Source organism: Camellia sinensis, chromosome 7 (assembly GCF_055761805.1).
Source record: "Camellia sinensis isolate YWXY chromosome 7, ASM5576180v1, whole genome shotgun sequence".
NCBI classification, from domain to species: domain Eukaryota; kingdom Viridiplantae; phylum Streptophyta; class Magnoliopsida; order Ericales; family Theaceae; genus Camellia; species Camellia sinensis.
In genome coordinates, this window is record NC_138967.1 from 78,474,955 (window position 1) to 78,619,133 (window position 144,179).

General features: G+C 38.7%; 1 protein-coding gene across 1 annotated transcript; it reads left to right on the top strand.

Annotated features, from left to right (window-relative positions):
* The first annotated feature begins 36,361 nt into the window (after positions 1-36,361).
* On the top strand, positions 36,362-97,553 carry LOC114272681 (acetolactate synthase small subunit 1, chloroplastic-like). The gene is made up of 12 exons (XM_028214398.2): positions 36,362-36,805; positions 45,916-46,129; positions 53,198-53,281; positions 58,802-58,870; positions 62,724-62,807; positions 62,925-63,077; positions 71,622-71,708; positions 91,233-91,337; positions 91,469-91,591; positions 92,827-92,979; positions 96,814-96,879; positions 97,215-97,553. Exons 1-12 carry the CDS (start codon positions 36,558-36,560, stop codon positions 97,296-97,298), a joined length of 1,470 nt encoding a protein of 489 aa, XP_028070199.2. The 5' UTR covers positions 36,362-36,557; the 3' UTR covers positions 97,299-97,553.
* The last annotated feature ends 46,626 nt before the right edge of the window (positions 97,554-144,179 follow it).

Genomic DNA, 144,179 nt, shown 5'->3' on the forward strand with positions numbered 1-144,179 from the left:
TTGTAATTAATTAATTTATTATTGTTGTTATAATTAGTCTTGTTAATTATTAGTGTTATAATTATTGCTATTGTTTATTTGCAATTGTTATAGCTAGTTAGCTTAAATAGTTAGTTTACTTATCATGGGTATCCTTGTTGTAATGGAATAGTTAGCTAGTTAATTCTTTGTTTATTTATTCATTTGGTTTTGAAATAATTAGTTAATTTGGACTTTCGGACTTTGATTCGTACCTTCTTCCACGAGGGCAATCATGTAATAAGTTGTATGTCTTCCAACCCCCACGTCTTTCTTCCTTATACTTACTTGCTTGTGATGGCTAGTATAGGACATCATTTTTCAAATTAGCATTCTTATACTTTGCATCTATTGTCTTGTATGCATCCAAGGTTCGGCTCATCATACTAACCCAATATCAATGTTCAAATTCATTACTTGAATATGTGCTTTATCGTATGTCTTGAATGAAATCATATGCCATGCTCATAGCCGAGCCTATAAAATTACATAATGCGTGCGTTGCATCAATCATATTGCATTAATTAGGAACATGCATATTTTTCAATTATTTTTCTTTGTTTTGGCTCAGAGTACTAGGTGAGTAATTTTATGTTTTAACATTTTGCATCGAATGTTTGTGTTACCATGTCAAAGCATACTTCCATGAGGCTAATTGCTTAAATGATATAATTGTTTGAATGCCCGTGGATGAAGGCTAGTTGCTTGAATTGAAATAGTTTGATTAAACGCCCATTTTAAGCCCACTTTTTCAAGTGGGAAATTCATAAAACAATTTCAAATAAAACACGAAATCAAATGTTCCAATTCTTGTAAATTAGTCTATATCTTGTGTGCGTCACATAGTAAGTTAGCCTAATAAATCGGAACAAGAGCATATAATGTAAATAAAAATTACATCATTATTATTAGAGGGTGATCTTTGATTGGGCGAGTGGGGTGCTCAATTTATAACCTTCCCATCTCGTACCTAAGTTCCTGAGCCGAGACACTTTGGTGATGATGGATTAATGGCCTTTGGAATATTTAGGTGGCGACTCTAAAATCTAGCAAAGCATCCATTTTTGGCATTTGATTCAAACATCGATTTTCCAAAAGAATTGTCGGATTTGGACTCTTTTTGTGTTTTCATTGTTTCACGTTGCACTTGTGAATTCAAAAATTAGATTCAGAACCACAAGAGTCCGAACTGTGGGACTATTCGTCTTCCAAAAGGAGCACGAAAAGCTGAGCCATAGTTTCTGGCGACTCTGCTGGGGACTTAGAAAACTTGACTTGAAACTCATGATGCGAAATTTTATCTACACTTATATATTTTTTGCATTGCATTTGCATGGTTACTTTAAGTCACTGTGTTTTCCATTTGCTATTCCTAGACGGTTTGAAGAGAGGCTTGTCCAAAAGGCTTGCCAAAAGGCGCACCGATCATGGGCTCTGCTATGTTGGAAACACAACCCTTGGATCTGGATTACTGCTGTTCCGCTTGATCCACCTTTAACTTCTTGGTATTAGGTGTGAGATATATTAGGTAATCTTGTTTAGGTACCCTTTCAACCATTTGACCTAGTTGCATATAGTGAAGCTATAGTGACTATTCCAACTTAGGACAGGATGCCACCCATTTGCAGGATGTCATGAAACTCGTTATTTGAAATAGTGCAGCCTAGATCATGCCAAAAATCTAGGACAGGGTAACCTTACCCCCTCATAGGGGTGTTTTAGTTCTTTTAGTTAGTATGTGCTTTTACAGTGAGACTGTACAGGATGGTTCATATCAGTATGAGTTTGAGAACAGAGTTCTGTGGGGATTGCAGTTCAACTATGTGTTATGACTGTTGTGAATCGAGGCCCAAGTGCTGTCCAATTTTGATTGTGTTTTTCTTTCTTTTTGCTAGGTAGTTTACCATCATAGCTTTAGAAAGACCCCGATATTCCCCAAGTTGTGTGGACTCGTTTTGGTGGGCTTTGTAAAGCTCAAGACCTTGTTGGTGGTCAGCCCATGTTAGTTTCGCTTCCGCCAGTTACCCGACAAAGAAAGAATAGACAGTCAATAGCATCAGTACAAAGCAATCTACAAACACCTATCCGCTCTCACTCAATTAGTTCACCTAGACCAACAATGGCATAGAATATAACATAGAACATAGAGGAATTTGCTGCCATGATGGCGGCTTTCCAAAAAACCATGAACACTGTAAACCAGAGGATGGCTGCACATGATGAAATTATTGCCGTTCTATGACGTACATCTGGGACATTTGCATCAACCGTGTATTTGATCTCGGCTGCTAAGCCAAACTCGGATCTACCCCCACCGGTTGAAAATCTGCCAGTCTTAGATCCTCAAAACATGTTTTCCCCAGCTCCAGCTTATCGGCCTTCGGTTCAACCCCCTGCAGGAATCTTTCCTTTTGATATCAATGAAATTGATCTAGCCTTGGTCAAGATTGCTAGATTGGAGAAAGCATTGAAGAAATCCCAGGGCTTCAATTCCATTCCAGATATCGAAGACGGGTACACTGAGGCTTCGGTCAAATTACCAGAGAAATTTAAGATATCCCACATTGATAGATTTGATGGGGGTGGGGATCCGATTGTGCATGTCCAATTGTTTTCAGATGTATTGAGGCCCATGGGTTTGTCTTGGGAGTAGAAGCTCTCGTTGTTTGGGAGAACCCTGTTTGATATGGCGACCATTTGGTACGCTAAATTAGAGGACTCAACAAAGCGGAATTGGGAGGAGCTATCTGAGGCATTTGTCAATCAGTACTCATATAACACCCAGATAGAAGTAACCATTAGTGAGCTGGAGGCTACTACCAAGAACCCCTAAAGAATCATTCATTCATTTTGTCGTCCGGTGGAGAGCCAAGGCAGCCCAAATGACAAATAGGCTTGCCAAAAGAGAACAACTACGACTAGTGGTCCAGAACCTTCAGCCAGACATGTTGTAGAGAATAATAGTGGCACTATTGTCCACATTTGCTTCCTTACATGAGCTGGGGGTCTAAATTGAGAGTGCATTCAAAATGGGGTATCATCCACAGAACAAGTGAACCTGCAAGAAGGCCATTCTCTCGGAACACCAATAGTAGTACTATTCCACAGCTTGCGAATGTCAGTACTGTTGTTTCAACAGCTGTAGACACCTCATTTTTTACTACCTTTAAGACTTGGACATGACTGATGGTTTACTTGGTGGAGAAAGGTGTGCAGGGGAAAGGTGCAATTTCTTCGGCAAAGAGAGAGTCAAATCTCAACTTCATACCCCTGTTCTGGACCAAAACAATCTTGATCAAAAGATTTTGGTCTTAAAACCCTCTCTCTCAAAAACGTTTTTGAAATAAAGTTCCTACGATGTTCTGACGCTCGCATTCTGTTAAAAGTTGCGCTTTTCGGTAAACCGAGCAAGGACAAAGTGGAAATGAATGAAGGAGAGATGAAATATTTGAAAAATCTTTCAAAATACCTTACTTAGGGGTTTGAAGTTGAAGAAAAGAGGAGAAGAGGGAAGAAGTCCAGTTGGGGAAGAAAATGGGCACGACTCGTTAAGAGAGAATTGAACAGCCCTCGCCGAATCAGGCCTATTCATTCACATACTTGGAATCAAGCTATGAGGCCACTACCGTTGGAAAGCTTACTCCTGGGGCCTCATTTTTCACTCAAGAATCTCCTAAATCAAATTCCGGATAGGGGAGATATGGTTGATTGAAGTAGGGCATCATTCCGGCTGGGACCGAATCTGTGCGGCTTCACGGAAATGGGCATAACTTTTTTCACAGGAGGCATTTTAATGCAAGGTTTGCGCCATTGGAAAGCTAACTTCCGGGGCTTCAATTTGGATACTTGAATGGCCACCATTGGACTTCCCAATCACCCACCGGCCACATTTCTTCCCGGCAGCCCATTTTTTTTCCCTAAAAAGTAGCAGGCCGGCCAGAAATTCCAGAAAATGTAGCAGGCCGGCCAGAAAAGTTAGAAAAAGTAGCCGGCCGGCCACATTTTTCTAGTGGATGATTTTTTTTGCCCATTTAAACTAGCCGGCCATGATCCTTGTCCCAAGTACATTCTAGCCATGTATTTTGTTTTACACTTCACCCATGTCCGAGGGTTTGGCCCTTTTGGGGGAAAACTTGATTCATTTCCCTCCATTTTCCCCCCCCTTTTTTTTCCTTCTTTTGTCTATATAACAGCAGCTCCAGCTGCTAGTTTGAGGGTTACAAAATTTCCCCCAAGCCTCTTGCTTTGTATCTCTCATTCTCTATATTTCCAAGCTCCTAACTCTTAAGTCCTACACCCATTTCTTCACCAACCCATAGCCCCACCCTTCCATCCTCTATTCCAGCAGCTGGAGGTTGTTCTTCAGAGCCTAGGAGTGCTGCATCTCAAGCCAAGAGGCTGCCAAAGACTAGTCTTCAAGGGTGAGTCCCTATTTTCCCTTTTTGTGCTTTATTTTGTTCAATACATTAGCCATACTTGCTTGCTGTTTTGGGCTCCAAACCTAACTGGAACTAGGATTATTTTGAGCTATTTTTCATGTTTTTTTAAGGGTCTCTCACTGTTTGAGTCCTCCTTGTTGCACTTGCTTCATTACCCCTCTTGTATGCCATTTTCTAGTGTAGTATTTTTGGCCTATGTGTAAATTGTTTTGAGGCATGTCATAAACTGCAATGTGGCTTATTTTGAGCCTTTCTTCAATGTTGTTGAAGGACTCATCACTGTTTGAGGCTTCTATCATCCACTTGCCTTTATATCCCTTTTTTTGGCTCCATTTTTGCATGATTTATTAGCCTCTTGTGCTTCTGTTTTTAGGCTCTGGTCCGAACTTAAAACAGCCTTATTTTGACCCCCTCTTCATGTTTTATTTAGGGTCTTTCACTATTTGAGGCATCCGTTTTGTACTTTGTGTTATATCTCTCTTTTTAGCCTTGTTTTGCATGGTATTTTGAGCATGCTTGTGTACTGTTTTTGGCTCGGTCATAAGCTGTAAAAGGTCATATTTTGGGCCCCTCTTCAACATTGTTGAAGGGCCCTCATCTGTTTGGGGCCAGCAGCTGTGACTTGCTTCTTTATCTCACATTTAGGGCCATTTTTGCGCATCGGTTTAGCCCTATTTGTGTTTGCTGTTTGGCCTTGCTTAAAACTGTAAAAATGTTTTTTTTGGGGCTTCCTTGAATCTGTCTTCATACTTCATGAACAAATAATGCATGCTTGATGTAGCTACAAGTCATTTCATGTGCTTAATCTTGCATTTCAGGACCATTTCATGCATCGGGTGCTATATTGTCACGATTCGGGGCTGTTTCGAGTCATATTTTAGCGCTGAAATTTGCATGCTAGCATATCATATTTCATGCCTTGCCATGTCTTGTTAGAGTGGCATTTTGTGCCTTAGGGTCGGTCCTCGGTTTGCGTGCACGCGTGCGCGCATCTCGAGTTGTCTCATTTTCATCTTATGGCCTCTTATGTGAGTGTGGCTGAGGTCCACTCATGTTGGTGTAAGTCCATTATGCATTGAGTATGCCATTTCATTTCATAGGATTGCGTATGCTAGGTTGTATGTTAGCGCATTGTGTATGCCATGTTACCTCGTGCATCGTGTATGCCATCTCATAGCATTGCGTATGCTAGGTTGTATCTTAGTTGCATTTCATACATATCATGCATATTGCATTGTGCTTAGGATGGGAATTAGCCCAGGCACGGGAAACGAGGTACGTTTCATACTCCGAGTGACGGAACGTGTCTCAATTCCCAGTCGCCGACACTCCGGATTATCCATGATGGAGTCTAGGTTTTGCTTTGTTTTCATGTGCATTCATTCTATATTGAGTTGCACAATTCGACTCCTCGGCCATCATGCATCGAGATGCGTGATTGGTGGCACGAGGATCGAGGCATGCATACATTTGTGAAAATACATTGCTATGCCCCTTTTCTGCTCTCTGTTGCAGCAAATCAAGAATTAGCAACCTTTCGGAGCTTGGCGCGCTTTCCAAGAATAATTGTAAAACAGAGGTTAATTGGGGCATTCCAGTGGATTTTCGCACAAGGCAGCCCAGACATGCATCATCTATCATCTGAAGAAGAGTCAAGGCAGTCCTTGGCTTGCATGCCAATTTATTATTTTTCTTAGTTAATTTGTAAATTAATTAGGGATCTGTATCATTTGGATTGTATTATTTGGACTGTACTATTCATTCGGACCCTCTGCGCGAGGGCAATGTTGTAATAAGTGTGCGTGTGTGTGATGTATGTCTTCCAACCCCACATCTTTCTCCCTTTTATTTACCCGCTTATGATAGTTAGATTAGGGCATGTTTCAATTAGCATACAATATGACAACATGTTTGCATCATTCATCTGTTTTGCATGCACTGGGCTCGGCGCATCATACTAACTGCATTTGTATTTCAATTTCAAAGTTGAATACTTGTTAGCTGTTGCATCCCATATGCCATGTTTAGAATAGTCGAGCCTGCTATAGTTGCATTTTGTATGTGTTGCATTAGGCATTTCTGTATAATTAGGATCATGCATGGATTTCTAATTAGCTTTTGTTTTGGCTTGGAGTACTCGGTGAGTTTTATGCTTTAGCATCCTTGCATGCATGTGAGTGCTGCCATGAATAGCATGCTTACCATGAGGCTATTTGCTTATGTGATATAACTGCCTGAATGCCTATGGGTAAAGGTTGGGTTATTTGGATTGGAACAAATCATCAACTATGAGTTTTAAGCCCACTAGATAGTGGCAAAACCATCTTTTCTTAAGCCCACCTGAGGGTGGCAAAATCTGCATCTTTAAGCCTACTTGCGAGTAGCAAACCATCTTTCAAAAACAAACATGAAATGTTTTGTTCCAATTCAGGCGATCCAGTCTATACTTGTATGCTGTGCGCATCACATAGTAAATCTAGGCTAATAACCGGAATAAGAACACATAATGTTTTCAAAAATAGATATCATGGTTAGTAGAGGCCGATCTTTGATAGGGCGAGCGGGGGTGCTCACGAAGTGACCTTCCCCAATCGTACCCAAGTTCCCAAGCCGAAGCAACTTTGGTGATGACGGACACGTGGCCTTAGGCAAACGAGTTAGGGTTTCCTAAATTTCCCCAAAATAAAATATTTAGGTGGCGACTCTGTATCTGGCAAAGCAGTCCATGTTTGGCACTTCTTTCAAAAAATTCGTTTTCTCAAAGCGATTTGCCGAATTTGGACTCTTTGGTTCAAACTTAGAACCGTGACAATTTGAGAGTCCTGAGCTGTAATGACCCCAAAAGAACAGAACGGGACTAACCCTCCCGGAGCGTTCGGGGACGTCTACAGTTTCTGGCGACTCTGCTGGGGATTTAGAGAACTTGACTCGAACTCATGATATCTTGTTTTGACTACACTTATGTGTCTCTTTGCATTGCATTTGCATTGGTGCGCCTAGGACACCGTGTTTGCCATCTGCTATTCCTGAACGGTTTGCCGGAGGCTTGTCTTGTCAAGGCATGACCATAAGGCTGATCGGTTGTGGGCTCTGCCAGTATGGGAACACAAACCCCGGTTTTACCGGGGCACCCTTTTGACCATTCGACCTAGTACATATTCGGAATCCATAGTGACCATTCCAAACTAGGACAGGTTGCTTACCCGATAGGTTGTTTGAAACCGTTGTGTGTGTAGTGAAACCCTAGCTCCTGACAAAATAGGACAGGGAAACCCTACCTCAACATAGGCTTGTTTTGGCTCTCACTTGCTTGTTATGTGCTTTTAGAGTGCGTCTCTACTGGAATGCATGTATCAGTCTACAAGTTTGGGCATCAGGCCTGCGGGCATCAGGCCTGCGGGCATCAGTATTTGGAAGAATCAGTTTTACTTGAGGGTATCAATTTTCCGGCAGAATTTTGGGCAGAATTCAATAGAGAGCACACTCGTTCAACTATGCTCATATCTGTTCAGGTGAAATCAGGCTGAGATGCTGTCTGTTTTCTCTTTTGCTAGGCAGTCTTGGAACCATAGCTTCAAAAGGCCCCAATATTCCCCGGGTACACCGAACTTGTGTTGATAGACTTTTTTGGGTCAGAGATTCAATTCAAGGGCAATCAGTGTTCCTTTACCAGAGGTAGGGTGAAAAGGTCGGTCAGGCACAGACCACCAGTACAGCAGCTACCAGCTCAGTGGTCTTTGAACAGCCAGGTTGAGATTTCTAAGCCTACTGCAGACACAGGTATACCAGTTGCTCAGTTAGATCAGGGCAATATGTCGGGTCTGGAAGAGATGGTGCGCTAACTCCAGGATAGTATGAAAGCCATGCAGCAAGATGTTGTCCGTCAAGTGGAATTCACCAAGCAACAGGCTGTGGTCATAGCCCAACAGGCAGAGACAATTGCCAGGTTAGAGCAGCAAACTGGAGTATCTAGTTCACACCAGGCTCCTCCCCCACCAAGAGTTCCCATACTCAGGGAGGCAACCCACGTCCAGGATGATACGGACATTCCAGGCGGGCCAGCTCCGCCCCCGGTGCTACCCCAGCTGTCTAAAACACCCACCAACCTGCCAGACTCCCCCTTTGAGTTCAAGACGGACCCCACAGCATAGAAAGTGAGCAGGCTTGAGAAATTGTTCAAAAAGTCTCTGGGGGCCCACTCTATTCCTAATATAGAGGATGGTTATACCGACTCAGTGGTGACATTACCGGATCGGTTCAAGATGCCACATATCGATCGATTCGATGGCTCTGAAGACCCAATGGTGCACCTCCAACTGTTTTCTGATATTTTGAGGCCAATGGGTTTGACCACAGCCCAGAAATTGTCACTATTCGGCCGAACCCTGTCTGGGATAGCCGCAATCTGGTATGCAAAATTGGAGAACTCTGTGAAACAGAACTGGGAAGGGCTGGATGAGGCCTTTATTGCTCAATACTCCTACAACACACAGATCGAGGTCACGACTCGTGATCTCGAAGTCACCCGCCAAGAGCCAAATGAGGGTTTCTCAGAGTTCGTGACAAGATGGAGAGCAAAGGCCTCAATGATGACTACAAGGCCTTTCGACAAAGATCAGATCAGGATGATTATTCGGAATCTGCATGGCAAGTTGCTGCAAAAGATGGTCGTCCTACCTCTGTTTACCTTTCCAGCCCTTCATGAAATGGGGGTTCAAATCGAGGATGCCATCAGACAAGGGAACTTTGCAGAAGATAATGAGCCTTCAAAGAGAAATGTTGCTCGCAGTTCCAATGCTACTACTGATGGTAGCACAGCTGCGAAATGCTCAGAAGTAGAACCTATCATCACTTCCCTCAATGACCAAGAACCAACCACTTCAACTCGGCCCCAAGCCCGAAAATTCCATCCTCTTTACATGAGTCTCTCCCAAGCTTTGAAAAAGCTGCAAGAAGAAGGGCACCTAGAACTCCTAGAACCCCAACCCCTTCCAAATCCTCTTCCACCAAGATTTGACCCAGCTAAATACTATGCCTATCATCAACAACACGGTCATGATACGAACCATTGCATCCGCCTCCGTCATAAGATTCAGGATCTTATTGACGAAGAGACCCTAGCTCCACCAAAAGGACCTCAGGTTAGTACTGATTCATCACCTCCCCATCTCAACCTCATCCATACACTACCATCCACCTTCGACCCCAGCATATACATCACCCCAGCCCATCTACCCAAGCCTGAGGTGTTCATTCTAGAAAGCATGGACTTATGCATGATGGATGCACTTGGACCCCAATCATCTCAAACCCGTGAGCCCACTACTTCTGAGCTGAAGAGGATGATCGAAGATCTTCAAAGAACTGTGACAGATTTGGCCTCCAGGACATCGGCTCTGTCATCAACCACATCACATACCAGGGAGTTCATGTCAAAAGGCTCCCCAGTCTTGGAACGGGCTGTATTTGAGGAATGCCAATCCCTTGGCAAAGTGGAGGCAGACGGTAAGAACAAGGTAGGGGCAGGCATTGGTCCCCATGAACATCTTCTGTTGGTTGTTGAGGCTTTGAAGGCCGAAGGACTAAACAAACAGCAAGTGCTTACAGTGGTTGCAAAAACTGTGGATGATATTTTTGCCACTCAAGTTGGGGGCAGTTTGAATCAAGGGGCAAGCCGGGAGAAGGGTCGTTATATCAGAAACGTTCCTTTCAGCTATAATCCTGCACTCAGAAGAGATCAACAAACCAGGCCAGCACCTGCCAAGCCCTTTGCTGGTACGTCCAGCAAAAATCCTCAAACTTTGAAGTACCAACCCCGAGGTCAAAGGGTCTTCCATGCCCTCCACATGCTTTTGTCCAAAGCTTTCCAAATCCTTATAAGACAAGGCCATCTCAAACCCCTTGAGTCTCGGCCTCTCCCGAATCCTCTTCCGGCTACGCATGATGCTGCCCAATACTGTGCCTTCCATCAACAAACCGGTCATGGTACTGACAATTGCTCTCGTCTTCACCACGAAGTGCAAGATCTGATTGACAACGGGGTCATCCTCCCACCAGCTCAACAAAGTCTATCGCCACTAGATCAGTGAACTTGGGGGATAGTGCAAATATGTGATTAGGGGATGAACCACCTATGGGCGGCACTCAGTTTACTCCAGATGTGGCGTGGGGCACGCACTGTTTTGAGCATTTGCGAATGATGGTTTTTGTAGCTTCTGACTTGGGTGTCGAGTCAGTTCTGTGGTTTTGTTTTGAGTCTGTCTCTTTGTTTTGAGTCAGTCTTTTTTGATTAAGGGTTTGTCTTGTTGTATCGAGTCAGTCCTGTTGTAATAGAAGTCGGGTGATTCCGGGGGGTGTTACCTTGGGCGTCACCGTTTTGTTTTGCGTTTGTCTTTTTGTTTTGTTTTGAGTCTGTTTCTACCAGGGAGCCAGTTGTGCCAACAGATTTTTTTGAATAAAACAGCAGTGATCCTCATGCTCTCGCATTTGCTTCTGCCTTGTGCCAGTTATGCCGGAAGTTCTGAATGAGATGGCAGTATTTGACTAAAGAACTCTGTCTTTTCTGTGCCTTGAAATCATTGTATCGACCTAAGTTTTTCAAAACTTTTTTTAAACACTGCGGTGAAAACGAAGAGGAAGGAATTCCTCGGGATTTGCAAAACTTTGATCATTTGAGAAAAAGAGAGGCGTGCCAAGCCCTTAATGAATGAAATCATGCTTGTTAGCGTGAGTACTGAGAAGGACCCTGGCTTGATCCAGACTGGTTTCACACTATCTTCAGCGCGAGCGATTTGTCGCTTTCTTAAAAACTTTCAAAAACAAAATGTTTTGCGCGGTCCTGCGAAGACCTGTGTGGAATCGCTCCTGAGATTGTGCAGCCTAGGATCGCTCTCAGCCTCGAGACTCAACCTCTTCGCTTCCAAACCTTGGACTTGAATTCAGAAGGTTCAACGGTCAACTACGATGTGAGGCTTGTGTGGCCAGATTTGAAGCAGCCCTCGAACAAGAGGCCAGGAAAGTCAGATCAAAAGATCAGAAGATCAGAAGAAGCTTGCAAAGCTAGAACAGAAGTACCCCTCTAACTAGGGGCAAAGATATCAGACATGCTCGAAGAGCTGAAGATGAGTCCTCTTGCAAAACAGCAGCCATTCTCCTAGATTCAGATGACTTCAGGATCTCAAAACCATTTGACATGGACAAAGCTACACTTTTACCCTTGAGAGACTCGCTGGGTCGAAAACCCGGAAGGGCGACCCAGGCAAAAGTTAGAGCAAGAAAAAGAACAATAAAGAACAAAAAAAGAAAAATGCAAAGAATGAAAAAAAAAATTTGAAGAAAAATGCAAAGAAAAGAACAAAAAAAAAAGAAGAAAATCAAAAAAGAAAAGAAAAACAAAGCTCGCAAGGTCGAAAACCCGCAACAGGCGCCTTGGCAAAAGTTAGAGCATAAAAAGGAGAGGTTAAATACCCAAGTGTACCTTAACCCCGAACTACGTGAGGCTTGATTCCCATCTTTGGGATACGTAGGCAACTTCATTCTGAAGTCTAGCCATAAACACTTCCAATTCGATTGTGTCCATCCAATGGTTCTGGTCATCTTTGTCTTCTCTGTATCTGAGGATTTGGTTGTGTTCGTCACTCTGAGGACTGCCTACAATGCGCTGCGGTGCCATCCAAACAAGGGGCAACTTTCCGTTGCCATTCAATGCGCCGCGGTGCTGTTCAAACAAGGGGCAACTTTCCGTTGCCATTCAATGCGCCGTGGTGCCGTTCAAACAAGGGACAACTTTCCGTTGCCATGCAGTGTCCTTCAGGAAAGGGGCAATTTTCCTTCGGATCTGAGGTTGTGCATCTCAAGGGTAGGTTCCGTGCTCGTTCAGCAGTGGCCGTTTGCGAAATAGTTTTTGAGAATTTTTACTGAGGTTGACTAATCTCCTCGGAAAGTATTCCATTTTCAAAACTGGACCATTTCTTGGACCCAAAAGAGGAAAATTTTCAGTGCTCATGGCCTGACTTGCATGATTTTAAATCAGAAAATTGAACAAGCATGTTAATCTAACTCTCATTTTGGTCAAAATTTTTTAGGAGAAAACTAAAACAAAAAATGGTCAAAATGATGAACTAGGGGCACAGTTGAGTCAGGTGTTCTGTCTTTTCCCCTTTGTCAAAATACTTGCCGGAAAGGGCACTCTACTTGTCGGAAAGGGCACCGTATTCGCTAGAAAAGGGCACAACAAAGGGCAGAAAGCTCTCACATCCTCCAACCAACGAGGTATCAAGCCAAGTGCGAAGCACGAACTAGAATGGGGCAAGATATTCCACTCCATCATCTGGACAGATCTTATCACGTCCAAACTCCCCAGCAAAGCATCATCAACTGATGTTAGCTGCAGATTTGCTACACACCCAGTTGTAGCGCAACCCTTCCGGGGGAGGAATTCACTAGCTGTGAGCGGAAGAAAGAGAATCTAGCAGAATGCTAGGGGTACGAGCCCACAATTTGCTGTTTATCCATCAACCACCCAGGGGAGGGATGAAAAATGAGAGATCGAAGAATAGAGAGATGTGCGATGAGAGAAAAAGTGAGAAAAGGGCTTTTTCAGAAAAAATAGAGTTTGAGGGCCGAGTGATGTGAGAACCACAAATGAGAAAGGGTGGGAAACACTACCCTGTGAAACAGGCTCCCTGTGCACGTCTGAGTGTCGTGTCTTTTTGTTTTATCTCGATTCTTGTTTTGAGTTGTTTCGAGTGTTACTCGACGTGTCTAGGTTGTGTGTTTTTTATTTCCTTGTTGAGTCGTTTTGCTGTGTTCAGGCGTAGGCTCAATACCTGGTCGAAAACTTATCTCTCAATTTCAAAAATAAAATCGTTTTGTGCTCCGAGTGCCGTACCGTTCTCCACATTTGTGCAAAACAGAATTGGTTCTTTCATAAAGTCGCGGGGTTCAACCTAGGTCACGTGAGAACAGTAAAACCAGGACCTATCTGAAGCTACATGGGTTCCGGACTGTAAAGCAAAAGAAAAGAGGGAAAATGGAAGCATCTGAGTGTGTTTCACCTTCAGCAAATATCGTGATTGTATTTCGGATGTACCTTTTCAAAGCCTTGTCAATGCTCCGAAGTATGAGTGTGCCTCTACCTCAAGCGCAAGATCAAGCCTGCTTCAAATTTATGCACCCTTCCACCTGCATTGTTATGCACTTTTCCACTTGTATTGTCATACACACCATACTTCCATTTATTTGCATCTTATGTTATCTTCTACCTTTTATCCTGAGCAGCGTTTGGGATCGTTGTCCTCCGGGACTTTCTCAGGTTGCGCTGTGCGCGCACTTGAGCGGTTGTTTTTGGGCCTCCTCTCACGATTTCAGCGTGGTTTGAGTGTCCCATTCCTTATGCAATTTCAGCGTGTTTGGAATTTATCTCAGGTTGCGTTGTGTACGCACCTGGGCGGTTGTTGTTTGGAACTCCTCTCACGATTTCAGCGTGGTTTGAGTGTCCCGTTCCTTACGCGATTTCAACGTGTTTGGAATTTATCTCAAGTTGCGTTGTGTACGCACCTGGGCGGTTGTTTTTGGGCCTCCTCTCACGATTTCAGCGTGGTTTGAGTGTCCCGTTCCTTACGCGATTTCAGCATGTTTGGAATTTATCTCAGGTTGCGTTGTGTACGTACCTGGGCGGTTGTTTTTGGGCCTCCTCTCACGATTTCAGCGTGGTTTGAGTGTCCCGTTCCTTACGCGATTTCAGCGTGTTTGGAATTTATCTCAGGTTGCGTTGTGTACACACCTGGGTGGTTATTTTTGGGCCTCCTCTCACGATTTCAGCGTGGTTTGAGTGTCCCGTTCCTTACGCGATTTCAGCGTGTTTGGAATTTATCTCAGGTTGCGTTGTGTACGCACCTGGGCGGTTGTTTTTGGGCCTCCTCTCACGATTTCAGCGTGGTTTGAGTGTCCCATTCCTTACGCGATTTTAGCGTTTTTGGAATTTATCTCAGGTTGCGTTGTGTACGCACCTGGGCGTGTTTGGAATTTATCTCAGGTTGCGTTGTGTACGCACCTGGGCGGTTGTTGTTTGGACCTCCTCTCACGATTTCAGCGTTGTTTGAGTGTCCCGTTCCTTACACGATTTCAGCGTGCTTGGAATTTATCTTAGGTTGCGTTGTGTACGCACCTGGGCGGTTGTTTTTGGGCCTCCTCTCACGATTTCAGCGTGGTTTGAGTGTCCCATTCCTTACGCGATTTCAGCGTGTTTAGAATTTATCTCAGGTTGCGTTGTGTACGCACCTGGGCAGTTGTTTTTGGGCCTCCTCTCACGATTTCAGCGTGGTTTGAGTGTCCCATTCCTTACGCGATTTCAGCGTGTTTGGAACTTATCTTAGGTTGCGTAGAACGCGCTCCTGATTGATTTTCTTTGTTCTGTCTCCACTCACGAGTCCAGCGTGGTTGGAATATGTCGCCCTTTGCATCTGTTGTACTCTCTGTTGCATCGCATCTATTATCTATTGCATCACATCTGTTACATCCATTGCATCATATCTGTTTTATCGTCCGGTCTAAGGAGACCTTAAATCCTGCATCATCATTCGCGCCATTCTGCGCATCGCACTTGCATTTCTTCACACTGTCTTGTGCACTCCCCGGTCTAGGAGACCTTAAATCCTCTAAAGGTGCAATTCCTTTGGTGTTTGTCGTGTCCGAACGACTTCTGGTGGTCTGGTATAGCTACCTACCTGTGTTTGTGGTGAGTTCCTAGGAGACCAACTGAGACGGTGGAAACTAGAGTTCGAATGGCTTATGCCTAGAACACAAAGGTTCGGGATTTCCGAGACTAAAGTCTGGTTTAAATACCCAGGGGTATATCCTCGGCTTGAAATCTGTATGGCAGCCCCATAGATTGAGATAGCATCTGTATGCGCCTCAATTCTGGATACCGAATCAACCTAGTCTGTCACCCTGTTGGAGAATAGGGAAAACTGCGACCATAGTCAGGGAGAAAAGTAGTAGCTGCAGTTCAACCAAGGAGAAACGAAAGATCCCCAGCAGCATGAGATAAGTCATTGCCAATTGCCCCTGTAAGGTACCTTTACCTCTTAGCTATTACATTGCATTTTAGCCACTACATTATAGTGCATTGCATGAATCCTCAATTTTTAATCCGGCTTCGCGTAGCGTATAAGTCCAATTATCAAACCGGCTTCGCGTAGTGTATAAGTCCAATTATCAAAATATTTTTGCATATCATTTTGCATCCTGCCCCTGAACTACGCTGGTTTGATTCCTTGCAAAGGGATACGTAGGCAGCCTGCGGGCGCAACCATTTATTTATCTGTATTTTGTTTGTTTGTCCAAGTCTTCGGCCTTGTCAAAAATGGGTCGTCTCTAGGCTTTGACATTCACTCCCGTCACTTCTTGACTTCCAAGTTCTGTCAAAGAGGGGCAACTGTAGACACCTCATTTTTGACTACCTTTAAAACTTGGACATGACTGATGGTTTACTTGGTGGAGAAAGGTGTGCAGGGGAAAGGTGCAATTTCTTCGGTAAAGAGAGAGTCAAATCTCAACTTCATACCCCTGTTCTGGACCAAAACAATCTTGATCAAAAGATTTTAGTCTTAAAACCCTCTCTCTCAAAAACGTTTTTGAAATAAAGTTCCTACGATGTTCTGACGCTCGCATTCTGTTAAAAGTTGCGCTTTTTGGTAAACCGAGCAAGGACAAAGTGGAAATGAATGAAGGAAAGATGAAATCTTTGAAAAATCTTTCAAAATACCTTACTTAGGGGTTTGAAGTTGAAGAAAAGAGGAGAAGAGGGAAGAAGTCCAGTTGGGGAAGAAAATGGGCATGAATCGTTAAGAGAGAATTGAACAACCCTCGTCGAATCGGGCCTATTCATTCACATACTTGGAATCAAGCTATGAGGCCACCACCGTTGGAAAGCTTACTCCCGGGGCCTCATTTTTCACTCAAGAATCTCCTAAATCCAATTCCGGATAGGGGAGGTATGGTTGATTGAAGTAGGGCATCATTCCGGCTGGGACCGAATCTGCGCGGCTTCATGGAAACAGGCATAACTTTTTCCACAGGAAGAATTTTAATGCAAGGTTTGTGCCATTAGAAATATAACTTCCGGGGCTTCAATTTGGATGCTTTAATGGCCACCATTGGACTTCCCAATCACCCACCGGCCACATTTCTTCCCGGCAGCCCATTTTTTTTCCCTAAAAAGTAGCAGGCCGGCCAGAAATTCCAGAAAATGTAGCAAGCCAGCCAGAAAAGTCAGAAAAAGTAGCCGGCCGGCCACATTTTTCTGGTGGATGATTTTTTTTTCCCATTTAAACTAGCTGGCCATGATCCTTGTCCCAAGTACATTCTAGCCATGTATTTTGTTTTACACTTCACCCATGTCCGAGGGTTTGGCCCTTTTGGGGGGAAACTTGATTTATTTCCCTCCATTTTTTCTCCCCTTTTTTTTCCTTCTTTTGTCTATATAACAGCAGCTCCAGCTGCTGGTTTGAGGGTTACAAAATTTCCCCCAAGCCTCTTGCCTTGTATCTCTCATTCTCTATATTTCCAAGCTCCTAACTCTTAAGTCCTACACCCATTTCTTCACCAACCCATAGCCCCACCCTTCCATCCTCTATTCCAGCAACTGGAGGTTGTTCTTCAGAGCCTAGGAGTGCTGCATCTCAAGCCAAGAGGCTGCCAAAGACTAGTCTTCAAGGGTGAGTCCCTATTTTCCCTTTTTGTGCTTTATTTTGTTCAATACATTAGTCATACTTGCTTGCTGTTTTGGACTCCGACCCTAACTGGAACCAGGCTTATTTTGAGCTATTTTTCATGTTTGTTTAAGGGCCTCTCACTGTTTGAGGCCTCCTTGTTGCACTTGCTTCATTACCCCTCTTGTATGCCATTTTCTTGTGTAGTATTTTTGGCCCATGTTTAAATTGTTTTGAGGCATGTCATAAACTGTAATGTGGCTTATTTTGAGCCCTTCTTAAATGTTGTTGAAGGGCTAATCACTGTTTGAGGCTTCTATCATCCACTTGCCTTTATATCCCTTTTTTGGCTCCATTTTTGCATGATTTATTAGCCTCTTGTGCTTTTGTTTTTAGGCTCTGGTCCGAACTTAAAACAGACATATTTTGACCCCTTCTTCATGTTTCATTAAGGGTCTTTCACTGTTTGAGGCATCCTTTTTGTACTTTGTGTTATATCTCTCTTTTTGGCCTTGTTTTGCATGGTATTTTGAGCATGCTTGTGTAGTGTTTTTGGCTTGGTTATAAGCTGTAAAAGGTCATATTTTGGGCCCCTCTTCAACATTATTGAAGGGCCCTCATCTGTTTGGGGCCAGCAGCTGTGACTTGCTTCTTTATCTCACATTTAGGGCCATTTTTGCGCATCGGTTTAGCCCTATTTGTGTTTGCTGGTTGGCCTTGCTTTAAACTGTAAAAATGTTTGTTTTGGGGCTTCCTTGAATCTTTATTCATACTTCATGACCAAATAATGCATGCTTGATGTAGCTACAAGTCATTGCATGTGCTTCATCTTGCATTTCGGGACCATTTCATGCATCGGGTGCTATATTGTCACAATTCGGGGCTGTTTCGAGTCATATTTTAGCGCTGAAATTTGCATTCTAGCATATCATATTTCATGCCTTGCCATGTCTTGTTAGAGTGACATTTTGTGCCTTAGGATCGGTCCTCGGTTTGCGTGCACACGTGCGCGCATCTCGAGTTGTCTCATTTTCATCTTATGGCCTCTTATGTGAGTGTGGCTGAGGTCCACTCATGTTGGTGTAAGTCCATTATGTATTGAGTATACCATTTCATTTCATAGCATTGCGTATGCTAGGTTGTATGTTAGCGCATTGTGTATGCCATGTTACCTCGTGCATCGTGTATGCCATCTCATAGCATTGTGTATGCTAGGTTGTATTTTAGTTTCATTTCATGCATATCATGCATATTACATTGTGCTTGGGATAGGAATTAGCCCAGGCACGGGAAACGAGGTACGTTTCGTACTCCGAGTGACGGAACGTGTCTCAATTCCCAGTCGCCGACACTCCGGATTATCCATGATGGAGTCTAGGTTTTGCTTTTTTTTCATGTGCATTCATTCTATATTGAGTTGCACAATTCGACTCCTCGGCCATCATGCATCTAGATGCGTGATTGGTGGCACGAGGATCGAGGCATGCATACATTTGTGAAAATACATTGCTATGCCCCTTTTCTGCTCTCTGTTGCAGCAAATCAAGAATTAGCAACCTTCCGGAGCTTGGCGCGCTTTCCAAGATTAATTGTAAAACAGAGGCTAATTGGGGCATCCCAGTGGATTTCCGCGCAAGGCAGCCCAGACATGCATCATCCATCATCTGAAGAAGAGTCAAGGCAGTCCCTGGCTTGCATGCTAGTTTATTATTTTTCTTAGTTAATTTGTAAATTAATTAGGGATCTGTATTATTTAGACTGTATTATTTGGGCTGTACTATTCATTCGGACCCTCTGCGCGAGGGTAATGTTGTAATAAGTGTGCGTGTGTGTGATGTATGTCTTCCAACCCCACGTCTTTCTCCCTTTTATTTACCCGCTTATGATGGTTAGATTAGGGCATGTTTCAATTAGCATACAATATGACAGCATGTTTGCATCATTCATCTGTTTTACATGCACCGGGCTCGGCGCATCATACTAACTGCATTTGTATTTCAATTTCAAAGTTGAATACTTGTTAGCTGTTGCATCCCATATGCCATGTTTAGAATAGCCGAGCCTGCTATAGTTTCATTTTGTATGTGTTGCATTAGGCATTTCTGTATAATTAGGATCATGTATGGATTTCTGATTAGCTTCTGTTTTGGCGTGGAGTACTTGGTGAGTTTTATGCTTTAGCATCCTTGCATGCGTGTGAGTGCTGCCATGAATAGCATGCTTACCATGAGGCTATTTGCTTATGTGATATAACTGCCTGAATGCCTGTGGGTAAAGGTTGGGTTATTTGGATTGGAACAAATCATCAACTGTGAGTTTTAAGCCCACTAGATAGTGGCAAAACCATCTTTTCTTAAGCCCACCTGAGGGTGGCAAAATCTGCATCTTTAAGCCTACTTGCGAGTAGCAAACCATCTTTCAAAAACAAACATGAAATGTTTTGTTCCAATTCAGGCGATCCAGTCTATACTTGTATGTTGTGCGCATCACATAGTAAATCTAGGCTAATAACCGGAATAAGAACACATAATGTTTTCAAAAATAGATATCATGGTTAGTAGAGGCCGATCTTTGATCGGGCGAGCGGGGGTGCTCACGAAGTGACCTTCCCCAATCGTACCCAAGTTCCCAAGTCGAGGCAACTTTGGTGATGACGGACACGTGGCCTTAGGCAAACGAGTCAGGGTTTCCTAAATTTCCCCAAAATAAAATATTTAGGTGGCGACTCTGTATCTGGCAAAGCAGTCCATGTTTGGCACTTCTTTCAAAAAATCTGTTTTCTCAAAATGATTTGTCGGATTTGGACTCTTTGGTTCAGACTTAGAACCGTGACAATTTGAGAGTCCTGAGCTGTAGTGACCCCAAAAGAACAGAACGGGACTAACCCTCCCGGGGCGTTCGGGGACGTCTACAACAGCCAAGATGGCTGATCTTTTTGCTACTGCCACAACCTCACAACCTTCACAAAGTGTTGGTCCACCGCGGAATCGAAGTGTTTTTACTCCCCTCCATATGAGCCTAACCCACCCCCTCAAGCTATTAATGCAAAAGGGGCATCTCAAGCCTCTTAATCCTTGTCCACTTCTAGACCCATTACCACCCAAACATGACCCTACCCAATATTGTATCTTCCACCAACAACATGGCCATCCCACGGACATGTGCTACCATTTACGTCATGAGATTCAGGATCTCATTGACAACAAAGTCATCGCCCTACCCACTAAACCAAACTTAACAACCAACCCACTTCCTATACACAACCAAGTCCCCCTGCCCAAAAACATTAACCATATCCATACACTATCGCCCACCTTCAACCCTAGCACATACATTACCTCATCTCATTTACTAAAACTGGAGGTGGTTATTCCAGAAGGCACAGACATGTGCATGATGGATCTAACACCTCAAACCCAATCTAGGCCTATGGTAATAGAAGCAGAGAAAGAGAAGAATGCACTGAAGACAAGGTCGTCTGATACCCGTGTCATAGAAAAGGGCATCTTGCTCGCAGTGGAGTACAATTTCAGTTTATACATTGTGGCCATCGATCAGTTGAAGCCAGTAGTCATACTGTCGGACTTTCTCAGCATCAATGCTATCGGGGAAGGCCAATTAGGGCAACATTAGAATGATCGGCCCGAACAAGGCCTAAATGACTTGGCTAACTTAGAAGAGGATTTGGCTGATCTGGAAAAGGATTTGGAGGATTTGTAAATCTTCAAAGATGAGGATACAAGTAGTGTTCAGGTGGGATGGTGGGACCCGAGCCAGCCAAAACAAGCAATGGATGATTGAGTGAGGAAAAGTTAGATGTGGAGGAACAGATAGGAGACATTGGGACAGAAGAGGAAATCGGTGCTAGTGGCAAGGCTGAGACTGCATCTCCAACTAAGAAAGAACAGGCACTGGAACAATTTCAAAGGGAAAGGATAGAAGAGATCCAGGTAAAGATAGCTCTGGAATAGGGCAAATGAAAAAGGAAAGAAGAACTCGAGACAATGGAGGGTGATGCCCAAACTACTAAAAAGGTCGAATGAGAGCCCAACAACTAGAAAATGATGTTGAGGAAACTTATGAAATATCGGGATTCAGAAACCAAGACTGTGGGGGAGGAGGAATGGTTTGATGTTGGGGCGCATGATGTTAACATGCTCCAGATAGAATCTGATGCCACCCCGGCCATGACTGCGAGAGAGTGGTGGGAAGACAGCGACCTAAGTCATGTATACACTGATGAAGGTTGGAAAGATGATATCCCAGATAACACTTGGTATACTGACGAGATCAATCATATGACTCGGAGTGGTCGATACTTCAAACCCGCAGCATTAGACCAGCCAGAGACCTCTAGAAAGGAGGCTGAGAGATCAAAAGAGAAGGATGTTGAAGAAAACCTAATCTTGAAATACCTCAAGAAGATTCAAGCTGACATATCAATCTGGGAGCTGATAATGGCATCTCAGGATCATAGGCAGGCACTGTCAGAGGCAATGAACCAGACTAAACTGCCTATTGATACCACTGCTGACCAATTGGTATCATTGGTAACGTCTGGGGACGTTACGTCGGTGATATCTTTTACAGATAAGGAGTTACCGCCTAAGGGTGCCAACCGCAACCATCTCTTATATGTAACCTTGGAAAGTCGAAAAAAATAGATTCTGGTGGTGTTAGTGGATACCGGATCGACGATCAATGTATATCCAGTGAGAACTGTCTATGCCATCAGTTTGAGGCCGATTGACTTTACACCCACGACCCAAGCCATCCGGGCTTATGACAATACAAGTCGGGATGTCATGGGAACGTTTAAGAGCCATATCCTAATCAGCCCGTCCAAACATAAGGTGGAATTTCATGTCATGGACGTTCCGGCCACTTTTAATCTACTGCTGGGAAGGCCCTGGCTACATCAGATGAGGGCTGTGTCATCAACAGTCCATCAGTTAGTAAAGTACTCTTTCAAAGGCAGGATTGCCACTGTGTATGGTAATTTTGCTATCCATCCTCCCCAGGGAACCACTGCACCATTATTGGAAATCATACATAGGGAGGAGGACGTGTTCCTTTCCGAGTTCTCTCTAGCGGAAGCCCGATTAGTCTAAACCATCATGGCAGAGGGCGATGGGGACTACATGAGTGCGCAATCCATTTACATGATGAACAAACAGGGGCATATGCCCGGATCGGGACTAGGCCGAAATGGAAGACAATGAGGTACTGTTGCTAAGGAGATCAGTCACAACCCTCATGCCTTCGGGCTGGGATACAAACCTACCGATGCAGATTAGCAAAGGAAATAGCAGAAGCTGAGAGAAAGGTTGAAAACAAAGAGGACTAGGAAGCTGTAATGACCCCAAAATCTGTATTAGAGATTACCTTTATGGCCTTATGGGTTAATGCATTTTAATTTAATGATATCTGTTCAAATTGAGGAATTATCTGTTGAGCCACGGCTTTAAAATTGAAATTACCGACCTTTATGGGTTCAGAAATCACAACTGATTACTTGGGTGAGTTAATGAAAATTTTTAGAATTATTTGGAAAAATTAATTGGAAATCTAATTTGTCTGACTCGTTAATGCACGTTTGGGTGGTTAACTTGGTATTGCAAATTGAAGACCTTAGAGGCTTCAGAAACCAGAACAGGGGACATATTTATGATCAGCACAATTTTTAGAGTCATCTAGGAAGTTTAATTGGAATTTGATTTCGTGCGATTCGTAAGGCCGCGTTTGGCTCTCCCTATTGTGTTAAACTTATATGTGTGTATATTTAATGTATATATGTATATGAGAGACATGAGTTGAACTCATCTCTTGGAACCTAAAAATATCTAAAGGAGAGTGAGGGGAAAACCGTGAAAAGGAGAGAGAGAGAAGTGAGACAAGCTACTCAATATCTATGGTGGTTTTGAAGATGCTTGAAAGGAATTGAAGAAAGAAAAAGAATAAGAAGATCACCCATGGGAAACTTGGGGGAAATTGAAGAAAGTTAAGAGAAAGACAAAGATTGAACTAATGTATGACCATCTATCTTGAATCCTTATGTTTAAAGAATCAATTACATGAAATCAAGGATTGATATGGAAGATGTGAACTTTGAACTCCAACTATGGCTATTTTATGCCCTTGTGTTCTTGTGCTTGGGAATTGAGTAGTATTTTGAGGTTATGATGTTTGATAAAGATTAATAATGTGAAATTTATCATGTATTTAAGGGTTTTGGGCTTTGATTTACATGAAATTGAGGTTTGATTTTGAAAATGAGAGGTTCCAAATTATACAGCCATTTTTGGACTGCAAACTGCCCTGAGCCGCACATGCGGCTCTGTTTCCCGCACGTGCGGGAGACAGCTTTGTTCGGCCAACTTTGAATAAGCATATCTTTTGCCTCCGAACTCCGTTTTGAGTGATTCTTGAGCCTAAAATCAAGCCCCGGAAGTCTAGTTTCCAATGGTGATGGTCTCACTCCCAAATTCTAAATACAGAAATAGTTATGCCCAAATTAGTGATGACTATTCACTTTTTGTCCATCAGTTTTGTACCATTTCTTCACCTACACCATTTTCCATTGATTTCTCTTGTTTTCTGAGACATGGATTATAACTTATTAAGGAATAATGAGCTTGGTACCACCATGGCTAATTGATTGTATGGTCAAAGAGAATAAGTAAAGGATCGATTATAATCTCATACTATGTGTTGTGCATTGTGCTTGTAGGTCGAAACGAGAACATCGTCCCGTGACTACCGAGAGCCGATCACTTTGAGTAATAGTAGTGTAACGATATGTTTCACATACTTCCTGTGATTATGATTTACGTATTGTTATTTGGGAATGGTCTATTCCATTGATATTGTGCTTTGATTCAATTAATGGATATGCTTGAATAATGGCATTAATATGGACCTAAGGTCGTTCTGTCTCTAGTAATAGACGTGGGCCCGAGGCTATTATGATGTGAATTGTTCTGTCCCTATTAATCGTACTGTAGTGATACATGTGCCTTCTATTAATGGTTATTACTAATGTTCTGTTATACGCAAGATAACTATATTGACCTGTAATAAACCATGGCGAAATGTACGTGCACTGTTGTATAATGGTATTCTTATGATTCTGAGAATTATTCTGTTTTGCTAGTACTGGACCAGAGGCCGTTCTGTTGATATCTGGGCCAGGGGCCAATCTGTTGACATCTGTGGGCCAGAAGCCAATCTGTTGATATCTGTGGGCCAGAGGCCAATCTGTTAATATCTGTGGGCCAGAGGCCAATCTGTTGATATCCGGGCCAGAGGCCAATCTATTGATATCCGGGCCAGAGGCCAATCTGTTGATATATGGGCCCGAGGCCAATCTATTTATATCTAGCTCACAGCATATCTGTATTATATCTGGGCTTACAATCGTTCTGTCTTATATTTGGGCTTACAGCCACTCTGTATTGTATATGGGCCTGAGGCTGTTCTGTGTTATATGTGGATCTGAGGCTGTTTTGAAATATGATTATGAATAAGATCTGTGTATGTTTGATATGCATGTTTACATTCTTTAAGCCTATACCTGCTTAACTCACCTCCTTACATTGCTATTATTCACTGAGCCTTGCTCACTTCGTTTTTATGTATATTTATGTAGGTGAGCCATCGAAGATTAACACTAGAATGGTATTGAGGTCTACCTGTCTGCCAAGCCGCCTGGGGTACGCCTCTGTGTTGAGGCCTTAATTTGTGTTGGGAGTCATATAAATTATTAAGTCTTATGTAAGTGTGTATGAGATCTATATAAATTCTGTGATTGTATGTGTAACTCTGGGAATGTATTTAAATGCTTGAATCTAATTAAACCATCATGTATGCACAAGCTCAATGCATGTTGTCTTTTATTGTTATTGCTTCCGCTTAAGGCCCCGTATGTGTTTAAATATTATTCTAAATTCTGTTTGAGGCCTATGTACGGGCCGATCATGAACCAAACTTTTAGGGGCGGGTTTGGGTCGTGACAGGTGGTATCAGAGCACGAGTTAAGATCTCACACACGTGTCCATTGAGCATTAGGGTGTCTAGAATGCATTTAAGTTGCATGTATCTAGTAACGAAAGGATATGATGTGTATTTTAAAAGATGAATGTGAGCTTGTACAATACGTTAAGTATTGAGATTAAGAATGAGAATTCTCATGGACTTGTGGGTAATAAAAGAAGATTCATATGTTTTGTTTCATAGACTGAGTTTTGTGACTAAGGAGAATTGGATAATTGTTATGAAATGAGAATGGGTTACATAAGGCTAAAGTTTTGAAAGATGTGGAATATCGGTGTTCTTCAGCTATTCAAATTGATAAGTATAAGCATGTTTGTGGAAACGTAATGTGAAAAGAGATTAAACTTAGCTTCTATCTGTGTTATATGTGAAATTAGACCATGAAGAATTTTGGGGAAACTGAGGTTGTTGTGAATCAATGAAGTGTATGGAAATTGAGAAATACAATGATTAATAACGAGTATGGGACTTGAGAATGGTTTGATATAAGAAGTAGAGATAAAGGACTTGCCCTACTCATATCCTTGTATGCTTGTGTGCGTTATGACTAAGTATACGAAACTATGTGTTTTGGAGTAATTAATGAATGATATGCGATGTGTTAACAATCTGCATCTTATGACTCTCGGAGTAGGGATGAAATGGAATATTAAGAAATACAAGTATCATGATCTGTGATCGCATAGTATTCGGTGGAATTTTATGGAAGTTTAGTGATACAGGGAAATTGAAATTTTGACTAGAATGTTGGTGGTGTTGAGTATGTTAATTTGTAGAGATAGAGTGTATGTTGAGGAAATTGAGATATGTATGCTGGCGAAGGAAAATATTATCTGAAATCTTGAACCATGGAGTTAAATGACTTGGTATGATCTTATGTATTAAGCTAATTTGTATTTAGTGGCTTGAGGGAAAGGTAGTAAGAATGAGGTGATGCTTATGTTGTCCTACCACGTGTAAGAATACGAATAGGCATTGTTAGCGTAGTGAGATGATATGTTTGTTAATCAAATTACTTGGGTTATTGAAGTGGATCATTGGTGAAAAGAAGGTCATGTTGTGAATCTTTCTATGAGATGATAAGTGAAGTTTTGTTCCTCCTTTTAGTACGAACATATATCCTTGTGAATGAATGTGAATAAAAGGAAAATTGTGTTTCTTTTGTGGACTGCCATTTGTCTGAAAGACATAATGTTGTTTTGATATGTTTTGTTCCGAACCTAACATATTGCTATCATAAACTTACCGTTACTAATGAAGGATGAAATATTTGTATGAGAATCAATTTAAGGCTTGTTCCTTTATTGTGATCTGTAAATGAGTGCTCATTGGAAAAAAAATTATGTGATCCGTGTTATTTAGAGACGTCATGCCATCAATTACATTCGGTACTTCCGACATAGATGAATAATGTGTAATCTTGCGTGAGTTGACTATAGACCTAAGTGAGTAATGTCCTTGTAAAGATACTTTCGTAGAAATGATTTTGAAAATGGCTATGCCATATGATGTTTAATGAAATCTATATTTTGGTTACGAAATGTTCCATATGATAAGTATTTTCTGAAATGATAAAATATGCTATGAACTTCCGACATGTTTATGATATGATGAGTTTTCCGAATAATTTCCCCAAAATGACTAGATATGCTACAAAACTCCGACTGTTCAGGATATGACAAGTTTTCTGAAAAAGATATTTTGCTATGCATGAAAGAGTTTCCCATTTGATAATTTATTGTGGCATGCTTAATGAATGCTCTATGTTGAACTTGAAGTCATTCTGTCTTATCTGTTATAAGTTGGACCAGAGATTGTTCTGTCAAAGTTTAAATATGTTTAATGCTATTGGGAATTATCCCATTATCTGATAATCTTTGAAAGGTCTGATAAGTTTCTGAATAATGTCTCTGAACAACGTATTGTGTGTAATTATGAAAGGTTGATGAATTTTATGTATTACATATTTTTGGAAAATGTTTTTGTCCATGATAAGAATGTTTTACTAAATATGGAACCAAAAAAAAAAGGATTGGATTAGGCACGATGCTCAGCCTATTTTGAAGTTACTGGAACAAGTTTAAATGATTATTACCTTACCGTAATTTGGGAATTGTGACCATTAAGGTTTGATTCGTATTTGATTATACTACTAACTTACTCTGAACATGTAATTCCGTGATATGGGTTTTGGGTTACCATTTGAAGTCTGTTAGGAATTTGATTTGAAGTGATAAGTTTAATTCTGATTATTTGAGCCTGAATTTGAATATTCAAAATTTAGACCTCACTTATCCTATCTGTTATGGAAGTAAAGCGCTTGAGGATACTTCAAAGTACTGAAACCATTGTTCTGAATATTTAATTTATCAGTGAGCAAGGGTTATAAAGTCGTTAATGTAGAACTCATTTGTTTATCCTGGGCCTAATTGTTGTGGTATGTTTGTGCCGTTGGGAACCCGATTGAGTAGTGAATGCTTCCTTAACCTTTGAGGAATTATGATAATGGGGGTTGTTTATGACCCTAAAGAGTTTGAATTATGTTTGATATCTTATAAGTCGCATGCAATCGAATACTCGAAATGAATTCATTTCTGAATACCCTTAAGTTGTTATATTATTTGGAAGATATGACTTGTGGATCAATAAATTGAAATGTACGAGGGTTGTGAATAGTGAGATGATGATTTGATGTTATTGAGTATTATTATCAATTGAGTTACCAATTAGCCAGTAAAGATGAATTATTTGTGATTCTTGGAGCGAACTCCATTGAAATTGACTATATAGGATTGTGAATTGTTAAATAATTGAGAAGTGTTGTATACCCAAGACGAAACTGGACTTGTGGCAGGGTGAATTAAGTTTGGAGGACCAAACTTTTTAAGGTGGGGAGGATGTAACGACCCCAAAATCCGTATTAGAGATTACCTTTATAGCCTTATGGGTTAATGCATTTTGATTTAATGATATCTGTTCAAGTTGAGGAATTATATGTTGAGCCACGACTTCAAAATTGAAATTACCGACCTTTACGGGTTCAGAAATCACAATTGAGTACTTGAGTGTGTTAATGGAAATTTTTAGAACTATTTGGGAAAATTAATTGGAAATCTAATTTGTCTGACTCGTTAATGCACGTTTGGGTGGTTAACTTGGTACTGCAAATTAAAAGCCTTAGAGGCTTCAGAAACCAGAACAGGGGACATATTTATGATCAGCACAATTTTAAGAGTCATCTAGGAAGTTTAATTGGAATTTGATTTCGTGCGATTCGTAAGGCCGCGTTTGGCTCTCCCTATTGTGTTAAACATATATGTGTGTATATTTAATGTACACATGTATATGAGAGGCATGAGTTGAACTTATCTCTTGGAACCTAAAAATATCTAAAGGAGAGTGAGGGGAAAACCGTGAAAAGGAGAGAGAGAAAAGAGAGACAAGCTCCTCAATATCTATGGTGGTTTTGAAGATGCTTGAAGGGAATTGAAGAAAGAAAAAGAAGAAGAAGATCACCCATGGGAAACTTGGGGGAAATTGAAGAAAGCTAAGAGAAAGACAAAGATTGAACTAAGGTATGACCATCTATCTTGAATCCTTATATTTAAAGAATCAATTACATGAAATCAAGGATTGATATGGAAGATGTGAACTTTGAACCCCAACTATGGCTATTTTATGCCCTTGTGTTCTTGTGCTTGGGAATTGAGTAGTATTTTGAGGTTATGATGTTTGATAAAGATTAATAATGTGAAATTTATCATGTATTAAAGGGTTTTGGGCTTTGATTTACATGAAATTGAGGTTTGATTTTGAAAATGAGAGGTTCCAAATTATACAGCCATTTTTGGACTGCAAACTGCCTAGAGCCGCATGTGCGGCTCTGTTTCCCGCACGTGCGGGAGACAGCTTTGTTCGGCCAACTTTGAATAAGCATATCTTTTGCCTCTGAACTTTGTTTTGAGTGATTCTTGAGCCTAAAATCAAGCCCTGGAAGTCTAGTTTCCAATGGTGATGGTCTCACTCCCAAATTCTAAATACAGAAATAGTATGCCCAAATTAGTGATGACTGTTCACTTTCTGTCCACCAGTTTTGTACCATTTCTTCACCTACACCATTTCCCATTGATTTCTCTTGTTTTCTGAGACATGGATTATAACTTATTAAGGAATAATGAGCTTGGTACCACCATGGCTAATTGATTGAATGGTCAAAGAGAATAAGTAAAGGATCGATTATAATCTCATACTATGTGTTGTGCATTGTGCTTGTAGGTCGAAACGAGGACATTGTCCCGTGACTACCAGGAGCCGATCACTTTGAGTAATAGTAGTGTAACGATATGTTTCACATACTTCCTGTGATTATGATTTACGTATTGTTATTTGGGAATGGTCTATTCCATTGATATTGTGCTTTGATTCAATTAATGGATATGCTTGAATAATGGCATTAATATGGACCTAAGGTCGTTCTGTCCCTAGTAATAGACGTGGGCCCGAGGCTGTTATGATGTGAATTGTTCTGTCCCTATTAATCGTACTGTAGTGATACATGTGCCTTCTATTAATGGTTATTACTAATGTTCTGTTATACGCAAGATAACTATGTCGACTTGTAATAAACCATGGGGAAATGTACGTGCACTATTGTATAATGGTATTCTTATGATTCTGAGGATTATTTTGTTTTGCTAGTACTGGGCCAGAGGCCGTTCTGTTGATATCTGGGCCAAAGGCCTTCTTTTCTAGGTGTAAAATTTGCATAATTAGTTGTTCCCCTAGAATATAATCCTCTATTTAGATAATTATAGTGTTCGATTCTTCTCCTATAAGCATAATTTCTAGTATCTTCTTCTAGTTGTTGTCTGGTAAAGTTTTTAAAATCTAAATAATTTGGATTAGTTGGCGTGGATGAACTACTTCCTTCTTGTTTTATCACTGTCATTTCAGTATCATTAACATTATTAGTTTTTTTGAAATCTTCTACGATGTTATTTTCTTTTTCGTTTTTTGGTTCACTACTTCAAATTATTTGTTTTAAGTCTTCAAAAAGAATGTGTTTCATTTCTCCTAGACTGATTAATTCTAATTGTGTGTATATATTTATATATATATATATATATATATCTTCTTCTAGTTCTATTCTATTATGTCTTTATCTATTTTGTCTAATTGTTCAGCTATTATTAATATTATTTTGTATTTTATTTCATTATTATTTTCCTTTTCAGCCATTTCTTCTAACTGTTCTAGATTATATTTACTTAACTCCATTATTTTTTTGATTTCCAGGTGAAACTAATTCAAACAGTTCTGTTATATATATATATATATATATATATATTATATGAGTAAGGATAAACATATTATATTTATATATGTTTTTCTTCTAAAATAGCTTCTTACTTTTCTGTGTTTTGTATTAATCTAGCTTCATTTATTGTTTTTAATTGATTATTTCTAAGATTTTCGTTGATTTCTTTTAATAGCCTAATTAACGTATTGTTTTGTTTTATTATTATTTATAAAGAAATACTATTATTTAAATTATCATATTTTACTTCTTCACTATATCTAATATTCATGCAATTTTGATTGGCAAGACCGAGAAACTAAGTTCTGATACCAATTTCAAATGCCAATTTAAACTAGTCACAAATAATTATTTATTATAAAAATTATATATGCATTTGTTCCAACAAAAATATCAGTTGTAAGTACTTAACAAATTAATTTAAACACGTAATAAAAATATCAACCTGTATTTTCATAGCGGTAAAAAAAATTTCCCTGCAACAATTTATCCATACATTGCAACTAAAACAAATCTGGAAAAAAAAAATAGAAAAATCAGATATCAAAAGTTTAGAGACCTGACAACCTCTTATCAACACACAATGTTCATATTGTCCTACAACTTTAGGATTGTCGGTTCCAAATTCAATTGCTGATTTTGGATTATTAGGTATCCAAAACGTGAGAATTGAGGATGCAGCAACAAACATGGCCATTGCTGATTTTGGATTATTAGGTATCCAAAACGTGAGAATTGAGGATGCAGCAACAAACATGGCCAGATGAGGTGCCCACTTCAAGCAAGAAGCAATGCCGATGTGGCTGTCCCAGCTTGCCGCCTACGCATTGACATTGACGATAGAGTTTGAACAGGCACCTATGGGCATTGCATTTGATTGCCTCCTGCGGAGTTTCACAATAAAAAGTATAATTAAGTCCCAATTTTATTTCAATATCCATAATTTACATGTCCTTCGGCAAGTTACCCCCAAAAATCAGTCTACAAGATCACAATAAGCAGGTATTACCAGCCACACCATCTGTGCATGAAAAATGATATAGAGAGAAAGAGAGAAACTATGCCACTCATTCTTTTTTTATTCATATATGCATATATATTTTAATCATGGATCCTTCTGAATATTGACTAGATATTGTGTGAGAACATCATAGCCTACTCACGTTAAAATCACAATCCAATTTCATCGAAAGCGAGTTCTAATTAATCAAATCACATAAATCTCACAACCCATAACGAAATTACAAACAACAATTTCATAAGAAACAGAAGTTCTAATAGAAGAAATATAGGCTTTGTCATCCTCCTCTCCCATAGGTTTTGCAACACCAATACAAAACTAAATATTGAGAAATTTTTCAAATTTTGAAATATTAATAATAGTTGTAACCAATTCAAACTAATGTCACCCTTACAAACAAATATTGACGAAAATAAAAATTGATGAGGAAAAGTCATTGGATCCATACCAGATGATGGTGCAATAATTAGTCTCATCACTCGTAGAAAGAAGGATTGAAAGCTTTTTCATGTCCTTGTCAACACCCTAAAGCGAACTCACCTCTTTTTGGATCAAGAGAGTCCTCAAATATAAAAATAAGAACTAAGATAACAAGAAATCTATTGTATGAACATTGAACAGGCCACAACAATTATGTAAAATAAGAAAAAATTACTCACAACGCATGAGAGTGTTTGGTTAGGAGGTTGCCACATAGACTTATTTATTTTGTTGATAGGTGGTTACCTGTCCTGCTTCAAAACCCAAAAGCATAAGCATAACAATTTTAAATTTCTCAAAGTCAAAACCCAAAAGCATAAGCATAGCAAACTATTCAATCATATATTAGAAATGCTACATTAACTTGCTAAGTAACTTACCTTGCTAATAAAAGTGAAGGTATTAACTATTCAAGCCTATTTGGTTGCTTTTTGACTGATAACGCCCCAGGAGTTGATTAAAAGACAGTGGAAGGAACCAAAATAGCCTTAGAAATGCCTTCAATATCATCATCATTACAAGATAAATAATAATAAAAAATCCCCATGTGGTAGCAGTGAATGTATGAAGCTAAAGACATAAAAATATAGAAAGGCACAATGAATTTATCTTAATGTTTGTTCTTCATTACACAATTCATGGTTCTCAAACAAACTAAAATGAGGAGATAACATATAATGCTATAATGCTCTGACCAATTGTTCTCATTCCACTCAAAATTACTCCTTCAATTGTGTTTAATTTCATACAAAAACAAGGGCCAAACATTTTTGTTCTTACAGAATTGGAAAGATGCTTTAAAATTAGTTTAGGCTTAATAGAATTCTAAAAATTCGTCATTTGTATGTAACTGCAACAGAGCACGAGTAGCACCCTGAGCAACACTCAAAGTAAAAATAGACTTCAAGCAAGAAAACTAATCCTGATTAATACTGCTATAATTGGGCACTTGAGATTCCATCATGCAATCTATGAAATCGTTATCAAAAATTTAACCATTCTTCAAAGAAAGAACCTTTCCACAATTTTATATTGACATTAACACTCACAATATAAAAAGTTACTAGTCAGTAAAGTTTACTGTTATAAAAATTGCCTAATAGACTGAACATAGATTTTCTAATCAAAACTCAAAAGCTCTCTCTTTAAATCCATGTATTGTCCAGCACTGTGCTTGGCCTTTGTGTGAGATTTCGAAGCATTTTCCAAGTTAAATGACCGGCAAAAAAATTTGGGGGAGGGAAAATTGAGATACTATAGTAGTATTAGTTGTTGCTTTTTCTTTCTATTACTTCAATGCATAAGAGATAACCCTCTAGGATTAAACACAAAAGATAAAGTATAACAAACATGTAGCCCACAAAAACTGAAATAGTCCCAAAACCTCAACTAAAAAGTAAACATATAGGTGACACAAAATCAAAAACTATTGCAAACAAAAAATATAAGACAATTTTATTATTAAAATTAAATTTAAAAAAAAATATTAAAATAAAAGTCCTGCCAATTAAGAATTTAAAACTACCATCACAAAGGAAAAACAACAAAATTAAAAACCAAGACAATTAGGGCAAAATCAAATTGAAAACCCAACTTTTTGATTTCATTGTGTCAATTAACCACCTTTCCAACTTTTTGATTTTAACCCCAGGGTACATTAGTGAGTTACGATTTGAGGAAGTGAGTTGAAAAGATCTTGAGAGAGACCGAGAGACATAGAGAACGAGATTGAGAGGTCAAGAGAGTTCACACTGATTGGATTTCTGTGAGGCCAAGATAGCTTGCGAGTGAGAGAGAGAGAGAGAGAGAGAGAGAGAGAGAGAGAGAGAGAGACCCCGCGAAATATAACGAAAGAGAAAATAAATAAAGGGAAAATATTTTGGCTCTGCATTTTTTTTTCCCGTTGCAGAACGCCACAGCTTTTTTTCTTTTTTTTTTTTTGTCTATTGGGTTAAAAATTAATTTTTTTTATGTGTAAAATATATGAGAGGTAATGTGATTAAAAAGATTAAAAATGAGTTAAAAGTTACAAGTTAACTTTTAGCTAGCTTCTTGTAGTGGCAATAATTTTTTTTTGGCCACAGCAGTCACAAATATATGGTAGCAAAAAGACATTTTTGTAGTAATGGTATAAACATATTTATTTTAATCAACATAAATATTTTGAACATGTTTAAATTTTTTTTTTTTTTTTGTACAATATTATATTTAGACAATCAGAGTTGAGCCAAATTCGAAATAGAAATTGTCATGAAAGATGAATCAGTAATCAAATCAAAAGAAAATAGGAAAAACATATCAAGATGAGAATCAAATGTGTGAATCAAGAGTGAGAATGACAAACTTTCAACATTGACAATGTATCAGCGAGACGAAGGCGAAGATGGAGATCTAAAATGATGACAATGATAGAGATCTAAAACAACAATAATGCACTGCTCGAATGAAACCCTCTACTAACGATGGAGATCTTCAACGCCAATGATGGAGATCTATGGTGTTATGAATATGAAGTTATTTAGATGTGAGTTGTGATGTGTATTCAAATAGACAAGTGATGTGTTATCTTAGGACAAGTAATGAAAAGTTAAGGTGTAAACTAAGATAGTTTCAAATTTTAAAATTTAGTAACGTTTACGTTTTCAGTTTATATTTACAAAAATTTTATAAACTGGTTTTTGTTTATTTTTAAAAAAACATAAACTACAAACGCGTTTGGTAATTGACAAAATATTTAAAATTTTTTAAAAATATAAAAAATAAAGAGAAATGGCAAGTGGTGGTAGAAGACAGTGGTGGAAAGTGATGATGGTGGGTGGTGGGTAGCTGGTGGCGGGTGGGTGACTGTGGCAGGTGGTGGGTGACTGTGGCAGGTGGTGGGTGGTAGCGAGTGGGTGGTGGTAGTGGTGGTGGCGGGTGGTGGTGGCAGATGGGTGGCGGATGGCGGGTGGGGGTGGGTGATTGCGGGTGGGTGGTGATGGTGGGTGGGTGGTTGCGGGTGGGTGACGGTGGCGGGTGGTGGGTGGTAGTGAGTGGGTGGTGGTGGTGGGTGGTGATGGCAGATGGGTGGCAGATGGCGGGTGGTGGTGGGTGGTGGCAGGTAGGTGGCGGGTGGTAGTGGTGGTGGGTGGATGGGTGGGTGACGGTGGTGGGTGGTAAGTGGTAGCAAGTGAGTGGTAGTGGGTGGCGAGTGATGGTGGTGGTGGCGGTAGGTGGTGGTGGCAGGTGGTGGGTGGTGGTGGCCGGTGGGTGGTGAATGGGTGGTGGGTGGTGGTGGCTGGTGGATGGTGGTGGCTGGTGGGTGGTGAGTGGCGGTGGCAGGTGGTGGTGAGGGGTGGGTGGTGGTGGTGGAAGACGGTGGTGGAAAATGGTGGCGGGAGGTGGCTAGTGTTGGGTGGTAAAAAAAAAAAAAAAAAAAAAAAAAAAAACTAAAAACTCAACTCAAAACGGAAACACATTTTTTGTGTTTTCATTTTTTGGCCAAATTTATAAACTGAGACCACTAATTTATAAATCAAAAATTTTACCAAACAAGTTTTTATTTGAGTTTTTAAAATTTTTGTAAATATAAACAGAAAACTGAAAACGGAAATATTACCAAACGACACTTAAGTAATAGTGTGTATTGGTGGTATATAAATAGAAGCATAAATTACACTGACACCCCCTGAGATTTGGTCTAATTACATCCCATCCCCTGACGTCCTGAAAAATATATTCTCACCTCTGTGGTTAATAGTCACATTTTACAGACCTTTTTACTTATATAAAATGTAACAACTCATAATAAAAAAATAGATGAGCTTACATTGAAAAAAAAGTACAGTAAAGGAAAGGAAAGGAAAAAAAACAAAACAAAGGAAGCAAAATAAAGCAAGAGAAAAAAGAATGTATAAGTTCAATATCTCAATTTCGTCTAAATAATTATAGTGACAAAAAGTTTGTGTAATTTTTTAAATATCAGAGAGTGATATGTATTAAATCTTAAATTTTAGGAGGTATAAGTGTAATTTACCCTAAAATTACCTTTTTTTAAAAGACTCGTGATATACTTAACTAAGTTCAATTATGATCCTTGGATTGACTTAGACTATATTTGGCATAAAATTTTTTGGACTAAAATAATTTTAAAAAGATAAAATAAATTAAAAAATCATATTTAAATTATTACCATTTTATTTTTTATCATAAAAATTTAAAAAAATTAAAAAATTCATTCCAAATGTAGTAAAAAAACAAAAAAAAAAACAAATAATTAAAAAGTCAAAAAATACCCACGTGCCAAAAGAAGGCTTAGGTGGAAGTGTGTGATGAATAGGGCATGAAGACGGAAGTACGGAAGGTCTGTTCGTAATTGATTAAGATGATGCGAAGAAGAACAGTCAACCGTCAAATAGACGACATATTCCATATTTTGTGGGAATCTATATATAACGTTGAACAAAATGGAATACTAGATTGGATCATATTTGTGGGAAATTGTACAAACCCTCAACCAAGTCTTGCAATTCTTCCTAATGGCGGCCGTGTCAGCACACTCTACATCAATTCAGCGTCTGAAACCATCTCTAGTTTCGACTACTCCGAAACTAGGGTTTTCGAAAACCCTAGGGTTGGGGTTTTCAACCACAATTCAAGGCCTAATTTCGAAACCCAACTTTTCCGAGCTCAAGAGACTGGTGGTCTCTGCAACCAGTGCCGATAAGCAGCTCGATGGCAACACATCTTCTCTCACCGATTCAACTACGCCAACGACCAGACCAAAGTACTTTTACTTACTCATACTCCAATGATGTCACTAGTCATGTATTTTTATTTATTTATTTTTTGTTTTTAGTTTTTTTCAACTGGGATGTGCTAATACTTACTGGGTTTTTTATTTTATTTTTTTGGTTAACAGTATTTGTAGTTCATTAGTTTAGGGTTATCATGTGTTAACATGTTAAGCAGCTTGTTTCGAAATGAAAGCTCATTTGGGTTTTCGAATGTATAATTAATTACATTGCTCATATTTAACTTGTCAATTGATGTGTTTGATTTGTTTGGATTTGTAAATGTTTGCTCTCTACGCTGTTAATTGAGTGCATTAATTCCTTCTATTCGGAAGCTTGACATTTTTTGTTAGATTTATAATAATAGATTAATGGTTGGTGTGAATGTCAACTGTTTTCTAGTCATCAATTGTAATTTACATTGTTTGACTTAAGTTTTTTAGCTGAAAGATTGGAGTTAATTAATGGTTGGTCTGAATTTCAGCTGTTGTTCTCGTCATTGATTGTAACATTTACTTTGGTTGACTTAAGTTATATAGCTGAAAGATTGGCATTATTGTTTTTTTATGGTGCTGATACTGGTGGTACTGATTAGGTGATTCTTTGTGTTACAAGTATTTTCCTCTCGTTTTTACTGATGCACTGATGGTGAACATAAGTTATTCTTTGTTTTAGGCTTTGTTGATTAATTATGTTTATTGAACTCGCGTTGATCTTAGACCCAAAAAAAAGCAAAAAAACAAAACAGACTGATCAATTTTATATTCTTTCTATGAACATGTACATTGAATTTATCTTAATTGATGAATTATTAGTGATTAGATGTTTGTGTAATAGAATATAGCATAGTTTGGCTAGTTATGTATGACGAATCATGTAATAGTGGAGTGTTGTATATTCTCTGTGTCTGGTTAGTTGGTTAGGGTGTTACACTTTTTTTTTTTTGGTTGAAAAGAAACGACGATACCAAAGGGAGGACACGATGTCCTCGTACAATGAGTGAGGGATACAAAAACTAACTGAAAGATCAAATAAGTAAACATCCCTAAGACTAGGATTGACACACGTTACCCGTCTATGGAAACTTTAAAAAGGGGGATCCCGGGGGAGACACATAAGCCCAAAATGAGGCTAAGTGACACGCCTTCTCCCACAGTGAATCCTCATCCGACCCCTTATCATAAAAAATATGAGCATTCCTCTCCAACCAAATGGTCCAGAAAATGGCAAAAATGCTGCAGGACCATAGTGACTTGGCTCTCTTATTTCCTCCAAAGTCTCTAAAATTAATTAAAAGCATATGTATGCAGTCCCTCGGGGCTGCCCACTATAAATCACAAAGCCCAAAAAGACGATGCCATTAGGAGAGAGGGCAATGATGAAATAAGTGATTTGCTGATTATGCATTTCTCCTACACATTATGCACCATTGTGGACAAAGATAGTGATTAGGTCTTCAGCTTCCTTTGGAAGAGATCATTGGTCATAATGCTTCCCTTAGCCAAGGGCCAGTCAGCTTCCTTAGGGTTTAGGGTTAGGGTGTTTGTAGTGTCTCGGGTCTTAAATCTGACTTGTTTACGTTAAGTGGTAACCGTGACTTTATATATATATATATATATATTTTTTTTGGATTTTTGAAAAGTTATGGGTTGCATTTGACCTTTTAGTTATTATAATTGGGACCTTCTCCTCATTGTTTGGAGCCTTGATTGATGAGTTAACATATTGGTTGGGTAAGATTAGAGCAAGAATGCCAAATTCGAATATCTGTTTTTAGTAGTGTTCACTCTTTTGCCTTTTTCTTTCTCCACATTTTGAATCTTGATGTGAGGCTAGAACCATCAGAAAGCTTATTTTCGGGGCTTCAATTTAGATACAAAATTGACCATATTTTGTTTCGGGACAAGGGAGATATGCTTGGTTGAATTCACTCAGCAAAAGCTGTCTAGGTCAAATCCGCACAAGCGGAATCTGAATTCTGCATGAGCGGATTTTGTGAGAAGGCCATTTTTCATTGAGTTGATCCAGTGTTGTGAAAGGCGCACCTAGGTGCAAGGCGCAGAGACTGTGATTGAAGGGACCCAAGGTGAGGCGATGTGGATGAGTCGCTCCTTGGCCGAGCCTTGGGTCAGGTGCAAAAAGGCTTAAGGCAATGTTTAAGTAAGTCTTTTTTTTTCCCCCCTCCCCTGATGCTTATCTAATGGCTTTGATATGAGTTTGAAAGGGTCCAGCCACATAAGATTATAACTCATACAACTCAATACCCAAATCAATCGACGACTCAAAGCCCTAAAATCGATCGAAGAAAGCTTGAGGTGTCATCTCTTCTCTTCCTCTAGGCTCGTCGCGACTTCGTCTTTGATTAAGGACTGCAACTTCGTCTTTAGGTTCATCTTCTTCTTCTTCGCTGTGCTGCTTCGATTCATTTTTTTGTTTTTGTTTTTGTTTTTGTTGTTGTTGTTGCTTATTTGCTATGTTGTTGGGTTTTTTTTTTCTTCCCTTTCTTCTCCTTCTCCTCTTCTTCTTTGATGGGTGCTGTTGTCTCTATTTTTTTTATATTTTTTTTTACTTTTTTTGTTGTTGCTATTGGTTCCCCCCCTCCCCCCCTCGGTTATGCTCCTTCTCCTCTTCTACTTTGCTGGGTGCTGTTGTCTCTCTGTTGTTTCCCCCCCTACTTCTCCTTCTCCTTCTCTTCTTCTTTGCTGGGTGCTGTCGCATCTCTGTTTCTTTTTTTTTTTTTTTCCTTTTCTTTTTGCTGCTTCTTCATTGCTGTTGTTGCTAGGGACTTTTTTTTGTTTGTTTGTTTTGTTTTGTTTTTTTCCCTCATCTCTCTTCTCCTCCTCCTCCTCCTCCTCCTCCTCCTCCTCCTTCCTTTTCTTCTTCTTCTTCATTGCTCTCTATTTTATTTTTTATTTTATTTTATTTTCTATTGCCGTTGGTCTCTGTTTTGAGTCTGTCTCTGTTAGGGGAAAAAAATTACAAATAATTAATTAATCACACATTACATTACACAGAAATTATTTTCCATTTATTAAATTTGTTGTGTAGAAAATTATAACTGAAAGTAATAGAAAAGATCTAGTGTGGAAACATGTCCATTTGGTAGAGCCCAATAGCTTAAAGAAGTTTGAATGTAATTTTTGTGGTAAAGTATCAAATGAAGGTGTTTATTGTGTAAAGCAACATCTCGCGGGAGGTTATAGGAATGCCACCGCTTGCATGAAGTGTCTAGCTCACGTAAAAGGAGATTAGAGAGTTCATGCCAAAAAAGACGCAGAAAGAAGAAATGAACATGTTGCTTGATTTTGATGACATGGACATGGAAGAGGAAGAGGAAGAGGTAGATGAAGATGATGTTGTGATCAATGTCAATCAACGCCGTAAGTTGACAAGTAGCAGCCATGTTTCATCCAAATTCAAATAAAAAATGGCAAAGAGAAAAGGGCCTATGGATGTTTACCTCACACCCAATCTTGAATCAATGGTGAAAAATTGAAGAGACCAAGCAAAAGGGAAGCAAACACAAATTGATGAGAATGACCTTTACAAAAAAGAAATGAGAGCTCGGGAAATGTAAAGATTTGCGAGGTGGATGTATGAAGCTGGTATCCCTTTTTGCGCTGTAAATTATGAGAGTTTTGAACCAATGATTGAAGCCATTGGGTCCTGGTATGAACCACCAACTTATCATGAAGTGCGGGTTATCCAACTCAAAAAAGAGGTGAAACATACTGAAGACTTGATGAAGAATCATAAAGAGGATTGTGCAAAATACGGGTGTTCCGTAATGGCTGATGGCTAGACTAATAAGAGAGGGAGGACATTGATTAATATTTTAGTGAATTGTCCAAGAGGTACCATGTTTATTGAGTCCGTTGATGCTTCTAGCTATTCAAAGGATGGATAGAAGCTATTTGAATTACTAGATAAGTTTGTGGAGACAGTTGGACAAGAGAATGTGGTGCAAGTATCACTGATAGTGCTGCAGCTAATGTGTTAGCGGGTAAGAATCTTTCCTCCTTCCTTACTTTAAAATTGTTTACTCATAGTTTGTTTTGTAGTTAAAATTTTAGAACTTGAAAATAATAATTCTTTGTTACATAGGGAGGTTTTTGGAAGCCAAGTATGAACACTTGTATTGGACCCAGATTGAAAAAGACACTTGAAAGGGGTATTGCAGTACATGGTTACATTTACAACCGCCCTACTTTGCTAAACATGATGAGGTGCTATACAAATCTCAAGATTTTGATCAGGCCTGCAAAAACTAGATTTACAATTGCCTTTTTGACTTTGTCTAGGATGCATCAACAAAAAAATAATTTGAGAAAGATGGTCACCTCCGAAGACTGGATCTCAAGTAAATGGGCAAAGGAGCCACATGGTAAAAAAATGGCGTAAACTTTGTTGATACCTTCATTTTGGAATAATGTTGTGTTTGCCCTTAAGGTCTCGGGTCCTCTTGTCGAAGTGCTTAGATTGGTTGATACTGAGAAGAAACCTCCCATGGTATACATTTATGAGGCAATGGATAGGGCAAAAGAATGCATTGCAAGTTCGTTTGATCATAAAGAAGACAAATATAATGAAATTTTCGAAATCATCGACAAAAGGTGGGATGTCCATTTGCATCGGCCTTTACATGCAGCTGCGCACTTTCGTAACTCATAATTCTTTTATCCAAAAGCGTTAGAGGTGCAAAAAGATCATGAAGTGATGAATTGGTTTTATGAATGTATGCAAAGGTTGGTCCTAGATGTCGTCGTTAAAAATTTGATCACTAATGAGATGAGTATTTATACGAAGGCTGAGAGCCTTTTTAGCAAGCCCATTGCGATTAGGTAAAGAAATATAAGGGCACCAGGTAATATATTATAGACGCATAGAGTTTATTTTTAGTTGTACTTTAAGTTTTAGTCAAACTCAATACTTGGTAACAATTATTTCTAACTAGTGATTATTGCAGCTGATTGATGGGCATCATATGGTTCTAAAACCCCAAACTTGCAAACTTTTGCCATAAAAGCCCTTAGCCTAACATGTAGTTCATCGGGTTGTGAACAAAATTGGAGTGTATTTGAACATGTAAGTATTTAACATTCTAACCAATTTTTGGTGAATTCAAGATCCTATTGATGGGTTAGAACGGGTTGGTTTCTTGGTGTTGATACTTTTATTTGGGTTAGCAAGTCTTGTCTTGTGGACCTTGTCAACAACCCAAAGAAAAATTTGGACTACAGCGGGGCTTAAATTGTAGAACAGGTTCGTAGAAGATGGAGATGAAGCGAGTGATCACCCATGAGGCAATGAAATTGAGCCAACATATTCAAAGTTAGTGTGGATTGGTTCAATATTTAGAAGCGAACTTGACGTTGAGTTTTTTTTTCTTAGTCGAGTATAATGATGCAAAATGTAGAGTCAAATATCTAAGCACGTGTGCGAGACTTCATTTATAATTAGGGAAATTGCAAATAAGTGGGACAGTCTTAAACTACTAGTGATATCCTTTTTGGTACAAGTTTGACAAAAAAAAGACTTGCATCATACACACTAGAGACTTGCACTGCCATGAAAATGTGATTATTTTTTCATTGTCCAACTAAAATACAATTTTCCCTTTATAATTTGAGGATTTTTGTATTTAATATTTCAGCGCTGCTTCAGACCCCCAGTGACGTGGTGCGCTGCCATTCGCTGGAAAAAAAAAAAAAACAGTTTTTTTTTTTTGGCCAATCACGGGTCTACACGCACAACCCCCAGTGACCCCCAATGGGGGTCTTAGGCATTTTTCTTAATATTTATTGCATTTTTAATTATAGGTTAATGAAGAGTCTTTTGATTTGTTTCTTTTTCTTAGGTATAAGATTTAAGGTCTTGGGTTCCAGTCACTCCAAGGGGCCATAAGAGGTTTGCCTGGTTGTTAACTTCAGGGTCTCGGGATTAGTTAAGGTGCGCAAACTAGCCTGACCCGATTATTAAAAAAAAGTTTTCTATTAGATTAGGATTTTTTAGCCTGTAAATAAGAGCCTCTTTTAATGTATTATGTGATTTTGAATTAATATTATTGAGATTAAGGCTGTGGCTGTGTTGTATTAGGGCTGTGGCTGTGTTGTATTAGGGCTGTGGCCGTTGTTATTGTTCTCTTTCTGCTTCTTTTTCTTTACCACATGGTTCTACATTAGACCCCTTGTGTGATTGATCCAGAAACAAAGGAGGACAAGGTGAAGTCCCATAATGGGATAAAATTAATATTAACATGGCGTATGATTCTAAGGCTTTGTAGCCATAACCCACAAGTATGTTGGGTAGTTCAATAAAGTTGTTTTATCCCACGATCTGTCCCCTAGGCTATAAAGTCAATTCTCAGTAGCATTCATGGATATGTGGATCTTATTTTTGGAAAAGCATTGCATATCAAAGTTCATGTTTGGAGCTGTCTTGGATTCAAGTGTCTCTGTTTGCAAAATTTTCAGTTGGCATTTTGTCTATCTACATGTTGGGTTTTTTACATCTCCATGTGCAAGATGAGGTTGCATGTGAGAGAGGGTGTTGTAGAGTTTGATGGACTGTTTGGTGCAGCTTATATGAGCTGATTATATCTTTTTATTTATTTATGCTGAGAGTCTGTGCCAAACTACTTGTTTGTTACAGCTTTTGCTTACCTTATTAGGCAAAAATAGCATAAATAAGCTAAAAAAACTGATCATATAGAAGTTGGGGGAGAGGGCTTTTGGCTTCTATTTTCTGATATGCTTTTAGCTTACAGTAAGCTAGACACCAAACAGGCCCGATATAAATCGTTACGTCCCTTTCCTAGCTTGAGCTTAAGTTGACTTTCGTCAATTCTCACCTATGGTGGTTTCTGAAGGCAATTGTGAATTTCTCTGGTAGATTTTGAGGGCTGCTCTGTTGGGTGTGGATTCACCGGTGATTGTAAGACTCTTGTAATTGCTCATTTGGTCCAACGGAATTGGCCTCCTGTTTTTTTTTTTTTTTTTTTTTTTTTTTTTTTTTCTGTTGTTTTTGTTGTTGTTGTTGTTGTTGTTGCGGTTTTTTGTTGCTTTTTCCTTTCCAATTGAGGTTTTTCCACTTTAAAAATCTCGCCCCTTTATTGTGTTAGCTAGATCTTACATGGATTCTTTTAGTAGTTACATAGATCTATACAATTGTGTTGGGATCAGATTGACTTTCAAGTGCTTGGGAGATTGTCTAATCAATCGATATTTGCTATTTGCTAATCAATCACTTTAAGGAAATTTCAATTTTTAATTCAAGAGCTTTGGTTTGTAGCTAAATAGAGTTTGCAACCCTTTTGTCTTGCAGCAGCATTGGAATCCTTGGTTGCAATATTTTTGGGCCTTTTTAACATTCAACCTAGGAACAAATTTTTAAGGTTTTTAAGTTTTCATTTGACCTAACTGTTCGTTTTCAGTCCTCCCAGAAAGTGCTGGTAAATATACCCAATTTGATAAGTAATAATATGAATGTAAGAGTGAAAAAGTATATTAGAGCAAAGTGAGCATGATGTATTCAAATATTTCTAGCAAGATAACAAGAGAGAGAAGATATATCAAAAAAAAAAAAAAAAAAAAAGAAGATAACAAAAGAGAGAAGGGACTGAGAGCAAACACAATGACTTATAGTGGTTCGGCTCCCAAGGCTCCTGCTTGAGTTTTTTTCCCACTGTTATCCAATTGCTTTACAACCAGCTTGCTTGCCCGGGTGCTAGCCAAAATAAACAGGGAGTGTTTTGTCCCCAAAACACTCGAAAATGATGCTCTGTTTTCTGCTGACAGCATAGCACACACCTAGCAGCTTTCATGTAGTGATTCTTGCCAATCACTCAAAAATAAATAATAAGGGTTCAACAACCCTTATAAAAATGATTTGGAGTAAGTGCTAAACAATAATTACAGCAATGAGTGATTAAAACAATGAAGGTCATAGACAAGAAGAATGTTAGAAAGTTAGGGAACAGTAAACTTGAATGTTCCTAATGGGTTTGACTATTAATGCTTAATCTTTTGAAATAAAATTGAGGGAAAATCTTGTCTTTGTAGCTTGAGATCATCTTCCCATTGGATGCTGTTGGGGTGCATTAAATGCACTTTTGGCCATTGAAATGCCGTTGGCGGTTTTAGTTTTTTTGCGGAATGGAGTTGACTCTTCCACATTCTGGGCACCTGATCTGGACAAGTCTGTCACTTGTAGTTGACCTTGTCCTGGACCAGAATCATCTCCTCGCTGTGGCGCAATCTCTGCCTTCTTTGCATTTCTTGGTCAACTCTTTTGAAGCAGGGAGTTGGCTCTTTCCTGCCGAGTTCAATATCAGTCAGCCACAGGAGTTTTGGGTCGACTGAGTCTGAAGTAGGTGCTAATTAAAAATCTAACATTTTGAGATTTCAACCTGTTATGCACTCCAAGCTCATCCAAAACCAGCGGTATCTCAACAATAAGCTGGAACATTGGAAAGCTCTGAAAATGTAAACCTTCTAAAAATCTAGGCTCTTCCTTTTCTTACAAAAACATGAAATACATGTGAACCCACTTCATCAAATCCTTCGTCTATGTATTGTTATCTCCAAAATCAAACCATGAAACCTTGGGGCTTACAAATCTCATATTATTTGAATTTTTTTGAACTTAATGCAATATCCTAAACAATCACTGTTTTTCCTTCTTTTCCTTTTCCTCTGTGTTAGAGATGTTGATGTTGAGTTATTATTCATAATGATTATCTACCAAACTTTGTCATGATTTTGGGTACAGAATTACTTTTGGAGGGATTGTCTGGCGGATAGCCGATTTTTTAAAATATATAAATGAATTTGACATTTCTTGAGTTGGATGTTAATCTTAATATCTTTATAATACATATTATAATCATGTGAGGTTGCTTGTCATGATATTTATTATATATGTTTTTCTATTAGATATTCATAAACATTGTTTGTGAAGTTGTCTTTATCATGGAAGGTATTTATGTAGATGTTAATTATCTCTTGAATGTTTTTCTTGATATTACTTTCGTTCCCTTCTTTTGGTGGATGCTTATTTTGATATGCTTATCTTGGTTAATGGATGTCTCATGTTAAATATGCAGGGTGAGACGCCACACTGTTTCAGTATTTGTTGGTGATGAAAGCGGAATGATAAATCGGATTGCTGGAGTCTTTGCAAGGAGGGGATACAACATTGAGTCCCTTGCTGTTGGTTTGAACAAGGACAAGGCTCTCTTTACTATAGTTGTATCTGGAACTGAAAGAGTGTTACAGCAAGTTATGGAACAACTTCAAAAGCTTGTGAATGTTTTGAAGGTTTGATCTTATGTTTGGTCTTCCATTTGAAAATTCATAAATAAATCAATTGTTTGGTTTGTATTTTTTTTCTCTTCAAATTTTTGAGACATTTAGTTTGTTATTTTGGAAATCTTTGATTCCTTCCCCACATTTTTTGACCTTTGATCTAATAGCACATTTGGTACGATGAAATGGGCTGGAATGGAATGCCCATTCTAGCTTTGCGTTTCCTTTCCTTTATTTGGTATGCCTTGTCTAAGTGTATTCCAACAAAATGTGGGAATGCCTATTACTTCCTCCAACCTAAGGAATGTTCATTCCATTTCATCATGGAATTACCATAAAATAATTTCATTATTTTTTTTTGTTGGCAGTTAAAAAAATATATTATTATTTACCACGCATTCCACCACCCTACCGCCACCACCACCTTATTGCCATCACAACCACCACTACCACCACCACGATCGCCACCATAACCACCACATCACCATACTAAGTAGCACTAGAATTTAATGTATTGTTTAGCTTGCCTCTTTTCGCATTTGTTATCGTTTCTCTAGAGCTCATTATGTTCTGATTGCTTCAATGGTCTCTTCTAACTCTAATATGTCTTTAGTTCTATAGAAATCTAAATGTTCGTGAAGCCATTGAATTTGCTTTCTAGTCGTCGATTCTTGTAAATGTTTCTTTGCCTAGTAACTCTTTTAATAGAGGAATTTGGTCTGCTCATTCATCTGAGATGTTTTCTTGTAAATCCTTCGTTAAATTGATTAATGATCCAAAAGTGCTAGTCTTTGCTTCTTATATGTTGATTTGGATTGTTTGTATACCCATTTCTTTAGGGTGGGTTTGGGCTTGATTTTTAATGGTTTTTTTGCCTTTTTGACTATTTTAGAAAAAAACTAATGTGTTTGGGAAGTTGCCAAAAAAGTTACTTTTTTGTGAGTGAAAAAAGTTGATGTGTGTTAGATTTAGATATGAAGAAGAAGAATAACAACGAGAGCAAGAGAGACATAGAGAAACGATTGATATTCTATTGCTGAATTATAAACTTAGGGTTCTCCCTTCACGCACAACTATTTATAATAATAGATAGACACAAATTACATAACTACCCTTAGACTCAAATATAACACTCCTCTTTAAGTTGGTGCAAAAATATCTCTCATGTCCAACTTGCAATAAGTAGGATGAAAGATCTTATTGCTAAAACCTTTAGTAAATACATTAGCCAATTGATCTTCAGGCTTCACGAAAGACATACACATCAAACTCTTATTCAATTTCTCCTTAGTAAAATATTCGTCTATCTCAATATGCTTGGTGTTGGTCCTATCATGCTGAATAGGATTATGAGCAATACTGATGGCAACTTTATTGTCACAGTATAGAGTCATTGGCTCATGGAAAACGATTCCTATATCATCCAACAAAGAATGAAGCCACATAAGCTCACAAGTTCCATGCACTATAGCTCGGTATTCTGCTTATGCACTAGACTTGGATACCACTTCTTGCTTTTTACTAAGCTAGGTAACTGAATTTCCTCCACAAACATGCAGTAACTAGATGTAGACTGTCTGTAATATACAGAACTTGCCCAATCTGCATCTGTAAATGCCTCCAACCTCAAGTGGCCATGATTAGAAAACAAAATCTCGTTGCCTAGGGTTGATTTAAGGTACTTCAAAATGCAATACACAACATCCAAATGTGTTGAGGATCATGCATAAATTGACTTATTATCCCAATTGCACAGGCAATATTTGGCCGAGTGGGATAGATAGATAAGCCTTCCCACAAGCCTCTGGTACCTTTTCTTCTCCACAAGATTACCAACACCACTGCAAAGATCATGATTAGCTTTAATAGGCGAATCAGCAGGTCTGTAGCCTAATATGCTAGTTTCCTCAAGAAGATCAAGATTGTACTTTCTTTGAAAAATAAAGATGTCTTTGTCAGATTTGGCAATTTCAATCCCAAGAAAGTACCTCAATGGGCCAAGGTCTTTGATCTCAAATTCCTCGGCCAACCGCATCTGAAGATGTGTCACTTCCTCCTCATCATTGCCTGCCGTAACTATGTCATCCACATATACAATAAGTATAGTTACCTTATTTGCATTGCGTCTAACAAACATGGTGTGATCTGCATTTCTTTGCTTATATTCAAATCTCAACATAGCTTTCAAAAATTTGCCAAACCAAGCTCGAGGTGACTGTTTCAAGCCATAAAGAGCTTTCTTCAACCTGCAAACTTTTCCAACTGTAGACTCCGATGATAATCCTGGTGACACATCCCTGTATACTTCCTCGCCATGGAGAAATGCATTCTTCATATCTAGTTGTTGCAAAGACCATCCCAAGTTAGAAGCACATGAATGAAGGACTCAAACGGAATTCATCTTCACTACAGGAGCAAATGTTTCTTGATAATCAATTCCACATGTGTGAGTAAATCCCTTGGCCACTAGTCTTGCTTTGTACCATTCAGTTGTTCCATCTGCTTTCCCTTAATGGTGAACACCCGTTTACACCCACTGGTTTTTTCCCAATAGGCAGAGGAACTAACTCCCAAGTATTATTCTTGCTCAAGGCCTGTATCTCTTCTACCATATCCACTTTCCAACTTTTTTTTTTTTTGTTGATAAGTTATATCCAGTTACCACTTAGGATCTTGAATAGCTTACTTTCCAACCTTGGTGATACACACAGAAGACAAAGACGAAAAAAGCATGATATACAGGAGACAATGAATTATATGACACAAATTTAGAAATGTGGTGTTTGAGTACACTCCCTCACCCCGTTTCTAAGAGTAATAGAAAGACTCAAATCATCAACAATTGGACTATCATCTACTGGAGGAAAATCAACTGAAGAAATAATAGATTGAGGTGCATTACCTATAGAATCAGTCGGAAATGGATTTGGAACCGGCACGAGCGATGATGATTGACCTGGTGACACAAGTGGAGTCTTTCTGACGTTGTGAATAAGACTTAAGATTAACCCTATCCAAATGGCCACCTATGCTAGGCTCTCCATCAATAGACCTCTTAGGCTCCCCCTTACCACAAATAATAGCCTGCTGACTAGGAAGGAAAAAGGATAGCTCATGCTAATATGACATCATCTCATCCGCAATCTTGTTCGTAATACTCTCCCCCTAAGGAGATGGCGGAGGAGAAATAAAAAAAGACTCAGATTCACGAAATGTGACATCTATACTAACATACACTTTGCGAGTGTGAGGATCATAGAATTTGTAACCTTTTTTAGTAGCAGAAGATCCAATAAAACACAACAAACAACGTTAGGATCAAGGTTCCCACAACTACGAGGGTGAAGATGAACAAAACTGACACCAAAAAACCCAAGGAGGAAGAGAAGAAGTGGGATAAGTCACATGAAGAAGTACAACAAGAATTTGGAATTAGATGACGCTAGACGGCATACAGTTAATAAGATAAGCAACAGTAAGAACGGCATCCCTTCAAAAAGACTTAGGAACATTCATAGTAAACAAGAGGGAGGGAGCGAGCAACTTCAAGGCGATGACCATTCTTGCATTCAACAACTCCATTATGCCGAGTGCCTACAAAACTAGTCTGATAAAGAATGCCATGCTCTTAAAGTTGTGCTCGAAAACCGCCATCAACATACTCATTTCCATTGTCATTCCGAAGAATTTTGATGTTAACATTAAAGAGATTAGTCATCATTTTATGGAAAAGTCAAAAGTAAGAAAAACCTTACTTTTAGTCCGAAGTAGGTAAATCCAAGTCACACGGGAATAACAATCAATAAAAGTAACAAATCACCGATATCTAGAAGTAGAAACCACAGGGGAAGGCCCCTACACATCAGTATGAACAAGCATAAAAGGAAAAGTACTTATTTTATTAACTGAAGGATAACAAGTACGTTTGTACTTAGTAAGTTCACAAGCATCACAAATAAAATTGTTCCTAGGACAATCTCGATCTAATGAAGGAAAAAGCTTTTCTAAAATACTAAGGGAAGGGTGACCTAAACGACGATGTCACTGATAAAGGAGATGAAGGGAGGAGCTGTAGTGCACTGGAGAGCTTGAGCAGAGGACAACGGTAATGCAGGAGAGACGACATCTAGAAAGTATAGTCCACCTTGTGCTCTACCATTGCCAATTGTTTTCTCCGTAGCTAGTTCTTGAAAGACACAATGAGTAGGAAAAAAGGTCACAAAACAATTTAGAGAAGTAGCAAGAGTACTAACAGAAAGTATGTTGGTTGAAAAATTAGGAACATGAAGAACAGATGAAAGAGAAAGTAAAGAGGAACAATGAATCGAGCATTTGCCGGATGCTGAGGATAAAGTGCCATAAGGCACTCTAACCTTATTGCGTCTAGAACAAGGAGAATAAGAATAGAGAAGACTAGAGGCACTTGTTATGTGATTGGTAGCACTAAAATTAATAACCCAAGAAAGCGACAAGGATGTACAAAGGGCACTAGCAGGGATACCTATGTGAATACAATTGGAAGAAGCAAAAGTAGAAGGGGCTATGGTAGACGGAGAATCAAGCCGAGCCATCAAATGTCTGAGAGTGTGGAGCTCATCCTGGGAAAGAGTATCAGTGCCACAAGTACTAGCAATGATTTCTGACACATGCGCTTGGGGACGAGCAGCACCACCACGACCATGGCCTCGAGTAGGGACGCCCATTCAACTTCCAACAATGCTCTCTATTATGCTTGTCTTTCCCACAATGATCACACTTCAACAGATCCCGATCAACTAATGTACCCTTACTTCCAAATTGAACCGGACTAGGCTTAGTGTCTTGGGTGGTAGGAGCAACAACCAAAGTAGAATGATCCTGAGTAGAGGGAGGAACCATAGCACTACACCGACTCTCCTTTTGCTGAACAAGAGCATAAGCCTTGCGTAAGGTGGGAAATGGAGAATGACCTAACACTTAAACGTCAATCTGATCACACTCCAAATTAAGGCCAACAAGAAAGTCATACACACGCTCCGTCTACACAGATTGCTGAAACAAAGTAGCATCCCTGGAACTAACAACCTAGAAACTCTGATAATAATCAAGTTCTTGCCACAAACTACTAAGCTTAGCATAGTACACTACAAGTGATCTGTCCTTCTGATCCAAGCCCCAAATCTTCTTCCTCAGCTCATATACTTGTGCATCATTACCCTGTTGTGAGTACATCTGTGCTGCAAGAGAAGAAAAGGCCGACTAATACTGGGTTGCATAGAATTAATTAGACACGTCATAACCAAAGCGTTCTTAGAAATCCATTGAGTATGCGAAGCACCGTCGTCATCAGGATGGGGAAGGTCACCGGTAATGTAGCCAGTCAAACGATGGGTGGCAATAGCAAGACTGTAGGAGCGTGACCAAATCAAGTAGTTGGTATCATCAAGTTTTACGGGACTGATTTGAAGAGAGGGACTATCTTGAAGAGTCATAACACGAGTCATTCCACTCTCCTCATGGACCTTAGGATCTTTATTCTCGCTTGCAGCCACAAAGAATCAAAAAATACACAACAGAGACAATGCAATGGCTCACAGAAGCAGCAAACAAAGAGAAGCAAATCCACAAAAGAAACTCAGGCCTAGTAAATTACCGAGAGAGAGAGAGAGAAAACAAGTTAAACCTGAAGCCAACAATGCCGACAATGATCCAGGAGGAGCCGAAACTGACAGACGCCTCAAAAAACCTTCAAACAAACGACCCCCAGGCCCTGGACTAGACTAGTCGGCCCCTAGAGAACGGATAGAAAAGGGAAAAACCAGCTTTGCTTTAAGTGTCTTGAGCAAGGATTTTAGAATAATCACCAATATTTCCAAAAAATAAGGAAAAAATGGAAAAACAATAAAACAATGAGCAAAAAATTAAAAAAATTCATAGGGCTGATTTTCGGCCCTAGTCGATGATGCTAGTAAAATTTATTTTTTAGTTTTGAAACTGCTACAGAAAACTGGGAGGAAAAAAAATGAAAGAGCAAGAAAATGAACCAGAAATCTTCAAGGAAGAAGATATAGCTCTGATACCATGTTAGATTTAGAGATTTAGATTTAGAGATGAAGAAGAATAATAAAAGAGAGCAAGAGAGACAGAGAAACAACTGATATTCTATTATTGAATAATAAACTTAGGGTTCTCCCCCTCACACACAACTATTTATAATAATAGATAGCCACAAATCACGTTACTACCCTAAGGCTCAAATAACTAATGTGAAATTTAGCTTTTTTAGCAAAAGCTGGCATTTTTAGCATTACCCCAAACGCCCACTTAATACCCAATGATATGGTTGAAAAAGGAGATTAAATTGCTATTTAACCTCTCAATGGTGTGACATGTTTAGGGGGGCTTTTGGAGAGTATTGATAATTTATTTTTTGCATTGTCTTATAGCATTATCTTCATGGTGGTAGGTGTTTCATTTGTTTCATTTGGTGGAAGTGGATTGGATACTTTGTTTCTCTTGTGTTCATATGCTTTGCGTTGATTTTTGAGGTTTTGGCTCAAGTGCTAGGTTAAGTCTCTTTGGAGTGTAGTGTTTTCTGCGGTTTTTTGGGTCAAATGGTCAGAAATTAAGAATGCTAGAGTCTTTGAGCAAAAATTTGAAGGTTTTGAGGGTTTGTGGGAGAATATTTTGTTACCTTGGATCTTTTTGGGGTTCGGTTTTCTCCCCTTTCAAGGGAATTCCTTCTTGATTTCTAGAGTTTGTAGCTTCTTTTTTTATTAATAATATTGCTGTTTTGTCGCTGATCAAAAAAGAACAAAAAAAAATAAAAAAATAAAAAGGGAATAACAAGAAAGGATGTATCAATGCTTTGATTGAGTTCTGTGATTTTTCTTTAAGCCCCACTTAGTGAAAATCTGTCTGCAATCAAACCCTCTATTTGTTGGGTCCTTCCTTTCTTTTGTGTTTTTGGAAGTTAGGTGTCCCATTTTAATTTTTGTGGCACTTTTTAACTGGTCTGGCTGTTTTATTTATTTATTTATTTATTTTTTCCTTTTCTGAAAAATTGCTTCGGCTGTAACCTGACATTTTACTTGTTACCAGGTTGAAGATATCTCAAAGGAGCCTCAGGTGGAACGTGAACTGATGCTTGTAAAGATCAATGCTGATCCATTGTACCGTGCTGAGGTAGTTATGCTGTGTCCTCTGGAGAGGTTTGCCAAAATAATACTATATCCTGAAGAAATCTGTATCTAATATTTTCAAAGCAATAATTCTAGCTATAATGCTTTTCTTGGTATATATGCTGTTGTGTTGGTGGGGTGGTGGACATGCATCCATTTATTTTTTTTGAATGACCTTAATCGGCTAAAAAGCTCTGAAAGTCATGATCCTCTCTCTCATTGAATAATGCCAAAATTTTCTAGCAGATCTCCTTCACTAACCCTTTGAAGCAATGTTGCTATAAATCTTAGTTGCACGAAGCAGGAGTGGAGTTGGAGTTGGAGTTGGAGTTGGAGTTGGAGTTGGAGCGGGAGCGGGGGAGTGTGGCCATGTAAAGGAGTCGTAGATTAGGAGCGTTTATATATTATTTTTATTGAAATATTTTTAATTTATCTATATAAATATTATTTTATTTTTTAATTAACATATATATATATATGTTATAATTTTTATTTTTATTTTTATGTAATATTTAATTAATTAAATACAACATAATTTTTTTTTTTAAAAAAAATGAATAGCAAATAAAAGTAGTGGAGTGATATTTTTTAAAAAACTAGTCATTATCTCGGAATAAAATTTATTATATTTTATTTAATAAAATAGCATTTATGTTTTATTGAGGAGGGAGGGAGGGATGGAGGGAGGGAGAAGATCAAGCAACAGAAGAAAGAGGAAAACGAGATCGAGAGATCGATCCAAAGAGAAGATCGAGAGATCGAGAGAAGACAGAGATCAAGAGAGTGTTTCCTTCTCGCATCAAATTCGCGTTACCCTCTTCTCAGATTCGTTATTTTGCTCTAATTCTTCCTCAGAAGCCCATAATCAGGCTTCTTCCTCAGATTTGCCATCTGAGACGATTCCTGCTACTAAGCTATAAATAGAGGTGTCAACTTAGACTCCTTGGGCCTCTTATTGAAAATTTTGCTCAAGCTTGGTTATGTGATATGGATCGTGCTTCTCCATACTTGCTTTTCTCATTGTAGAAATACAATAATTCTCCATTGCCTTTTGAATTCCTTGTTTCCAGATCAGTTGAGACATCTTAGAAATTCATTGGCAGATGATTTAACTCACTGTTTTTACTATAAAAATAGACAATTTTCTCTTTGTTTTTTTAGTAAGTGAAGTACATTAGGAAGCACGGGTGTGGGTACGATATGAGTACGCTGATACAGCAAATTTTCAAAAAAATGAAGTACGGGTATGACTGGGGTATGTTAATTTTATTTATTTATTTTTAAATTTATAGCTAAACATCCAACATACAAATCAAAATTTAATATCATAATTAAAAAGAGAAATTACAAAACCAAAAAATAAATCATTCAACAATACCAACAATACTTGCAGTTGAATCTATACTTCCTGATGAACTCATATTCCTATAACCATTATTAACAAAATAAGTTGTGAATTCTTTCACTTCATTCAATTATATAATTTTCAAATATTCAAATAACAATTTTAAAACATCAATACTATGACGAAAGTAATTAAATTTTTTTATATTTAATTTTATATAATTCTGAATGTCTACTACAATACAAGACTACTACAGTAAGAAGAAAGGGCACATAGTAGGTGATTTGATTTTACATTACCAAATTTTTTTGAAGATGATTAAAGAGGAATAAGGTTGTAGCTTGCATCAAATTCTAGCTGCTATATGGGGAAAAAAATATAAAAAAAATAAAAAATAGATCACAAAAAATATGAAATGAATTGGGAATATGAAAAAAAATCTAAAGAAAGAAGAAAAAGAAGAAGAAAGAGGAAGAAGAATTTGAAGAAAAAAAGAAGAGAAGAATTGAAGAAAGATGACGAATTTAAAAAAAATCTGAAAGAACCGAAGAAACAAAATCTAGAGAGAAAAAAAGCTCACCAGCGAAGAAGAAGAAGAAGAGAAACTCATCGATGGAGAGCAGATTTGCCGTCAACCCTCAGTGTCGCCTTCGATAGACGGCAGATTGGACCACTCTATTGTTCGAATGGAAGTCGACTTCACTGGTTCTTCAAATGGTTTAGGGTTTCAACTCAAAACGATATTCGTTTTATGTTTTTCATTATTACTAAACACTCCATATTTATTTAAGTTTTCAAAATGGGCAAATATTAATTGCTCCGGTGCCCCTAAAAGATTATGAAAATTTTGTTTTGACCACGGCGTACCCAACTGCGTACCCATGGAGTACCCATGGCGTACCCATAGTGTACCTGTTGTATATAGGTTGTATAAAATGTGCCTAGTACGTTTTTGTCGTACCCGGTATGCGTGCAGCCATATCGGTACGCGTACCTGTACCCGGTACTTGTACAGCAATATTTTTGGAGTACTCGTGCTTCATTATTTAAAAAGTACCAAAAGTGTTGAAAGCTGTAACCTATACAAAGCTATATGAAAGCACAAAGCTAAAAAAGGCTCAACACAAAAATTGAGCTCGAAAAAGATAATTCACAAAAAAAAAAAAAAAAAAAAAAAAAACTTCAAAAGTGAAGAGTCCAGCTTGTCTAAAGTCAGCTTGTCCAGTAAATCATGAAGTAGATATTCTATTGGACCACGTCATTGTCATAAACCATGTCACAATTTCAGCTACATTAATTCATTTCATTTTTCTTGTCTGTGCATTTAGTGGTACCAGAAAATGATAAACAAGGAAATGGAATGGAAGTCAAGTTCATCCTCCAAAATTTTTAATGGAGTCAAAAGTGCAATCATATTAAACTACTTAAAAAGAAGGAAAGTTATCAATTCTTTCTCATATTTAAGCACAATCATGTTGAACCTATAGCAAAATAGGTAATTAAGAAAAAAAACCTTGCAAAAAATAGGACTTTTAATTAAAATTGTAGTTGATCAATATTTTAGTCTCCAGATATGTGTTAATGGTTAGACATTGGGTTGGGTCTTGGATCTAAATTTAAAGGATACATTTCCACACTATCACGATAGTGGGAGAGATATATGTTTTACATATAAGATAATACGATGTGGTATTCAAGACACTCTCTTCTGATATAGAATATGCTCTCTCTGCTTTTCTTTATCTGTCTACCATCATTGAAGAGAGACAAGCCCTATTGTGGATATCGTAGATAGTGCCCCTTGTGTGGTGTTGCTCATCTGTTGGAATGAATATTGTTTGTGGTTAATCAATGCATACGGAGTATGTAATTCACCTTGGTTTCGAAGGATTTGGATTTGTGCACACGAGGTAAGTCTGATTCCGCTATCGTTTTCACTAGGATTTGTTGTCTAATGTGGTATCAAAGCCAGGGTCTCTAAAGTGGGGATGTTGGCACTCACATTGGTTGTGGACGATGTCCAGGAGGGTATAAGACGGCGAAGACACTTCCATTATAAAGGAGTCTTTTGGGTTGGAGCTTAAAGGAACAAACCCGTGAAGCTGGGTTGTTGGGCTAAAGCTATAGTGGAAAATACTTCCAAGTGGGGTTTAGACTGTGAATTTAACACAAACTATATTATATTCCTAGAAGATGTTGGATTTCAATGGAGGGCAATTTTTTATTCTTTCTTGTTAGAAAGATTAGAAAGTTGATGAACGTGTTTGAAGAAGAAAGAACAAATACAAAATATTGAGTTCTAGGCGACTCAATGTGTCAATGTATATATAATATGCAAACACACACACATATATATGGAGAGTTTTACAATCTAATGGAAATAAAATAAGGGAGAAAGCAGAGAAATTAAAGGAGAGAAAACCACATAAGGTTATGAAGTGAAAGAATTGAATTAAAAAACTAGTTAATGGACTGCAAACTTTTCGTCTGCATAGTGTGAAACATCAACCTCGTCATTGTTGAGGTGGGCAAATGGAATGCACACTTTATGTTTAACAGCATAATTTGATTTAAGAGGATCTTGTTTCAAAGTGAAAGCTATGCAATAAATACATCTTGTGTTTTTTCCCCCCATTTTTGTCTCTTCAGAAGTACAATGGTTCTTTTCTCTCCACAGGCACCACATAATGAACAAAGGTTCCACCATCCAGGCTTTCTTCTTTTCTTTCATTCAGCAACCGGCCCCCAACACTAATAATTTAAGAACATAAACCAACATCATCCACTGAACCTTGAAGGGGGCCAACAGATTACAAAAGTTATCAGTGATTTTCTAGCACAGGAAGACACAAATTAGTGCACACCACCAGTTAAACTCAGAGTTCAGTATTTTTCGTTCTTTCTGTCTTTTCTTTTTTACTTTTCTTTCATCGTCCGTTTTTTTTTTTTTTCTTTTCAAAATAGAAGCAACAGCATAACAAGTTACAGGGTTCTGAAATCATGTTTAAGGTGATACTTCTATCCCAGTTTAGTCACATGTACGTACTATACCCTCCTTGCCCACAACATCATACCAACTAGCATTGAATATGACCAGTGGTTGGCTGGCTGCTTTGTGATCATGTTGCAGAGATGCTTCACCGTTCTGTATGTTACTATGAATATTTTGGCAAAAGGAAACCAAAATGCTTCCCCCCCTCGAACAGTCCCAGTATGCTTCAGCAGTATTTAAAGAATGCACTATAATGTATCTGTTTTGGACAATGGTTCTTTATTCTCCCATTCTTATGGTTGGTTTTTATGGTATCTCTGGAAAAGGAGAAAAAAGAAAAACGAAAAAAAGGGAAGAAAATGAAATATGTAAGTGACAGACATGGTGGTTTGAGTTGAAAGCGCCTATTCTACATGGTGATTGAAGTGGTCTATGGATCAGAACCTTTTTGGATGATGCACTCATTGTTGATTCTTTAGTCTTAGTCTGCAGGTCAAAGGATTTGGTTCGTTTAAGTGTCACATGTGAAATGCTTCCTAGCTGTTCACAGCTTCTGAAGCCTCTTTAAATGTTGTGACTGCAACAGTAATGCTTCTGAATTCCAGTTAGAGAGAGAATACCCTGTGGAGAAAAAGTATGGCTGATTTTTTAACTCTAAATCTTAATACTGGTAGGATTTGCATTAAACTATATTTTCATAAATTGTACATTAAAGACCATGAAATTATACAAGGGCTTCAGAACCAATTTGTAATGAAAACGTGTTACACTGATGCTTCAAGTAATACCAAGCTTTACTTAAATCATGAATCTAAATTGAAAGGAAAACAGCGTGACCACCAGTCTTTCATATCTATTTTCATTTTGTCAAATTTATTCTTTTTTCTACTGCTGTCATCCTGCGTAATTGTAGATGAAGCAGGGATCAAGATGAGTGAGGAATTTTCTTACGGTTTGTAGCCTTTATAAGTTGTTCAAATAAAATGGGAAACTTCCTGCGTCTCCTGATATAGCGGTGCAGGAGGCAGCAAAAACATCAGAACATGTATTACTATTTTGCAAAGTCAATGTGTTACAGGAATTCTCTAGAGAATAGTCTGTGTAGAAAATTTTTCTTTTAGTGTCTGCTCTTACTTTTTTCTGCTCACGTAGTTTGCTAAAAATCTTTTCTTGGCTATAATCTCCAGGTCGTGTGGTTGGTGGACATCTTTAGAGCCAGAATTGTGGATATCTCAGAGCACTCACTAACTATTGAGGTGATGGTGGTGAAATTTTGCTGGAATTTATTTATTTATTATTATTGTTATTTTTTTTGGAATAAAATTTAACGCAGCGTATGACCTGAATCTTGAATTCCTGCTATGTTTTTTTATTGCTAAATGTCTAAAGTAGCTATTGCCTGTGTTATCCTCTATTATAAAATGTCAGATGCAGGTGTGTGTCTTTTCATTTAACTTGTGTCACAGGACATGGAGATGGCTGAGTTATCAAAGTACTCAGTCTTCTTCATGTCTGTGGGGAGCAAAATGATGTTTCTACTTGGTATAGGTGCTTAGTATGAATGTTGCACTCAATTTGTAAGTTAATTTGTGGACTATTAGCTGGAAAGTGTTTCAAGTAATTTGCAGTAATTGTGATTGTATTTGCCTTCTTTTATATACTCTGTCAGATAGTTGTTTTGTGGTAGGCATGTTGAGGTGACCTCCATGCCTACATCCACTTTCTGTTACATGTGGCCTATGTTCCTCACTGTGAGATGCCTGAATGATACTGACAAAGGGAAGGTCGTAAAGGCTATGCTTTCCTCAGGGGTGGTTGATCTTGCATGTATTCATATCAAAGACGGACCATGTGAGTAAGGATGTGCTTAAAAGTCTTTTATACAACATATTTGTTGATTGGGTGGCTTTGGGTGCTGTGAGACTGACCCATGGGTATTTTGGTCTTATGGGAGAAGAGAGTGTTGAGTAGGAATGATATGCTATTGGGGTCCTATATCAGCCTATATGCCTCTTGCTTGATTGTGGGAGGATAGCTTTATACCTGAGTTTTTTCCACTTTGAAAATATGTGGTTGAAGGTGGAAGTTTTCTTTGTATTTTTTCTGTTCAAATAGAGTTGAGAATTGGCGGAGGGTACTAGGTATCAAGAAATCCTAGCTTTGTCATAGCTAGGAAGTTGAAAATGCTGACTTGAAGTTATAGAACAAAGATGAGGAAGGCTTATGATTTGAGCAACATCAAGGAGATTGATGATAAAGAAGCAAACTCTGGTGTTTCAGATGATGAAGTGATACAAAGAGAGGAAGCTAAAGGGGTCCTTAGGTCATCTGATTCTCATGGAGGACATTAACAGCAGGTAGATAATTGGGTCTCAACGGCTCAAGGAGGCTGATCGTAGTATATGAAGTTCTTCAAGCATATGGAGGCTCATTAGAGGTTGGCAGCTTGGTCATTGAAGGTGAGGAGACTAGAAAAATGGAGCTCATATGTAAGGGCATGGTTAGCTTCTACAAGAACCTCTATATGGAATCATATGAATGAGTAGCTTGGTTGAATGGCTTGAATTTTTTTTCTCGATTTCAGTTGAAGACAACATATAGTTGGAACAACCCTTTTTTTTTGAGGTGGTGGTGATTGCACTGAAAGAGGGCAATAAGGATGAGGCTCAAGGTCTAGCTGGTATGTCTATAGCTTTTCTTCACGCTAGTTGGGAGGTGGTGAAAAAGGATGTGATGGCATTATTTGATACTTCCATGAGGCCGTAACTTTTGAGAGGAGCTTAAATGCTTCTTTGAAAGGCTTGATTCCTAAAAAGGAAGGACTGTGGAATTGAGGGACATTCAACCTATTATTTTGATGGCATGCATCTACAAACTTTTGGCAAAGACTGGCTTTTGTTTTGACAAGGTGTTGATTTTTATGATGTCTAAGAATCAAAATGCTTTTGTAGTAGGGAGCAAATCTTAGATGCCATGGTTATTGCTAATGATTATTTGGAGTCACGGTTGAGGAGTGGAGTTCCAACTGTTACATTTAGAAAGCCTTTGATAATGTGAATTGGGACTTGCTCTTGTACATGCTGGTGAGGATTGGGTTTGGGTGGAAATGGGGCTAATGGATTAGGTACTGCCTCTCAACCGTTCAATTTTTAGTGTCAGTAAAAGGTATACCACCTGCTTTCTTCTCAAAAAGATCCTCTCCCCATGATTTTCATTTTGGTAATGCAAGGCTTGATTGGGGGTGTAGAGGTTGGCTGGGCTTGGGAAAGGGAAGGGGGGGGGGGGGGGGGGGGAATGTAGAGTTTGTGTCTGTAAAGAGAATTTTTTTTTTTTTGGTCTTTGGTGGACTTTTTAAATTTTTTTTCCTTTTCTTTTTTCATTTTTAGGGACTTCTAGTTTAGTAAGATCTAAAAGTTAAAAGTTGTGGATTTTTTTAATTTTTTGAAGTTCGCCGAAAATTAAATAAGTCAACAAAAAAGTTGCTGTAAGGCATTTTCCAAACCAGCCCTAAGGAGATCAGTTGAGGAATTTGAGATGTATTTTGTTGGGCTTTAAGGCAATGGCTAGCATGAAGGTGAATGTCAGTAGGAGTGAACTTTGGAAAGGTACCAAATATACATGTTCTTGCCATGAATATCGGATTTCGATTGGCTTTTCTTCATACCTCTTATTTAGGTCTTCCACTTGGGGCCTTTTATAAGGCTACCATAGATTTGGAAATATGATTGTACGCTTTGAAAGGAGGTTGGCAGGTTTGAAAAGACAATATCTTTATAAAAGAGGAAAGCTCACACTTATCAAAAGCACTCTATCTAGCCTTGCTGCTTATTTCTTTTTAGCTTTTACTGGTGGTTTTGGGCGAGGAATTCTAGTATCATCTTGTGAATTGAGATAAGATTTGTATGCGGATGAAGGAAGGTAGTTTGGATATTCATCACTTTACCAGCTTTAACGAACCTCTCCTTGGGAATGGCTTTGGATATATGTTGTGCAGGTGGGAAGTTTTGGAAGAGGGTGGTGGAGTACAAGTACTGTTTGCAGTGTTGGGGTGGGGGGTGGGGTTTGGGCATCTAGAGAGGTTAGTAGTTCTTGTAGGGTAAACCTCTGGAGAGAAATTAGGAGTAGATGGGCTGACTTGGTTTTGGATTGTTTGCAGTTCTCGGAATCAGGTGTGGTTTGGAATCTTCTTTTGTCAAAGCTTTTCCACATTGGAAATTATGAGCAACAGAGGAGTTCTTGGAGTAATTAGTCAGTGTGAGGTGTTCGAGAATCCCTGTACTCTTCTTTTCTTCCATCTGTTTGCTTTTCCTTCTTCTTAGTTGATTCTTTTTGTTATCTCTTCTTATTTTTGAATTTTATTCTTCTTCGACAATAGACTCATCATCTTCCTTTTCTTCCTAGCACCATTTTTCCTGATTGTTTATTTCTTCTACACTATTTCTTCTGTCCCTGGATTTTATTTGATCTCTTTTGGTCTTCTCTTATTCTATTTATATCTTCTTATTTGACAACTGATTTTTCTTTTTCATTATCAGCTTCACCCTACTTTTTCTTTCATTTATTAGGATCAAGAGCGTAATTTCGGTTTCCAATCATTATGGAGGTCCGAGATTTATTGAGTAGGAGATTCTATTACAATCATGTTCAAGATATTAAGATTGAATAGGTAGTTTTCATCTTACAAATTAATAGTGCATCCAGAGGTGGAATCGTGAAAATTACAGATATAAACAGCTCACGTAGTTACACTTTAGTCGTGGATTTGGGTTTTCTGATATTTGGATTAGGACTAAATTGATCATCTTTTGATACATTGTGACAACTGTCCATGTGTGCTGATATTTGGCCAAGAGTGTTAGAATAGTAGAGTTTTTATGTTATTTTGCTTAGTTACATTGAGGATACTATTGTCATATTCTATTGTTTTAATATAAATATGTGCCAAGGTGGAGGGTTTGTTACAGACACAAAACCTATTTGTCTAATTCTCTTCTTCTTCTGTGTGTGTGTGTGTGTGTGTGTGTGTGTGTGTGTGTCTTCTATTTTTAATTTCTCACTTTACACTTAAAACTATTAATTTTTTAAAATCATGTTATCTTGATGATTCAGGTGACGGGAGATCCAGGGAAGATGGTTGCAGTGCAAAGAAATTTAAGTAAGTTTGGAATTAGAGAAATTGCCAGAACTGGAAAGGTTGGTTTTTCTATTAAAATAGTTTGTCAAATGTTCACTCTTTCTTCTCAGGACTTATCTAGATTATCCATTCAGACATGCATGCTTTTTATGAAATCTGAACTGTTAGTCCTTCAGATTGCTTTGAGAAGGGAAAAGATGGGGGAGTCTGCTCCTTTTTGGCGATATTCAGCAGCTTCATATCCAGACCTTGAAACAACAATGCCGGTAGACATTTCTGTATGGGACATAAAGAGAAAACGCAATGAAGAATCTGATACATCTGTTAGGGTATGCATTTATCTAAATAATGCCTCCTACTGTTGTCCTAGCTAAGTGTGTTTGTTTCTTCAATTAGTATAAGAGAAAAACTAGTAGTAGGCACATGCAAAGCTCGTGCAAATAAAATTAGTAGTTTTGGAAAATGATGTAACTGACTTTATAATGTAATTATATAAGTGCAAGATAATGTGATTGGGTCTTAATTTCTAGATTAAATATAAAATTGAATATTTTAGTCACTACAATCTCCGATTTTCTTCATCTTGTAATTATTGTTGTCAACTCATAATGTGCAACCCCCACTTTTGAAAAATATTAACAAAATATAATTTACTTGACCACCTCTACAATTTGTTATCATAAATTACTATAGTAGATTCCTCAATACCTGAACATTTTTGGGACGAATATTAATGTTGGCTTTGTAGTCTCTCCCTTTCTATTAGTAGAATTAATGTGTGCAAGTTAGTGGCCTTCGTGTAGCCTCTCCCTTTCCAAAAAATTAATAGATTTTTTTTGAGTTTGAATGCTTATTATTTGTCTGTTTGTTGAGGCCAGAGTGCACACTCCTTTGGTTAAAAGAAAAAAAAAAAAAAAAATTCTTACAATTCCTCACATCAAATGATGTTATATCTCCTACCTGTATTTACAGCACAATACAAGCAAGCGTAGACAGATACTCGATTTAGGCCAACAAGAAAAAATGGAAAATGAACAGAAATCAGGTGTGATCCGACCAGAATTTTCATCCATCCTTCATCACCTCTTCATCAGTTCAGAAGAAACTTGGATATGGATTAATTCTTCTTTTAAAAATATGCATTTTCTACGATTGCAGTACTCTGATTTGCTCATTTGCTTGTTATATTTTTGTATTTATCTAAAATTACCCATGCTAATTGTCTGATTTTTGATTTGTGGAATGATGATAAAGTGATAGTGGATGAAGTTGTTGAACTAAGAGTACAACTGGAGAATCTTTGACCAAGATCAGGATAAAGGAATGGTCACTTGGTCTTTTCTTCTTAAGCATGATCATTTCATGCTGGAAATTTGTGTTAATGCATATAATAAGATAGTGGCATATGATAGTGGTGTTGGTGGTAGATAGTGGCATGTATAGAATATGATAGTGGTGTTGGTGGTAGATAGTGGCATGTATATAATATGATAGTGGTAGATAGTGGTAATATATAATATGTAAGTGGCATATAATGGGTTATAATGATGTTTGTAATATCTCCTATATAAGGAGTGTCATTTGGTCTTGTAAAATAAGAAGTTTTGAATATAACAGAAATATATTCCTTCTTCCTCATATTTTCGGAGTTCTTCTTCCTCATATTTTCTAAGTTGGTATCAGAGCTACAAAAAACACAGCAGCCCTAAAACCATCATAGCCATGTCGGAAGTCACGTCCGAAACCACTTCAACCCCTGCCGCTGCCATTCTGTTGAAAACATCAAACTCTCACTCTGTCCAAATCACCACCATCCGCCTAAATGGTGATAATTTTCTCCGCTGGTCACAATCTGTCCGGATGTATATCCGTGGGCAAGGAAAGATCGGTTACATCACTGGTGACAAGAAGGCTCCTGCTGTTAATGATCCGCTGTTCGACAGTTGGGACGCTGAAAACTCCATGGTTATGACATGGTTGGTCAATTCCATGGAGGAGGATATAAGCTCTAATTACATGTGCTATCCTACTGCACAAGAATTGTGGGATAATGTTAGTCAGATGTATTCTGACCTAGGAAATCAATCTCAAGTTTTCGAATTAACTTTGAAGTTGGGAGAGATTCGTCAAGGAGATGATTCCGTCACCAAATATTTCAATTCGTTGAAAAGGTTGTGGCAGGATCTTGACATCTTCAACACATACGAATGGAAATCGGTTGACGACTGCAACCACCACAAGAAAACTGTGGAAGACAGCCGTATTTACAAGTTTCTTGCTGGCCTCAACATTGAGTTCGATGAAGTGCGAGGAAGAATTATTGGCAGACCTCCTCTCCCATCCATTGGCGAAGTATTTGCCGAAGTCAGAAGGGAAGAGAGCCGAAGGAGCGTCATGCTTAAGAAAAAAGGTACTGGTGAATCAATTGAAATTTCTGCTTTAATTAGCGATGCTGCGGCCAACAAGGCTGCAAATTACCAGCGCAGGTTTGATGATAAGCCACGGGTCTGGTGTGATTTTTGCAACAAGCCTCGCCATACACGTGAAACGTGTTGGAAGATCCATGGCAAACTTGTCAACTGGAAAAGCAGCAAACAAGGAGAGAAGAATCGTGGCTTTCCTACCGCTAATGAAGCCGATTCAGGTCCCTTCAACAAAGAGCAGATTGATCAACTCTTAAAGATGATAAAATTCAACTCCTCATCCGATACTCCTAGTGTTTTGTTGGCACAAACAGGTAGAAATCCTAAAGCCTTCTCTTGCCTAAACTTCTCTCCGTGGATCATAGATTCCGGTGCCTCCGATCACATGACTAGTTTTTCCCATTTATTTAGTACCTATTTCCCTTGTTCCGGTCATGACAAAATCAGAATAGCCGATGGTAGTTTTTCACCTATTGCAGGAAAAGGATTTATTAAACTAACTGAGAAAATTAATCTCAATGCTGTTCTTTACGTCCCCAACTTAGCCTGTAACCTTTTGTCTGTCAGTAAACTATCTAAGGATTCTAATTGTCGTGTTACATTTTTTGAATCCCATTGTGAATTTCAGGACCAGAACTCGGGGATGATGATTGGGCGTGCTAGGATGCTTGAAGGTCTTTACTACTTTGATGAAGTACCTGTTAGTAATAAAAAAGCTCAGAGCTTTAGTAGTACTAGTTTAATCTCTGTTCGAGAAAAAATAATGCTATGGCACTATAGGCTAGGACATCCTAGTTTTCTTTATCTGAAACATTTATTTCCAGAATTATTTAAAGGGATTGATTGTTCTTCTTTTCATTGTGAAAGTTGCATTTTTGCAAAATTTCATCGCTCTACTTATTTGCCAAAACCTTACCAGGCTTCAAAACCTTTTTATTTGATTCATAGTGATGTTTGGGGCCCTTCTAAAATCACTACTCTTTCTGGTAAAAGATGGTTTGTTACATTTATTGATGACCATACCCGCTTATGTTGGATTTATTTGATGAATAAAAAATCTGACGTGAAAAATTTATTCACAAATTTTTACAATATGATTGAAAACCAATTTCAAACCAAAATTGGTATTTTACATTCTGATAATGGAACAGAATATTTCAATGAGCAGTTGGGTGAGTTTTTGGAAAAAAAGGGAATTTTTCATCAATCTACATGTCGGGATACCCCTCAACAAAATGGCATTGCAGAACGAAAAAATAAACATCTACTTGAAGTAGCACGTGCTATAATGTTTTACATGCATGTTCCTAAATATTTATGGGGTGAAGCAATTTTAACAGCCTCTTATTTGATAAACAGGATGCCTACAAAGGTGTTAACATACAAAACGCCTTTCGATTGTCTCAAAACTTTTTTTCCTGACACGAGGTTGTTTTCTGATTTACCCGCCAAAGTTTTTGGATGTACTGCCTATGTTCATGTTCCTAGTCAATTTCGTTCAAAACTTGACCCCCGTGCTATAAAATGTGTTTTTTTGGGTTATTCCTCAAACAAAAAGGGGTATAAGTGTTTCGACCCTCAAACCAAGAAATTTCATGTGAGTATGGATGTGTCATTTGTGGAAACAAAATCCTATTTCCCCAACACTTCTCTTCAGGGGGAGACAAGTGGAGTAGAAGACCGTTTTTGGGATATTTCTATCCCGCTCCCCAATGTCATTTATCCTACACAAAAACCACATCTGTCTGATAATGATCACTTAGGAGAACCAAGTTCTATGGTGCCTAGTCAAGAAGATTCTTGTTTAGGGGGAGAAGTACTACAAAATGATCTAAATCCTGAGCTTCAGGTTTATACTAGGAAGCGATTTCATCTGAGGAATAATGACCCGAATGTCCATCCTAATGACCCGAATGTCCACCCGAGTTCTGGCATCGAAATTTTAGGTAATCCTATTCCTTCTATTTCCGACCTTGATGTTCCTATAGCAATTAGGAAAGGTGTCCGAAATTGCATTAAACATCCTATTGCAAATTACCTCTCCTATCAAAGACTGTCTAAAAATCATAGAGCTTTCACATCTAGGATTTCACACTTGTTTGTTCCAAGGAATATACAGGAAGCATTGGATGATCCGAATTGGAAATTAGCAGTCATGGAGGAGATGAATGCTTTAAGGAGAAGTGGTACTTGGGAGATAGTTGATCTACCCAAAGACAAGAAAACAGTTGGGTGTAAATGGGTGTTTACGATAAAATGTAACGCAGATGGAAGCGTTGAGAGATACAAGGCGAGACTGGTGGCTAAAGGCTTCACTCAAACTTATGGGATCGACTATCAGGAGACGTTTGCTCCTGTTGCTAAAATAAATTCCATCAGAGTACTGTTATCTCTTGCAGTAAATTCAGATTGGCCTCTACATCAACTTGACATTAAAAATGCATTTCTCAATGGTGATCTTGAAGAGGAGGTGTTCATGAGCCTACCGCCGGGATTTGAGCAGAGACTTGGAAGCGACAGAGTATGTAGATTGAACAAGTCATTATACGGACTCAAACAATCACCAAGAGCGTGGTTTGAACGCTTTGGGAAGGCAGTTATCAGTTGTGGCTTCTCGCAGAGTCAAGCAGATCACACAATATTTTATAAACATTCAAAAAACAGTAAAATTGCAATTTTGATTGTTTATGTTGATGACATCATTTTAACTGGTAATGATGAAGCAGAGTTAGCAGCCCTCAAAGAGAAACTCGCAAAAGAATTTCACATTAAGGATCTGGGAGCCCTCAAGTACTTCCTCGGAATGGAATTTGCAAGATCCAAGGAAGGTATATTCGTTAATCAGAGAAAATATGTTCTTGATCTCCTTGGAGAAACAGGTATGCTTGGTTGTAAGATGGTGGAGACTCCGATCGAGCCTAACTTGAAGTTACAAGCTGCTAAGGCTGAAGAAGTCAAAGAGAGGGAACAATATCAGCGACTTGTCGGGAAATTGATTTACTTGTCTCATACGCGGCCTGATATTGCCTTTGCAGTCAGCATGGTAAGTCAGTTCATGCACTCACCAGGGGCAGAGCACTTTGAGGCTGTTTATAAGATCTTAAGATATTTGAAAGGAACTCCAGGGAGAGGCTTGCTGTTCAAGAAACATGGACATCTTCAAGTTGAAGTATACACAGATGCAGACTGGGCAGGAAGTGTTACAGACAGGAGATCAACATCCGGATACTGCTCCTTTGTAGGTGGGAACCTAGTTACATGGCGGAGTAAAAAACAGAATGTGGTAGCTAGAAGTAGTGCAGAAGCAGAGTTCAGAGCTGTTGCCCATGGAATCTGTGAAGTAATGTGGATTAAAAGAATTCTTGAAGAATTAAAGCTTTCTCACCCGACACCTATGAAGGTCTATTGTGACAACAAAGCAGCTATATCTATAGCTCATAATCCAGTTCTACATGATCGCGCAAAACATATAGAAGTGGATAAACATTTCATCAAGGAGAAAATCAATGCTGGCATAATCTGTATGACCTACCTTCCAACAGGTGAACAATTAGCTGATGTGCTAACGAAGGGACTACACAAGAAGCAATTTGATAAGCTGACTAGCAAGCTGGCTATGGAAGATATCTTCAAACCAGCTTGAGGGGGAGTGCTGGAAATTTGTGTTAATGCATATAATAAGATAGTGGCATATGATAGTGGTGTTGGTGGTAGATAGTGGCATGTATAGAATATGATAGTGGTGTTGGTGGTAGATAGTGGCATGTATAGAATATGATAGTGGTGTTGGTGGTAGATAGTGGCATGTATATAATATGATAGTGGTAGATAGTGGTAATATATAATATGTAAGTGGCATATAATGGGTTATAATGATGTTTGTAATATCTCCTATATAAGGAGTGTCATTTGGTCTTGTAAAATAAGAAGTTTTGAATATAACAGAAATATATTCCTTCTTCCTCATATTTTCGGAGTTCTTCTTCCTCATATTTTCTAAGTTTTCATCATAGTTGTCAAATCGGGATTCAAATCGTGAATTGAAATGGCCTTGTACTGAATCGCGAATCGAATTGAACTGTGAATCTTAAAGATTTGGTTACCTTTTTAAAATTACATAGGAAGATATATCTACATACTTAGATGTTAAATATAACTTGTAAATAGCATTGGCACATGGATTTTGTTATTGCTAATCTTATTTCTAGTATTGAGATTCTCATTCCCCTTCAAGGTTCCTGTCATTCAAAGATAACCTTAAAGTTGTGTAATTATCTGTGTCTTGTTTAAGGGATGGGTTGTTGGGTGTATTATCATTTGCCCTTATGGATAGTTGTCAAAACGAGATTTGAATTGTGAATTGAAATGGCCTTGTATGAAAAAATAAATTGAATCGAATTGTGAATCATAAAGATTCGGTCACTTTTTTCTAAATTACTTGGAAAAATATATCTATACACTTTGATGTTAAATATGATTTATAATTATGAAATATTTAGACTTAAATCAATGAAAATGTTGTTTTTGAATGATGATCATATTGTCTATTAGGTAAGAAGTTAACAAAACTTCTATGTAAGATAACCATCTTACCTTTTGTCCTTTTAGATTTTTCTTATCAACCATTCTTAATAAAGAAAGTAAACAAAGACAAACTCTCAATTTCTAAGTAAAAGTAACTCAACAGCAATGTTTTATACTTTTTTACAACTGAACTAATAGTACACTCACTTCAAGGGGTAAAGAAACCCAAATCTCCAAAATTTTCAAAAATCTCACTTTATAACTTCAAAAGATATATTTTTTTTAAGTGCAAACACTTGGATAAAGTTGAATTTGTAAGCCTAGAATTCGTAGATAGAGAAGGTTCTTTTTTTTTGTTTTGTTTTGGTTTTGTTTTTGTTTTTGTTTTTGTTTTCCTCCTGGGATTTGCGTATTTCAGAGTAAATATGGAGGGAAAAAGTCAAAGTATGGCGTATAGTAACCATAAAGGCGTTAAAAAGGTTGCGAAAACCATTTTCCTACAGTTAAAAAGTAAAAAAAAAATGCTAATAATCGATTTTAGCGAATCAAAAGTGAATCGATCGATTCATGATTCACTCATTCAGTTCAACGATTCATTAATTTACCCATGATTCACAACTATATGCAATTCATGCAACCTGTACATGTCGGTTACCTAGTGAATCGAATTGCATCGTACGATTATAATAACAGAGCAGTATTTCTAGTCTAGGAAAGGTGCTAAAGGGATAAAAGTAAAAAAAAAAAAAAAAAAAAAAACTCATTGACACAATTCACAATTCCTCATATAATGGTTTAGTTTCAATTGATATGATATTGACTTGAATGATTCAAGATGCTAAATTGTTTTATGTTGCTGGGATGTGCTGGTTTTCATATGTATACACTTGAGTTTTCAATGAACATCACTTGACTAATCCTATCTTCATGCTTGTGGTTATGGTTGTTAGAATCTTATGATTCATAATCCAATTAATATGATTCTATATGAGTTTCAACCAAAACAATTCGGTTTGTGTTGTTGATTCTTAGATTGAGTGAATTGTATGAATCAATTGCGATTCACTACGATTCATTGTGATTCAATTTTGTTTGCATAATGCATGAAACAATGTCGCTTTTTCAAAATAAAAAGTGATCAATTAATTATATTGATATACATTATATATATACACATATAGAGTGTAGTTAAATTGATATTTATTTAATTTTTAACACTGTATGTTTGAATATGTATGTATAATATAAAATGATATATTATGCTAAATAAAGTGGATCTTATGATTAAAGATTCAATACGATTCACAATTTTAGCTAAACGATAAGGAATGATTTGGAAAAGTCATATGCAAGTTTAATCCGGAAGTGTGAAATATTTGTGCTGCTCCCAAGTTCCAACTAAGAAAAATGACATGCTAAACCCTCCTGCATCGTGAATCGAATGTTAGCTCGATCACTTTCGCATGGGTGTATATTAGTTGGAGAAATTTCTAGAAGTATGGATCTAATAATTGGAGAACAATTTGCTGTTGGGCTAAAACTCTTTTCCATTAATTAGTGTACTGTTGTAGTTCCCCTGCTCAGTGTATGCAACTTTCTCAGATTTTTGGTTAATGTAGTATATAAAGAAATTATATGGGCAAAGCGAATTGATTAATTGCCTCTGCTATGGAGTTTAGCCACAAGGTTTACATGATTTCCTCCTTGGAACATTATGTTTTGCTGGTATTAGCACTAGTTACACAATTAAATTCCATTTTGTACATTTTCTCCTGGGGTTATTCCATTATTGGTGTTTACCCCCCCCCACCTTATTAATTTAGTGCTAACTTTAAATGTAATTTATATTATTCATGTTCAAAACTTATGTTTGTTATATTGCATTTGTGGGTTGAGTATTTTATACATTTTTGTTCATTCATGAAGGGTGATGTTTATCCTGTGGAACCAATGGATGACTTCCCAGTAAATCAAGTTCTTGATGCTCATTGGGGTGCTCTGAATGATGAGGATGTAAGAATTCTTGTTGCTGCTCATGATTGTATTACATTTTTTCTTTGAGATACTGCAGCTTTTTTTATTTATTAATAAGAATTGTAGTTGTTATTTGTAGGTTAAATACATTGACAATAATTTGAAATTATGGTCCATCTTTACGGAAATGTTGTTCAGATATCCAATCTGATTACTTAAAACTAAAGTGTTCAAAATAATTACTTTTGTGACCTTATTTTTTAATTGAGTAGTTGAATTGGTTACTCTGTCCGTTTCCCTTTCCCTTCCCAAAGGACTTTTTAGGAAAAAATATTCTACTTGGTGCATAAATCTCCTGCTTACAGCATGGTCTGGGAGAGGTAATTGTAGGCAGCCTTATCTCCACTTTTTTGTGGAGGGGTTGATTCACGTGACTCGAACCCTTGTTCAAATGCTGGGGGCGATAGTTGGGGTGACAATCATATGGGTTTGGGCAGGTTGTAAATGGGTTGGGTTTTTCTATTACCCATTTAGCTAGCTGTTTTTTATCCATATCCAGCCCACCTCATTATTTAAAGCCAAACTCAACCTGCCCATTAACCCAATTATATATTTACATATAAAATTAAACACCATGTTAGCACCACCCCCGCCGTCCTACCATCACCACTACCACTGCTGCAGCCGCCAAACAATGAGAAAACAATGCAAATGTCATCTCACAAGCAATGAGAAAAGGAGCATGCTCGTGTGTAGCATACACCGAGGATTACTTGTGTAAATAAACTACATCTGGTAATTCTTTAAGGTCGCTTCATATTGGTGGTCATGGCTCATTGGGTTCGGTTATTTGTTAAGAGTTAACTTTAAGATCAGTGCAGAATTTAATTGTGAAAGATTTCACAGTTAGTTATCTAATTGTAGGTTTCTCCAGTTGTTTTTTATTTTTTGACCAATGATCAATGGAAGGATTAATGCAAGCAATGTCTGTGAGAACTCATGATGAATACATAATACACAACAACATGGTTGCCCAGTGAGTCAATTAATTTAGGAATATTTGAATGTCTTCCTTTGGCGTTACTACAGCCAACGTAGCTTGTTATTATGATCAAATGCATTTAAAAATCTGATGGTGTATATTAATTGTACTAGGCAGGACTATGGTTATTTATTTATAATATAACAGCTTTATGTTTCTAGTATTGAGTAATGGTAGTGGGGTTGGCAAAGGTGGTGACAGTGGTTGAGCCGGTTAAAAAAGATCAAGTTTTGTTGGGTCATTTAATGTTGGGTAGCTTAGGGCTTACCCATTTAGGATTATTTTTAAATAGGTATGAGTGAATCATGACTCATATCTAAAATGGGTTGGATCTTTACTCATTTATTGGGCAGGTTTATGGGTTTGGGTAAACATTGCCGCTCCTAGGATAGCAGATGCGATTGCACTAGGTCACGAACAAAAAGGTCGTGTCCAGAGTAGGGGCGACTCCACCTAATAATTGATGGGATCCCATCACCCCATCAACTTATCAAAAACTCTTAATTTTTTTATTTTATATTGTTAATGTTTTATTTAATATGATTTAATATCATTAAAAAATTAAGGGACCCCACTACATAGTTTGACCTCAATAAATAAATAATTTTTTGATTACATATATACAAGAAAATGTGTTTGACATTATTGACAATGAAGTTATTATGAATCAATTCTAAAAAATAAAACCTCATCGAATACAATTGTAAAAGTTTATATTCTTTTTTGTTAAGACAATAGTATAATATTTTTGTAATTAATTAGTTTGAGAAGTTTAAGGTCTTGTTTGGCGTTTGACTTTTTAAATAATTTTTTGGTTTTTTAACTATTTCATGAGGTGAAAAAAGTTGATGTACTTGATAATAATTTTTAGTTGTATGAAAAACCATATTGACTGGTATGTATGACTTATTTTTTTAGCCTTTTAGCTTTGTATTTTTATAATTTTCATTTTTTTTTTACCTTTTTACTTTTTTCTTTTTCTTTTTTTTCCCTAGTCTTTTGGATTTTTTTAACTCTAAAAGTCAAGTTTACAAATAAGGCCTAAATGTTGTTTAGTTTAAAAATTTTATTTATTTATTTTTATTTAGAATTCGTGAAACTTGAGTATGTGGGGTGAACCTTGTGAGAATATAATCGTATATATTATAGATTTGATATAGTTCTGATTGTGTAAATATTAGGCATGATTGTGATTATGTAAATCTCGTATTTCCTTTTTGGTTTAGGCGTTAGGGTTATATAAACTAAGGTCTTGATGTAATTGGAAAACAATTGAATATATAATATTCTTCAGAAACTTACATGGTATCAGAGCCGTATTCGAAACCCTAGTCCTCATTTGAGTTTGAATCAACCCTTTTGGTTTAGTCTTTGGTTCGTGGCCATCAGACGACCTACGTGGCCATCAGACAACCTCCCTTTGAAATCGCAGCCGTGGTCGCGACCTTTCTCACTCTTTGGAGTCGCGATTGTACTCACCTTCTCTTCCCAACTCACATCCGTCATCGCTATTGAAACCGTAGCGTGATTAGCCTCAACATCCTCTGAGTTTGTCACTATTCTACACTCGTAAGAGGTGTCTCTCTCTGGTTCTGGAGTCGCGACACCTTGTGCTTTGCAACTTCTTCTGGTCTTCTCCGACTGTCTCTCTGCTCGTGGTTCTCCAGTTGATTTTGTTAGTACACTTAAAACCTATTTTAGGTTTACTGTTCGACCCCAGCACCTTTTGAATATTATAATTTTGACCCATTAATTCTATAAACCTTGTTTTATTACAATGTTGGACACTAAAAACCAAGCCATCAAGTGCAAAATTACTGTGACAATTATGCCTATTGGGCCAGTGTTATGAAGAACTTTCTTCTTGGTCAGAAAAAATGGGGTTATGTTTTTGGTTCTGTTCCTCGTCTATTGGACCCAAAGGCGGAAGGATATCTGACTTCCTGTGATACTTGGGATTATGATAATGTCCAAGTTTTGACCTGGTTTCATAATTCTGTTGATGATCGTATTAGAATGATGTTTTCCAAATACAGTATTGTTAAGGAGGTGTGGGATTATTTACTGGGTGTTTATCAGCAGTCTAACTTTGCCAAGCGGTATGAGTTGGAAACAGCTATTCAGAGTGCTTGTCAGCGGGATCAGACTATTCAGGATTTCTATATTGAGATGACAGGTCTCTGGGATCATTTGGTTCTCATGGAACCATCTAGCCTCAAGGTACTAGACATTTATGTTGAGTTTCAGGAGCAGGGTCGTTTAACGCACTTCTTAACGGTTCTTTTCCCTCAGTATGAGGCTATTTGTGATGGCATCCTTCATCGGTCTCCTTTTCCCTCTGTGAATGCTATTGTTCATGAGCTCCTCTTCAAGGAAACCCCGTCCGTCTAAAGATGGGCAGTCAAATTCTTCCTCCCTCTATCTTCTTGGCTCCTGCTAAGCCTTCTTTGCTATCAACTCCTCTTCATTAGCTTCAAGCCACTGCAAAGCCCAAAAAGGGGCCATTAGGTCCAGATGAGTGTGTTTTCTGCCATTAGAGGGGTCATTGGAAATACAACTCTCCCAAGAAGGGATGTCAGCCTGCTCCGTCCCAGCCACCTCAGACACAGCTCTGCAATCCTACTTTGAGTACTTTTCGGCCTCCTGCTGCTTATACTGCATCTGTTCCGACTTCAGATCGTGACTTGGCTTCCTTGAGTGCTCAGCTTGCTCAACTTCAGCATATTCTGTCCACCTCTTAGTTATCCCCATCTACCTCCGCTCTTACCTTTCTTCATTCAGGTTTGATTGGGTCTTCTTCAGGTGTCCTTGCTTCCATCTGGCTTTTTGATTCTGGTGTCTCTCATCATATAACTCCTCACCTTTCCTTATTTCGAAACTATATTCCCCAATCCACTCCTATTATTATTAATACTGCTAATAGGTCTGGTATGTTTGTTCTGTCTATTGAATCTGTCTTAAACTCTGCTATGTCTGCTATTACTATTCTCTTTGTTCTTTATGTCCCTCGGCTATCTATCAGTTGATTATCTATCAATCAACTTAATGCTTCTGGCTTTGATGTTATCTTTTTTTCTTCTGCTGTCTGTTGTGTGTAGGATCGGGTGTCCAAGAAGCAGATTGGGACCAGCCATAGAGTTGGAGACCTGTATGTGGTAGAAAACTTGCATCTCCCTTTATCCACCTCTCTAGTTGCACTTTCCTCGTTTCAGTTAGATTCTCAGTCGAGTTGGTTTTATTTATGGCATTTTCGCCTAGGTCATTTGTTTGTTGACCGCTTACGGTCTTTAGCTTAGTCTGGATTGTTGAGTAAAGTTTCTCCTAGTCAAATTTGTTAGAATAATATAGTATTATTTGGGTTATTATTTTGTAATTATTCTATGCCGTAATGCTTCCTTGTAATTATTAATCTTCATTAATTTAAATAGGGGATGATATCCTAATCATTCCCTAATCTTAGTATTCTCTAAAATAAACATGGTATTAGAGCCACAACCCTAAACCCTAAATCATACACCACACAACCACCATAAACCTGCCGGAGTCAGCCCTACACCATACACCACACTGCCACCACAAACTTGTCGGAGTCAGCCCTAAGTCGCAGGTGCCCAGTCACTAATTGGTCACTGTCGACAGGCCTTCTGGCCTTAAGTCGACCACGGTGGTTTTGGCCGACAGCCATCTTGCTTAGTTGAACCCCTTGTTCACTGTCGAAGGTCCCTGTCAACAACTCTTCTGGACTAAGTCGACTTCTGTGGCTTTGTCGTCTTCCTTGTTGACTGCCACTGGCAGTCTCTGAGCCCTAGCCGACAGCCTCGAGGCTTTCTCTAGCTTCCTTCGTCTCCCTGTGTGTCGTCTTTCTCTTGTTTGACTCTCGGTGTTGTCTCTCTCTTGTTTGACCTTCTACTACGGCACTTTGATGAGGTATTGACCTCGGTTTTTTGTTTGTGTTTTCTTATTTTCTTCTCTAAAAAATAGAAAATAAAAAATAAAATAAAATAAAATTTATGAGTGTTTAATCCTTTAATATTCTTAGTGGTCTTAGTGCTTACTATTCCTCTACCATCTTTTGGGTTTGTAATTGACACTAGTTTTTGTTGAGGGTTAGGTAGTAGAGTATCCATGGCAGATTCCACCAGTGGGTCCATTACTTCTCAAACACCTAAGAGTGAGAGTTCCATTATACCTACTACTATGACTGATAATCCCAACCTTAGTCTTAAAATCACCACCTCTCTATTCAATGGTCAGAATTATCTAGCATGGTCGCTAAGTTTGACTATTTTTTTAAAGAGCAAAAGAAAGATGGGATATGTTGATGGCAGGATACAGGCACCCAGCACCACGGACCAGGGTTATGATTAGTGGGAGATTACTAACTCCCTGATTAGGGATTAGCTTATACATTCTATGGATCCGGAGATTGGAGAGGGCTATCTATCTATGGACACTGCACAAGATATTTAGGAGGCAGTGGCCACTACTTGTTCCCTCAAAGGGAATTTTTCACAGGCATTTGAGTTGCGCCGCTCTATTGAGAGCTCTGTTCAGGGGGAGCAAACTGTTCTTCAGTACTTTACCTTCCTCACCAATGGCTGGAAACGTCTTGATTACCTGCAGGATTATAAACCTGGTTGCACTGCTGATTTAATTGGGTATAGGAAGTTCATTGCACAGGAAAAGGTCTTCAAGTTTTTAGCCCGTCTTAATGTGGAGTATGATTTGGTTCGGAGTTGGGTTCTGGGTATGGACACTGTTCCTTCATTTTCGGAGGCATTCAACTATGTACAGAATGAGGAGAGTTGTTGGTCTAATATGATGTCACCTGTCTATACTGGCCGCTCAGCGTTATTGTCTACCCCTAGAGATGGCCTTAGTCTGACTGCCATCCCTCCGTCTGCTACCAAGGAGTTTGTCTTCTGTGATTACTGTCGCAAGCCGCGGCATACTCGTGAGACGTGCTGGAAACTTCATGAGACTCCATCCGGGGGTAGAGGTGATCGGTCTGGTTCTAGAGGCGGTCGGTCAAGCCAGTCTAGAGGACGTGGTTCCCACCCACGGGCTCATCAGTCTAGTGCCGTTGATACACTTGATTCTAGTTCCGCTTCCATCAGCCAGGCTTCTGATGGTCTTTCTGGCATGACTATTTATGAGCTTGAGGATGTTCTGCGTCATTTGTTGGACCGCTGGTTTTCTACTGCTTTCAGTACATCTTCCTTGTGGTTTGCTTGCTCAGGTAACTTAGTCTCTTCTTCTCGTAACTTAGGCTCTGTTTGGTTTAGATTTCAAAACATAATTTCACCATTGATTTGAGTGTGGTGTTTGGTTGCAACTTTCAAATTATAATTCTACACCCATTTATCAAAACTCATTTCAAACTATAAACATTACTTTTCAAAACTCATAACCAAACACACAACTCAAAACTATTTTCAAAACTCAAAAACAACTTAATTTTAATTTTAAATATTTTTTATTTTAATATTTTATTTTATTTTATAGGAATATTTTTAATATTTTAATTTTCATAAAAATATTTTAATATTTTGATATTTTAATTGCAAATATATTTTAGGAATATTTTTAATATTTTGATTTTCAGAATATTTTTAATATTTTAATTTTCTAAATATTTTTAATATTTATACAGGCCTAAAAAATGAATTAACAGAAAATAATTGACATAGAAATTATTTGAAAAAAAAATTATTCAAAAAATTACTTAAAAACAATTAATTGAAAAAAAAAATCGTTTTTTTATTTGAGTATTTTAAAAATAGTTTGGTTATGACTGTTGATCAAAAATACGGATATCGAGTTATGAGTTGTGTGTTTGATTATCAATTATAGGCTGAATTAAGTTTTGAAAATTATTTTGAAAACTCGTCACCAAACAAATTTTCTTATTTTACATGTCACATCAAACTTTCAAAACACAATTCCACATACAATTCAAAACTCAACTCAACACTCTATTCAAAAACCATAACCAAACAAATTTTCTATGCTCAAATTATAATTTCACAACTTACAAACTCAAAACACAACTCATACTTTCAAATCATATTTACAAAATTCTACCAAACGCAACCTTAGTCTCTTCTCCTCGTGTTTTCCTGTCTCATAAGTCTTTGCCCTGAATTATTGATTCTGGTGCCTTCGATCATATGTCTAGATCCTCTGACCTTTTTTTTGCCTATAAGTCCTCTTCAGGTCAGGACAAAGTTAGGATTGCAGATGGTACTGTTTTTTTCATTTTTGGGAAAGATTTAGTCCATGTCACTCCTACCATACCTCTATCTTCTGTTCTCTATGTTCCCAATTTTTCTGTTAGCCTGTTATCCTGGAGTCATATTTCAAAGGATTTGAATTGTAGTGTAATTTTTTTTTTTTTTTCTGATCATTGTCTTTTTTAGGATCTTGTCACGAGGAGGACGGTTGGCAGTGGTAGTGCATAAAATTGTCTCTACTTCCTGGATCAACCGGATAAGCTTGCTCATTCTTCCACCACGAGTCCTACTACCACCGATGATATATGGCTGTGGCATCAGCTTCTTGGACATCCTTATTTTTATTTACTTAAGCATTTATTTCCATCTGTTTTTTCAAACAATGATGTGTCTGAATTTCTTTGTGAGTCTTGTCAACTTGAAAAACAATACAGAGCTTTTTTTGTTCCAAGTTTTAATGAAAGTTTAGTTCCTCTCTCATTAATACATTCTGATATCTGGGGTCCATCTCGTGTTGTGTCTGTGAAAGGTCATTGTTGGTTTGTTACTTTTATTGATGATTTTTCTCGTACTACTTGGGTGTATCTCATGAAAGACAAAAGTGAGGTTTTCTCTGTGTTCCACAATTTTCATAAGATGATTTGTTCTTAGTTTGGGGCCACTGTCAAAATATTCCGTATTGATAATGGGGGTAAATACATAGATTCTGGGTTAGGACACTATTTTTCAACTCATGGCATTATCCATCAGATCTCTTGCACCAATACCCCTCAACAAAATGGGGTGGCGGAACGCAAGAATCGACATCTTCTTGACATTGCTCGGTGCATGTGTTTTTCTATGAGTGTGCCTCGGTCATACTGGGGCGACGCTGTTCTCACCGCTGCCCATCTTATAAATCGTCTTCCTACCCAGGTCTTGCAAAAACAAGCTCATCTTCAAGTCCTAGGTTTTCAGAATATTTGGCTGTGTCTGTTTTGTCTATAATCACTCTTCTATTCATGGTAAGTTGGACCCTCGCTCTCTCAAATGTGTTTTTATTGGGTACTCTCCTACTAAAAAAGGGTATAAGTGTTACCACCTTCCTTCTCATAAGTGATTTGTGTCCATGGATGTCACATTCTTTGAGTCCCAGTCCTATTTCTTTTCCTCTTCGGTGTCACAGTCCTCCTTTCAGGGGGAGCCTTGGTGTGAAGTGATTCCTATGGTGGAACCGGTTATTTTGCACCACCAACTCCTACTGGGACTACAGAACCTAATGTTACCTAGGATAGGGAAGGACAAGTTTATGTCAGGGACAAAGACAAACAGAAAGTTAACTGGATACAAGAGACCACTTCTGCTCCTCCACTGCTATCTCCTGCTTCTGATGAGAGTCTAGGTAACTTTGAATCTCTTGAGTTCACTGATGTTGATGTTTTTATTGCCAAGAGAAAGGGTGTGAGATCTTATACTCAACATCCTATCTCAAATTTTGTGTCTTACTCTCATTTGCCGTCCTTATATAGAGCATTTATGTCAAATATTTCCTCTGTTAGCATTCTTAACCATTTTTAGGATGCTCTTGCTACCTCTGAGTGGAAACTTGCGATGGTTGAGAAAATGAAAGGACTTAGGAAGAATGGCACTTGAGAATTGGCTGAGTTACCTAAGGGCAAATGACCTGTAGGATGCAAATGGGTGTATACTGTGAAACACAAAGCGGATGGTTTTATTGAGCGTTACAAGGCTAGACTTGTGGCAAAAGGGTTCACTCAGACATATGACGTTGATTATCAGAAGACCATTGCCCCTGTGGCTAAGATGAATTCAGTCAGAGTACTTCTTTCTCTAGCAGTTAATCTAGATTGACCACTTCATCACTTTGATGTAAAGAATGACTTTCTCCATGGTGACCTCGAAGAAGAGGTATATATGGACATTCCTCCTGGTTTTGAGGATCATCAGACAGAAGGCAAAGTATGCAGGCTTCAGAAGTCATTATATGGTCTTAAGCAGTCTCCAAGGACTTGGTTTAAGAGATTCACTCAGGCTTTGTTTAAATATGGCTTCAAACAATGTCAGACAGATCACACCTTGTTTGTGAAACATTCCTCCCGTGGTAAGACTACAACACTAATTGTTTATGTAGATGACATAGTTCTTACAAACGATGATAGTGAGGAAATACCTATATTGAAGAAATATTTAGTCAGTGAGTTTGAAATCAAAGACTTGGGGAGCTTGAAGTATTTTATGGGAATTGAAGTTGCTTGCTCCAAGGATGAGATATTTATCTCATAGAGGAAGTATGTGCTTGACCTGCTGAAGGAAATTGGGATGCTTGGCTGCAAGGCCTGTGACACTCTACTGGAACCTAATCAGAAACTGGGGGATGATGAAAGAGGAGTAGTTGTTGATAAGGGGAGCTATCAGTGATTAGTGGGTAAGGTCATTTATCTATCTCACTCCCGTCCTGATATTGCTGTTGCTGTCAATGCGGTTAGCCAGTTTATGCATGCTTCTCATCAGATTCACTTCGAGGCTGTCATAAGAATTTTGAGGTACTTGAAGTCTGTTCCTGGTAAGGGTCTTTATTTTTCAAAGTATGATCATCTTCGTGTGGAAGCCTATATAGATGCTGATTGGGTTGGATCAGTAACTGATAGGAGATCGACTTCAGGGTATTTCATCTTTGTTGGAGGCAACCTAGTTATTTGAAGGAGTAAGAAACAGAATGTGGTTGTCAGGTCAAGTGCAGAAGCTGAGTTTAGAGCTATGACACAAGAGGTGCATGAGCTCTTATGGATCAAGTTATTGTTGAGTGGTCTAGGTATTGATCAGGCGGACTCCATGCGGTTATACTGTGATAATAAGGCCGCTATCAACATTGCTCACAATCTGGTTCAACATGATAGGACAAAGCATGTTGAGATTGATCGCCACTTCGTTAAGGAGAAACTCATTAGTGGCGCAATATGTACTCCCTTTGTGCAGTCTGGGGAACAACTTGCTGAGATCCTCACCAAGGGAGTTGGGAGTAAACCATTTCAGAACATCTTAGGCAAGCTGGGTGTGAGAAATATTTTTGCACCAGCTTGAGGGGGAGTGTTAGAATAATATAGTATTATTTGGGTTATTATTTTGTAATTATTCTATGCCTTAGGACTTCCTTGTAATTATTAATCTTCATTAATATAAATAGGGAATATTATCCTAATCATTCCCTAATCTTAGTATCCTCTAAAATAAACAAAATTGATGAATGTTGGGGGTGTAAACTTGTCAAAATGTCAGTTTTACCATTTAATAAAAGTATTTTTATTTTTGTTTCTTCATTTTCTCTTGTGCATACTGATGTCTGGGGACCTTCTCCTATTCTCACTAAAGGGGGTTTCGCCTAGTATGTATCTTTTGTTGATGATTGCACCCGCTATACTTGGGTTTATCTTATGACTCATAAATCTGACTTCTACCAAATATACCGTACATTTCAGTCTATGATCACTACATAGTTTGGGTCTACCATCAGATTGTTACGGTCTGACTTAGGTAGAGAGTATTTTAAAATTGAGTTCTGTGAGTATCTGGCCAATTTGGGTACCATTCACCAAATTTCCTATACTGATACACCCGCCAAAACTGGTTGTGTTGAGCGTAAACACCGTCATCTCCTCGAGATAGCTAGATTTCTCCTTTTTGCCTCCGTTCCAGCTCCCTTTTGAAGGGAAGCAGTTCTTATAGCTGCTTTTCTTCTCAATCGTATGCCTACCCCCTATTCTCTGGTCGTTCTTCTTATGAGGCTCTGTTTTCCTAACTTCCCAATTATTCTCTTCTTCGTGTTTTTGGGTCTGCTTGCTTCGTCCTTCTTCCTCGAAAAGATAGGACAAAACTTAGTGCCCGTTCTGTCCTGTGTGTCTTTTTGGGTTACAGTCTTACTTAGAAGGGCTATCATTATTACGATTCTGTTTCCTGCCGACTTTCTGTCTTCTGCCATGTTGCCTTCCTGGAACGTTTAGCTTACTTTCAGCTTTCTCTTATCACTATTCTGGTTTCTAAAAATGATTTGATTCACATTGATTATTTTCCTTTTGAAGTCCCTTCTGATGAGTACATCTCTATTATTTCCCATGAGCTTGTTCCCTTTTCTCCTTCTACCACCCCTTCTGTTGAGTCCCTTTCCACTGTTGTCACGATCCCATTCCGCCCCTAGTAGAATGGTGCTGTGATGGCCAGTAATCCGAGATTACTAAAGGCCAATTTACAAAGATTCACATAATCAGAGTATACATATGGGGCTTACATGTGCGGATGCAAATTTAAATCTAAGTAGTCCATAAGAGATGTGCATAAATCAAATGAAACGACATACATCTTAACATGGTTTTTACAACTTGAATACAAAATAAAATAAATCTTACATCTTGATCAAAAGTCTTCTCAAGCCGAAATATACAAAGACATGAATTACAAACTAAGAAGCATAATCTTCAAGATGCTAGCAAAACATGAATCTGAAAACAACTTGCAAATAACATCTAGGCATCACCGCCTTCTTGCTCGTCACCTACATATATATAAATGGGAGGGTGAGCTTGAATACTCAGTGAATGATATAATTAATAAAAGTTTTGAATGAATGATATCCGAGATCTTTATCAAAACAATACATATCATAGCTTGTAACAAAACATGGGATGAATCAAGTTCATCAATCAAATTCTTTCAAAGCTTCTTGGGATGTTTAATAACATCTACATAATACAAAGGATGACATTTCTGACAAAACAAAGAAATAACCGTCCCGGAATCGGAGCACACCCGTTCACGACCGTCGGTGGCCGACCCGGAATCGGTTAGGCAACCCACCCGGAAAACCGTCGGTTGCAAAATGTAATCCACCCATACAAGACCGTTGGTGGTACCATCCGTACATGACCGTCAATGGCAAAGAGATATCTCAAACAAAGATGCTACATAGGCTTAACGCCCCCTAGCATGAAAGGACCTTCCAAGAATATCATCAAAACAAGCATAATATTTGATACAAAAATTAGAGGATAATCATTCATGCTTGATCAAATACTTTTCCAAAATAAAGCAAAGAAAAGCAAAGCTTTTATCAAAATATTATAACATAGCTTTATTAAAAATACCACTCACTTAGCTCTTCGGTTGTAGGGATTAAGGCAAGGATCCAAGACCTACAAATACATGGCAAAGTCCACTGAATGCATTTCAAGAAGACAAGAAAGAATGCTCAAAGATGGTTATGCAATGCATTCTCAAAAACAAGCTTTACATGCATGAAAATGATCTCGGCATTTCTTTCCAAAACCAAGTAAGACAAAGCAAAACATGTGCTGGGAGTCAAAACACTGTTTTTCTTCTAGGGAAAACGTGTTAGGAGTCAAAACACTATTTTTCTTCTTGGAAAAACATGTTGGGTACCAACCAGGTCTTGGAATGGATGCACAGAGATGATCTAGGCAAAAATGGCCTAGCTGGGTGAACTCAGGGAGTCTTGGCCGAGGTCCCACACCTCTTGGCCAAGGTGTGGTCTCCTAGGCCTAGGTGTGCGGCTGCTTGACGAGATGTTACAAGGTGCCGGCAAGGGTGTACCATGGTCGGCCTAGGTGTGTGGTGGTCGGCTTAGGTGTGTGGTGGTCGGTCTAGGTGTGCATGCAAAGACTAAGGTGCAAGTGATCGTGCAAGGTAGGCCAATGTGAGATACGATGCTTGGCCTAGGTGTAGGATCTAGGCAAGAGTGGTCTCGGTGACCACACTTAGGCAAATGAAGTCTGGAAATCTGGGTTTCCTCTTGAAGAACATGAAGAACATAAACATGAAGAATATGAATGCTAAAATCATAACTTCTTATTCAAAATCTGATATTTCATGTTATGAGTTCAAAAACATGGACCTGAGTACCCATAGTTGAAAATTTCATGAAAACAAACACAAAAACATGGAACTTGTTACAAACTTTCGGATCAAAACAAAGCTTTTCTTGAAGAACACGAGAACATTATTTTCTCTTTCTAAAACCAAACTTTTAATCAATTCATGGCTCATGAATCATGCTAGATTATGCAATGCGATCATAACAACGTAAAGAACAATGAGTAGATCAATAATCTAACCTCAAAACATGGATCAAACGGTTCAAACTCTAAGGATCAAGCTCGGAAATCTAGTTCTCACTCTAAGAACTCCTTCCTCTTTCCTAGAGCTTCTCTCTCTTCTAGGGCAAAGATATAGCAAATGATATGTTTTCTCTAGTGCCAGCTGACTTAACCCTCTGCTGGGACACGTGGCAACGTCTGGTTGGATCTCCTAAAAAAGGTGCCAGAATGACAAGACAAGAGTATGACAAAGTGTGTATAACAAGTAAGGTGGCATGGGCACTCTGACAAGGCAATGATCTCGGATCAAGACATAGGCTTCGGCAAGTAAGGTCTCAATGATCTCGGCTAGGAAGGATAACACTTGATCTAGGTGTGTCACACCTTGGCCTAGATGTGCCACACCTCGGCCTAGATGTGCCACACCTCGGCCTAGGTCGTACCAGTCCCGTAACAAAATCGCTAGGTGCAGGGATCAGAGATGTTGGATGCCTAGATGATAACATCCCGGCCTAGATGATACACATCTCGGCCAATATGCCTAAATGATGGGGGAGGTCAACCAAGGTGGTTCCAAGGTGGTTCCAAGATGGTCCTAGGTCTTGGCGCACAACGGCCTAGGTGTGAGAGGTTTAAAGATGTGACCTAGGCTTGAGACGGTAAAGATAGATGACCTATGTTTGGAATGACCTAGGCTTAACATGACCTAGGCTTGAGATGACCTAGGCTTAACATGACCTAGGCTTGAGACAGCAAGGAAGGAACGAAGCATGCATATGATACTTAGGCAAAACATGATAGCATCAAAACAAAACAGGAACCTTCACATAGGCAAAATGAATCAAAGTCTAAAGATGCAAGCTTAACAAGGCAAAATCATGTAAATGTTCATGAAGATGACTAAGACAAGAATGAGGGTTGTTATAACTGTCTCCCATGAGTTTGTTCCATCCTCTCCATCTCCATCTCCATCTCCATCTCCGCTTGCCTTTTTCTTCTCCTCCGTTGTTAGTCTATTCTCGTCGTAAGGCTCTCCCTCCACTAGTTGTCTTTACTCCTGCCCCTGCTGTTGATGCTCCTGCTTCTGACGACTCTGATCTTGCGAACCGTAAGTATCCCATTCGCATCTGTAAATAGGTAGTCAAACTTGGTTTTGATAAAACATATTTTTCTCCTTCATATTGTACATTTTTGTCTACTATTCACTCTTTTTTCGAACCTCAGTCTTACAAGGAGGCCTGTTAGAATCTTCATTGGATTCGAGCTATGGAGAATGAGCTGTCTGCTTTGCAGAAAAGTAGTACTTGGGAGTTAGCTCCTTTGCCTGCTAGTAAGAATCTAGTTGGTTGCAAATGGGTGTACAAAGTCTAGACTCACTCTGATGGTTCTCTTGAGTGTTACAAAGCTGACTTGGTTGCCACAGGTTTCTCACAGGAGTATGGTATTGATTATAAGAAGACCTTTGCCTCTGTTGTTAAGATGACTATTGTTCGTACTTTGATCTCTATTGCTGCTGTTCATTATTTGTCTTTTTATCAAATGGATGTTAAGAATGTTTTTTTTACTGGCCATCTCACTAAGGAGGTTTACATGCGTCCTCTCTCTGGTCTTCATCATTCCTCTGGACTTGTTTGTCGTCTTCGGCATGCTTTGTATGGTTTGAAGCAATCTCCTCGTGCTTGGTATGATCTCTTTTAGACAGCAATTACTGAGTTTGGGTTTCATCTGTGTGACCAAGCCTTTGCCTTGTTTCTCCTTTGCACCTTTGCTGGTTTTGTTGCCTTATTATTGTATGTGGATGATATGATCATTACTGGCTCTAACACTTCTGCTATCTCTGAGGTCATGTAGCATCTCTTCTAAACTTTCGAAATGAAGGATTTGGGACCATTGCAGTATTTTCTTGGTATTGAGGTAACTTCTTCTCCCAAGAGCTACTTTTTATCTCAGGCCAAGTATGCCAATGAGATTATTCACTCTGCTAATCTTACTGACACTAAGATTTCTGATACCTCCATTGAGCTTAATGTGAAGCTTAACACTGCTGATGGTGTCCTATTGGATGATCCTACTTTGTATCGCAAGTTTGTGAGCTGCTTAGTCTATCTAACAGTTATTCGCTCTGATCTTGCCTATGCTGTTCATACGGTTAGCCAGTTCATTTTTGCTCCTTGCTCTATGCATTAGGCTGCCTTGGTTCGGATTCATCACTATCTCTGCGGTGCTATCTTTCAAGGCTTGCTGTTGTCCTCTACTTCTTCCTTGGGTTTGGTGGCTTATGCTGATGTTGATTGGGTTGGTGATGTTACTGATCGTAAGTCCATTTATGGTTTTTGTATGTTTCTTGGTGATTCCTTGATTTCTTCTCTAAAAATTTCTGGAGTCGCCATTGGTTTAGAGCACAAGGCTCCCGCTTGTAGCAAGTTTTGGGAGTGGTAGTAAATAGACAATCTTACCCTTCATTTTTGTGTAGAGGTTGATTGACTTTCTCCAACCCAGTTTTCAAAGGCTTTATTAAGGCTCACCTTGAGGCAAGTCCTAAAGAAAAAATCATCGAGGTTTTGATTTTTAGGCGACACTTCTCAAAGGCTTGCACAACACAATCTGAGGTGTGCGCTTCAGATGCGCCTTGCATGCCTTTTGCACAGAAGTATACGAGGAGTACGTATATGGAGAGTTGGCTTTAGGCTATTGTTAAACTTAGTCTATATATGGTTTAAATATAAAAAAAAAACCTCTTTTGTAACTACATTTCACGGGAAAAATCATGTAAATAACACCCCCCCCCCCCAAAAAAAAAAAAAAAAAAAAACACACACAAAGTTAAGGATCAAGTGAAAAGCTTGATAATTTAAACTGACAATGTCGTTTTCACTTTCGATGAGGGCGAGCTTCTTTGCAGTGAAATTTCGATGCGTTTGGGATAAAAGTATTTACACCTCTATATTTAAGTTAATTGTTTTTTACTATTTTGAAGTATTTTATTTATTTATTATATATAAAGATTTGAAATGCTTATGTCTCACCTCATGTGAGGTAAAATGCCTCGCATTATGCATTTGCTTTTAAAAACTTTGCTCAACTACAAGGTTTGTGTGGATAACACTTGCCATCGTAGTATGTCACCACCTCTAGAATATCACAGAAAATTTGAGCTGGCCAAGTTTTTCATCGTCTTGTTTTCTTGAATATCAGAAATCATTCATAGTTGTATTTTTTGCAATAAACACTACAAATTCTGTTTCCCTTTTAACTTCTGTACGAGCATCCTATGCTGATGAACACATGGATTTCTTTCAAACTTACTATTTGGTTTAAATGCTTCCCACAGAATCCCTAAAAAGAGTAGGTTATGTCTCATTTTGAATCTGAAGCTTTTGGGTCACTCCATCCTCCAGTGGACGAATGGGACATCCCATAGAGAATTGTTACCTAGAATGGCAATCATTTGCTGGAGCAGAATTTCTGTAGCCTCATACTGGTGCATAATGTGATGATGAGGTTAGGCTAATATAGATCACTTAGTTGGAATATTATAAACTAGCTGTAAATTCAGGAATATTTTATTTTAATCAATAATTGTTAAGGAAACTTAAGAAACTTAATATTCCCAAAAGATGGAACTAAAAAAGTTAATTTTTGGATGCCGATTAAGATGGTGTAATTAGTCATGTAAAAGGCTTGAATGGTTACAGCACCTTTGTACTGTTCATGGGCACATCCTTTTCTTTTTTTTCCTTTCTCTCAAAACAAGGTGCTGCATTTCCTTTCTTTTAATAAATCTAATTAGTTGCATTTGTAACCATTATTTTTGAAATTTTTTAGGATATAGAATATTGATGGTAGAAATAATGAATGTTTAAATAATCCAATTTGGTATTTGGAACTGAGGTTTGTTATGCTATAGGTTTCGTGATCTGGTAGTTTGTCAGAGTGCATTATTATCACTCAAATGAATTTAGTTCCTGCCATTTATTAGGATGTCTCATTGATGAAGACATAAGAAATTATTCCTTTCAGACTGTTTTTTTGTTTAATGTGCCATTGCCACTCAGGGAATGCAAGTTGCACTGGATGACTGTGAATGACCTATTGACTTGTTAGAGTGGGGGGATGTGTTTGGCCCAGTGTGCAAAAGGCTATGCCTTATTTTTGATGTGGTACACATGAGCATGGGTGGTTTGTCACAGCCCAAGTAGCCTATTGACTCAACAACTTGAATGTAGTGGGTCTACCAACATGATCCAAAACCTTAAGCCCATGTTGCTAATAATAGTCCACTTGCTGCTTTATATACCAAACTAAGGTATCATATTCTATTGATGTGGGATGCAGGATATCACAAAATCCCTCACTTAAATACGTGACCTCCTTGTTGTGCCCGTGCCCTATGGTGCTTTGCGTACATCTCTGTGAGCAATGTGGGATTCCAAAACTCCGAAAAGACTTGCAAACTAGCACGCCTTGCAAGGTGGCTATTCCCCTCGGGCCCTCGCAAGGGCACAAGTATCCTCTCGTATGGGCCCCACACTTCTGTTCTACTCTGATACCATTTGTCATTGCCCAAGTAGCCTACTGGCCCATCAACTTGAATCGAGTGGGTCTAAACCAACATGACCCAAAAACTTAAGTTCAAGTAGCTAGTAGTAATCCACTTGGGTCATGTTTGTTTGGATGGACTAAATAAGGGAGGATTGTAATGTAACGGATTGATAGTCCTAGGATACATAGTCCCTAGACTATTTCGCTGGAAATGATGTGTATCCCATGTTTGTTTTCTCATGGGATTAGATGTGTGGAAATGACTATTTTAGTGAATCTCATTTCTGATTGATTTGAAAATTATGAAATATATTGTTTAAATTGTTTACAATGACAATACTTAAATTTGAAGTATAATTTATTTTATTTAATTTAAAGTTTATTTTTTAATCTATGTTTCAAATATATTTTATTTTGTTTTACAAAAACATTTTTAATTTTATTTAAATACGACATTAGAAATATATTTGCATTTATGATTTTGCTAATATGAAAATGAAAAAAAAGAAAGAAGAGAAGACTATTATATATCATGAGATTAATTTACATAGGTTTAAAATAATTCCAACATGTTTAAAAAATAAAAAAATGAAAGAAATTAATTTTATATATACTTGAGGGTTAATCTCGTCATTTAATTAGCTAATCTAGAGGTTGGCTCAGTCCATCCATTTCTATCCCACACCCCCCTCCCCCCATGGGATTGAGTTATCCGATATATCCGACTGGACTAATAGTCCGACCTTCATTTTTCCAACAAAATATTAGACTATCCACTTTGTTGGACATGGAGTCTAATCCCATGCCCGAATCCCACCAAACAAACACCTCCTTGGTGCTTTATATACCAAACTAAGGTTCATATTATATCAATGTGAGATGTGGGATATCACATAGTTTTGGAGATTATGAGCTCCAAATTCATAAGATTAAAGGGGTGCAATTAAGCATGTTATAATATTTGACTTTGTGTGGCTTTGCTTTGGATTCTTCCATAGAGATTTTGATGACTTGTTTGTTCATGTGGCAATTTAGGAAAGGGTACATGTATGTTTCATGTTGTACTGGGGTTGTTCCCCCTTGGTGGATTTTAGTGGATAAATTTGCTTCCTAAAAATAGAAGAAAATAAAAGGTGCTGTTGGAACCTTTATATCTGTATTTTACCCTAAATTAATCTGGGACTAATGCCATAGAAAATACTAATAGAATAGTCAAGAATTGCCTTTTCTGTATAATTTTCTTGGTTCTGTTGCTACCGTGAACTTTACACATTCAAAAGGATTAAATTCGACAGACCTTGTTCATCGAAAGAATCTTCGAGACCAATTGAATCATGAAAGCAGAATCTTTCAGAAACGGATTCCTGTTTGAGGATTTAATAACTGCAGGAACGAGCTCCCACTAATCCGTGTATTTAGGATCCAATGTGAATGGATTTTGGTTTTGTTCCTAAGAAAAGGATGCTCTTTTGGTGCAAATATTAAACTTGAATAAGTTAGGTTCATGTTGTAAGTTCTAAAATGTTGTTAAGATGTGATTTCTACATTCCATTGGCTTGTTTATTGGTTCTAAAAGGTGTGATTTTTTGTAAAAGTCGTTTCAAGATGAGGTAAATATTAATACTTAGTTTGATACTTCCAGACCACTGGACTTCGGTCACACACTTTATCCATGCTTGTAAATGACTCTCCTGGAGTTCTCAACATAGTTACTGGAGTTTTTGCTCGAAGGGGCTATAATATTCAGGTATCTCTAATTTCACTGCTGTTTTTTTTCTTCTTTGGTTTTCATTTTCATACTTCTCATTGTTGTGGGTGTGATTTTTTTTTCTCTCTCTCTCTCTCTCTCTCTCTCTCTCTCTCTCGTTTTCCTTTCAGAGTTTAGCTGTTGGTCATGCAGAGGTTGAGGGGCTTTCTCGTATTACAACTGTTGTTCCTGGTACAGATGAGTCCATTAGCAAGTTGGTGCAGCAACTTTACAAGCTGGTAGATCTTCATGAGGTGAGGTTATCCCAATCAAGATGCATCATGTCAGTTGAGTAAGTAGCATAAATGGGATCAAGTTTCCTTCGTTTGTGGGAAATGGAGGATGACACCATCAATATTGTATGTCTGCTGGTGAATCTATGGGTTTTTATATCTTGGTGGAATCTTGTGGAATTCCACCAGATATTTGTTTATGTAAATTGAATAAAAGAGTGATCACATTTGTGGTTGGCTAATTTATGATTTGCATTGGGTTCTACCATGTAGCAGACAGTTGGATTCATACCAAATTACCGATCAAGAAAGTAAAAAAGGTATTTGTGGTTCGCTGGGCCGAATGGCCAAAATATGTATTAGAATTTTGGTGACTGTTATATAGGTGTTCATTTGATTAGACCTGTAAGTTAGAAGTGCCTTGATGGGGTCCACAAGTCAAAAGTACCTACATCAAAAAAACCAGATATTGGTTTATGTAGATTGAATGAAAGAGTGATCACATTTGTGGTTGGCTAATTTATTGTCTTGCATTCATATGAAATTGCCTATCAGGAAAGAAATAAAGTATTTGTGGTTGGCTAGGGCCGAATGGACAAAAATACGTATTAGAATTTTGTTGACTGTTATATAGGTGTTCATTTGATTAGACCTGTAAGTTATTGGTTTATGTAGATTAAAAAAAAAAAAAAAAAATCACATTTGTGGTTGGCTAATTTATGTCTTGCACTGAGTTCTACCATGTAGCAGACAGTAGGATTTATACCAAATAGCCTATCAGGAAAGAAAAAAAGTATTTGTGGTTGGTTGGGGCCGAATGGACAAAAATATGTATTAGAATTTTGGTGACTGTTATATAGGTGTTCATTTGATTAGACCTGTAAGTCACAACTTTAGAAGGCCCCTGATGGGGTCCATAAGTCAAAAGTACCTACTTCAAATTTTTTTTGGGTATAACTTGAACCTAAGTCTTGGATCTAGAGCATGAAGTGTGACATCTTCATACATACATACATACATACATATATATATATATATATTTATATATCAGGCAGATCCCTTTAACTTTTGTATCCTTTCTTCATTTTTCTTTTTCTTTTATTACTTTGCAAGACTCTTTGTATTCAACAATCAACATAGATGTATAACTCATAGTGAATCAAATACTCATAGTTGCGTTTATAAATGAGTTATTCGTGCTTATGAGCTTTCCTGGTGAACATTCAGATTGATAATAGCTTTGCTGGCACTTTCAGGTTCGAGATTTTACCCACTTGCCATTTGCTGAGCGGGAATTAATGTTGATAAAGATTGCTGTGAACTCTGCTGCTCGTCGGAACGTTCTTGACATTGCTAGCATTTTTAGGGCCAAAGCTGTTGATGTTTCTGATCATACAATAACGCTTGAGGTGAACACTGTTTCTTACAATTTGTCATTTAACTTGTTTACATTTTGGTTCACCTAGTCTTTTCCAATTTGATCGACTTCTTATGGACAATGAATGAGTGGCGTCTTAGGGCATTAAAAATAGAGTATACTGGCAAATTATGTGGCCATTGTTTACCAAGAATAAGGGGGGTGCGTTCAACCTCTCTTTTAATTTTTTTTTTTTATTTTGAAGGGTGTGACCAAAGGGGATATTGATGCGATAAAAGACAAACATGATGGAGTCGTAACTACAATTTGACCACCTGTGGAAAAAACTAGTGAATTTTCAGTCACCATAGGATTTGTATCAATGATCAACTTTGAGTTCTTCATGCATGAATTAACTAAACACATTCATGATTATATCTTATGGTGTATGTTGTTTGCAGATGATGTTGTTCTAATAGATGGAAACTAAGGGAGGAATTAAACACTAAAATAGAAATATGGATAAGCACTAGGGTTTAAAATTAATAGAACTAAAATTTATTATATGGAATGGAACTTTAGCAACAATAGAAATAGAAATAATAGAGAAGTGAATATTAAAAGATGACAGAGTGAATATTTTCGTGGCTTGTGCTTAATTATTGTTTTGGATGAAGAGGTTGGAGATGATATGATCCATAGAATCAAAATAGGTTGGCTCAAGTGGAGGAGTGTGTCTGGCATATTATGCGAATGTCTGGCAACTAATAAACATGTTCATAAAATGAGTATCGTTGAGATGAAGATGCTTAGATGAATGTATGATATGATTAGGAAAGATAGTTACAAATGAATATATTTGTGAACTTGTAAGAGAAGCACCAAGGGAAGAGAAGTTCAGAGATAACAAATTAAGATGATTTGTTCATGTACAACGAAAGTTTTGTTGATTTAGGAATCAAAATTGGAAAACTTCAAAATGGAGGGAACAACAGCTTCAGTTTGGAGGAGGAGCAACAACTTAGCTTTTGAAGTTGTGATGTAGTTAGAATTAGTATTATTGTTAGAGGTGGGTAACGATTTATCCGACCCGCACAACAAGCCCAAACCGACCCTACCCACACAAAATCCGACCTTACCCGTACGCATAAATAGGGCGGGTGCGGGTCTATTTTTACATACAAAATCGGGTTCGGGTTAGTTTCGACCCTACCTGTGCAAATCCGCAACCCGTCCATAGATTATGTTTAAAATTAAAAAAAAAAAAACTCACTCACATGTTGAACTAAAAAAATCTTCATTCTTTTGGTCTCTCTCTCTCTCTCTCTCATCTCGCCTACCTCTCTCTTCTCTCCTCCCCGTTGCCGTCACCACCACCATCTCTCGCCCCTTGCTCGCCTTCTCTTTCATCTCCTCCCCGTCACCATCTCTCTCCTCTCCTCTACTGCCGTCGCCGTCGTCTCTTGTAGATCAGCCCCTACTCCATCGCCGCTCCATCACCTCTTGCACATCAACCCAGTCATGTCGTTGGTTGCTTGCCGTCGTCCCCTCTTTTTCCTACTAGATCTGGAAGATGTAGAAATAGAAACTGCAAAAAAAAAAAAAATAAAAAAAAAAAAATGCTTCATTGTTCGAAGGTATGAATCCCAGATCTGGAATCCTCCATCTTCATTTATTTATGGTTTGCTAGTTATGTTGTGGGTTTGCTGACTTTTGTTCCCACTCTTGTAACTTTTTGCTTTGTTTATTTAATAAAAAAATATTTTCATTGTTGTATGTGATAAAGTTAGGTTGAATAATGATAATAAAAAAAATTGTTTGTCTTGCTTTTTTGTGTCTTTGTTTGTTATATACATATTGAAAGTGCAAAAAAAATTATTTATGTTTGTTTTTTTTATGGCTTTAGAAAGTGGGGAAGGCCCTAATGCAAAAGCCCAAAAATAAAATTTCAAAAAAAAAAAAAAAAAATCTAATTCACAAACTGCCTGCAACCGCCCCCCACCCTTTCAATCCGCAACGCGGTTCCATTTTTTCCCAACCCGCATCCCATCTGGCGGGTCCAACCTGTCATCTGAACTGCACAGAACCAATCCATGAGCACCCCTAATTGTTGTTATATTAAACCATAAGAGTTAGTTAGAGCTAGTTGGGTCCTTTATCGTATAAATAGGTGGTTAGGCCCCTCTATTATTCAGTTTATGATATTTTGTGATTGTATTTTCAAAGCTAGAGAGCTTTTTTTATCTCTAATTGAGCTTTTCTCTCTCTAATGAAATCCATTTCTTGATTTGATTCCATCAGTTTGGAGATCATCATAAATAAGATCAAGGTAGAAGAATAGATGGTGATTAGAGGATAGACTTTTTGGTTGGATTGGGAGGTTTTTGGACATTGTTCATTGATGCACTTATGTCTGTTGTTGGTTAGCCTGAAGGTGTCTCATATTGAGCTGTTCTGGTGAGTCAGAGAGAGGCAATGGGTGCTGTGGTTTTCTTGAAATGAGGCAATGGGTGTTGCAATTTATTTGGTAGTTTGGGAGGAGGACTTGGGGTCTAAGGGGTGAGCTAGTGGTCTTGTTGGGTTGTGATGCAAGTCACAGATGTGATCGAGTTATCATGGTCTTGCTATATATCTGATTTGGAGGAGTATTTCTGCTGCTTGATCTTTGGTTGGGTGTTGGGGTTTGTTTCTTTTTGCCAGTTGGTATCTTACCAACTTTGTTTCCATTTTGTTTTCTTTTTTCTGGATTGCTTGTTCTCTAGCATTTGTTCCATGAATAGCTTGATGCTTTTCTTCAGTCATGCTTGTTACATGCATTCCCCTTTATTATCATAATAAAATATTACTTTTTTGCCGATAAAAAATAAGGAATAGTGATATGATCACCATAAATGAAAATGTTAAGAGGGAGAGGAAGATCTAAACCGACATGGAATGTTTAATTTAATTGAATCTATATATCTCTTGATAAAGCATATTGTCAAAAAATGATTCATATAGCCGATACCACTTGATTGGCTTATTTTGGTCTAGTTTGATGTTTCCTTTAGTTATTAAAAGTTTTCGAAGTTGTTCAAATTGAATAAAAATAAGGCACCAATTTCTTTAGTATATTATCTATTTTGCAAAAGCTTAACCTTGGGAATTAATTGTTTGTTTTGTTTTGTTTTGTGTTTTTTTTTTTCCCCCTCTAATAAAAAAGTTCAGCCAACTAGTATAGGCATTCTTTATGATCTTGCTTCTGGTATTCATTCTTGAATCAACAAACCCTCAGATTGTTACTTATGCTATTTTGCATTTCCCGCTACTTCACCTTACAAGCTCAACTGGATTGGAGTGGCATCTAGAGAGAAACTAGATCCTTCTTAAAATGAGGGCTCAACAATGGTTGACTCAGATTTGTATTAATTCTCAAAGGTTTTGTTGCCCCAAGACTTGCAACCATTATTTATAATAAACCCGATTCTTGTAAAATAAGAAACTAATGAATTAGGAAATAAAATTAAAACTACTAAAATATTAAATCTAAATAATCTCAAATCAAGAAACTAAATAATTCTATTTTATTCTATACTAAATTAGAATATTCCTAGTCAAATATTAATTTTAAAATAATAAATTAAAAATTTAGATTTTTTTAAAATTTCGTCTGCCTCATAAGGCCCACCACGGGTAGAATCTTCCGTTAATGGAAGGGAGGTTGGTATAATTATACCAAACTAGTTGGATTCATTTTATTTATGCCAATTGCCAGGGAGGTTGGTGTAATTTACTATTTTACCCCCCAATAAATTTATCAGCCTGATCATTTTATTTTAGATCCTTTGGTTTCTCTCTCATCTTTGAATGGTGTTGCTAATGATTCTTCTCGTGGAACATGTTCCAGCTTACAGGAGATCTTGATAAGATGGTTGCTCTGCAGAGATTATTAGAACCATATGGCATTTGTGAGGTATGTTATTTCTCCTTGATCTTGATTCCAGTAGCATTCAGTAACTTTTAATTAAGTGTTGCATACTGTTATGTGTCCTATATTTTTCTGAGATTACTATTGGACTTTTTCACTAAAAATGGCTCGTTGAGATGAGATTTTGTGAGAAATAAAACCAGCTGAATGTCATTTCATAATACCAAAATTGCTTTTCAAAATATGAAGAATGGAAAAGAAATCCTACGAATCCCAGCCATATCTTGACAAGAAAAAAGCTATTTTGGTAAAATAACGGAAATATTTTCTTTATTCTCTCTTTGTATGGTCTAACTAAATAAGGATGGCTCGCTTTGTAGGTGGCACGAACGGGGCGTGTAGCATTGGTACGTGAATCTGGTGTGGATTCCAAGTACCTTCGTGGTTTTTCTTTTCCGTTGTAACTTGAACTTGAGAGAGAGTTCATGATAAATGGAGTGGGGATGCATTCCATGCAGAAGTTTCACATAGATACCTGGAGACATCTCTGATTTTCCACTGAGAAGCATTCCAAACCATACAATTCCAGTTTGCATCTTGTAATTTTCTTATTGTTTCAACCCTTGCAGAGAGATTAAAAAAATTTGAAATTATGTCAAAAGCATCTTTGTAGGAGAACTTTGTGTTTAAATTGGAAGTGTTGTGAAACCATGTTTTAAGACTTATTTTTCTAACCTGGTCAAGTCATGGGATTGAAAACAAAGCCTACCTTTAAAGGTTAATTTCATTGACAGAGGATGTTACAAATGAGGAATATCATTACCCTCCGAACCTGCTGCCACTCCCTTCTCACTTTTGCACTCATCTCTCTCTTAAAATCACAAACTCAACATAATCGGTCACAGCCCCAAGGTTGCCTCCATTCTTCATCACACCTCCAACCGCCATCACTTGTATAGTTCCATCACTCGCAAATCATCGACCAACCCAACACCATGACCATAAACACAGATCCTCTCCAGCACCCACATGGATCTACTCCAGTGCCACAAATTAATTGTCTGCTACCACTATGACATGATGACATGGGTCCACCCCATGGATTGGTGATTTTCATGGTGTTTCAAAGAGAGGCCACACCACCATTTGAAACCCAAACAAAAGTCCCTAAGTTCTTGCAATTTGACAACTTCTGTAGTCTGGATTGGTTTGCAATTTGATAACATGGATGTTGGCGGGTTTGTATTTGATGGTGGCTATTGGTGGTAGTTGGGGTGAGAGATGAGTATTTGATGGTGGCTATGGTGGTGGGTGGGGTGAGATATGATAAGAGGGGGAGAAGAAAGAGAGGGACGACAGTGGGGTTGGCAATGAGGCAAGGGAAGTGGTGGTGCCATGTGATGGTCGCGAGAGGAAGGGAGAGAAAAAAAAGAAAGAAAGAGAGAGAGGAAGAGATGAAGGATAAGATTAAAAAGAAAAAGAAGAGACGAGGGAAGTTTGGCTGTGGCAGCTAGCTGGGGATGGTATAGTGAAGGAAATCATAGCAAAAGGAATTAGAGCTGATCATATGAGAGAATGTAACGATCGACGTGGGCAATGTTATTTATGTAATCATCATATTTTTCGGAGTTTGTTGTGTTGTTCTTCTTGAGCTTAATTAATCTTCTGTTAAATTTTTAGTATTTTTTTTTTTTGGAGTTTATTATTAGTTGGACACTACAGAGGAAAATTTAATAATTATGTGGAAATATTCTTTGTGATGCACATTTCTATTCTATTTAAAAAAAAAAAAAATGATTTCCTATACATGTCTGGAAAAGTTGAAAAAGAAGTTGGGTATAAAAATGTGTTTGAATGCACTTTGATGATGCACATATGGACATGGAGTTTATTTTGATTTTGGAAATCACACAATTCATGAAATTATATTTTGTAGGTAATTAAACCAATATTAATTTGAGCCGTCACATGTTTGATTAACCTACTAAACTAAATCAGAATAAAATTGAAGTGCATTTAAGAATTGTCTACTTACTAATAATATTAAAAAAAAAAAATTAAGGGAAGAATTGTCAAGGATTTTCAAAATAAAGTGTTAATGTTTTGATATTTTCAAAACATTCATGGTTCATCTTTGGAAAATTAACTTGTACCATATTAGAAAGTGAGGAAAAAATGGAACAATTTGCCAACTGCAATGAGCCGCATAATCCAAGCAAAAAGCAACAAACAAAAATAGAAAATTATAGCGATAGAAAAATTTAACAATAAGAACAAAACACATTGTCCAATGACAAGCATTGTCTATAAACTTTTATGTCTGTGTTAAGGGCAACATTTCACTTATAATTCCCCCAAAACTTTGCCTACCATAAAAATTGTTGGCTGTGTTTGGAACGATTTCCAAATCATGATTCTACTCCCACATTTCAATATGATATTTGGATAGAATGTTCAAAATATATTTCTACAAGAGTTTTCTGTGTGAGGTATGATTTTTAATTTTTTTTTTAAAATTTGGCCTAACTGGACGTCCCACCGGTCATTCGGCCAATTGATCGGAATAGTGCAAATTTTTTTTTTATTTTTTTACAATTGACATATGTTAATTTTTATATATTTGAAAAAATATTTTTCAAAATTTTTAAAATTTTTTATATACTTTAATAGAATTTTGAGTTATATATGTTTGGTTATGAGTTATAAGTTTTTTTTATCAAATATCATATGTTATATCAAAAATTTTCCACTCAATTCAAAACTTTTTTACCAAATAATTTCAAACTCAAAACTCATAAAGTCAAAATATAATTCATACTCTCAAATCATATTTAAAAAGTTTTACCAAACGCAACCATTGTTTCTCTCAATTAGTTGTGCGCAGAGAGAGAGAGAGAGAGAGATGACTGATGAAATAGTAGTGAGTAACAAACAAGTGATTTTGAAGGATTCTGTTATTGGTTTCCCCAAAGAATCAGACGTTATTAACGGCTACCAACATACACCTGAAGGTTCCCGAAGGTTCTAAAGCGATTTTGGTGAAAAATCTCTACTTTCATGTGACCCTGCCATGTGAGCTCGCATGAGCCAATTTGAAGGAAGCTATTTTGAGTCTTTCAAACCTAGCCAGGTAAGCAAAAACAGTCATTTTCATAGCATTCAAACCAAAGACTACTGTTTTCTTTCAATTACTTAAAAAAAAAAAAAAAAAAAAAAAACTTATATGTTTGTTTACATAACTATATATATATATAGTTTTAATTTATAAATTCTACAAAAAAAAAAGTCTTGATAATAATGCGCTCGGGGGACAAAAAGGATAAAATTCAATTCTGCTGATGCACATGGCATTAGGTTTACAGTAATGTTAGGAGGTCTGAATTTTCATGACTCGAATATCTTAAAACGACATCATTGACATATTCGAACCATTCAGGTCGTACAAATTCGGACCACTAAATATTTTTCTTACGTTTATAGTAAATGTTGGATGTCACAACCACATGTTTTGTACTCCAACCCATCCTAAAGGCTTTCAATAATATAGAAATTGTTGAATATTGGAAACTGTAAATTGGATAGATAGCAATATGAGGGAATCTTTTAAGGTGATTTGACTAAAAGAAGACAACTAGGTGCTACTACAGACCAAACGATAATGCTAGAATCATTGGATTCAATTTTATATAGTGGGCGTCCGGAAAGTTGCTATTTTAGTAGGTTATTTTAATTTTTAGTTATTTTAGTAGGTTAAAATTTTTGTACTTGAGAAAAATTAAATTTTTTTGTAGTTGGATGTGATGTTTGTGAGAGAAAAAATGAAATGATTATGAATTTGATATGGTATTTTATCTTATTAGATATTTTAACTTATTTTGTCTTTTTGTGAATTTTAGCCTAAAAGAGGCTAAAATTTTTCTTGCCAAACACTCCCAAGTGACGAAAGGCCACACCAAAGACCTAAAGGCTTACTAACAAAACAACCCATGGAGGAGGAGCAAGGATCCTCTAGAGTGATTTTTCCTTAAAGTTTTCTAGAGTGTTACAATGTGTGGTTGAGATTTACTAGCAAGTCACATCAATTTTTCTGATGTGACTTGCCAATAAATCTCAACCACACAATGTAGGACTTTAGGAAACTTTAAGAAAATTTCACTCTAGAGGATCTTTGGTGATGGAGGACTCCAAGTAACTAACAAGTCCAACCAATGGAATTAGAAAGTTCAACTGAATTAATGAGAATCTCCACCTATTTATAGCTAGAGAATCCTTTCCTAAAACAAAATAGGTTTCCTAAAAAAAAATAAGTTTCCTTTCAATCCAATCCAATCTAATCCAAAACCAACTAAGAAACATTAAATCCGAAACTTTAAAAAGTCCAAATCAAGTCAAATTGGTCTCTCACACATCCAAACCAATATGGAAGTCCGAATCAAGTCAAATAGGTTTCTCATACATCCAAACCAATATGGGAGTAAAAACCAAGTCCATGTTTGACTATCCACAAATCCTATTCCAATTAGGAATAGAATACAAAATCCGAATCATATTGGTAATGGACATTGAACCAATAATCCAACAAATCTCCACCATGGCGACATGTTCAACTGCAACAAGCCAACCAACATAAATTTCTAATGTAGAAGAAGCTTAATGGAGTAGATAAGGAGACAAAAAGGTAATTTTTTAAACTTCTCTATCAACTTTATTTTGAGAGCTTCTATTTTCACACCACACAAACTCTCAGTATACACCACTTTCTTAGTTCACACCACACATATTTTGAATTAGAGTGATTCTACTTGTACCGCTACTTTACTTCGTTACACCCTCCATATGAGTTTTTTTTTCTTCTTCCAATTTTATCCATGTGTGAAATTACTTCTAAGGACAAAAAACTAAAATTAAATATATTTTATTATCTTCTTACATCCCTTGGTCTTCAATCCCTACTTTTTTTTTCCTTTCTCAATTTTTCTTTTCTCTTACACGTTTCTTTTCAAAAAGTGAGAATCATAGTGTTTTGATCATCAAAGAAAACAATGGATGAAGAAACGGTGGTGAAGAACTAGCAAAAAAGTGAAATGGTAGACTGTTTGTCAACTTTTGTTTGGTGTTTCGAAATCAAACAAAATAAAATAGTCCAGCATCACATTGCCGAACAAAATATGTAAGTCTAGTAACCAACTGCTGAATAAAAGATATATTTTCGGTAACCTAAGGAAATTTTTTAAATTTGTTCGGCTACTCATTATCATGTATTTTTAGTTTCATTTTTTTTTTTTATGTTTTTTTTTAATTTTTTTGTTTGGAAGGATTATACTTATAGTCATTGCAACAACACAAGTACTGCATTATTAGTGGACTCGAGTTATGAATTCATTATAGACAAGGTCTGTTAAGTGTTTTTATGAATACAATTTTTTTCTTATTTTTAATTTGTATTGAGTTTTATTAATAATTTGACGTATAAATGTATTTATTATGTTTAAATTTTTAGTAGTCGTCAAGCATTAATTAAATGGGCTTCTGACGTGGGGAAGAAGATTGGATTTGTCATTGTTATAAATACATCAGATATGAGAGGTAATGGCAGAAAACCAAGACATGCACTTGCTTGTGAAAGAAGTGGTTACTATAGAGATAACAGGAAAATCAAGGGGAAATGGTTGAGGTTGATAGGTTCTAAAAAGTGTGGATGTCCATTTCTATTAAGGGGGAAAAAATTACGTACAAATAATGAGTGGATGTTGCATGTCTTATGCGAATTGCACAATAATTCGCCTGCTGAACATCTTGAAGGACACTCATTTGCTGGTAGATTATCTAAAAAGGAAACATCATTATTAGTTGACATGTTAAAGAGTATGGTGCGACCAAAAGAGATATTGATTACATTGAAACAAAGAGATATTGGTTAAATCAAATCGTATCTCTTACTTCAAACAATTTTCGGATAAGTTGAGACCATATATCCATTACATAAAAGATGTACAAGTAGATGACAATTGTGGTTTTAGGGCAATAGCTGGATTGATTGGTTTAGGTGAAAATGATTGGCAACAAGTTAGGCGAAACTTGTTGACTGAGCTACATTCGAATGTAGTGCACTATGTGTAACTATTTGGTTCACAAAGGTTGATGACCTTATCTCTATCTTATCCTACTTCGAACCTGGCCTTAGATTTAATCATTGGATGACTATGCCCAACATGGGCCATTTGATAGCATCATACTACAAGTCGCTCTTTATCATGTATCTATGCAACAATGCTTGACATTTCTACCACTTAGAGCAATACAGATTGCAACACCTGATTGAAGAGATATGTGCATAGGATTTGTAAATGGAAACCATTTCATGCAGGTAACTGCCGAGTCTACTTTGATCATTACCATGTCTTATTTTGTAATTCTACCTATTGATTTCTTTGCAACCTGGTCATCCAATACCTCCGATAGCAAATAATTGGATTCGTTTTCATCACCCGTATGCTAGTGGATGGGAAAAAACATGTACTATCTGTATTAATCAATTCCGTATTCTTGTCAGCCCTGATGTAGTAACTACCAAAACTATCGATATAGACAAAGTGTGATAACAGATTTTATGGATGTTTTTATGGATATTCGTACACTAATTTTTTAATGAATAATTTTATGGATACTTTTTATGTATGATTTTACGGATGCATGTTTGATTTATGGATGTTTGTTATGGATGTTTGAAGGAAAAAGTCAATCTTTCAATGTGCAGTGACAAGTGCCGAGACAAATCTATTATAGTTTAGCAACATGACACTAGAGTAATCTGATTTGTATAACAATGTATCACCGAATAGGCACTTCACAACTAACCGGAATTAATTTCTTGTTGTTATCCAATCGAACGACAACATATTGCTAGGAAAAAAAGTTTGTCTGGTAACATAGCACTAGATGAATTCAAATTCGTTAACATTGTATTACCGAAGAGGTCTAAATTATTGCTTGGAATAAAGTGGCTTTGTAAATGTATAGCAACAAAATGCTGGACTAACCTATTTTTTCCGACAATATAACACCGGAAGAATGTAAATTGTCTAGTACTGTGCAACTGAACAAACATTTCACTGTGGGCTCCACTGAATCCCTCGTTTTCCCTGCTTTCTCTTTTCCTCTGTTGTTTCTCTCTTTTCCCTCAAAAAATTAGTGGTGTAAAGAGATGAAACAGTTAATTCAAGGTTAGTTTTGGTAATATATTAGAGGTGTAATAAAAATTACATTTTTTTTAGTGGTGTAATGAGATGGAGGGTGTAAAGAGGTAAAATAGTGGTGTAATTAGAATCACTCTTTGAATTAATTGATATTTTCTCAATCCATACCAACAGTTTTCCAAAAATCCCAAAATAGCCTCATTATCTCACTCTCCAACTCTACCCTAACTACCATTGCCACCACCACCACTGGTGGTTGCCACTTCTTTTGTCACCTCCCCCCTCCCTAACATTCTTCTTTTTCTCCGGTGACTCTCATTGCCCTTCCTCTGCCCATCAATAAATACCAAAAACCTTCTTCTTTCCCAACCCCAACTTTAACCCTAACCTTAGGCACCACACAACACTGCTGCTACAACCATCATCCCCATTAGCCATTTCTACTTTTTTTGCCTCATCGCCGTCAGCCGCACCTCTCCTCTCCTCTCCATTGACCTACCTTCGATCTCTTTCTTTTTTCTCGAAATTGTAATCGAGAGATCCCGATTTGCTCTCTTTGTCGTCAAGCTACGGCGACTCTTTAAATGGGTGTGGATGGGTTGCGGGGTTGCCAATGGGGCACTGGGGAAGGATGTGGGAGGCGCTTCGACAAAGTGGGAAAAGCTGGTGCCAAAGGTGAAGAGCACTTGGGGTTGTGCCAGAGGTAGGAACAGCGATTATGGTGGTCTGTGTTGGTGGGACAGTGGCTAGCAACGGTGTGATGGGGGTGGTGACTGCAACAGTGACATGGAGAAGGGGGTCGTAATTAATGACGATCGAAGATGAGGAGTAGCTGGCGAATGGGCAACCACGGTGTCTGGTGGTAATTAGTATGTAGGGTGTAAACTTAGAATTCTATCCAAAATAATAATTTGACAAAGGGACATAAATCTAATTAATAAAATTATAAAATGGGTGGGTACTGAGTCAGATAGTAATGTGTAAATAGAGGCTCCCTATTATTTTCCCAATAATTTAAAGGCATGGATTTATTTTGACAAAGAGTAATGATTGAGACCCCCACAAAAATTCCACCCCCACAACCCCCACATCATCCTATGTGTGAGAGAGACAGAGAGAGAGAGAGAGAGCGAGCAAAAAAAAAAAAAAAAAACTCATATGGACCAATCACACACATTTGGGTGTCATGGGGTTCTCCAAATTGAGGGTCCCAAGCTTTTTCCTTTGACAAATTGGTTGCTTATAAATTTTTCTTCTTATTATGTTGTAGTCAATCATATATATATATATATATATATATTTAATTTTAGCTTTAGAATTTGGTTGTTTGATTATTTGGAGATGAGGTGCCATCCTTCAGTATTAATCTAATGTTTTAATAATGGAGAAAATTGGTGATAAATTTATATTTCCGCCCTTATAAGTTATTAACAACAATGTTGCAATTATTGGGGCCATAAAGACATTTGTTAAAAATTTGTTGGTCAAAAGGATATTACCATCTATTTGTTGAAATTTTTATTTTTAACCTATTTGATCAAATCTTTTTATTTTTAATTTTTGTTTGTTTAATTTTTTGAACCTATTTGTTGAAATTCACCGAGCCTATTTTTTTATCCATTGAAATTCACAAAGCCTATTTTTCCTATTTGTTTGAATTTTTATTCAATATGTTCAAATTCTCATATACACACAGAGATATATATAGAGAGAGGGGGCTTATTTGTTTAATTTTCTTTTTTAACTTATCAGTTCAATTTTTTAACTTATCTGTTGAAATGCAATCAGTTTTTGTTATTTTTTTATTTGTTCAATTGCAATATGTTTCACAACAAGAATAACAACAAAGAAATTTTTTTTTTGAATAATCCAAAACACACAAATATACGTACACATTTCTATTCCAACATGAATTAACTTTCTGATGGATGAATAGGGCCATGAAAGGAATCCTAACTTCTTCAAGGTTCAACAACAAGAATCCTATCTTCTCATCATCAGTAAAAGCCATAGTAGATACATCTTGAGTTTTAGAAGTCAATAAAGCTCCCAATCCTCACTGTCCATTTCCAAGTTTTTTACGATCGCATTCATCATTTGCTGAGCTTCGAAAAATATCTTTAAAGATGATAACTCTGAATAGTCCTCCTCACCCTCATCTTCTTCTTCATCATCACCACCTCAAGGTCATAGTTTTCTTCCCTCTCAACAACCTCTTCACGTTCTTTATCTTTCTCTTTCTAAAACCTTTCTTTTCATCATCAACTGCTATTGTTGCTGTCGTTGGACTTCCAACAACTCTTGAGCTTCAAAGCGTCATTACCAAACTGTTAGTAAAAATTATGTTGGGTCTAGATTGACAACAACCAAGCAATAATTCAAATTGAACAACTTAAATAGGAAAAATCAAGCAATTGTGATTTCGGTTCTAATGCCTCAAAAAAATGAGGATTTCTTTGGATCAACTAATGGTAACAAAGTAAACAAGAGGAAAACAAACTGTTTTATATCAACTATGGTAACAAAGTAGATTAAACAAACAAATAGCAATTTCAAATTGAAATCACCTATATTCATTCAACAAGTACAAACTGCAGTGAAAGAAACTACTCCTAAGTTACAATCTGAACTACTCCTAAGTCTAAAAACTAAGTTGTTATGTTGTTGTTGATGTCCCCTTCTCTCTGCAAACTTATGGCTTTTATACTTCTTCTCTGCCGTGCCCCCATGATCTCATCAATCTGGAATTACTGCTATGTAACTGCTATAACTACTACCTGACTTCTAGGCTGTCAAACCTCTCCAATCCTTTATTTCTTCCTGTCGAACTTCACTTTTTTAAGTTGACATGTGACCCTAAGTCCTCATCCTTCCCTCAACAGAGAAAAATCCCTACCTTGTCCATGTTTCTTGTTAAAGGACTGCCCACTAAACCCATGATCACTGTCAATAACTGCTCCACCATTCGCAGTCAACCCACATACGAAAATCCACTTCTAACTACTGACGTTGGTCTTTTGATGCTAAACATCCACTCCAGACTTGGCCACGTGTCCTCCACTGACTGGACCACATGTCGACAAGGCTTGGCAAAACTAGGTGCAAACAATGCCCCCCTTGTTCAAGTTAAATGAATATAAAATGTTTTAACTTGAACAAACTTGTCACTTGGGTCCAATTTGGACCCAGAACAAAAACTTATCTCATGGGCCCAAGAAATAAGAAAGAAAACAAACTTCTTGCTTTGGGCCCAAAAACAAAAAGACCACAACCCAAAATAAGATTGTCTTATTATTTTAAAAATGCGGGCCCATCATAAACTACAAAAGACCCATCCTTTCAGCTTCAAATCACTTCAACTTCACTACTTTTGATTCGAACTCCCCAGACTGTACTTCTTCTTCTCAATACTTTCATTTGAAACTAAAGCATTACAAAACCCTAGGCTTTACCAGCCAAAAAATTAAAGCCAGTTCACACAGAAGAAAACAACGAAGACCTCCTCCGCTTTCCAAACTCCATCAGAACACTCATCACTTCTTCAAAGCTAGGTATTACCTTACTGCCCAGCACTAACTCTGTCGCTAAAGCCACCTTAGGCCCTACATTTTTATCTCATTTTCCAAACGAATTAGCTTCATACTATCCCCTTGCTAATGTAAGAACCAGTTTCTTAACCAACCCAAATTTAACTGGACTAATTGGAATACTAGTAAGAACCCCCTCAGATCCTAGAGGTCACCAGACTCCATATGGCAAAGGTAGGTCAAGAGAATTGAAGCCCATGACTCTGAAGTATGGAAACACCAGAGCATCAGTGAGGTAATTAGACTATCAACCATGAAATACGACACAGACAAGTGGCTAATGGCAGTTGCCACATGCTTCTGGTCCCTGTCTTGCAACTCTCTACTTCTGAATTTTAGCATGATTGCCCTCACTATCCTAGATGTAGCTCATTTAATTGGCCTTCTAATTTTAGGCAACCAAATTCATGCCTTGCTGGAACCCCCAAAAGTGACTTTCACCTTAAATACTGACATGAGCTACACAAAATTCAGCAAAAAATACAAAGGCAAGCTTGGTTCCCCTGTCGAGGACCAGGAAAGAACTGTATTTTATTTAGTCTAGCTTTGTCAATTCCTTTTCTGTGTTCTTATATACAAGATCACCAAAGAATACGTTCCCCTTGCTTTATGTATCCAGGATGGCCAAGCTATGGCCTTTGCCCCTTATCTTCTTGCTATCCTTTACAAGGGTTTATTCCCTCTTGTTGAAAAGAAAATCTTTGCCAACTGTGGTGGACCATTATGGCCTTTTCAAGCTTGGTTGTATGCCTATTTTCTTGAGGCACAACCTCCACCACTAACACCATGAGGCCAATTCACCACTCCTATGCTGAACGATTTCTCACTTTTACCAGCAAGCCTACCCTTACTTTTGTAAACCACCTCACCATGTTTTACAATGTCCTATTTGACAAATTTCCTTCCCTTTATAGAGCATTCCACAATTGCCAATTCTCATCCAATAGACTTCAGTTCCTTTTCACAGAGCCCTCTGATCTGACTAATGACCAAGTCCAAGCACAAACTGAAACCTGGAGGCATATTCTAACCTATAGACATATCTTGGTTGGCTGCTCTATATCTTCCACCAAAATGTCCAGCTGCAGTTTTGAAACCTATTGCCCCAACCAGTGGTCCAGGCAGTTTGGCCTTTCCCAAAACATACCATATCCTTATGAAGAAATTGGGTCCAGAGTTAGCTTCAAGGATTCTGATCAGACTGAGTCCATCTTGACAGAAAACACCAGACTCTTCAAGGACTTTAGTTTCTTCTTCCAACCTGCCTCAGATTGTATCACCACTTTTGATCATTGGTAAACTCATGCCTGCCATCATCTTCTTTAAGCCACTTAAGGCCTGTCTCCAAGACACTTCCATTGACAATCAAGGCCATAAATTACCACCTTCTAAGGTTGAAGGTAATGTTTTGCATTCCATTTCACATACTTTGTAGCCCTGACTATCTCATTTTCCTTTTTGGGAATACTAACTTCTTTGATTTTTGGTAGCCAATGTTGAGCCTGTTTACTGAGCCCTTAATCAGGGACCAGCACAAGGGCAAAGCCCACAAAGCCCCAATGGATCCAACCATCCAAACAAAAGACACACCCCTAATCCCCAAACTAATGGGGACTCCTTATCATCCCTTCACACACAAGCACAAAGGGTCCAAAGGAGGATCACCACTTCTTCCCCTGTTGAGAGCGAAATAAGAGCCAAGAAAAGGCAAGAGCCTCTAGCCACCCCTATCTCTGAAGCAAATCCCAGTGACTGGGACACACCACTCAGCCAAATAGTTAGCCAAACAGCTCGAAATCCCCCAAAGCAACTTTACCAGGTATACATTCTCACTATTTTCTTGTTACACTCCACCTCCTCTTACTGGTACCTACCTGACACTTTCCTAATTTCAGAGAAAGAGGAGAAGAGTCCTTATCTCTACAGCTAATGATGAAGACACCCTTTCTAACTCTCCGCAAAACACCAACTAATCTTTATTTCCTCCTCCTACCATTGAGGCTAGACAATCACCACACTCAACCCCAAAACAGCTTGCTCCACAACCATCTTCAGCCCCCACTCATTCTGAACCTTCTCCCATTGCTCTCAAAGATATTACTCTTGCAGCCTTCCCAATGAAGATTCTTTATCCAGGGGCAACTGATCCCATCAACTTCCCCTCAATTTTTTCACCTTAGCCATCACCACTCTACCAACTTCGAAACCTCCACTGAACAACCAAAGAGGATTGAACTTGATAACTTCACCAACAGCCAGTCAATTCCTCCTAGTTAACAAACTTTTTCAAAGGACTAGAGCACCAGGTCCTCCCCACTTGAAACCATACCTAAAAACACAATTTTCTTTAAGAGACCAAACCACCAGGTCTCCTCTACGTGAAACCACACCTTTCCTTATGACTCCAGGGATACCACATAATAAACCAGTTTTTGATGAGCCCAATGCTAACCAACATGCTAAAAATGCATCATCCAGTTTAACTCAAGATAATGGCCTCACCATACACGAGTCTTCTCTCCTATTAACTCCTAAATCAACTCAGCCTCCCTCAACTACAGTTGAGCAAATACCAACTTCAGAAACCATAAACCAACCAGTCAATATTCCAAGAATTGATGAGCAGGTAAAAATCCCAACCTTACTTTTCTCACTCTTTATTGCTTACAAAACACTAATTCATCAACTTGCCACTGTCGACAAGCCATCATCCCAGTTCAAGATATTTGTGAAGAACTTTCCATCCTTCAACAAAACCTGGACCAAATATCACCACTTCCTTAGGGACTACATCATTTCCAGACTAACAACCAACAAACCTTAACCACCTTCATCAACCTCGTCAACACCCCACTTGAGGAAATAACCCTCAACCAACCTGATGAAGCCTTGGCTTGCCTTACAGCTATTCTAAGCCTTTCCCCTAATCCTTTCAATCTAATCTAATTAAAACAACTGGCCAGAATCACCACAGAATGGCCGACCTTTTTGGAAATGGTGCAAACCTGTTCCAAAGGCATCCAAACCAAAAAAGACTTTCTAGTTAAAGCTCAAACCATACCTACATCCCTCAAGCTCAGCCATCAAACTTCCTCAACCATTTCTGAGCAAGTTGCAACACTTGCACTTGAAGAATCAAGACTTGCGGCAGAGCTGGCCTTTGTCAGACAAAGAAAACTCCATCTGCAACTGCAAAAAGATCAACTTGGCCAAAAAGCAAGGACCATGCTTTCTCAGATTACAAATGGTCCTTCTTTAATCCAAACTATCAAAGTAGAGCTAGACCAAGCCCAAACTATGCTTGCAGATGCCTAATCAGAATGTGGCATTCTGGCCATTCTTTTTCCCAGGACTTAGATTAGTTTCTTTTCTTCTATGTATTGCATAAAACATTTTACTATCTTTTGTAACTAGTACACTACTGTACATATCTTTTCTTTAATGAATATCAATATTTTGTTTTGCATAGCCTGTTGTACTAAATATTTCATTCCTGTGCAAATTTTCTTTCTTTGTGTGAATTACTTTGTCTTGTATGCCTCTTTCAACTTCCCTTGAAAGCTTCCCACATAGTTGGATAATACCTCCTAAGGTATTCCCATTTATATTCCTCCTATGTGGCTGCCCTTCCAAGGACTCCAACTGATATGCACCTTCCTTAAGGACTTTATGAACCCTAAAGAGGCTTTCTCAATTTGGTGACCACTTGCCAAACTCAGGGTCTTTTGTTCCCAATGGCAAGATGGTTTTCCACACCAAGTCACATACTCCAAAGATTTTCAAATTAACCTTCTTGTTATAGACTCTCTCAATCTTCTTCTTTTGAGCCATCATACAATCAAAGGCATTAATCCTTTTGCATTATACACCCTGTTATTCCATGAACTTGGCCTCCACATACTCATTTACATGAATGTCATAGTGTTATTCCCTTTGTGAATTCCTGTAAGCCCATAAGACCTCAAATAATAACTCATGCCAAGCTCTTGGATTGTCTTCTATCACTTTACTCAGTGTCACTTTGATTGTTTTGTTTGATGACTCTGCATGCCCATTTGCTTAGGCATAATATGGAGATTAGTTCAACATTTGAATGCCATACTCTTTGGCAAACTCCATTACCTCATCACCATTAAATACTATCCCTTGATAGACAGTAAATGTCTGTTGCAAGCCAAACCTATGTACTATGTGTTTCTTGATAAAATCAATCACATGAGACTAATTCACCACTTTTAATGGGACCGCCTCTACCCACTTAGTAAAATAATCTGTGGCCACTAATATGAATGCATGTTGTCTTGATGATGGAGGAAATACCTGGTCAATCAAATCTATTGCCTAATCTCTAAATGGCCAAGGCTTGACAATTGAATGCAAGTCCCTAGCTGGCACTTTCTGCACATTGCCATGTTTTTGGCATTGCTAGCATCCCTTTGCATAATCAATACAATCATTCCTTACAAAGGGCCAAAAATACCCATGCCTTTTAATCAACCACCTCATCTTTTTCACCTGCTTGGTGAGCACCACAAATGCCCTCATGGACTTCTGCCATGACCTGTATCTGTTCTAACCCTCCAATATATAACAATGTCAACCCATCTTGGGTCCTTCTACATAAGTCATCCCCCCATAATACTTTGTCCTTCTATCTACTTTTGCTTCTGGGTCACTTAAATTCTTAATCAAACGTGACCTCCAATCATCTTCTAATACCTCCAAAGTCAATATTGACAAACCTTGCAACTGTCGACACCCAACACAAGGCATTGTTCTCTTCTGAATCCTAACTATTCTTTCCTAGAAACCCTTTGGAATTCACAGGCCAGAGGCTGCCTGGACCATCTTGTTGGCCTCTTTATTCTCAAGTCTGAACATGTGTTCAAACTCTATTGTCTCAAAACCTTTGACTAGTTGCAATACCTGCTCTAGATACTCTCCAAGTATTGTATTGCTACACTTATATTGGCCTATTACTTGCCTTATCATCAACTGTGAATCTCCAAAGACTTCTAAGTATGGAATTCTTAGACTTCTTGCTAACTCTAAGCCAATAATCAAGGCTTCATATTCTACCTGATTATTTGAAAACACTTGAGTTTCATCCAATTGATATAAGGACTAAAAAACCTGTCCTTGGAGTGAAACCAACACCACCCCAGCACCAACACCTTCTTCAATCTTTGAGCCATAAAAAATTAACTTCCATGGCTTTTATTCAACTGAAAATACCTCATACAAATCTACCTCCACAGGGCTACATGGATGCTTAGCCAAGAAATCTGCTAGTGCTTGGTCTTTCACAGCTTTCTGGGGTACATACTTGAAGCAATATTCAACTAAGGCCAATTACCATTTTCCTTGTCTTCCTTTGAAAACTGGCCTTGACAACATGTGTTTTATTACATCAGTCTGAGTGATCACCTAAACATCTGTAGGTAGCATGTAATGCCTCAATTTGATGGTTGCAAAATACAAAGCCAAACACAAATTTTCAACAGAGTTGTACCTAGTCTCTGCCTTATTTAATTTCCCACTTAAGTAATACACAGGCTATTCATAACCCTCATCATTGTCTTGAGCCAATAAACAACCAATCGACTGTTCTCTTGCTGAAATATATAGCTTTAATGGTTTCCCTTTAATGGGTGGCATCAAGACTGGAGGTTTAGATAAATAGTCTTTAATTGCAGCAAATGCCCTCTGATGCTCACTTTTCCATCTAAAGTCTTTATCAGACTTTAATTTTAATAAAGTAGAGAAAGCTAAAGTCTTCCCTGCTAAACTGGCAATGAATCTCCTTAAAAAATTTATTTGCCCAAGGAAACTTTGCAACTCTTTCTTGTTAAATAGAGGCTGGGCTGCTTTAATAGCTTTAGCCTTGTTTGCGTGCACCTCTATCCCTTTCTGATGGACCAAAAACCCAAAAAACTATCAGCATACACCCCAAAAGCACACTTCAAGGGGTTCATTTTTAGCTGGTACTTCCTTATCCTTTGGAACACCTGTTGAAGATGTTCTAAATGCTCTTCAAACTCATCAGACCTGACTGCTACATTATCAATATACACCTCCAAAAATTTCCCAATCAGATCATGAAAGATAAAGTTCATAGCCCTCTGATAGGTGGCCCTTTCATTCTTAAGCCCAAAAGGCATCACCACCCACTCGAAGGTTTCGAAGGACCTTGGGTACCTGAATGCAGTCTTATGAACATCATTTAGGCTAAAAAAGATCTGATTGTATCCAGCATGGCCATCCATGAATGATAAAATCTTATGTCTTGCAGCTGAATCTACTAACAAGTCTGCAATTGGCATGGGAAACTCATCCTTAGGTGTGGTCAAATTTGAATTCCTAAAATCAATACACACTCTAATTTTTCCATTCTTTTTAAGAACTGAAACTGTATTTGACAGCCACTCCACATACCTGGCTATTCTAATGAAACCAACTTTTAAGAACCTTTCAATTTCATCTTTCACCTTAAGAGTGACCTCATTTGTCATTCTCTTTAATGGTTACTTATGTGGCACACAATTTGACTTTATTGGCAATTTATGTTCAACCAAGGACCAATCTAATCCTGGCATCTCATCATAACTCCAAGAAAAATAATCAGAATAATCTGAAACCAAGCCAACTAACTTTATTTTACATTCATTAGATAATAAAGCATTTACATAAATGGGCCTCTTACAGGACTCATCTTGTAAATTAAACTCCTCTAAAGGGTTCTACACATCAGCCTTGTGATCATCACGCTTTGCAGGAGCTGCCTTCAGATTTTCATACTGCATCTCTTTATAGTCTAGAGGGTTATTATCTACCACACATTCTGCCCAAAAATAGAGGGGCAACATACCACCTAATCTCCTCTCTAAAAAGAAATAAAAAAAAATCTAAGAAAAGTATTTTTAATTATATTAAAATCAAATTCACTCTCACTCTTCTTTATTTTCATTGGTACTGTCTTCAATCAGCACTTCATCTATAGGCTTGGTCTGCAAGACACTTGGCCTGGCCACTTCCTACCTCATCTATCAAAACCTTTCCTCAATAAATTTCTAGAACTGGCCATAAGTCAGTCTAATTCCCCTTGACTTCAACTCCTCATTTTCCAATACAATAGGGCCAAATTCTTCAGCATACAGCATAGCCTCCACATTATGGATATCATCCTTGAATGGATTTGCCTCTGCCAGAAAACCTTCATACCTTGCCCTTCCTGGCCTTCTACTGTCAGGAAAATTAGAGCTTAATGAAGAGATGAAGGTACATAACCATTGGAATGAATCCAATCCCTTCGAAAAAACAAATTATAATTGGGGGTCAAATCAATCACAAAAAATGTCGCCCCCATCACTCTGTCCCCAACCTGCAGTTGCAAAATAATCACTCCCCTTGTGTCAGATGAACCTCCTAAAAAATACTCATAGATACATCAGAAGTGATTAATCATCAACTGTTTTCCCAATAAGACTCAGAATTCTGGTGGGCAAAATATTCATAATAGCCTTATTATCAATCAACACCATAGTTAGAGGACAACCATTCAAGTGAGCACTCACATACAAAGGCCTCAAGTGCCTTTTCACTTCTATTTTGGGTGACTGGAGCACCACCTTCTCACTATTACCAATTTTAACCACCTGAATGGACTTGCCAGCCTTCTCTCTAGGCTTACTCACATCTGCCATCATCACAGCAAGCTCTGATAGATCTTCCACATCGCCTTTCAATTGTTCTAACTGCTCAGGTTTTGCCTCAAAACTTTTTGGTAAAGCCAGAATCATATTACAATTAGGGTTTGCAGGCTAAGAACCAAAACTAATCGCATCCAATCCTTCACCAAAGTCCCCAGAACTTTCAGACTTTGTATGTTCTTTTGTGTCTTCCTTGCTGTCGACAGGAACATCTTCTGATTTTCTTGGCCCACTCTCCTCATTAGAAAGGAGAGCTTTAGATATCTCCTCCAACTGTCTTCTAAGGAGAATCTTTTTAGGTGTTTTATCCAGCACCTTCCCCTTTTTGCTTGACTTACCACTTTCTTCATTCTCTTTCTCTCTTATCCAAATCAAATTGTTTTGATCATCTCTCTTTGGATTGTCACTCTCCTTTGTTGAGAACATAGCATGAAACTTTCTTTGTTCTCTCCTCACTTGAGTCCAAGTTGGACCCATGGGCTTCCACCCTGAAAAAAGAAACATTGGATGTATCACACCCTGCCAACTAGCATAGGTAGGCATTAGTGGCTAATCCATCCTTGGTTGCACAAGGAAATAAGCCTGTGGAAACCTCACTCCTTGGCCATGAAACTGCCCTGGCCTAAAAAACCTTTGACCTTGGCCAACAAATGGCCTCTGAAATAGTCTTGGCATAAATGCTGGTCTCTGAACATAACTAGGGCCACTAGACGACCTCTAATATTTCAACTGCCTTACTTTGATTCTAACCCCTTCTACTCCATGAAGAGAAGAATACATAGGCTACCATCTAAATAAGAATGGGCCATCCTCCTTACTATATGACCTGTCGACAGGCCCAAAGATCCCAAGGTCCTGCCCATCAAACAACAACTTCTCTCCATTGAAAATTTGAAGGTCACCCCCATCTAAGGTATCAAACCTTAGGCCATTATCCTTCATGCTTTTTTTCAACTTGTCAGCCAAAATGGCTTGCAATTTTTCTTTTTTAGTCCCACATCTTGAGCACACAAACTTGTTCTCATCTATCGGTTTCTTTCCCTTTTATTGCTTCTCCTTGTGAACTCTCTCCAAGTCAGACAACAAAGCAGTTGGATTTGGTGCCTTCCTTTTAATGCTAGCTAACGCCATATGGATTGGTGCCATTTCTGGAAAAGGATTGTTGTCCACTGCCATAACTCTTTTCTCATTCTCTGCATATTTCAGCAGTCCCTTCTATATTAAGTCCTGCACACAATTTCTGAAAGTTACACAATTGTTGGTAGAATTTCTAAAAGTATTGTGCCATTTATAATATTCTTTTCCTACTCTGTCTTGTTCTTTTGGAATTACATGTCAATGAGACAATGTTAAAAATTTACTAGCCAATAACTCATCAAAAATGGCATCAGCTTTAGACAAATCAAAAGAATATTGCCTAAATATAGTGTTTTGTGGTAAAGTGGTTTGGAAATACTTTTTGATCCTGGTAGGCACTCTTGATCCTCTGGTCGCCACCTGAAAAAGGAATGAACACTCCGGTCGGGGATGCCGGAATTAGCACTCTGACGGACAAGTCAGTATCCTCTCAAGTCTTACTTCTATTTCAAGTTATCTCCCATTTTATTTTATTTTTTATTTTATTGTATTTTTTTTACATACCTCGGTTTGACTGAAGCTTCTCCTTTTTATACTGCACTCTAGGGGCCCACTTTCCCATCACCACCTTTGGCTATCACATCCGAGATCCCCAGATGTGTCAGAAGAATTATGGAATACTCGATCCTCAGATAGATTCTACTCGGCCTTGGTCTTGTTCAGATGGGTCTGGTCATGCCGAGTTATCTTCGCTAGTCTTCTCATCTCTTGGCATCCTCTGAGTAGGTCCTGGGCGGTCACTTTTACTTGGCCCCCACAATTGCCCCCCAAACATTCGAATTACATATTTATTCGACATATTTGGTTTCTCGGCTAGTAGGTCCAAAAATCCTCAAAAGTTAGAGATACGGCGGTTGCACTTCTTTTCATACTGATTCGTTAGAGTAGACGCGTTTAATCATTACAGCTTCCCTTCCCTTCATATTTGACATTTATTTAATGCAATTTTAAAAATATGTACGTCCGTATATTCTTGAAACGAAAGGCCATCCTTTGAAAATTCTTCATTCCAACCTTCTTCAAGACCTCTGCAACCCCACTTCCCACTGTTCATCTTCGTTCTCATCCTGTAAGTCCTCTGTGTGTTTTTGCTTTGTTTTATTTTACACTTTGTTTTCATTTCGTCTCGAATGGCGAGGCACTTGAAAGATCTCCTCTCAAAGGATCGAGTTGCAGCCTTCCGTCGTCACTTTTTGATTCCAGACGACGTCCACTTATCCCTTGTCGTAGATAATGTGGCGGATAAGGAGAGGGCTGACATGAACACGATTAATTTCCTACTCTCGGCAATTGTTGAGGGTGGAGTCCGATTCCCCCTTCACCTTTTCCTTAGGACTGTACTACATTATTGGGGGCTAATCCCCTCCCAACCTAATGTGAACTTTTATCGAATAATCATGGGTATAGTAGAATTGAACTGCCGACTAGGTCTTAACCTAGGGATCCCAGCTATTTGGCATTGCTACGTCATGGTGAAATCAACCGGCCGGTAGGGCTGCTACTTCTTAAGAGCCAAAGACATTGATCACCACTTGGTGACTATGCTCGCTAGCTCTGGCAAAAGGGTTGACGACATTATGGTCACCGTCCGAGGTAATTGGGAATTTGGCGAGGGAGAAGATCGCCAAAACCCAGTACCAAGGCGAAAAGGTGAGCCAGGAGGCCGATTATAAATGTTATGTTTTTCATAAACAATTTATTCGGCTTAACTATTAGATGCTGAATTCATTCTGTCTTTGCAGGCAACGACTTAAAATGAACATTGACATCGACAGACGAAACCGTCCTTGAACAAGTGAAGGTAGTTCTTAATTACAATGGTCGTGCATGCCTTCAAGGTTAAGGGTGAGTGGCCCACGTCTTGCTGAAGTACAATCCTACTTACTTCACTTTCTCGGCCACAAATAATATCCTCGTGTCGAGAGATGAATGACAACTTATTGCATTCATATTCCCTAGTTTCAAAAGCCTAAGGGATATTGGTGCCGAGGGTTCTGATGCTGACGCCAGCGAACAAGTCGGCGAAGATGCGCAATCAGAAGGCCTTGCGAAGGACCAGCAGCTGAACAGGGAGATTGACTTGGCATTTGAGCACATCTGCCCTGATCATTCTGACCACTCTGCTACTTCTGGCCAAGTAGACTTATCCGTTCCCGAGGACGATATTTTCACCGATTTATAGGATCTACCAGGGGCCAAATTAGAAGCCGAAGATATGAGAGGAGAATCTCTCGCCCAACTCGCTAGAAGATGAAATGCTGAAAGGATAATGGCCAGGCGACAAGGCGGCAATTCTGGGGAGAGCCATGTAACTCCAACGCGTGAGGTTCCTCCAGAAGAGACGGCCTGTCGTGAGATTGTCGCCGAATTAGCTCCTGAGCCACAAACAAAAGTTATTGAAGCCAATCTTCAAGGGCAGAAGCGGTCTGTCTAGATAGAACCAGACCCATCTCACATACCGATTGATAAATGGCCTAGGTTAGAGATGCTACCCGTCACTGATAGTTTATCCAAGCCATTCATCATTCAACCACGAATGAAGAATGCGCCGGTTCCATCTAGTGGGTCGGCCATCTAGGATCCGAATGTGGCCCTTAGTGTGGCTTCGGCTCTCTCGCTTCCAGTAGACAGGGCAACTTTTCATGCCAAACCGAATGTAATTGCAATCGCTCTGGCGGCGTAGTTGGCCATTTGGTAAGTTTTGATAAAATGTCCGACTTTGTGAAATTTCCTTTTTGAATCCAACTAAAGTCTTGACTTTATTGATGTCACATCAGATGGCGGGAAGGCTTGCCGAGATCGGTCGATGGCATTATGATGCCGTAAAAGAGACTCGGTATCCTTGAAGGCCAACTTGAAGCTGAAAAAGGATAAGGCCGTTGTTGTAGCTGCCGATTTGTCCGTGGCGATGACTAAGGTGGAAGAAGAGAAAATGAAGGACGTTGCTGCTGAGGAAAAAGCGCAGCATGCCAACTTTCTTTGTAGGGCTGCTGAAGAAAGTGCAAATTTGATAGACAGTTCCCTCAAATCGGCTCAAGAGGAAATATCAAAACTAAAGGCCAAACTTGAGGTCGAGAGGAAGGCGAAGGAGCTTGCTTTGGCGGATGCGGCCAAGGCTTTTGACGCCGAAGAGACTAAGGTAAAGGAGTTATATGTTGTTGAAGTCGTGAAGTTCGAGAATAATGGTTTAAGCACGGATGGCTCAAAGCTTTGGTGGCCGCCAACATGATGCTCGATCAGCTGATTTCTTATGAGCAGTTGGAAGTTGAACCGCTAGAATCAGATCCAGAGGAATTCGACTTCTGAGCTGCCATTTTTGTAATAGATATTTTTGTTTTCAACTGTTTACTTTGATCGGCTGTTTTTGTAATAGAATTTTGTTTTCAACTGCTTACTCTGATCAGCTGTTTTTGTAATAGATGCGTTAAACGATTTTGGCTTGGTATTAGGGCTATTTTCATGTATAAAGTGTCGAATATACCCGTGTACTTTATTAATGAAAATGTCCATTTTACTTATGAATTTATGAGTATGCCTTGTTTGGTGAGTGATAATAAAAAGAAGAATAGAGATAGTAAAAATGAGGAAATTACCAAGTTGGGCAATTGTAGTAATTCGGCAAAACTAAAGTAGAGTTGAATAGATTAATAAATCTGCCCTTACCCTAGTTGACCACTGAGCGTACCCGCCGAATACAGTCTGAAAGCAGCTCACGGGTTCAGGTCGGGCAACTGTCTGAATTCGGCAAAACTAAAGGAGAGCTGCATATATTAATAAATCTGCCCTTGCCCCAGCTGACCACTGAGCGTAACCGCCGAATACAATCTGAAAGCAGCTCATGGGATTAGGTGGGGCAACTGTCTAAATTCGACAAAACTAAAGGAGAGCTGAATATATTAATAAATCTGTCCGTGCCCCAGCTGACCACTGAGCGTAATCGCTGAATGCATAAGTAGGCGATGACAGTGAGCGCTTCGTAATCGTACCTGCAATTAATATGCTGGTAGCCAGGTGCGTGTGGGGCCTGTGGACTCTTTAAATACACGCTGGTGAGAGTGTGACTGAAAAAAGGAACACTGGTGTGAACTGATTGATTACGTATGTCTAGCAGAGTATTCTTCAACAACAGAGCCGAGGGAAAAGCACTAGCTGATCTGGAGGCAGAAATGAACTGTGGAATCGGTGGAGAATCTTTTTGCACTGGAAGAATGGTGTTGGAGGAACGAGAGAGACGTCGGTCCCCCCGTTGTCGAAGCAGGTCCCCAAGAGAGGGTGAGGTAGAAAAATCACCTAGGAGGAGGGTGCAACAACGAGGGAACTCCAAGACTGGGAGTGTCCATGCCTCAACACGAAACGAACCATCTAGGCCACTATGCCCACTAAGTTTTTCAGTGTTCGGTGGGAACAAACAAATGATCGAAGAGGATTCAATTATCTGTGATCCGAACGCGGTGGTAGAGTTTACTCAGCAAATATTTCCACCCGAAGTACAACAGTCAATGATTGGTCGGGTTGATTACGAAATTTTTTGAGAGGGCGTTCATGGAGTGGTCAAAGGACTATATAGCTCCTATGAGATCGGCATGTGCCTTCTCGCCACGCGAAGAGAGATCGAATAGAAAGACAGTCAAATTTGGGACTTGCAGCGCCGTGCAGAAAAGGCCGAAGCATGAGCTGAGAAAGGCCAAGGTTGCCGAGATGCAATCAGCGGGTTAGATGAACTCAGTCATTTTGGATAGAGTAAACCAATGCTTGCTTGATCATGCCATAGCTGATCGGGATACGGCAAGCATGTTTGCAAAAGAGGCGATAAGAATGCAGGCCTATGAGCAAGGCTTTTTCGACTGCCGAAAGATCAGTATTGAGAAGACCAAGGAAAAGTTAGCGAATGACGTTTTCCGATGCAAGAATCGTGGCTTTAAACATGGATGGATTAAGCATTTACAAGCCGCGGGTGTCGATTTGGCGTCCTCATTGTACCAAAGTTACAAGTTCTCCTTCGAGGCATATGAGGCCGAAAAGACTGATGACGAAGAAGAAAGTGCCGATAAGGAAAAGTCCTAGATAATCCAAAAGACATTGTCTTTCCCAGTCTATCGATACCCATGTATTTGTATATATTGTTATAAAGAATAAATATCCTTTGTACTTATTTGTATAAAATTATGGTTGTCCTTGTCAGAAACATGTGTTTCTGGTCTCATGCCATCTTCTTGCTCTTGGTTTATTAATGCATCTTTAGAATTATTTTTCTGTTGATCATTGCAGTTTAATTACTAACTTTGGCCGGCTTAAGTAATGCTGATCTAATAAACCTTGCAATAACCGTGCCGAATTTGGTGCCGATCATGATAATGCATGAAAAGTGCTTCGAATTCGGAGTCTTTGGTGCGACCAATCGTGACATGTACGAAGAGTGCTCTGCATTCGGAGTTTTGATTATGGCCAATCATGATATCCACGAAGGGCACTCCGAATTCAGAGGCTTATTTGGCCCAAACGTGAGCATGCACGAAGGGCGCTCCGCATTCAGAGTCCTGTTTATCGCCAATCGTGATATCCACGAAGGGCGCTCTGCATTTGGAGTCTTAATTATGGCCAATCGTGATATTCACAAAGGGAGCTCCGAATTCGGAGGCTTTTCATCATTCAACTATTTCCAATGAGACGACAATAAAAAAGGCATACTGTATTGTAGAATACGTAGATGCATACATGTTTGTATAATAGTAGAAATCAAAAACGAACTAGCATGTCGTACAAGTCAGCTTAAAGATAAAATTTACGTAAGTGGGCCAAATTCCAAGGGCGTGGTAAACTTTTGCCAGCCATGTCTGAAAGCCGATATGCCCTCGTTCCGGCAATCGAATCAATCTGGTAAGGACCGTCCTAGTTGGGACCTAATTTACTGTCTGCCGGATTCTTAGTAATATGGAGCACTTTCTTAAGGAACAGTTCTCCAGGTGCATAATGACGCAACTGCATGCGTTGGTTATACGCTGTTGCTGATATCGTGCCATGCACGTAAGAGCGCTATCTCGGCGTTCTTAAATCAAAGTCAGATCTAAGGCCAACATCATGTCATTACGCCTAATGTCAAAAACCTTGGATTTCAGTGTAGGCAGGCCAATTTCAAGAGGGATAATAGCCTGTGTCCCAAAGCACAAGGCGAACAGTGTTTCTTCAGTAGACCACCTCGGAGTGGTGCGACGAGCCCACAATACACTGGGCAACTCTTCAACCCACTTGCCTTTGGTCTTCTCCAATCGTTTCTTGATGCTGTCCAGGATCACTTTATTAGAGGCCTCAACCTGACCATTGCTTTGCGGGTACGCCGGTGAGGAAAAATAGGGTCAGATACCATTTGTATTGCATAACTCCCGATAGATGCCTCAATCAAATTGGGTGCCGTTATCCGATACCAATGCTCTCGGTGTGCCGAATAGAGTTATAATGTTTTTCCATACAAAGCATTTAACATCAACATCTCAGATATGTTCCAATGTCTCAACTTCGACCCACTTCGTGAAATAATCTGTTGCGACGATCAGGAATCATTTGTTTCCCAGAGCTCGTGGTAATGGCCCAACGATGTCAAGTCCCCATTGAACGAACGACCAAGGACTAGTAACGGAATTTAATTCTTCCGCAGGCAGATCAGTAAATGGGAAATTTTTTTGGCATTCTTCGCATTTCTTTACGTTGTTCTAGGCATCAGTGCGTATGGTCGGCCAATAATATCCCATGTGTTACGGCTCGATGAGCCAATGCGTGTCCTCCAGAGTGAGCACCGCAACTACCTTCATGTATTTTAGCCAGGAAGTCCTCAACTTTGTTTGGATGAACACATTCCAAATATGGTCCAAAGAGAGATTTTTTGTACAGCTCTCCCTGCGGATCCAGATAATATAGCAGGGCTTTATTCTGCAATTTATGCGCTTCTTTCTTATCTGTTTGGAGCTACTCTGAGGAAAGAAATGCGGCGATAGGGTCCATCCAACTCGGTCTTGACTCAATGATGTTAATCTAAACTATTTCAGAAGAAGTGATACTTGGCTCTAGGATGAACCTTACTTCGATGGTTCGTTTGACTTTTGAGTTAATGGTGGAAGCTAGGCAAGAAAGGGCATCCGCATGTGTGTTCTGATCCCGGGTTATCTGATTCAGCTCGTGGTGGTTGAATTTTGTGAGCAAGGAATTCGCCGTTTTCATGTAGACTACGATTCGGTCATTTTTAGCTGCATATTCCCCTTTCAACTAGTTGATGACTAACTTTGAGTCACAGAAAACATGTAACAGCCATGCACCAAGATGAAATGCATTGCGAAGGCTGGTTAACAATGCTTTGTATTAGGCCTCGTTATTTGATACATCAAAACTTAGTTTGACTGGTTGCTCGATTATTGCCCTTTCAAGGGTCATAATTACTACGCCTGCCCTGCTGCCATGTTGATTAGATGATCCATCATAATATATTTGCCAAATGTCTCCAATGTACATTCTCTAGTCGGGTTGAGGTTGAAGGGGGACTTGATCAGACTTGAAGTCGGCATGGCATCCTGTTAATTCGGCTACAAAGTCGGCCAGCACCTACCCTTTAACGGCCATTTTGGATAAAAACTAGATGTCATATTGGCCGAGTTCCAAAGCCCATTTGGAGACTCACCTTGATGCTTTCGCGCTACGGAGCGCTGCTCGGAAAGGATAGTTTGTTAATACCCCTATGGTATGAGAGCTTGAAAATAGTGCATTAGCTTTCTGGCAACCACCATGAGAGCTAGGATGAGTTTTTCCATTGGTAGGTATCATATCTCTGCGTCAACCATGGCCTTGCTTACATAGTAGATTGGTTGCTGCTACCCGAGTTCTTCCTTCAGTAATGCGGATATCGCCAGATACAAGATGAGCAGGTCGCTTGGCGATGGGGTTACCAAGAGTGGCACTGATTAAAGATAAGTTTTCAAGCCATCCAGTGAGGCCTGGCACTCCAGTGTCCATTCAAATGCTTTGCCCTGCCGAAGGGTATGAAAAAATTGTCGGCAACGATCTGAGGAGCAACTGATAAACCTATTGAGGTCGGCAAACATTCTTATCAACTTCTGAACTTCTTTTGTTGACTAAGGGGAGTCGAGTTCTAGAATTTTAGTGATCTGCTTCAGGTTGGCCTTTATTTTGCGATGGTTCACGATATAGCCAAGAAACTTGCCGTATCCGATGCTGAATGCGCACTTCGAGGCATTTAGTTTCATCTTGTAACTTCAGAGAATGCTGAAGGTCTCTGCTAAATCGGCTAGATGGGCATGCTTTTCCTTGGATTTCACCACCATGTCATTGATGTATACTTCCATGGTGGAGCCGAGTTGGTCCTTAAACACAGCGGTAACCAGCCTCTGGTATGTTGCCCTCGCATTCTTCAATCCGAAGGGCATGACCTTGTAGCAATAGGTTCCTCTTGGGGTGAGGAATGCGGTCTTTTCTTGATCCTCTGGATGCATGGCAATTTGGTGATAACCCCTATAGGCATCCAAGAAGCTCATGTGTTGATGATGCGCCGTTGCGTCTACAAGTTGGTCGATACTGGGAAGAGGAAAGCAATCCTTGGGACAAGCCCTGTTCAAGTCTGTGAAATCTACATAGATGCGCCAATATCCATTTTTCTTCTTTACAACAACGGTATTGGACAGCCACGTGGGATAAGTTACTTCACGAATTGCCCTGGCATCAAGTAACCTGTCAACTTCGTCAACAACGACCGATGCATGCTCTGCGGCTGACCATCGACTTTTCTAAATGATTGGTTTGATTTTTGGTTTGATTTTTGGGTCGACGTTTAAACAGTGCTAGGCCATAACTGGATCAACCCCTGGCATTTCATATGGTGTCCATGCAAACACGTCAATGTTGCCGAGTAAGAAGGAAATCAACTCGAGTCTTTCAACTTCGGTTAGGGAGTTGCCGATCATGAAGAACTTGTCAGGTTCCCCATTGATTTTGATGCGATCAAGGTCTTCAATTGCCTTCTCGCTAGGGATTTTCCCAATGTCCTCGAGGCTTTCTTGATCCGGTACTTCAATTGAGTTCACTTCCAGTTCCTTTGGCCTTTTCGCAGCAGCAATAAGGTATTATGCCAGTGCTGATTTCTAAGAGCCCCGAATCTGCTCTATGCTATATTCAGTTGGGAAACGGAGTAGTTGATGGTAGATGCTTGGCACAGCCCGCATAGCATGCGGCTAGGTTTTTCTCATGATAAGATTGTATGGTGATGGGAGTTTGACGACCAGAAATTCCACATCGACTGATTTGGTACCCGCCCATACTGGTAGTGTGATCTTGCCCAAAGGGTACTCGGGGTTGGCGTTGAAGCCGAACAGTGGGTAATCAGTCGGTAAGAGATCTGAATCAGTGATGCCGAGTTTAATGAATGTCTTGTAATACATTATTTCTAAGGTGCTTCCCTGATCGATGAGAACACGCTTGACTGTGAATCTGTTCACGCGTAGCTCGACGACGAGGGGATCAGTGTGGGGGAGAGTTACTCCATCTAAGTTAGTGTCGTCGAAGCTAATCTTGCCAGTTTCATGGGGTTGTTTGGCTGATTGGCTTGGATGGGCTAGATTGCAACTGAATTGTATGTATTTGGGCTGGCGACGGTAGGCTACAGATCATGTGAATTACACTAAGTGGAGGTGAATCCGGCCGTAGAGCTATCGTGTTTGGTGAATTATTCTTTTGGATATGTTGTGCCAGCCAACCATCTTGCACTAACTCCTCCAGGTGGTCTTTCAGTGCATAACAGCTGTCAGTGTCGTGGCCATGGTCCTTGTGATAGTTGCACCGCCTATCTCTTTTTCTAGTATCAGGGGACCCCATCATCTTGGATGGCCACTTAAAGAACGAAAGATGCTGGATTTTGGGTAGGATCTTACTGATCGGCTCTGCCAATTCTGTATACTTCTTGTCCGAACGTCTGGTACCCCTGCTATCCATTTGATACTGTTCGTTTGAACAGTGTGAACACTGCCCACTTGATCGGTGCGAATCACGCCAGTTATCTTGTTTAGCCCGAATCCGAGGCTCAGGGTTGCTTGGTGGCACGACGCTTATCGGCTGAACCAAACCAGATGGTGTTGATTTAACGACTTTTTGTCCGGCCTTGATGAGGAGAGCATCATCTTCCACCTTGCAGTACTCCTCAACTTTCATCATTAGTGCCCAGATTGTTTTGGGAGGCCGTATGGTCAACAAACTTCAGAGAGGACCATCGGGGTGTAACCCTATCTTAAAGGCGGTAATGGCCATGGAATCATTGCAAGCATTATCTACCAAGTTGAAACACTCCCAATAGCATACCGAATACTTACGGAGGGTCTCTTTGGTTTAATTTGCATCACCTAGAGAGAGTCGGCCTGCTTTGGTTAGACCTCATTGGTGATGAATCTTGCCTTGAAGGATTTTTGGAGTTGATGAAAGTTTTTTATTGATGCTGGTTCCAGTTTATAATACCATCTGACAGCCAATGGTCCCAGGCTACTTGGAAACATTCGATACATGAGGGCCTTATCATCAGCATGCAACGTCATCACTTGTTTGTAATGATGGATGTGGTCCGCGGGGTCTGACTTTCTGTCGTATAGGGTGAATGTCGGTGCTTTGAACTTTTTAGCCAGCACGGCCCTTGTAATGCGTCGTACGAAAGGGTCATGCCTGCCCTCTTTATCTGAATCATCATTGCCTTTCCCTCGCTTGTTTCATACATACGGACTACCCTCAAATGAGCTGGATACATTAACTCGCCCCTTCTTTCTGGGTTCTTGAGATGTTGAATCAAAATCACTGCCACTATCATGTTTTCGATGTTGACGCCGTTGATCGTCCTTCTTCTTCTCTGGTGATCGACCTCGGTCATGATGTGCGGCCTGTTGGGATTTAGCTACCTCTAGGGCCAATTCCTTACGTAAGCGCTCGTTATTGGCCGCCATATCTTCCATACATTGTTCGTTTCCTTTTGCTTGATCCATGATCGTCTGTATAGTCTCTTGCATAGAGTTTGAGGGTGAGGTTTGAGCTACTGGGTCGAAGTTCAGGGCCCTTTACGCGGTGATATTCTCTGGTCCAAGCATGTTTCTTGGAGTAACATCATCTCATGGTGTAACATCGTTAGTGACTAGCAAAGGATCATCTGTTACGCCTGCCATGAATGCAATTGAGTATTCTAACAGACGGCACCAATTGTGGGAAAAGGGGTTTGGAAATACTCTTTGATCCTGGTAGATGCTCTTGATCCTCTGGTTTCCACTTGAAAAATGAATGAACACTCCGGTCGGGGATGCCAGAATTAGCACTCTGACGGACAAGTCTGTATCCTCTCAAGTCTTACTTCTATTTCAAGTCATCTCTTTTTCTTTTTTTTTTTTTTTTTTTTTTTTTTTTACATACCTCGGTTTGATTGAAGCTTCTCCTTTTTATACTGCACTCTAGGGGCCCACTTTCCCATCACCACTTTTGGCCATCACATCCGAGACCCCTGGATATGTCAAAAGAATTACGGAATACTCGGCTCTCGGATAGATTCTACTCGGCCTTGGTCTCGTTCAAATGGGTCTGGTCATGCCAAGTTATCCTCGCCAGTCTTCTCGTCTCTTGGCATCCTCTGAGCAGGTCTTGGGCGGTCACTTTTACTCGGCCCCCACATGTTTGTATTTTTTTTGGCTGGCTAAGTCGCTTGCATGTTCACTGGTTTGTCCATTTTCCTCAAAGTCCCACAAACTACTGGTGTTTTGCCAACCACTTGAGCCAAATCCACTTCAATTTTAGTTTCCACATCAGCCTCTTGGAAATAAGTCCCATAAGAGTTTGCATTCCTATGTCTTTCCTCTCTAAGTATTGATTCATATCTCGTTGCCCTAGATGACAACTCAAACAAATCTCTAAACACCATCCCTTCAAACTTTTTCCTCAACTTAAATTCTAGCCTGTTTTGAGCCATTCTCACAATTTCAACCTCAAGCATGTACATTCAACACCTATTTTTTGCCCTTTTAAATCTATCACTAAATTGTTCTGCACTCTCAGAAAACTTCTACCTCATTTCAGATAGATCAACTAGAGTTACTTCAGGCTCAGTTTTATAAAACTGGGCATGAAACTGGCTCTCCATTTCCACCCAAGTATAAACTGAATTCGCAGGTAAATTAATGAACCATGTAAAAGTAGTCCTACACAAAGAACGTGGAAATGACCTCATTTTAAGTATGTCATTATTTCCTGCTTCTCCACATTGTAAAGTAAACCTCCCTATGTGTTCAATGGTTTACTGGTTTTCCTCACCATGAAACAAGAAAAACTCAGGTACCCTATAGTTCCTAGGAATAGGTTCCTTATCTATCCATTATGGGTATGGTTTCCTAAATATAGGCCTTTCAGGCCTTCTCATCCCTGGACCATAAGGTCTTGAACAATTTGGATAATCTGGTCTTGTTGAAAATTTTCACCATGATTAACAACATTTTGTCCCCATACCTATAATTATATTCAAAAGGTTCATGCCTGTCAACATGTAAAGGGGTTGCTGACCTCTTGGCCTTGGGCCATTACCAAATGGTTCATGGTACATTCCAAGTCTGTGCATCTCAGGATATGCATCTATATTCCCAAAATTATTACCCTCTTGATTTCCATAATCCATATTAGGAATTTCTCTATATCCAGCATTTTGATTTTCAAACACTTGATTATAATTTTCAAAAACCACATTATTTCTTGGCCTCATGTTAGAGTATCCATTAAATTATGTGTTAAACAAATCTTTATTTTCTATACCTTTTTGGGCATAAAGTGGGTCAGAAAAAACACTTGACCTAAGTTGCCCCCAGGCTAGTTTCCTTGAATTTTAACATTTGAGGTTTGAAATACCTCATGCATTCTTTCCTTAGCAATTGGGTCCATGCAAAAGGACATTGGCTCACGAACAGACTAGTGTGGCATACCAGTTGGTGGCAGCATGTGTGCATCCCTTGCCTTTGAGGATACCTTCTGTGCCTTTACTTCACTCTAGTTTGCATACTCCATTGATGGGCTTTTGACACACTTCTCACTTCTCATTGAAGAATCTGGTTCTCCTCCAGTGACTGGTTTGCCAATGCATCCCTTATCTAAGCCACCAAGACCCCTATTGGAATTTTGGCATGGCCACTTGTCTGGCCTTCTGTACTCACTGCTTGGCCACTCATTTGGCCTTTTTGGGCTACTACTTGGCCTACATACTGAGCAACACCATCATCAGCGAAGACCAAGTCCTGGTCCACCTTTTCTTCCACCAACTCAAGATGCCTTTTCTCAAAATGCTTATCAAACTGTTTCTTCGCCTTTACCATTTTTTTTGTCCAAATTATGCAAGATGGTCCCACTGGGCGTGCTAAAAATTGTTAGTAAAAATTATGCTGGGTCTAGATCAACAATAACCAAGCAATAATTCAAACTGAACAACTTAAATAGGAAAAATCAACCAATTGTGGTTTCGGTTCTAATGCCTCAAAAGAATGAGGACTTCTTTGGATCAATTGATGTTAACAAAGTAAACAAGAGGAAAACAAACTGTTTTATATCAATTGATGGTAACAAAGTAGACTAAATAAACAAAAAGCAACTTCAAATTGAAATCACCTATGTTCATTCAACAAGTACGAATTACAGTGCAAGAAACTACTCCTAAATTACAATATGAACTACTCCTAAGTCTAAAAGCTAAGTTTTTATGTTGTTGTTGATGCCTCCTTCTCTCTGCAAACTTCTGGCCTTTATACTTCTTCTCTGCCATGCCTCCATGATCTCCTCAATCTGCAACTGCTGCCATGTAATTGCTGTAACTACTTCTTGACTTCTAGGCTGTCAAACCTCTCAAATCCTTTATTTCTTCCTGTCGAACTTCACTTCTTTCAGTTGACATCTGACCCTGGGTCCTTTCCTTCCCTCGACAGAGAAAAATCCTTACCTTGTCCATGCTTCTTCTTGAAGGATTGCCCACTAAACCCATGATCACTGTTAATAACTGCTCCACCATTCCTAGTCAACCCACATGCAAAAATCCACTTCCAACTGCTGACCTTGGTCTTTTGATGCTGAACATCCAATCCAGACTTGGCCACGTGTCCTTCATTGACTGGACCACCAGTCGACAGGGCTTGGAAAAAATAGGTGCAAACATAAACCCAAACCTACTTCAAGATTGGCTCTACAACAACTACCCGTGCAATTTCACAGGCGTCACATACAAGTACTTGTAGACACCCCATTTTTGACCGTCCTTAAGACTTGGATGTCATCGTTTGAACACCCGATGATTACCCTTGTTTGTGTTCATCTTGAGTTCTCGGAGGTTTCGGCTACGCGCCTTACCTCAAGACTCCTCAACTTGTTTGTTTTGTGTTTGGTTTTGCATCAAACACTTGTTGCGTTGCTTCTGAGGGTGGGAAATAGTTTGTAGGCCATCCCCACACCTCACCGGCCATGGCTTGAGGCCACCGACCTTGTTTCCTTGCCACCGGTCATTGGTGATGGCCGGTCGGCACTATTGATGGTCGGTCGGCATTGGGTTTGGTCAGCCGGCCACTGATTTTGGTCAATCGGCCACTTTTTCTGGTCGAGACCTTTTCTTGAGGGGGTTTGAACCTTTTGAACCCTTGGTTTTAGCTTCTTGAGGAAGCTTGAACCTTTTGAACCCTTGGTTTTAGCTTCTTGAGGAAGCTCAAACCTTTTGAACCCTTGGTTTTAGCTTCTTGGGGAAGCTTGAACCTTTTGAACCTTTCTTCTAGCTTCTCCAAGAAGCTTGAACCCTTTGCTCCAAGCTTCTCCAAGAAGCTTGAACCCTTCTAAGCTTCCAAGAGAAGTTTGCACCTTTTGCACCTTTTCCTCTAGCTTCTCCAAGAAGCTTGAACCCTTGTCTAGCTTCTCCAAGAAGCTTGAACCCTTTGTTCTAGCTTCTCCAAGAAGCTTGGCTCCTTTGCCTTAGCTTCCTTTAGAAGCTTGCCCCCTTTGACCCTTTTGCCTTAGCTTCTCCAAGAAGCTTAGGCCTTTTGCCTTGCTCTATAAATAGAGGGCCTCTCCTCCCATTTCAAGGGTTGAAAAATTTGATATATAAGATATATATATATATCACTCTCTCTCTACATTTAGGTGTGTTAGAGGGTTCAAAAGGGTCTTGTTCTTGGCCTATTGCACACCACTTCATAGCCACACACTTCCATCATCACTTGGAGGTTCTTGGAGCTTGTTTTCAGAGGTTGAGGGTTGCATTTTTGGGTCTAAAGGCTGCTGGTTCTTGCTGGTCTTCAAGGGTAACACTTCTTACCCTCTTTATTCCTGTTTTTGCACACACTTTTAGCCTTACTTGAAAGTATATTTGGGCTTTGTCATAAACTGAAAAAAGTCTTATTTTGAGCTCTTTTTGAAGTTTGTTTAAGATCACTTTTGTGTTTGGGGTCGTTTACCCCCTCTTAGGCCTTGTTTGGCCTCATTTTGTGCTATTTTTGGTGAGCTTCGGGACTGCCTTGTTTGGGCCTCCTCACCATTGAAATCTTGAGGGATTTCAGTGGTGAGAATGGTGTCTTAAGGTCCTAAGAAGGAGAGGGCCATCCCCTCTCCTTGTTGTCTTCAAAACTTGTCATTTTAGCCTCATGTGTGAGCACCTTCCTTGAGTTCATGTTGGCCATGCCTTAAGTGTTATTTGTGCTTATTTTGCCATGGTATAACACTGTTTTCACTTGGTTTAGACATACCATGCTTGGTTTGCATACTTGTCTTGTAATGCCATGAAATTGCCTTAACATGTATCTAGCATTTAGACCGCTATGCGTACTTGTTTTGGCTTAGCTTTGTGAAGCTTTTACGCATGTTTTAGTATGTTTGAGGACTATTTTTTGTTTTTTGGGTCATCCATGATTTGCTTTGTATAGCTACCATGCAATCTCCCTTGTAGGCCTTGAGTGTTGGACCCTCTAGCATGCTCTATTTACATTATTTCAGTGGTTTGGAACCACTTGCCATGTCATTTCAGTCTTTACGGCATTCTTGTATGCTTGCATTTGATGCTCCTTTAATGCTTTAAGAGGTTGGTGTCTTATGCTCCATGTTTGGTCCCTTTTTCATGCCTTGAGAATTAGGTCATTTAGATGCCATCTAAGTGGTTTTTGGGGCTTGCTTTTGCATGACTTAGGACTGTTTTGGCTCACTTTGGTCATTTGCTTCATGTGTCACATGACCATAGTTTAAGTCCTTGGGTTTGGTTGCATGCCTTGCTTGCATTGGTAGGTGGATTTGGTATCATCTTAACATGATTTTCAGAGTTTGATATGCATGCCATTTGTCCATGATTATCCTCTTTTAAGTGTGCTTAAAAGATGCTCTTTAATGCTTAAGTGTTGGGCCATGTTTGCATGCATTGTTTGTGTGTGTATTTTCCTCCATTCCATAGCATTTTGGCTTCCTATTTAGACATGGCCGAGGCTTGTCCATATCGGTCTAAGTCCACCTTTCGCATGTTGTTCAAATGTGATCACATTGCTACATGCTTGCATGCTTCGGTTGCATAATGTTTGCATGCTCATTACTTGCATTGTTGACACATGCTTAGCTATATTGCATTGTGTTGCATGCTTCCCCCATGTTCATGTTTGCACGCTTGCCCTCATGTTCATATTGCATGCTTAGTTCACATACCTAGGTTGCATTGCATTGAGCATGCATGCCTTGTCTCTTGATCAAATGATAGAGGTTGGGCCTTATGTGTTGTTTGCATTTCATTTGAAATCAAAATGCACAACTTGGCCTCTTTGGCCATCACGCATTGAAATGCGCGATTGGTGGTCCAAGGGTCAAGCACCATCCTCCTTTGAGTCATAAACATGGTAAGGAGTGTAGTTGGTGCAAACATTGCTTGAAATGCATTGCCATGCCATGTTTTGCCCTCTGCTGCTATCAAAACAGGTTTCTGCAGGAAGCTTTGGCCGACCGACCATCCTTAGTGCCGACCGACCAAATATGGATGGCCGACAGATCAATCAATGGTCGATGATCATTACCAATGGCCGGTGATGATTCCCCTTGGCCGGTGGTACTTTACAGTGTCCATGGAGCATACCTTGGGAGTTGTTAAATTTTCAGAGAAGCAGAGCAGGGTAAACAAAGGCAACTTGTGCATGGCGACGGATTTCCAAGCAAACCCGAGCACACGTGCATTGGACCCTCTTCCGAGGCCTTTTACTGCTTTCTTAGCTTAGTTAATTTGCTTAATTAATTAGGTGGTCTGTAAATTATTTAATTAGCTTGTAGGTTAATTAAATTGTATTATTCTTTTGGTTCCTTTGAGTGAGGGCGAATTTGTAATAAGCGTGCGTGTGTGTGATGCATGTCTTCCAATCCCCACTTCTTTCTTCCTTTTACTTACCTGCTTTTAATGGTTAGTATTACGACATATTTCAATTAGCATCCTTATGCTATGCATGCGTGCATCCGTTCATTTGTATTGTATGCACCGGGCTCAGCGCATCATACTAATTGCATAGTATCTCAAATCTAACTTGAATACATGTTATCTGTGCATTTCATATGCCATCCATAGATTAGCCGAGCCTATTCTAGTGACATTCTGTACGTGATGCATTAGCCATTTTAACATGAACTAGGATCATGCATGATTACTAACTAGTTTCTGTTTTGGCTCGGAGTGCTCGGTAAGTTCTTATGCTTTAGCATCCTTGCATGCGTGTGAGTGTTGCCATGACAACATGCTTACCATGAGGCTATTTACTTATGTGATATAACTACTTGAATGCCTGTGGATGGAGGTTGAATTACCTAAATTGGAATAATGCATTAAAATTGTGAGTTTTAAGCCCACTAGATAGTAGCAAAACCATCTTTTCTAAAGCCCACTTGAGGGTGACAAAACCTGCTTTTTAGCCTACTTGCGAGTAGCAAACCATTTTCAAAACAAACATGTAATGTTGTGTTCCAATTTAGGCGATTTGGTCTATACTTGTTTGCTGTGCGCATAACATAGTAATTCTAGGCTAATAACCGGAATAAGAACACATAATACTTTCAAAACAAGATATCATGGTTAGTAGAGGTCGATCTTTGATCAGGCGAGAGGGGGTGCTCATAGCTGACCTTTTCCAATCGTACCCAAGTTCCCGAGCTGAGGCAACTTCGGTGATGACGGACATGTGGCCTTTGGCAACGAGTCAGGGTTTTCTAAATTCCCCCAAAATAAAATATTTAGGTGGCGACTCTGTATCTGGCAAAGTAGTCCATGTTTGACACTTCTTTACAAAAATCTATTTTCCAAAACGATTTGCCGGATTTGGACTCTTTGGTTCAGATTTAGAACCGTGACAATTTGAGAGTCCGAACTGTAGTGAGCCCAAAACGAGCAGAACGGGGGTTCTCCCTCCTGGGACATTCGGGGACGTCTACAGTACTCTCGAGTCTTTGCAATAGACCTCAACTATGCTCAGCTCAACATTGATTTCTCAACTGTCTTGTTCTTTCTCATGTCTTCGCCCAATCTCAAGACCTTTTCTTTGAAGGGCTCTAACGTCACTGGTCCCTTTACTTTATTACTCTCGTCAACCAGATTTGCCTTGTTATTACTCTCTATCACTAGATTTGAACCACATTGTGCGTGATCGATGTTGGCATCTTTGTCCCCGTCGCACTGCCGTCTCTTTCTCTTGATCGAACTTAATTTGGACCTTCGGTGCCGCCGTTGTCAACTCTGATCTTTGTTTGGTTTATCTCTTCAGCATTAGAGAGAGAGAGAGAGAGAGGAGATGAAGAGAGAAGTAGGTTTGTGTGTGAGAGAGAGAGAGTCATAGGAGTGATAGAGATAGAGAAGTGGGTTTGTGAGAAATGAATGGGTTTATATGAGTAATGCTAGAGACTCCAAAAATTCTACCAAATGTCTCACATAGGTGTGGGACCCACATTAGGTGTGGGACACACACATGTGGGTCCCACACTCATGTAAAAAAATCTGGTAAAATTTTTGGGGTCTCTAGCATTTTTAGGTTTATATTGTACATATGTTAGAAGTGTCCTCGTGGACTTAGTAATGTCGCGTGTGGACCTTAAGATGAATGAAATTCAAATTTGGACTAGACTGAGTTTTTTCAAGGTCCAAGGTGAACATTAAAATTGCGGACTTTATATATACGGACCCCCTCCCCCACACACACACACAAAAAAAAAAAAAAAAAAATATTGAAATGAAATGAAAGGTACTTATATTACTCAAGTTGAATTAGTTTTTTCTACTTTTTTTTATTATTTTTATTTTTTTATTTTATCTAGAGCTATATTTTCTAGGAATCATGATTGTAAAATCAATCCAAATTGAAGAGAAATTCAACCCACTAGATTATCTAGAACTCAACAAAAATTTAATCCACAACTACAACCCAAAGGCCACTCACAAAATTGGCAAACAATTGAAGAAAATATCTTATCAAAGTAAAACAAAATCATTACAAAGTTTAAATTAAATGGAAATTAACAAAAAATTAAATTAAAAAATAGGGCATTGGAATTAGATTTAGGTCACAAATTAAAATTAAGCAAGTCCTGGAAAAAAAAAAGGAAAAAGGCAATGCAATCAATAATTTTAAAAAAGGCCTGAGATACTAGACTAATAAGCAAAGTTCTCAAATCAAATAAGAGGGCTGAATTTAAAACAGTAATTAGGACACATAAATTAGATTTAGAACACAAACAAAAGGAAAATGATTGGTGGCCCTAAAAAAATTGGCCCTAATACCCCTAATTTCCAGTTTTGGAAACTGTTCTCTTTTTTTCTTTCTTTTTTCCTTTTTTTTTTTTTTTTTTTTACCTGAAATGGAAATTTCGGGCAATTCGGGGCACGGCTTTCGGGCCCTCAATCACCGCCCCAAACAAAAAGTGATATAGAGGACTAATGATTCAATGATTCGAAGCCGTAAAAAATCACCGTATTGATTGCTTCATCACCCTTAGAATTTGAACTTGCAGTTTGCTTGGTAGCGGTTTGCTCTCAGATGGGAACGGATAGAATGCATTGAGTTCTTTTATTTACATACTTTACCCAATTTATTTTTGTAATTTAGTTTGGGCCCCCACATATTTTTGAAGGCCTTTTGTTGGGACTATGTGTGAAGTTAAGGATCATTTGGCTAGGCTTCAATTTTGAACTACAAATATTTCATGAACTAAAACTATTTTTGGGGCCCTTAAATTTGGTTAAATTTTGGGGGCCCAAGACAGCAGCCTTGCTCGGCTTAGGCTAAGGTCGGGCCTATCAATGTTCACTCAAAATGAGATAAATTGCAGCTATGTTGCGTTTAATTCATACCCTATACTCCGTTGTCTTTTTCCCTTTCCTAGACTAGATATACTAGAATGGTAATCAAATTTGAGAGAGAGAGAGAGAGAGAGAGAGAGAGAGATGTTCGATGGTGTCGATTTGAAAAGGATATGGTGGAGGATGCTTGACGGTGTTTTTGAGATGTAAGTGGTGTTTGCGAAGAGGTGAAGTAAAGAGATAGATGATGGTAATGTTAAATTGTTGGTGATGACAAATTGGTAGTACAAAAGGAATAGAGGTTTCAGTGATGGTATTGTATTGGTAGTAGAAGGATGTGGTAGAAGGGGAAGTGAGTTATGGGTTATTATTCCACAAGACTGTTGACATGGCAATTTCCATCCTATTCTTGATATATGTTGGTTCTTTTAGTAAATTGAAAAAAATAAAACATTAGTGTGACACATCGAAATAATAATGACAACCCATTTCATGATATCCAATAGAAACATAGACATGCGAAATATTAACGTTTCATTTATATTCTTTCACTGCACAATAGATGAAATATGCGAGTATACATTAATAAATCCTAGATAGTATATGTCACATATGAGTGAACTGAAATAAAAGGTAATACAGATAAGTTTATGCCCTAATGGCTACATCTTTCTAAGACGTCGCTTGGGTACAACAGGATGGATCAAGTCCAAAATAGTTAAAAAGCTTGAGGCTTGTACAAATGATAATTATAATAAGAAACAAAAATGAGCCTTCAGCTTCACAATCTACCCAAGCTAAGTCCTTGGTGGAGGCATATCATCAGCACCTGAAAGTTGTAATCCATATAGGGTGAGCTAAAACCCAGTAGAGATTCTTTGACACTATGTATGAAACTTAACGAAGTCATAAGGTGAATGCATGCGCATGTCATTTGCTAAACATTGTACTTTTCCATCTCAAAACAATGCAATGTCATCATGGTTATATTTCAATTTATGAAAATACACTTTTATATCAGAAAACAGGGCAGTAGATACAAAATATTGGGAATTTCTAGGTAGGTGTCAGCTAGTAGGCTATACAAACACTACCAAAGCCATTTTACCAGTACCAACCAGAAGGATCGGTACCTAACCGCGTGAGTTTTTGGACTTTCACCAAGGACACACAGGCCAATAATATAAATCACAACCACATCCCCTAACCAGATTTTCCAAGGCATACACCACTTTTTCTCAAAAACAATACATTTTCAATGTTCAAGTATGAAACAATGCTCGATGCAAGATGTATGAGAATTTAGTTTCGATTTAACCTAATCCCCATGCAATTTCTACAACAATCAGAGCCATCCTCCACAGATAGCCCAAATAGATATTTCTATTCAAAAGATAGTTTATCCAACAACAGATAAAAGCTCATAAATTTCAAAATGAGAGCAATAATAAATATCCAACTCCACTCTCGTTATCAACAGATACATTCTCCATATCTTTTCAAAACGTAGCATCATTTTTTTTTTCTTTCATAAATCAACCTCAATGATTTTTCAAACAAAACCTCCATTATTTTCAAATTCACATTTAAGAAACGAGTTTCCAACACAACCCAACAATATGCACACTTTCACAACCTTTCTTAAGAATTTATTTGAAAAACCCTTATTTTAAATTTCAAAATCAAACCCTAGATTTAATCCAAAATCCCCAAATCACTAAACCTTTTTAAAGAACAAATAACTACGCTAAGAATCATAGTAAAGGTTAAAGAAATCCCTACCTTAAGAGTAGAAGAGGAAGAGAGCAAGGGTAAAACTTTGACGGAGTCAAAAACAAGATCCTCTCCCATTAAAATGAAGCTTTTGATGAGCTCTACTTTTTTATCCAAGGAGCTATGTTAGAGAAATCAATGGGTGAGGGTGTATTTGAGGTTTTAAAGTAAGAACTAGTGAGAAAAAGTGAAGAAATTAGGGCTAGGGGTGCTTTAGAGAGAGAGATGAATGAAAAAGTGATTTAAAAACCCCTTTTCCCGAATTGATATATGTATAGACTGCTCGAGCGACTAAAACATTGCTTGAGTGTCAGACACAATAAGTGACACCAGTCGAGTGACCAAAACACCGCTCGAGCATGCAATGAAGTTTTGCAGACTACAGAGACCACTCGAGCATAGAAAATATCGCTCGAGCGAAGATACCTGACTCTTGAAATTTTTGCAGACCTGCAAAATACTGGAAGATCTTAAAGACAACTAAAGGGAACAATAAGAAAACTGGACAACAACTCTTTCAAAAACTAACTCCCAACCAGTTTCAAACACAACCAATAACTCAATTCAACTACCAACAAGATGATAAAGGACATGAACAATAATTAAAGATACGGGATCCTTGGTCTAAGAGCATGAAATGGGTTGGGTCTAAACCGAAATCGTTATAATCTCCCCCTCTTAAGAAATTTCGTCCTCAAAATTTAAAACAAACCAACAACCATTGGATTTTTATTCTATCAACCGCCCATATTAATAATAACGATAAAATAAAGTCCTCCAAAACAAAATATTACAATTCAAACTTCCAAAACATTTACAATGTTTACATATTACCACATGAATAAAATATGCAATACAAGTCCTAAATATCAACAAATAGGTCTAGATACTTCTCACGGACCTCCGTCTCACTCTCTCAAGTCGCCTTTTCGACTCCATGATGTCGTCACAACACCTTAACAAATGGGATAATTTTGCTCCTCAAGACTTGATCCCGAGTATCTAACACCCGAATTGGCCTCTCCTCGTATGAGGCATCCTTATCTACTTCTAACTCGGTTCAATCCAGCACGTGTGAAGGATCAAGTCATATTTTCGGTGTAACGCCCTCAAAAAAATACATAAAACCCATCACTAGAGACATGCATTGGTAAAAAGAAACCAACCATTTCTATTCAGCAGAGTAATTCTTACAACAGTATTACATGTTAACAACAAAAGCAAATGCCCTATGGGCTTACAGCTTTCCAAGTCAACACCGGGTTACACAAAAGAACAGTACTAACTCTATACAAAATAAGCCCTTGGCTTGATATACATGTAATACAAACAAAATAAACAAAAAGAGTCTTCAACTCTCAACATCATCCAAGCTATGTCCTTGGAGGTGGCATACTACCTGTACCTGAAAATAATGTCCCATATAGGGTGAGCCAACGCCCAGTAGAAATATGCTAAACACAGTATGAGCAATGACTAAGACATTAGCAATTGATAAATGTTCAATTTCTATAAATCAATTCATAACCCATTTCCATTTCATGACCACTATGTTCATGTTTCATTTCAGTTTCCATTTCTTATCAATTTCACCATTTACATCAACGGCTCAGAACCTGGCCAACCACTTATATGAGACTGTGACTCATATTAAATGTTTCCCATTTTACAATAGATAAACATACTAGTTGTATCAACATTTCAACAGATAAGCATATTAGCTATATCAACACTTCCAAAGACAAGCATATGAGCTATATCAACACTTCCATAGATAAGCATATAAGCTGTATCAACACATTAACTGACAAGCATATGAGCTGTATCAGTGGAGTCCATCTCCTATCTTCTCCCAAACAACATCCGGTTTAGAGGTCCATCCCCTATCTTCCCCTAAACCGTAGAGTACATCCCCTCTCTCCTCCCCACACACACAGCGTATATACACAAAGGTCACATACACAATCAATCAATACATAACGTTAATGTATTCTATCAACCGTCATACTCTATGACATATCCAATTGATTAGTTTTAGTTTGCCTAATCATCATGCATTGTCTACAACAATCAAAACTACCCTCCACCGGTAGCCCAAGCAATTATTTCTAAACAGATAATAAAAGCTTCAACAGATAAAATATCAATGTTTTCAAAAGTGAGCGATTAATAAATCTAACTCCACTATTCTACCATATAATGAACCAATTTCATTATTTCCAACTCAATTCCATATAATCACAATTTTCCCAAAATTAGGGTTTTCCACCCGATTTCCCAATATTGACCCAATGGTCTATATATCAACAACCAACAACGATATCATTATTTTGAAACCCACAATACACATTTTAGAATCAAAATAACAAAATCCTCTTTTAACCTTTTGAAACCCTAAGTTCCAAAATTACCCAACTTCAACACTTTATCAAAACAACCAAAAATCTATGTCAAAGACCATAAGAGTGAGTAGGAATCCCTACCTCAAAAGATGACACTCAAAGAAAAAGATGACGAGAATGAAGTTGCTCCAAATCACAAGTGTAGCCCTCGACGATCAACCCAACTTTTACAAAGGCCAAAGGAGAAGGAAGCACTCTAACTAGATCAAACCCTAGAGAGAAGGGAGTTTCTAGAGAGAGAAGCTCTCAAATGGCGGTTTGGAAAAGTAAGAGAGAGAGAGGAAGTGTAGAAAATGATTCAAAAATGCCCAGCTGTCCTCTGTTATACGACATTCCCGCTCGAGCGGAAAACACAACGCTCGAGCGTCAAGAACAAAAAACTAGGTCCGCTCGACCGCAAGAAATATCGCTCGAGCGTCAAGACACAAGAATAAAGTACATCCGCTCGAGCGCGAAAATCAGTCCGCTCGAGCATAGATTCCCCCCTCCCAGAACCTACACCAAAAAGTACTACCCGCTCAACCGCTAGAGTACTCGCTCGAGCGCGACCGCTCGAGCGTAAAGAAACCCGCTCGAGCGTGAAAAACATGCTTGCAGAAGTTCTGCAGAGCACCAAAATACTGGGAGTATGCAATCTCCGCTCGAGCGCAACAAGACCCGCTCGAGCGGACCTCCTAAAAATTGGGCAACAAAGAATTGAAACCAAAGCCTAACCAACCTGTAACAACTCTGCCCAATGCATCCTAAAACTCAATCATGCGGAATTAAAGGATGACAACAAGGTATACAACCGCCAACATCACGGAACTCAAGTCCGGAAAACAATAAATACAGAAAGGTAAAACAGGAATCACTATAACCTTCCCCCCTTAAAGAATATCGTCCCCGAAATTAAGTACAAGTTTATCAAAAACAAGTTTTCTCCATTTCCAACAATATTACGACATAATGTTAAACAATCCGACCCGTTACCGGTCAATCCCATCTCTTTTCAAGAGGCATATCACATTATACATAACAACCTGCATTATCAACATGCATTCTTTTGAAATTTACCAATTTCAACTCATTTTCCACAATTCCATAATACATGCAACATTAGTATCATGCTTGCATTTCCACAAAACATTGAACATATGTAATGTTATAACAAATTTCCATTAACCAAAACATTCACAATGTTTTCCAACTTAAGACACATATAATGTTCTTAAAGTTCAACGATATTACAAAATTACCAATGCATGGTTACACATGAACAAACAAGTCTGGATATTTCTCGCGGACTTCCAACTCACGTTCCCAAGTGGCTTCCTCCACTCCATGATGTTTCCACAAAACCTTCACCAAAGGAATGGTCTTGCCACGCAGGACTTGATCCCGCCTATCCAAGACCCGAACTAGTCTCTCCTCATACGAGGCATCCTCATCTACCTCTAAGTTGGTCCAATCTAACACATGGGACGGATCCGGCTCATACTTCCGAAGCATACTCACATGAAACACGTCATGTACCCCGGACAACTGCGGTGGCAAAGCTAAACGATAAGCAACCTCCCCAATCCTCTCAAGGATCTCAAAGGGACTGATAAATTGAGGGGATAACTTCCCACTCTTCCCGAACCTCATCAAACCTCGCCGAGGTGATATTTTCAAGAAGACATGATCACCTACCTCAAACGCCAAAGGCCTCCTCCTACGGTCGGCATAACTCTTTTGGCGACTCTGGGCTATAACAAGCCTCTTACGGATAAGCTCAACTTTCTCCGTCGTCTCCCTAACCAACTCCGGACCCAACAAAGGTGCATCACCCACCTCGGCCCAACACACTGGAGACCTACACGGTCGGCCATACAAGGCCTCAAACGGTGCCATACCGATGCTAGACTGAAAACTGTTGTTGTAGGCGAACTCCTCCAAGGGCAAGTGCCGCTCCTACGTCCCACTAAAGTCAAGGACACAACCTCGAAGCATATCCTCAAGGATCTGAATAGTACGCTCGGACTGCCCGTCAGTCTAAGGACGATAAGCTGTACTAAAGGTCAATTTAGTGCCCAAGGCACTCTGCAAACTTTGCCACAACCTAGCAGTAAAACGAGGATCTCTATCTGAGACGATCGTCACTGGGACCCCGTGCAATCTCACTATGTCCCGAATATACAAGTCGGTGAGATGATCTACCGAATCTCTCACGTGCATAGGAATGAAGTACGCCGACTTAGTCAACCAGTCTACAACCACCCAAATGGCATCACTACCCCGCTAAGTCCTCGGAAGACCTACAACGAAGTCCATAGTGACATGCTCCCACTTCCACTCGGCAATAGGCAAGGGTTGCAACAAACCCGCTGGCCTCTGATGCTCGGCCTTCACTTGTTGACAAGTAAGGCACCTTGATATGAAAATAGCCACATCTCTCTTCATACCCCGCCACCAAAACTGGCGACCCAAATCCCGATACATCTTAGTGCCTCCCGGATGCACCGCAAGGCGTGAATGATGGAACTCTCGGAGTACTTCCTCTCGGCAAGACTCTGGCACAAACAAACGGTCTCGGTATCTGACACTCTGGTTGGGATACACCGTTAAACCCTTCTCAACCTTCCCACTAGAAACCCTCTCTCGGAGGGATTCTACCTCAAGGTCGCCTCTCTGTGCCTCTAACACTCGAGTCACAAGTGTAGGTGGCGCAACAACAGAAAACAAGGCCGCAGCCTCAACAGATTCGCCCAGAAGCAAATCAAACTCGCCAAGTGCACCCAACACCTTCCATTCCCGGATGGCTATACAAGCTACATCACTAATAGATTTCCTACTAAGGGCATCGGCCACAACATTGGCCTTTCCCGGGTGATAGTGCAACTCAAAATCATAGTCCTCAATGAACTCCATCCATCTCCTCTGCCTCAAATTTAAGTCTCTCTGTGTAAACAGATACTTCAAACTCTTATGGTCCGAGAACACCTCAAACCTCTCACCATAAAGGTAGTGCCTCCAAATCTTCAAGGCGAAGATCACTGCTACTAACTCTAGGTCATGTGTAGGGTAATTCTTCTCGTGTATCTTCAACTGACGTGAGCCATAAGCTACCACCTTCCCCTCTTGCATCAACACACAACCCAAACCCTCTCGTAAGGCATCACAATAAACCGCATAGCCCAACCCTCTCTCCGGAATAATCAAAACCGGAGCGGTGGTCAATCTAACTTTCA

Bases quoted from the DNA above. Each gene is read 5' to 3' on its own strand.
- LOC114272681 (XM_028214398.2), top strand. From the start codon at position 36,558: ATGGCGGCCGTGTCAGCACACTCTACATCAATTCAGCGTCTGAAACCA. The intron at 36,806-45,915 runs GTACTTTTACTT...TTAAATATGCAG, and splicing joins ACGCCAACGACCAGACCAAA to GGTGAGACGCCACACTGTTT. The intron at 91,338-91,468 runs GTATCTCTAATT...TTTTCCTTTCAG, and splicing joins GAAGGGGCTATAATATTCAG to AGTTTAGCTGTTGGTCATGC.